General features: G+C 59.5%; 6 protein-coding genes and 1 pseudogene across 7 annotated transcripts; 5 read left to right on the top strand and 2 right to left on the bottom strand.

Moving 5' to 3' along the window:
- The first annotated feature begins 6,046 nt into the window (after window positions 1–6,046).
- CDC42EP5 (CDC42 effector protein 5) lies at window positions 6,047–6,634 on the top strand. Its single transcript, XM_065421048.1, has one exon. The coding sequence runs from the start codon at window positions 6,047–6,049 to the stop codon at window positions 6,632–6,634; it is 588 nt and encodes a 195-aa protein (XP_065277120.1).
- Window positions 6,635–10,593: 3,959 nt separating this feature from the next.
- On the top strand, window positions 10,594–13,306 carry LENG9 (leukocyte receptor cluster member 9). The gene is given in 3 exon segments (XM_065420665.1): window positions 10,594–10,629; window positions 10,631–10,671; window positions 12,004–13,306. Coding segments are annotated over 3 exon segments (1,380 nt in total).
- Window positions 13,307–16,764: 3,458 nt separating this feature from the next.
- On the bottom strand, window positions 16,765–33,954 carry LENG8 (leukocyte receptor cluster member 8). The gene is made up of 15 exons (XM_065421009.1): window positions 33,917–33,954; window positions 29,302–29,473; window positions 28,391–28,498; window positions 28,007–28,120; window positions 26,957–27,206; window positions 25,319–25,481; window positions 23,398–23,583; window positions 22,811–23,122; window positions 21,995–22,129; window positions 21,231–21,516; window positions 20,429–20,530; window positions 19,538–19,606; window positions 19,055–19,184; window positions 18,381–18,588; window positions 16,765–16,927 (listed from the first exon to the last, which is right to left on the bottom strand). The coding sequence occupies exons 1-15, from the start codon at window positions 33,952–33,954 to the stop codon at window positions 16,765–16,767; spliced, it is 2,436 nt and encodes an 811-aa protein (XP_065277081.1).
- A 6,494-nt stretch (window positions 33,955–40,448) lies between these two features.
- TTYH1 (tweety family member 1) lies at window positions 40,449–64,117 on the bottom strand. Of its 2 annotated transcripts, none has more exons than XM_065420965.1 (13): window positions 63,992–64,117; window positions 52,353–52,525; window positions 49,649–49,760; window positions 47,994–48,214; window positions 47,176–47,271; window positions 46,274–46,346; window positions 43,803–43,878; window positions 43,618–43,673; window positions 43,025–43,117; window positions 42,844–42,936; window positions 42,162–42,304; window positions 41,672–41,720; window positions 40,449–40,487 (listed from the first exon to the last, which is right to left on the bottom strand). In XM_065420965.1, the coding sequence occupies exons 1-13, from the start codon at window positions 64,115–64,117 to the stop codon at window positions 40,449–40,451; spliced, it is 1,350 nt and encodes a 449-aa protein (XP_065277037.1). The 2 variants fall into 2 exon arrangements, with proteins under 2 accessions (XP_065277037.1, XP_065277036.1); XM_065420964.1 differs by having other exon boundaries at window positions 40,449–40,491; window positions 41,673–41,720.
- An 18,880-nt stretch (window positions 64,118–82,997) lies between these two features.
- LOC135893099 (leukocyte immunoglobulin-like receptor subfamily B member 2) lies at window positions 82,998–88,598 on the top strand. The gene is made up of 9 exons (XM_065420883.1): window positions 82,998–83,019; window positions 83,079–83,369; window positions 84,120–84,404; window positions 85,283–85,348; window positions 86,017–86,139; window positions 86,891–86,918; window positions 87,476–87,519; window positions 88,118–88,155; window positions 88,443–88,598. Exons 1-9 carry the CDS (start codon window positions 82,998–83,000, stop codon window positions 88,596–88,598), a joined length of 1,053 nt encoding a protein of 350 aa, XP_065276955.1.
- A 9,261-nt stretch (window positions 88,599–97,859) lies between these two features.
- On the top strand, window positions 97,860–104,554 carry LOC135893098 (T-cell-interacting, activating receptor on myeloid cells protein 1-like). The gene is made up of 6 exons (XM_065420882.1): window positions 97,860–97,890; window positions 100,042–100,326; window positions 100,866–101,156; window positions 103,394–103,526; window positions 104,060–104,199; window positions 104,496–104,554. The coding sequence occupies exons 1-6, from the start codon at window positions 97,860–97,862 to the stop codon at window positions 104,552–104,554; spliced, it is 939 nt and encodes a 312-aa protein (XP_065276954.1).
- Window positions 104,555–108,147: 3,593 nt separating this feature from the next.
- Window positions 108,148–124,672, top strand: LOC135893097 (alpha-1B-glycoprotein-like; annotated as a pseudogene).
- The last annotated feature ends 1,734 nt before the right edge of the window (window positions 124,673–126,406 follow it).

Raw genomic sequence — 126,406 nt, 5'->3', positions numbered from 1 at the left:
GGTCCAATGGGTTAGAGCATGGGGGGGGGGCTGGGAGCCAGGACACCTGGGTTCTCTTCCCAGCCCTGGGAGGGGAGTGGGGTCCAGTGGACGGGCTATAATCCTATATGTCTTGCACAACCCCAGGGAGGGCTCCTTCCTCCAGTCTTCAGGGGGTTGGATAAGATTAGAGGCGGCCGGGAGACCTGACCATTGTTTGGTTCTTAGAGCCAGGATGGGAGTGGAAGCTTTAAGCAAACAGCCCTCGATAGCAGGGGCCTTATCCCCAGCTCCATCCCCACAGAGACGAGAGAAGGGGCCACTGGTACCAGCCCAAAACAAGGAGGAGGGACCTTAGCACCTCTTGGTCCCAGACAGAGTCACTGGGAGACTGGGATAGAACCCAGGAGTCCTGATTCCCAGCTTCTACCTCTGTCAATAGACCACACTCCATCCCATAGACTTTCTCCTTTGGAAACATGAAAATCCCATGGGAGGAGCTATAATCTCATTGCTAAGGGGGAAGATGGTGGGTGATTCAGAACTCCTGGGTCCCATCCCTGGCTGTGGGAGGGGAGTGGGGTCTAGTGGTTGAAGCTGGGGGGGGTGGGGTGGGAGCCCGGACTCCTGGGTTCCATCCCTGGCTGTGGGAGGGGAGTGGGGTCTAGTGGTTGGAGCAGAGGGTGGGGGCTGGTAGCCAGAACTCCTGGGTTCCATCCCTGGCTGTGGGAGGGGAGTGGGGTCTAGTGGTTGAAGCTGGGGGGGTGGGGTGGGAGCCAGGACTCCTGGGTTCCATCCTTGGCTGTGGGAGGGGAGTGAGGTCTAGTGGTTGGAGCAGAGGGTGGGGGCTGGAAGCCAGGACTCCTGGGTTCTATTCTAGTTGGCCTCTCTGGTTCTCTTCCTTCCTCTCTAATTGCTCCTTCAGTGTTTCCTCTGGAGGATCCTCCCACTGGCCCCCTTCACTTTTTTGGGGCGGGTTCCCCCAGACTCCATCCTCGGTCGCCTCTCATCTCCCTCATCTCTGGGCCAGCTCGTCCACAGCCCTGCTGCCTTTTCTCCACTCTCCTAGATCCAACGGCCAGACGGGGCCCGTCAGGAGCCGCTTGCCTGGGTGCCGGGATAACCCAGGCCATGGCGCTGCCCTGAAATCAGTCCTGGCTGATCCAGATCAGGTCTTTGAGAGGCTGGAGGCCTTGCAAGTGTAGCCAATTATCCCGATAGTTAATTCCCTTCAGCGGGAAAAACATCTGTCGTGTTCCCAGGCTGGGTTTGTCTCCCTTCAATTTCCAGGCGTGGGGCCGGGTCCGACCTTCCTCTGCTCCACTGAGGAGCCCGTTAGTCAATATTCGTCCCCCACGTCGGTACCGATAGCCCGGGATCGAGTGCCCCCCGGACCCTCTCTCTGCTCAGCTAAACAGCTGGAGCTCCTGGTGTCTCTCCCGCCCAGGCAGGTTTTCTAACCCTTCTATCGTCTCCGTGACTCTTCTCCACCCCGTCTCCAATCGATCAGCATCCTCCTTGACTTGGGGGCCGCGCAACGGGACACGGGATCCCGACAGCGTCGCCCCAGGGCCACATCCAGAGGTGAATTCCCCTCTCTGCTCCCGCTCGAGGTTCCCCTGGGGACGCAGCCCGGGGTCCCATTAGCCCCTCCGGTGTCCGATCTACTGCAGAGCTGTCTCCGTCCGTCCCCGCCTCATCTCTTCGTGGATGTCCAGCCGTCAGCCCCTGCTCAGTTCCTAATCTCCCCCCTCCCCGAGTCCGCCACCCTCCCTCCTCTCTGTCGCTGCAACCACGAGCGTCTGGCCTGTCCCGTAACGTGGGTGTCGTCTTCCGCTCGGGCCTCTCGGTCTTCAGGCCGAAACCTCGCTGCGCCGTTCTGCCCGGGTCCTGACGCCGGGCCTGGGCGCCTAGCGGCCGGAGGGCCAAGCAGAACCAACGGCTGGGAGTTGAAGCTCAACAATTCCCACCGGGAAACGAGGGGACGAGCTTTTAAGAGGGAGGAAAATGACCCGTGGGGGCAACTTCCCAAGAGTTCGGCTCAGGGCCGTTCTATGTGTGACGCAGGAGGTCAGAGCAGATGATCACAGAGAGAACCCAGGAGTCCTGCCTCCCTGATTCCCCTCCCCAGCCAGGAATAGAACCCAGGAGTCCTGGCTCCCTGCCTTCCCTTCTAACCCACCAGACCCACTTCCCCTCCCAGAGCTGGGGAAAGAACCCAGGAGTCCTGGCTCCCTGCCCCCCTGCTCTAACCATTAGACCAGGGGTGGGCAAACTTTTTGGCCCGAGGACCACATCTGGGTATAGAAATTGTATGGTGGGCCATGAATGCTCACAAAATTGGGGTTGGGGTGAGGGCTCTGGCTGGGGGGAGGGCTCCGGGGTGGCGCCAGAAATGAGGAGTTCAGGGTGCAGGAGGGGGCTCTGGGCTGGGGCAGCTGGGGTGCGGGGTGGGGTATTGGCTCCAGCTGGGGGTGCAGGCTCTGGGGTGGGGCTGGGGATGAGGGGTTTGGGGTGCAGGAGGGGGCTCTGGGCTAGGGCAGCTGGGGTGGGGGGTGGGGTATTGGCTCCACCTGGGGGTGCAGGCTCTGGGGTGGGGCTGGGGATGAGGGGTTTGGGGTGCAGGAGGGTGCTCTGGGCTGGGACCGAGGGGTTTGGAGGGCAGGAGGGGGATCAGGGCTGGGGTAGGAGGTTGGGGTGTGGGAGGGGCTCAGGGGTGCAGGCTCCGGGCAGCGCTTACCTCAAGCAGCTCCCGTAAGCAGCGGCACATCACCCCCCCCCCCCGGTTCCTATGCGGAGGCGCGGCCAGGCGCCTCTGCTGCGCGCTGCCCCGTCCACAAGCACCGCCCCTGCAGCTCCCATTGGCCACGGTTCCCGGCCAATGGGAGCAGCGGGGGCATCAGGCGGAGTGGAGCCCCCTGGCTGCCCCTATGCATAGGAGTCAGAGGGGGGACATGGCGCTGCTTCCGGGAGCCGCGCGGAGCGTCCCCGACCCTGCTCCCGAGCCAGAGCAGGGCCCCTTTCCAGCAGCATTCCCCAGCCTTGTCCCGTCGCCCCCTCTCTGCGTCCCGCCACTGGCTCCCCCTTCTCCACGGCGTCCACCCCCCTAATCCTCTCCCCATCCCTCTCCGAGGGGCCTGGGGTCCCTGACGCCATCACCTCCTGGGGAATGGCTCAGGCCACCCCACACCCTGGGGAGATGCTCCCCGGAAACACCCCCAGAACCACCACTGTCAGGTCCCTCCCGGGCCCTGCCCGTCACGCTGGCCAACGGGGCCTCGCCCTGCGCGGGCGCCCCCCGTCCTTATGCCCATCCATCGCCCGCTGGCTCTCGCTGGCTCCTTGAGGCAGGGATGGGCTCTTTGTTCTGGGTCTGTGTAGCACCCAGCAGTTAAATGTACAGAGCCGGTGCCCCGGGGGCTCGCGTAATACACCTAATAGTAATGAAATGTATAGTGCCTGGTGGCTACCATAATACACCTAATAGCCGTTAAATGTACAGCACCTGGCACCCAGGGGGCTACCATAATACACCTAATAGCAATTAAATGTACAGTGCCTGGGGGGTCTGGGGCATGGCTGGGGGGGCGAGAGAGGGGCAGTGCTTTGGGGCTACCGTAATGCCCCTAATAGCAATAAAATGTACAGGGCCTGGCACCGTGGGGCCATGGCGGGGGGGAGGGGGGTCGAGGTGAGACTATAATTCACCTAATGAACAACACCCAGCACCTTGCACAATGGAGGCCTAGGTGCTACCGTAATACACCTAACCGTGTGCAGCACCTAGCGCAATGGGGCTCCAGAGCTGGGGCTCCTGGGCGCTACCGTAATACACCTAGTAACGTTCCATGCCCAGCACTGCGGCTGCTGGGCACGGTCCTGGGGGGAAGAATGGGGGACCCTGGTATGGGAGGAGGGCAGAATGGGGGGCATTGAAGGGAAGCCCTGAGCTCAAGGTGGCTCTGGGAGGGGAGTGGGGTCTGATGGGTTAGAGCAGAGGGGGCTGGGAGCCCAGACTCCTGGGTTCTTTCCCTGGCTCTGGGAGGAGAGTGGGGTCTAGTGGTTAGAGTGGAGGAGTGGGGCTGGGAGCCCGGACTCCTGGGTTCTGTCCTGTGCCTCCCAGCCCTGCTGACTCCGCTCCCAGGGACTGGCCATACCTCTTGTTCGCGTTTGTTGGGGCTGGGGCTGGACCCAAACCTGCCCCGCCCCTGCCCGCAGAATCATTGTTCCCCTGAAGCCTGAATCAACCCTACCCATTAGATCCCCTCCCAGGCGCCAGTGCTGCCAGTATGACTCACCCACAGCTGGGGAGAGAACCCAGGAGTCCTGGCTCCCAGTCCCCCCCGCTCTAACCACTAGACCCCACTCCCCTCCCAGAGCTGGGGAGAGAACCCAGGAGTCCGGGCTCCCAGCTACCTTGTTAGTTATGGCACCAGGCTCAGCCTGGATCCGGGTCCCCTGGCAGTGGAGCAGAGCAGGAATCTGGTCAGACAGGTTCCCCGTCCCACTCCTTTCCCCAGGGGAGCGGCTTGGGAGTGGGGTGGGGGGCGGTGGCTCATGGGAACCAGGTGGGGTGTGGGGGGGTGTTCCCTGCTCCTTGCCCCCCCCCCACTGTATCCCCAGCCAGAAAGGGCCTTTCTAGCCCCTCTCTTCCCTAGTCACTGTCTCCTTCCCCCTGTTCCTTCTCTCCTCTCATCTTCTCTCTTTCCTTCCTCCCTTTTTCTTCCCCTCCCTTACACCCCCCCCCCCAGTCCCTGTCCATTCATGGGGCTGGGGAACCCCAACCCAGCTGCTCCAGATTCCAGCTGTTGTTCTGATAGAGGGGGGCTGCCTGGTCCATCCAGTGCCCCCCTCTGTGCCACCCTGTACCCCGCCTTGTCCACCACCCCCATCTGATCTGCCTCATCCCTGGCCCTGTCCTGCCACCCTTTCCATCAGAGCAACCCCCATCCTGTCCAGCTGTCCCCCCCATCCCCTGCCCCCCCCAGCTGTCTCCCCCCAGTCGGAGCCGTCCCATCGCCTGCCCCCGATGGGAGCTCCCCCCGGCCAAGTCTGATCTGGCACAGAGCCAGGGATCCCAGCTGGCGGCTGGGAGAACACCCAGAGGAAACTGACTTCACTTCCCTAGGACAGGAAATGCCGCCTCCCCCCAAGTCCCAGCTGCCGAGTCCTCCCTCTTCAGCGGAGATCCCCGTCCCTCTCAATCCCCACTGGCCACCTCCTCCCTGCCACCCCCCCCCTTCTAACCACTAGACCCCACCCCCTCCCAGAGCCGGGGAGAGAACCCTGGAGTCCTGGCTCCCAGCCCCCCTGCTCTAACCACTAGACCCCACTCCCCTCCCAGAGCCGGGGAGAGAACCCTGGAGTCCTGGCTCCCAGCCCCCCTGCTCTAACCACTAGACCCCACTCCCCTCCCAGAGCCGGGGAGAGAACCCTGGAGTCCTGGCTCCCAGCCCCCCTGCTCTAACCACTAGACCCCCCCCCCTCCCAGAGCTGGGGAGAGAACCCCGGAGTCCTGGCTCCCAGCCCCCCTGCTCTAACCACTAGACCCCACTCCCCTCCCAGAGCCGGGGAGAGAACCCCGGAGTCCTGTCTCCCAGCCCCCCTGCTCTAACCACTAGACCCCCCTCCCCTCCCAGAGCCGGGGAGAGAACCCTGGAGTCCTGGCTCCCAGCCCCCCATGCTCTAACCACTAGACCCCCCCCCCCTCCCAGAGCTGGGGAGAGAGCAGAGTCCTGCCTCCCAGCCCCCCTCTCTGAAATAATCCCATGTCACAGGGTGGGGGATATTTTGCCTGGGATCAACACCCCAGTGGGTGACCCCTATTTATCCTAAGATATGGGGGTGCAGGAGACCAACCCTTTCCCTGTGCCTCATTCCCTGCCCCCCTGAGCCAGCCAATCCCCGCCCTGGGGCCAGATGGGAGCCAGCGCCCCCTAGAGGGGAAAGGCCCCGCGCCCCATTCCCCACCCCCTGACCCAGCCAGTCCTGGAGCGGAGCTGGTGCCCCCTAGAGGGGCGGGGCCCTGTCTCCCTGACCCCCATGTCTCTCTCTCTGTGCCCCCCAGATGCCGATTCTGAAGCAGTCCCCCATCTCCCAGTCGAAGAAGAGGCCCCGCATCGGCCGGGACATGATCAGCGCCCCACTGGGGGATTTCCGGCACACCATGCACGTCGGCCGGGGCGGGGACGTCTTCGGGGACACCTCCTTTCTCAGCAACCATGGGGGCCCCAAGGCCAACGGGCTGCCCCCCGCCACCGAGGCTCTGGCGCCGGCCCAGTCCCCCAGCCGCCTCTCGGGGTCCTCCGGCAGCCCGGCTGATTTGGGGGGCGGCCCCGGCGCCCTGGATTTGCCCCCCGCTGGCTGGGAGGGGGAACTGCAACACGCCGAGTCCCTGTTCTCCTTCGAGTTGGATCTGGGGCCGTCCATTCTGGATGAGGTGTTGGGGGTCATGGACAAGGGCGGGGAGCAGCCCCGGAGCGAGGACGTCAGGGCGGAGAGGCCGGTGGGGGGACAGGGGCTGGGCCATGGGGTGGCTCCCCAGGCAGGGGAGGAGGAAGAGGAGGAAGAAGAAGAGGAGGAGGAGGAGGAGGAGGAAGGCACCGGGCATGGATACACATTTGACGATGAGCTGGATGACGAGATTGGGCTATAGGAGAGGGGGTTCAGCTCCCCTCCCATCCCTCCATTCCCCCCTATTCCCTCCACCCCTCCATCTGTCTCCTCCCCTGTCCCTTCATCCATGCCCCTCCTGCTTCAGCCATCCCCCTCTTCCCTTGTGTGTGTTCTCTCTCTTTTCCTCTTTCATTCTTCCTTACCCTCCTTTCATGCGCTTCCCCCTTCTCTTTCTTTTGCTCCTGCTCTCTTTCCCTTCCCCTCTTCCGCCATTTCTTCCTTTCATTCTTTTTTTCCGTTCACTTATTCTTACCCCCTAGCCGGCCCCCTCCCCATGGCAGTACCGGTTCTCTGAGGTTGGTGATCCTATCTGCAATGGAAAGTCCAATGTGTTTGATCCTAATTTTCACCTCCTTGTCTGTATGGATTTCTGGAATCCTAATCCACCCACCCGTCCGTTGACTGGTCAACTCATCAATACGTCTATCTATTAATGAGCCCCTCAATCAATCCACCAACCCACAGATTGCCCAATCAACCCATCAATACATTGATCAACTTGTCAATCCATTTATCAATCAACCTGTCAATTGATCAACAATCAATCTACCACCAAAGAACAATCGGCCCATTGGCTGACAAAATGAGCTATCAACAGTCAGCCCCCCGCAACTGATCAATCGGCCGATGGACCCATCAACCATCAATCCACCAATTGACCTGCCAACTAAGTTATCGACCAACCAATTGACCGATGGAACAGTCAACGATCAACAAAGCAACCAGTCAACCCATCAGCGGGCTAGTCAAGAATCAACCCACCAATCGACCAGTCAGCCAACCAGTGAAACAGTCAACAATCAACCAACCAATTGGTCGGTGGAATGGTCAACGATCAACCAATCGACTAGCCAACCCATCAGCGCAATAGTCAAGAATCAAGCCACCAATCGACCACTCAACCAACCAGTGGAACAATCAACCAACCTGTTGACCAACCAATCAATCAATCCACCGATCATCTCAGCAATTGACCAAATAACCCACCAATCAGTCAGCATCCCACTTCCTCTCTCTCATTCCCCTCTCCCAATGGGAGAAGGAAATCCTGAACTGAAAGAAGACAGTTTGATATTGGTTTTGTGTGTATCCATCTCACACCCCATCTGGACTCTGGGCTCACAAGAGATGGACTCGGACAAGAGCAGTGGTACCGGGGTGGTTGAGGGGCACAGATCAGCCTTGAGAAAAGTGATTTGGGTAATGCTGTGAAAATGACCTGGGTTCCCTCCTCCCCCACCCCCTATTTCATGCCTGGGGCTCCCCCCACATGGAAGGAGAGTTACTTGAGACATTAACGGATTATATTCACCAGGGGTGGAAGGCCTAGGGTCTAATGGGTTAGAGCAGGATGGGGGCTGGGAGCCAGGACTCCTGGGTTCTCTTCCTGGCTCTGGGAGGGGAGTGGGGTCTAATGGTTAGAGCAGGGGGGCTGGGAGCCAGCACTCCTGGGTTCCTGGCTCTGGGAGGGGAGTGGGGTCTAATGGTTAGAGCAGCGGGGGCTGGGAGCCAGGACTCCTGGGTTCTCTCCTATATTTCTAGGTGGAGGTGCCTAGAGGGTCTGGTGGATTAAAATAAGGGGGGGCTGGGAAGTAGGAGCAGTTTATCCCAGCCCAGAAAAGGGTGGGGTGGGGGGGAGGGGTACATTTCACTTTTCCTTTGAGGGCAGGGGTGTTAAGATTATTTTCCCTGCTCCAGATTTGATGTGTGTGTGTGTGGGGGGAGGAGGAATGTTATTAAGTGGGGCAGCAGCTGGTGTCCTAGTGGCGGGCGTCATGGATTAATAAGGGGTCCCCTAATCTGGGCCCATGAACAACAGGGTCAAATGGAGCCAATGCAGTGTGGTTCTGTCGCCCCCTAGTGGACTGATCGGGTAGAAAGGCTACTGACGCTGTAGCGCGGGGCCTGCTCTTACAGTTGTGGGTTCGAGTCCCTGCAGGGAGGGGGACCGGATTTGGGATTGGCCCACACGCCCTGAGGGAGAGGGAAAGACGGCTAAATGGGACCCATATTGGCTGGAATAAGGATGGAATGCAGGAGACAGCTGAGGGAGAGAGGAAGAGGAAAGAAAGAAAAATGTGGGTGGAAAAAGCAGAGTGTGTGTGAATGTGAAAGGATGGGAAGGGAAGGTGGGAGTAATGTTAAATAGGACTCCTGGGTGCTCTCCCCAGCTCTGGGAGGGGAGTGGGGTCGAGTGGTTAGAGCTGGGGGCCAGGACTCCTGGGTTCTATCCCCGGCTCTGTCATTGGTCCCCTGTGTAACCCCAGGCAAGTCCATATGTCAGTCTGTGCCTCAGTTTCCCCTTCTAAAGTGGAGCTTATGATACTGCCCTAAGGAGGAGGTGGGGGGAGGGAGGGCTCTGAGTTTCTCTGCTGAAAGCTGCTCCGCGGGTGCTAAGGATGAACCTACCTTCCAGCCACTGAGTGCAAGGGGGAGGCGGGGGGCTGGAGGCTGACCTGAGCTCAATCCGGAGCCACCCCCAGACTGCCACGGGGCCAGGGCCGGGTTCTGATCTCCCTTACGCTCTGTCTGACCTTGTGCTAATCCCTGGGTCTCATCACCCCAGTCCTTCGGTATCTCCCCTTAACGTCTGCCCCCTGCCCTCCGGGTTCCCCCCCCCCCATGTTAAATAGCGGGATGGATCTCTGCGTATATTTTTTTATATCTCTGTATATTGCCCCCCCCCGTGTATAAATGTCCATTCCCCTCCCCCAGCCCTGCGTCGAGTTCACTCTAAAGCAAATCTTTCTAGCGAGAGAAAAATGTTTGTATTTCTTACCATTAAAGCGCGACCTTCGGTCCGGAGCTGGGCCAGTTCTTTGAGCCTCTTTACCCCTGGAATCCATTCCCCAGCACCCCCGAGAATCCACCCACCCCCCAAGCTGGGTAACCTGCTGGCTAGAGCCGGGAGGGGACACAGGGTGACGGTGGGGTCAGTCCCGGACACGCAGAGGGAGGGAAACACAATGGGAAAACGGGGAGCAGGAAGGAAATATTCTCAGAGCTGTGAGGCGCTCGTGTGGGAGCCAGGACTCCTGGGTTCTATCCCTGGCTCTGAGAGGAGAGTGGGAGCTGTGGGTTAGAGCCAGGGGAACTGGGAGCCAGGACCAGGGGCACCCAGAGGATTCAGGGGATCTGGGACAAAGCAATTTTGGGGGCCCCTTCCATAAAAAAAAGTTGCAATACTATAGAATACTATCTTCTCGTGGGGGCCCCTGCGGGGCCCGGGGCCTGGGGCAAATTGCCCCATTTGCCCCCACCTCTGAGCGGCCCTGGCCAGGACTCCTGGGTTCTATCCCATGCTTGGGGGGCTGGGGGGTTAGAGCAGGGGGAACTGGGAGCCAGGACTCCTGGGTTCTATCTCCAGCTCTGGGGGGTTAGAGCAGAGGGGGCTGGGAGCCAGGACTCCTGGGTTCTATCCCCAGCTTGGCAGGGGGGCTGGTGGGTTAGAGCAGGGGGACCTGGGTGCCAGGACTCCTGTGTTCTATCCCCAGCTCTGGGGGGGCTGGTGGGTTAGAGCAGGGGGACCTGGGTGCCAGGACTCCTGGGTTCTATCCCCAGCTCTTTCACTGGCTCAGCCCCTGCATTTCTAGATAGACGGGATCCCCAGTGCTGCACCCTCCCCGGAGCCAGGATGACAGGAGCCGTCTGTCCAGCTCGCTTGGCTTGGGTCTGTCTGTCTGTCTTTTCCTCCTGAGACACCCTGCCTAGCCCCACAACCTTGTCCAGCGTCCCACTTCCCCCCCAGCTGGCCCATCCGGCTGAGATAGCATCCCCCAATGGGGCCCCGGGCTCCCAGTCACGCTCTGTGAATTTCTTGGCACTGGGCGATTTCCACTGTAAACAGATCGGGGGCCGGGGGTGGGGTGACATTGTCCAGGAGGCCTGGCCGGCCCTGCCAGGGACATGGAGCAGCTGGGAAACTGATGCAACGTCAGCATGGCTGGCTGGGGGGCTTTCCCCTCCCGGGGGGAGGGCTCCCATCCAGCCCCAGGGAGGGGACTGGCAGGTTTGGAGGTGGGGAATGAGGCACAGGGCATTTTCTCTGGGGGAGGGGGGAACCAGAACTCCTGGGTTCTCTCCCTGGCTCTGGGAGGGGAGTGGGATCTGGTGGTTAGAGCGGGGGGGCTAGGCACCAGGACTCCTGGGTTCTTTCCCTGGCTCTGGGAGGGGAGTGGGGTCTTTTGGTTAGAGCAGCGGGGGGGGGGGGGGGGTTGGGCGCCCGGACTCCTGGATTCTCTCCTGCGCGCTGGGTGGGGTTACAGTTCAGGCACTGGGTGAGAGGACGGTTACGCCTTATCTCAGTATCTTTCCTGCCTCGGACTGACGCCGCGTCCCGTAGACAGTCGCTATGTAGGGGAACATTAGTGTCGGCAAGGAAGTTGGCGAGGGTGGGGCTGGTAACGGGGCCTGGACTGTGACAAGCAGGGCTCTCGGCTCTGGACCTGGGACCCAGGACAGGCTCGGGGAGAGGAGTGGGGTCTAGTGGTAAGAGCGGGAGCGAGGGCTGGGAGCCAGGACTCCTGGGTTCTCTCTCCGGCTCTGGGCGGGGAGAGGGGTCTGATGGTTAGAGCAGGGGGGGGCGGGGGCTGGGAGCCAGGACTCCAGGGTTCACTCCCCGACTCTGGGAGGGGAGTGGGGGCTAGTGGTAAGAGGGGGGCTGGGAGCCAGGACTCCTGGGTTCTATGCTGGCTCTGGGCCGGGCTAATCAGGAAATTACTCATTCACCATGGACACTCTTTGCCCCCTGCTGGAGGCCTGGGGTTTAGAGCCATAAAAATTCACCGCCTTTCCCAGCAGCCCTTGCAGCTCCCTTTATAGTCCTGGGCAAGTGGCCGGGTTGGGAGGGGCTGGAGCCCAAAGCAGGAAATCCTCCTCCGGGCCCGGCTCAGGGCCACCCAGCCTGGCAGGGGCAGGTAACTCCTGAGCGATGCAGCAGGGTCGGCCCAGGCAGCCTGCTCCCAGCGGGGTCAGGCCCCATTCCCTGCCCCCTGAGCCAGCCACTCCCTGCCCTGGGGCCGGGTGGGAGCCGGCACCCCCTAGAGGGGACAGGCCCCGTGCCCCATTCCCCACCCCCCGAGCCAGCCAGTCCCTGCCCTGGGGCCGGGTGGGAGCCGGCGCCCCCTAGAGGGGACAGGCCCCGCGCCCCATTTCCCCCCCCACCCCGAGCCAGCCAGTCCCCGCCCTGGGGCTGGATGGGAGCCGGCGCCCCCTAGAGGGGACAGGCCCCGTGCCCCATTCCCCCCCCACCCCGAGCCAGCCAGTCCCTGCCCTGGGGCCAGGTGGGAGCCGGTGCCCCCTAGAGGGAAAGGCCCCGTCCCCTGTGCTAACGCTCTCTTTGCCTTGCAGACTGGACTCTGGTGACGCAATGGAGGGACGGGGCCCGTCCACTGGGGGAGATTTTTCTGCCCCCCCAGCCAACCCTGCAGGGGGAGCCCCGGACCCGGGCTCTGATGGGCCGGGGGTGACAGAGCCAGCCCCCACGCTCAGCCACCCCTGCCGCTTCTTCTTGGCGGGTGGTTGCCGCTTCGGCGCCCGCTGCCGGAACCCCCACCCCGGCGCCCCGCCTGCCGCCCCCCAGCCGCCCCCCGAGCCCCCCAGCAAGAAGCCCCTTGAGCCCCCCAGCAAGAAGCCCCCCATGAAGACAGCAGGGGACGTCGTCTCCCGCATCCTCTGGGACCGCCAGCTGCCGCCCGGTGAGTTCACCGTGGGCCACCTGGACCGCTTCTGTGGTGTGCGGGAAGACGCCTTTACGGCCTTCTGCTGGGAGGACCTGGCGTCGGTCGGGCCGGAGGTGCTGGCCATACCCCAGCACAGGATCCAGTACTTCAAATATCGCGGCCGCGTGGTGTGGGACAAAGCCAGCCGGCTGGACGACGTTTTCGGCTCCACCGGGGGCGGCCGGACCATCCTGGAGGTGATGGAGGAAGAGGCCGGGCGCCAAGAGGCCGCGGGAATGGGGGACGGCGGAGCCGGGGTGCCGGAGGAGGCTGTAGCTCCGGAGAACGAAGAGGAGGAGGAGGAGAAGGAGGATGTGGCTGAGCCAGGCGCTCAGAGCTGCCCCCCAGCAGCCCCCCGGCCTCCCCGCCCCACCCATTTTGTGGCCGTGCGCATCACCAGCCCGGAGCTGCGGGGTTCGGTGGCCCGGCTCCAGGAGGCCCTGAGCCAGGCTGACCCCACCTTGGCCGAGTTCTGCACCCCACTGGCCACCCTCCACCTCACCCTCTGCCTTCTCCAGCTAGACGACGCTGGCAAGATGCAGGCGGCTGTCACCGCCCTGCGGGAGCTGCAGGCCGAGCACCGGCGCCTCCTGCCCCCTGCCCCGCTCCTGCGCTTCCGGGGCCTGGGCACCTTCCGGGGCCGGGTGCTGTACGCCGCCCCCGCGCCCGGCCCGGAGCTGGCGGGGCTGGCCCACGCCCTGGAGCAGGGCTTTGCCTGCAAGGGGCTGACCGTCGTCCCGGCCCACGATTGTTTCCATCTCACCGTGGCCAAGATCCCGGCGGGTGGGGAGCCGAGGCTGAGCCTGCCCCCGGAGCCCCCCGGGGAGGATCTGGGGACCCAGGCGGTGGAATCGCTGTGTCTGTGCCAGGTGGGCGGGGGCAGACGGACCGATGGGTTTTACAGCACCCTCGTGGAGCTGGATCTGTACTGAGGGGGCCCCACGCCAGTCCCCAAATCCCAGCTCAGGATCTGGGGCTCTATTGACCCTTCTCTCAGGTCCCCTCATCAAGATTAGACCTGGGGAGGGGGGGGAGCTGGGACTCCTGGGTTCTATCCCCACAGCAGGGAGGGGAATGGGGCCTAGTAGTTATGGGGCGGGCAGGGCTGGGAGTCAGGACTCCTGGGTTCTATCCACAGCTCTGGCAAGGGAGCGGGGTTGAGTGGTTAAAGCAGGGATGTAGGGAGCCAGGACTCCTGGGTTCTAGCCCCAAGCTCTGCTCCCCAATTCACCTTGCCCCCATGCATATAATCCCCTTCCCTGGCATCTTCCAGCTTTCCTGAACCCCAAGTCATTCACCCAACCAGCCGCCGCTGGGGAGGGCGTTCCTAGCTGAGATGCAGGACCCGGCCCTTTGTACAGCCTGCCTGGGGTGGGCTCTGGGACCTCCTCCTGCCTCTGGTCTGTTAGCCCTTTGCCAGCTGCCTCTCCCCATGGCAAAGGGCCCAGGAATTCAGTGTGCCAGGTTCCTGCCAAGCAAGCTCAGCTCCCACACATGGAAGGCAAAGGGTCCAGGCTGGGTCTGTTCCCCTCACCGCTGTGGGTTTGCACATGGAGTTGGGTAGAATTTGATGCTCTTGGATCATTCTGCCCCACAGTACGGATGTTTCTTTTAAAATAATTTTCTCTACAATCAACAGCAACGTTCACAGCTCCTTTATACCCAAGCTGGTAACAACCCGTACCAAGGAAATAACCCTTCTCGAGCAGCTCTCTACTTCTCTCAATTCAAATTGCTGTAGCCAGAAACAGTCTTTCGTCGGCATGTGCAGACGGCAAAATTGGCATCTACCGCCGGGTCCCAATAAAACCATCTAACCCCTTCCAGCCTCTTGCTACGGATACGAACAGGCTGATCTGCAGGCTTTGCTGGTGCGAACAGAGGACTAGATTATCTGTTCTCGCTGGGGCAGGAATTAATTCACAGCAGGGGTAGGGACTTGTCTTCTACAGTTCAGACTGTGATGATTGATGAAGTGAGACATATAGACGCCTAAAGATGCAGAGTCCAGCAGGATTCACTAAACCAGCTTAGCACAATGAGGGTGACATGAAGTGGGAATGTTCTTAATGTTTTCTCTGAATACTGTGTGGGTGCCTCAGTTTCCCCTATGCAGTTCTTAAGTATCTAGGTGGTGGGATAAGGGGGTGTGATTGTTGCAGAGCCCTAGAGGGCAGGTGTAATGGTGTCTGCACAGAGAAGGGTCGACGCCCTGGCTCCTGGCAACTGATGGCCTGGGCCCCTCCCCTGCAAGGTGCCAACTGAAGATGTTGGAGAACAGAGAGATCAGGTGCCTCCTGGCCTGGGAAAGAGACAAAGGCCAGAGCAGGGGCTGGAGGGGGCTTCAGTTTGGAGCTGGCTGGGGAAACAGGAGGCCCAGACGGGGTCTGGGCTTCCCACCCCCCAAGATGGACCTGACTGAGGGGTCCTGTTCTCTGTACCTACAAGCTCTGTCTGGGACTGTGTTCCTGTCATCTAATAAACCTTCTGTTTTACTGGCTGGCTGAGAGTCACGGTGAATCGCAGGAAGTGGGGGGTGCAGGGCCCTGAGTCCCCCACACTCCATGACAGACGGTTAAGCAAGTCCGGCACCTAGGTCCACTTTATGCCACATTAGGCATCTGTCTGCATCTAAATCCCTTTGGAAATGTGGCCCCGAGCGATTTGCCCAAGGTCACAAGCACTAGGGCAAACGCCAGCATCCCAAGTCCCACATGGGATCACCTGATCCAGCCTCAAAAATAGACAGGGGCCCGAGGCGTTTCTTCCTACGTTTGTCGTTTTTATTAATTTTCAATTTCGAGAAAAATACTCCTCAAAAAAGGAAAAGTTTCTGGAAAGAAAAAAAAAGAGCATTTGAAATCCAGCTATTCATGCTGTCGAGTGCACATCAGAAAGTTACATATGTCCAACAAAAGAAAGGAAGGGGGAAGGCTCGGGAGGAGAATGAGATGCTAAAGAGACTATAGGAAGAAAGGAAAAAAAATAAAAATAAAAAGACAATTAAACTGAGGGCGGGGAAAGGGGAGGGAATGGATCATTACCAAGTTACCTGTAAAGAAACTGAGGAAATGGGGGGGGGGAAATAATAAATAAAAATCAACTAAACTGAGCATAGACAAAAAAAACTCCAGGACATAGAAACGGTGAAACTTAGACGTGATTGGAAGGTTTGCTGGCGACTGGTTGAATCCATTAGCGGAGGGACGACCAATTCCCGGCAGCTGTGTGGTCTGCATCACCCCAATTTCACTCTCTGCATCAGGTTCCCCCGATTCTTACAATGTCTCTAAGCAACAGTCTCTGAGGCGGGGGGTAAGCCGATCGGGGCTCGCTCTTTCGGCATTCATTCGCCGCCGCTGCTCTTTCGGCTCGCTCTTTGTTTTCTCTTTTTGCCCAGATGTGCCTTTTTTTTGGCTTTCTTTCCAAGGCTGGCCAAAAAGCTCAGAAGCAGGGGTAAGAGAGAAAGAGAAAACTGAGACAACGTTAGTTTCAGACCAAGGTGGAAATATACATAACATCCAACAAAAGATCTACTCTTAAAAAAAAAAAAAAAAAACCCAACAATGTCAACAAAAGAAAAATCACAACCCGACCTGCTAAAGTTTATAATTAAAAAAAAGTAGAAAAGATACTTTACAAAATACAATGGATTTATCTCCTTATTTACATCATAGAAGGGTGGGGTTCTGTACAGCATATCCTGAAGAAATATACACAGAGAAATCACATTTCCAAGAAGAGATCAGCATTGCACAGAGGAAATGGTTTCCTTGGCTTTTAAAGTGCCAGGCGGATCTAGACTACAGTTCTGGAAAAGATTTCCAGACCGGCCGGCTCTAGACGTTTGCTTCCTGTTGCTAGGGTGGTTTAACTAGGCAGCCCAGCTAAGCTCTGGGTTTTTCTTTCCTTCCGGAGTTCACTTCCGATTGCTCCGGGCAGGAGGAAAGGAAAGAGTGTTGCGTTTCGTAGTCGATTCCTCCCGACACCATTTACACAGATCGGTGGGGGTAGGGGCGGTTCTTCGAACACGGGCGTGCGTGCACCGAGCCGAAGACTGAGGTGGCGCGGGCTGGCATGGCCGAATGGGACGGCGGTCACGCCAGGTGAGGGCATTTTGCTGCGGAGGACAGGCTGACCCTCCCCGCCCCAGTGCCCCCAGAGAACGATCCGCTGGCAAGAGACTAAAGAAAAGCGTTAACATCGCGTGGGCCCCTGCCCGGCACGCCATGGAGGAGCTGTCCAGCAGCCGGCCGGCTTACCCTCGTCCGTCTGCGGAGATGCGTGGGGGCAGGGGGCATGCCCCGGTGGCTGGCCTGTGGCACACACCGAGCCGCCATTACCCTTTGGTTGCGATTAGAGGGGGGGCTTTGGAGGGGGGAGGGGGAGGTTAGAAGTTGGCCAGGACTGCTAAGCTCTGCCTGCAGTCAATCTTGGTTGCGTCGGTGCCCGTGTACACCAGGGACAGAGCGGCTAGGAAGAGCTGGCACTCCTCCGCAGCCTCGAAGGCCAGCTCGGACTGAACGTAGGAGACGGGGAGCACCGGGCGGAAACTGAAGGAAACAAAACGAAACAAATAAACAAAACCCACCAAGGAACAGGGGGGGAAAAACGCAGCAGGAGGCAGGTTAGGACAAGCACAGACTGAACCACCACCTAACGGATCTCGGCCCCAGGGATGTAGCCAGTACACCCCTCCACCTCAGATCTGCCCCCCACAACACCCTGCCCCCATTAGATCTGACCCCACACCACCATTTCCCCCTGGACCTGACCCCCAAACAGCCTGCACACACACACACACCCGGCCCCGCAGCTCTGATCCCCCTGCCCTTCCCAGACCTGACCCCCAGGCAGCACCCCACAACAGAGATCACAGCCAAACGGGTAACTGCCTGCCCCAAACCGCTAGCTCCCACCCATCACCGCCATCAGTTCGGTTGCCTGCACCCCCCACAGCAACCATCCGCATCCCAGGTCAGGCGGTGGGTAACAGATACCTCCTTCCCCTCACACCCATGCTCTTCAGGGGGGGCTGCACCCCATGCCCTTAAGGAGCAGCATGAGGTCCCTGGTTTTGAGAGCAGGGAAGGCAGCTGCCGTGGGACACGATCTGACGGCTAGAATCTCCCTGTGTGGCCAGGAGACTCTCCTACGGTGGCCCCTTAGGCCACTCCCAACCCTCCCCCGTCCTCTGGCTGCCCTCTCTAGCTTTGCCCTTGTTCCCCCCAGCAGGAAGTTTGCCTCCTCCACCGCTTTAGGCAGCAGCCTGGCCCCTCTGAATCTCAGCGGGAGAGGGAGGGCAGCCAAGCCTCCCCCGCTCCGGGAGGGAACCACCAGCACTTTCCGAATCAGAACGGAGAAGGTTTCAGGAGATCTGACCTCCAGAAAAGTGCCACCATCCAGCACAACGGGATCCCCCACCACCAGTCCTGTCTGGGGGCTATGGCACTAGGACACCTGCATCTGCCACCCCTTGGCAAGGTGCCAACGTTGATCTCCCACAAATTAAGCCCCCCACGCCCGGAAGATTCGCTGCCGGGCTGCAATCCCCTGCCTCAGCCCAAGCCAGGCCGGTCCCAGCTCCCCGCTTCGAGCCAAGGGCTACCCAGCATCTGGGTACGGAGCAGAGACGAGTCCACGACGGGGGCCCCACTGCACACTGGCTACGTTCTACTTACCTGCCGGATGGAGACGGCTGCTCAGGACCAGAGGGGCTGGTTAAGATCATGGACGACTCTCCCCCCGCCCCGAGCTAGGTCACCCCCCTACCAGTGTGGGATCCTTCCTAACCCCTGCCCTAGCTGGCCAATCGGACACAGCCGTACAGACGACCGGAGGAGAGGGAGAGATGTGACTGGATGCACCCACATCTCTACCCTGATTCGGACGGGAGGCGCCGGGCGCCTCCGGACAACAGCGCTCAGCCAGCGAGGGGGCACCTCAGCCCAGCCGCCAGGCAGGGGGTGAGGTTAGCGGGCGGGGCGCCCTCCCGGCCCGACATACGTTTTGATCATGGCTTTGAGCGCCGCCTTCCTCTCCCGCTCGGCGAACTTGTCGATGAGGTAGCCGGACATGCAGGGCGCCTGGCGGTAGAGCCTGAAGAAGCGGTGGTAGTTGGACAGGGCCCAGGCGGCGCGCAGGGCCAGCGCGTGGGCCACGCAGGAGTCCGCCTTCAGCTCCTTGGTCAGGTAGGCCAGCTCCGTGGTGATGTCTGCAGGGGAGGGGAGGCAGGCGGTTACCGCGGCTGGCCACAGGCCCGTTCCCAGCCCTGGGGGCGCTGCAGAGCCGGGTCGGTCTCCTGGCACTGGCTGGGAGGCTCTCCATCTCGGATGGCCATTTTCATTGGCTCTTTGGGGGCTCTATGGCTCAGAATCCCTGGGGAGTCCTCCAAGGCTCACCATAGAGCGCAGACTGGAGCAGGGTGACGGATAGAGTGGCACTTATGTAGGCAGCCACTCTAGGCACAGCTCTGCAGCCAAGGGGGGACCCCACCCGAGGGCTGTGCATCCCCGCTCTGTGGCCAAGGGCCAAGCTTGGGGGGGGGGAAAAGACACCCCTCTAGGGCAGGATCTCTATGGTTAGGGAATGTGGGGCCAGCAGCCAAGGAGGCTCTGCGTATTTATACTGCGTGAGTCTTCCCCTCCCGTCCCCGGCCAGGGCCTGCCCGGCTCGCTCACCGCCGGAGTTCTTGGTGAAGATGTAATAGAGGATGCGGTAGGCAGTGAACTCCCCCACGTTGCCCGGCAGGTTCTCCGCATAAAGAGACTTGAGCTGGGTCTGGCACTGGTTGAATTCCTCATGATCTCCCTGGGGAGAGACGGGAATTCCTGTTATCGGGGCGGGGCCCGACTCACCCAAAGCGCATTATTGAGGGATTGGGGAGAGAACCCAGGAGTCCTGGCTCCCAGCCCCCCCCTGCTCTAAGCACTAGACCCCACCACCTCCCAAAGTCAGGGATAGAACCCAGGGGTCCAATTGGATGCTCAAGCCGACTTGCCCTTTTTTGCCCCCCTTACACCCGGCCCATTCCACGTTGCCCCCAACGCTCGGGTTTTATCTCAGCGGACAGACATCCCGCCCGCCCGCCCCCCCCCGACAGCTGCCCCTCCAATGACGGAGCGAGCGTGCAGGCGACAACCCAGACGCCCACCCCTCCTCACCTTCTCCAGCGCTATCCGGGCATGGGTTTCGTACACCTCCACCGTGAACTCCGTGCGGATGCCCTGAACCTGCATGGAGCGGAGGAGAGGGGTTACTCCAGACACAAGCAGGGATCCCCCATGGGACGCTCTACAGCCTGCGTTATCCAGGTCGGATTCGAACACAACCCCCTCCCCCGGTGATGAGCGTCCTGCCACCAGACTGCCACTCTTGGTACAGGAGAAGCGGCTCCATGGGACAGAGGTCGGGGGGCCTCCAAGGGGCCACCTTAAGAGCTCTGACTAGCTGCTCCCGCAGCAGTGCCAACAGGGCAGGCCAGCGAGGTGGGCAGCTCCGGAGAGCGAGGACAAGTTAACCCCACGGCCCAGGAGTCAGCGCTGGGGGATCCGAGGGCCGGGAGGAAGAGGTTGTACACACAGAATATAGTGAGACAGTAACGTATGAAGCCACCTGTCTAGGAAGGGAGAATTCCTCTCCCGACGCAAGACAGGAAGTTGCTTGTAGCTGCCACCAATTTTGAATGAGGTCAAACAGCAAGTGAAGTACGGTTGGATAAGAGAACCCAGGAGTCCTGGCTGCCAGCCCTCTCTGCTCTAACCACTGGACCCCACTCCCCTCCCAGAGCTGGGGAGAGAACCCAGGAGTCCCAAGTCGCACCATGTCTAGTCATTTAGGGCTTGTCTATATGGAGAAGTTAACCAACACGGCTATAGCAGGAGAATGATCCAGCGTGACCCCGTGTGGACACCCTAGACTGGAGTCATGACTCTGCATCCAAAGCGGCTGGTTTCCCGGTGCAGAGGGGCCCTCGGAGGAAGGCCTCTGCCAAGACCCATTTTTGCAGCTCAGCTCCCCGTGGACCCCTCCTGGGGGTGGGGCGGGCAGCTCACCGTGAGGTCCTGCCGGATGGATTTCATCTGCTCGCAAGCAAAGGCGTAATCCTGCTTCTCCTTCCAGTGCGACTTCACCATGGACAGGGATTTCTTCAGCACCTGGGGACGCAGAGCGCCTGGGTGAGCAGGGGACGCGAGTGAGAGCGGCGACACCCAGGGGACAGCAGCGCCCGCACTAGACAGGACAGCGTTAGTGTCCCAGCTGTCATGGGGAGCAGAGCCTCAGCTCCCAGCCCCAGTGCTTCACGAGACAGCAGGCCGTGAAGCCAGGCTGGCCTGCGGGCCGGCTGATCGCTGCTTTGGAGGGGTGCGCCTTTGGGGGTGATGACCATAATGCTAGGGGCTGCCCAGACCCTAACCTGAGATCAGCCCCCTGTGTGCAGACCCCAACCAAGATCCGAGGCCCACCCTCACCCAGCTTCCATATGTGGGGTGCTGCCTAGGCAGAGTCCCCACACTGGAGTATGGCATAGACAAAGCCTGGGAGGGGAAACTGAGGCAGGAAACAGGGAAGTGACTTGCCCCCCCAGGCATCCTGGACACCAGTCCGGCGCTCTGTCCACTAGCGCCCGATGGCACCAGCAGAGTACTGGGCCTGCCAGCTTTCACGTGGCACAGAGCATTAGCTCCTCGCCTTGCCGGTTCACTGGATACCCTCAGAGCTGTGATCTCAGCTGGGACACCTCCTCGGCTCCCAGCATTATGTTCCCCCCACCCCAATTCCATCTGGGGCCCCTGGCCTGATGGGGCCTGCCCCGGGGCACTCCAGTAACCCCAGCGGAAGCTGCCCGGCGCTCACCGAGACAGGCCGGACGGTGGAGGGGTCTGGGGCGCACGTGAGCCGCAGGTAGTGCTTGGTGATCTCCTGACAGGTGCCCAGAATCTTCAGCTCGTCCCAGTCCAGGCTCTCCGAGCCGGCAGGGTCCAGGCTGTTGATGGACAGGATGAGGGGCTCCAGGCGCAGCTTCTTGGAGTGGCCATGCTGGAAGCGGGCCGCCCGCCGCTGCTTCTTGAACTCCTTCTCGGGGTCCTCGTAGTCCATGGCGTTCCGCCGGCGGTTGCGCTTGGAGGGGCCCTGGTCATGCCTGAAAGGGACGGGGCCGGGAGGCTCAGCTCAGCAGCCAAGTGGAGGGGGCAGCAGATTTGCCCAGGATCACATGGCAAATCTGTGGGAGGAACTGGGATAGAACCCAGGAGTCCTGGCTCCCACCCCCACCCCACAGCCGGGTAGAGAACCCAGGAGTCCTGGCTCCCACCCCCACCCCACAGCCAGGTAGAGAACCCAGGAGTCCTGGCTCCCACCCCCACCCCACAGCCGGGTAGAGAACCCAGGAGTCCTGGCTCCCACTCTGCCCTCGCTCCAACCCACTAGCCCCCATTCCCCACCGAGAGCCCAGGAGAACCCAGGAGTCCTGGCTCCCCGTCTGTGCTCAAACTCTGCTGCTTTGGACAGCGAAGCCACGGACCGACCTGAAGCTAAGCCAGGCTGGTCCCGACCCCGAGAGCCCCCCACCTAACCACTTCCTGGCTGGCGTGCCCAAGACCGGGACGCGGCGGGGTTACCTTTTACCCCTCTGCATCCTCATGCGGCCCCGGTCCATGTGCCCCCCTCGGCCGCGGTTTTTCGGCGCGCTCCTGCGGCTGGCCAGGCGGCAGTCGGTGCCGGAGAAGGAGCTGTCGGAGTCCGAATGGGAATCGCTGCCCGAAAGAGGCAGGGTTAGAGCCCGGCATCTCATCCCTGCCCCCTTCCCCCGAAGGGCCTGCCCACAGCAATCCTGGGGCCCCCTCCACCCCTCCCCCAAGAGCCAGTCCAGGGCTCTTCCCCAGCTCCCCCCCCCCCCCCCAGTCTCCTGCATGTGTGTGTGTGTGTGTGGGGGGGGGGGGTGAGAGCTCCCCCTGAGGAGGAGATGCACAGGCAGTTCTCCCCACTCCGAGCAATGGGCTCAGGCTCTCTGCAGACTCAGGCAGGTGTCGCTGTGCCAGTCACACTGGGGTCCCATTTCCAATGTTGTCTCCCCCCCCTACCAGGGCAGCAGGTTAACTTAGCTTTTCAGGGTCCTGGAGGGGCCCGAGGGGCTGAGCCAGTGGCGTGAGGGATACCAGCTTGGTTGGGCCTCTTGGTCTGATCCAAGGAAAGCCTGGGGTGAGGAATACCAGGCTAGACAGGCCCAGGGGCCTGATTTTTTTTTTTTGGGGGGGGGGGGGGGGGAAGAGAGAGAGAAGAGAGACACGCCGGGTAGGACAGGCCCTGGGGTCTGATCTTGTTTCTAATCACATCACGCCCTCAGGGTCTAGCTAGGGCTGTCTGAGGGGTCCACCCTCATGTATCCCGGTATTCTGGCTGGGCCCCCGCGCAGCCCTGGCCCCGCAGCCCCCTACCTGCGCCGGAAGTGGCGGCTGGGCGAGCGAGAGGACGAGCGGGAGCGGGAGCCGGCGCTGGAGGACGAGCTGTTCTCCTTCATGAAGACGTTGCGGTTCCCGAATTTGGTGGGGAAGCTGTTCCCTCGGGCCCGGCTGGCCCCGCCACCCCCACCGCGCTGGGACTGGGAGCCCACCGTGCCTCCTCCACCGTTGCCCCTCTGCTGCTGCTGCTGCGACAGGCCGGCCGGCATGGGGCCCCGGGGAGCGTGAAGCGAAGACATCTCCCAGCGCTTCTTCTTGGGGCTCTCAGCCATACTGTCCCTGCCCAGCCTGGAAGGGAGAGGGCACGTTACGAGAGGCGCCGCTGGGGGGTCAGAGCTCAGCCACCTGCTTCTTGGGGGGGCTGAGATCACCCCTGTTTTACAACAGTGCCTACTCCTGACAGTATCTGGAGAACTCAGGAGTCCTGGCTCCCAGCCCACCCTGCTCTAACCACTACATCCCACTGCCCTTCAAGAGCTGGGGATAGAACCCAGGAGTCCTGGCTCCCAGCCCCGCTCTGTTCCGCCCCCCCCGACCCTCACCCCGCCGGCACTGTGGCTCACCCTGGCAGCGGCTCCCTGCTCCAGTCGATGGTGTAGGCCGTGCCATCCTGCAGCCTGGCTTGCAGCACTTCTTTCAGCAGCTTCTCCGTCCGGTCCTTGTCCTCCTCCGACTCGCAGGCGGTGAAGCAGCGCTGGACGTATTCCTTCATGTCCTGGGGCCAGTCCTCTGGTTTGCCAGCGGACGAGCTGGGGGGAAAAGGACCAGAATAGAAGCCAGACGTTAGAGACCCAGGGTGAGCCACTCAAGCAGGGTTTGGGAGGGGAGATAATCTCCTGCAGTCCAGGGCACAGACCCGCCCCAAGTTGATGGGATTTATAGATCCCAAGATGGGGCAAACCTAGGCTAGATCAGGCCAGAAGATATGGGTGTGACATGACACCCCATATTCTTCACTGAGATATGGTCATGATATGAATATGGCACAACTAAGATGTGTTTTACGCAGCCTGGGTCATGTGAGGTATCATTGGAAAGGTTCTGATTTACTGAATAGGATTACCCAATTTGTACGCATGAATCATTTCTGTCTCTGGAGTTAGGAATACCGACTATGTAACAATTACAACTGTGTGTACACCCTGGGAACACCCACCAGACAGTATGCAAACAGCCTGGATGGGCCGTTAGGAAGGACAATCCGACTTTGAAGATATGAATTTCCCGTCTTCCCAGAAGTTTCCTTGGATGCTGCTCTGACATTACAGGGTCAGGTGATCATGTCACCTGGTACTAGGCTCCATCTTGGGCTTCTAGTGTTTTTCCATTAGGAGGGGGTGGGGGTCAAACAGGGAAACAAAGGAGTCCTGCCATATGCAAATCATATTTAAGGCCGGGGAGTGAGTTAATCTTGGTTCTGCTCCACTGCCTCCCTGCCCAAGAAGGGAGACTGCTGAAAACACCTGAAGAAACAAAGGAACTAAGCTGGGGGGTGGTGGGGCAGGGGCTGAGCCCAGGCGAGAAAGGTCTGGCCTGTAATAGGAATCCCTGGAGATTTAAGCTGCCAGCAGTGCAGTTTACCTTCAAGAAACTCTGCAACCCGCTTGAAACAACATTTACGGTGAGAAGTTATTTGTAGTCAGTATTCTTTAGTGTATTAAGCTTAGTTTGCGTGTTTTGTTTTATTTGCTCAGTGATCTGCTTTGTTCTGTTTGCTCTCTCTTAAAATCACTTACAATTTACCTTTTTTGTTTATTCTGAAACCCGGTTTGTGCAATTCATAACCGGGGAGGGGATAAAAAGCTGTGCAGATCTTCCTCCCCATTGAGGGAGGGAGCGAATTTCATGAGCTTACGCTGTATAGATCTCGATACAGCATAAGACCATATAATTTTGGGTTTACTCTCCACAGGGTGTGTGCAACAGAGTGCTGGGCAACTCCCCGAGCTGAGTCTTCCCACACAGAGCTGACTGCAGACTCTGTGTGAGTCTACAGCTGAGTGCGTGTGTGCGCGCAGCAGGACAGGGTGAGGGAGCCCAGGCTGGTGGAACGGGCGGGCTCAGCAGGACCCCAGTACATCAGGTGGCACCCTGGAAGGGGGGTCCAACCTGTCACGATGGGAAGTATTAACGCTGTTGGACAAGGCACTGGGAAGCCCCCAACTGGAGTCCTGTGTGCCATTTCGGGCACCCCTGGGTTTTTCCAAAGCCAGGAGGCACCGTTGTGATCATCTAGTCTGATCTCTTTAACATAGGCCAGAGAACTCCCTGGAAATAATTCAAGGAAGAGGAATCCAAGCCAGACGGGCAGAGAAGGGCTGCTAGGATGAACAGGGGAGTGGAGAGCTGATCTTATGAGAAACTTTTGCCCACGGGGAGTTTAGGGGCAGAGCTGGGATTCTAACTCAGCTGTCGCTCCCAGCTCTGCGTCGCTTCCCCCTTTATAGACCAGCCCACCTCCCTAAGGGGTTGAGTGTGACTGACGGAGCGGCAGGGGAGTGAGACACGTACCCTTGGTTGTGATGTTTCTCCGAGTTCTGCTGCGGCCCGAAGTTGCCGTGCTGGTCCGAGGCCCCGAAGTTCTGGTTCGTTAGCACGAAGGGGCGTTTCTGGATGTTGAATTTCAGGCCGCCGGCTCCAGGGGCTTCTGCTGAGACAAGGGAGAAGTTTACCGGATGGCTCGAAGCAGGAGGTGAATTCCGAGTTTATTAAATCCTTGGATTTGAGGGACTCACTCGAGATCAAGCCCCCAAACTAGATACACGGGACCCCAACATCTGTCGGACTTGATTTAAGCCAATCCACCATCTCTCTAATTGTACTTGGAAACAGAATCTCCTTAACTGCTATAATAACAGGAGTACTTGTGGCACCTTAGAGACTAACAAATTTATTAGAGCATAAGCTTTCGTGGGCTACAACCTAGCCCACGAAAGCTTATGCTCTAATAAATTTGTTAGTCTCTAAGGTGCCACAAGTACTCCTGTTATTTTTGCGGATACAGACTAACACGGCTGCTACTCTGAAACTTAACTGCTATGTCGTCTTGCTGTGCTGATGCTAAAACCCCTGTATAAACAGCCCCATGTCCCATCCCAGAGGTGGCTTCACCTCTGCATCAGGCGAGGGACCCCTGTATAACCAGTCCTGTGCCCTGCTACAGAGGTGGCTGCATCTCAGCACCAGGACAAGCATCTCTGTATAGCCATTCCCACGCCCCACCCCAGAAGCGGCTGCATTCAAACACAGGGCAAGCAATACAGGAGGGGAGGGGAGTGCCTCTGGAGAGAAGGCAGAAGGCTAACATACTTGATGCCCCTTAGAGGAAAGTCTCCATTGCAGAGCACGCCCCCATGAGGAGGGAAGGGGTATTAGTCGTTTTGGCAGACTGAGAACGAGCACAAAGCGCTGATACGCTCTGAAGAGCTGTGTACGCGGCTCTGTGTTTATTACGTCTCTATTTAGGATCGCCCGAGCTCATTTACAAGTCGAGAGATGCTTTTCCTCATCACCAGGGCCACAAACTTCACCTGGGCTCTGAAAGTTACGCTGGGCCCCCAACTCTCATGTCTGCCACCAGTAAAGGGTCGGTGACAGGAACCTCGTCAACAGCTGGGATGTTGCGTGAGCCAAAATACAGTCCCGCTTCCAGTGCCAGAGCGGGGCTGGCTCTGGGCTGCCAACAGGGTGAGCGACTGATCTGAGACCCACTCCAGCTCATCCAGCCACTCAGCTGAGGAGAGCGAAGCAGAGCCCAGGAGACCCGACCACCAGTCTCCCCCACCCTGCTTTAACCCCTAAGAACTGCCCAGAGCTGGGAACAGAATCCAGAAGTCTTAGCTCCCCACCCTAACCACTAGAACACGCTCCCCCAGGATGGCTGGGTTCTGTTCCTGTCTCCCTGCCCCCTCCCCCTTGCTCTAACCCACCAGACCCAGGGATAGAACCCAGGAGTGCTGGCTCCCAGCCTCCCCTGCTCTAATCCCCTAGTATCCCACTCCCCTCCCAGAGCTGGACACAGAACCCAGGAGTCCTGGCTCCCAGACCCCCTGGTCTAATCCTTTGACCCCTCCCAGGCCTGGTACCCAGGAGTAGCCATTTGCACTCAGGGACAGGACTCACGTTTCATGCGGTTCCACAGCTGCTGTCCCTTCTTGGGCTTGGGCCCCTCTGAGTAGCCGTGCTGGCTGTAGGAGGCGCCGGAGGAGTTCTGCTGCAGGTGCTGGCCCCCGGACGAGCCGCCCTGCTGCTGGCCCATGGCACCCCCGGGGTGGTTGCCATGCTGTGGAGGCGGCTGCGGGGGGTTGGAGGTGGCCATCTGCTGCTGTTGGTTGGGGTAGGCCATGCCTTCCTCCATGCCAGGGACCGGGGGCTGGAAGGGGGAGAGAGATGCTCTCAGTGGAGGGTGGCACACGACTGCCCTGCACAGGTGTCAAGGCCCGGTGAGAAGCAGATTATGGGTAGAGGTGTAGACAAACTGGCCCATCCCCCCTCCCAGATACACCAGTGTAGCCCCACGGCCTTCACGGGGCAAGGAGGGGGGAACTGGGCCAACAGCCATTTTCAGCCCGTCGTCTTAAGAATTGGGGAGCGGCCAAGGGTTACAAGCCCCTGGCTCAAGAGGAAAAGTGTGTACCTCAGTTTCTTGCTTGCTGTCATACAACCAGCAGGTGGCAGCCCTGACACCCAGTCTCTGTGCTCTACCCCGCCCCCTCCCAGAGCTGGGGAGAGAACCCAGGAGTCCTGGCTCCCAGCGCCCCCGCTCTAACCACTAGGCCCCACTCCGCTTCCAGAGCTGGGGAGAGAACCCAGGAGTCCTGGCTCCCAGCCCCCCAATCTAACCACTAGACCTCACTCCTCTCCCAGAGCAGGGGGAGAACGCAGGAGTCCTGGCTCCCAGCCCCGCTCTCTAACTAGACAACACTCCCGCCAAGAGTCTCAAACAGAAACCAGTCACTTCTCACTCCCAGTCCCTCCTGCTCCAACCCCTAGGGAACATGGCACCTCTGAGCCAAGGACTGAACCCAGGTGCGCCAAGTCCTGTTCTAACCACTAGGCCACATCCTGACGCGACTCCTGGCCCTGGGTGGGAGGAAAGAACCGAGCACTGTCCAGAAGGCCGGGCAGCGTAACCCCTAAGCGCTCTGCGAGGGCTGGGACATTGGGACCTACCTGGTTCATGTTCCCTTGGTGCTGGCCCGGACCTTGCGGCTGCTGGGCCGTCGAAGAGGAATACGACCCTGCGACCCCGTACTGGTTGGGGAAGCTGTAGCCTGGGTAGACGTTCTGCAGAGAAGAGCCCAGCCCCACAGAGTCGCATCAGGACACAGCACTTAGCAAGTGTTTTACAAATGCTGGCTAACCCCCCCCCCACACACACACATGCCCTGCCCCCCGCAAAAGATATTAAAGGCTTCCTGCACGTCCCAAAGTCAACTCCCACCGCCCAGCACCTCTCACGAGCTGATGCTAAGTCACTTAGCAAGAGATGAGCTGGGGCTAGACCCCAGGGCTCCTAAGAGATCACAAACACACGGCAGGGGATAAATCGCTCACCATTGGGTAACAGTAATTATAGGGGTATCCGAAGCTGTACGGCTGGTACCACTGGTAATATTGTTGCTGCTGCTGCATAGCGTTTGGGTCTCCTTGCTGGGAGGCATACTGCAGAGAAACATACGGGACCATCAGGAAAGGCAGTGACTAGGGAGCGCAGACTGGACCCCACTAGCCTTGCGCATTGGCCGCAGTTAGTCCTCTGTTGGCTATCCCACGGTGCACTGCACCGGGTACCAGACCTCTGGATATGAGCTGCTGCTGGGGCAGCAGGGGATAGCAACCCAGATTTTCCCCAGCATGCACCGATACACAACACGGTAGCGCAGGAGGTGTGCGCACACACAATACTGTCGATAGAAGACCGTGTCTAAAACCAGCGTGTGGACACAACCCAACCGGGTCAGACGACAGACTGGAAGCTCACTGGGGGCTTTTTGTTCTGGGTTTGTACAGCAGCTCCCACGACGGGGCCCCGATCCATGGCTGGGGCTCCCGAGGGCAGTAGCCACGTAGATAAAGAAGAGCGAATGTGTCCAATCAGCAAGGTATAAAACGGAATCATCCCAAGTGGGCTGAAGTGATTTGTGGTAACAGATGGGGGCCCCGCAGCGGTTGGAGCTGTCCATACACAAGACCGTCCCTGCTCTAGAGAGTTTGATGATCTAAATGGACAAGACGGGCAGAGGAAGGGGACTGGAGGGTAAGTGACTTCCCCAGGTTCACCCAGCAAAGCCAGGTCTCCCAAGTTCCAGTCCTCTGCGATATTGACTAGGTTACACCGTCAGCCCGTGAAACAGTATGGAAATTAATCCTTTGATCCTTCTCTCGGGCACTGGGGCGGGGTAAGATCTCCGGGCACACTGGCTCCAAGGAGACCAGAATCCCATCAAAAAGCGGGGGCATGTTACCTGCGTGTTAGCCTGTCCGTTGTTGGAGCCCTTGCTGGTCCCAGAGGCGGCGTTGGCTTTGCTGATACTAGCCAGTGCCTGCCTGGCTTTCTCCCACTCAGGGTTCTCGTGTGCCTGCCCCTCCATGCTGTTTTCCCGGGCTGCGTTGTTCCCTAGATTGTACTGGGGAGCCCTGGACGTGTCAAGAGAAAGACAAGAGTTACGCTTGGAGCCTGGGAATCCCCCTGCCCTGGCTGCACAGGTAAGGGTCAGCCCCAGGCAGTCGAGGGTAAAGCAAGCTGCAGTTTTAGCTAACAGCAGAAGGGAGGCAGGAGTGCCACCCAGAGGATAAATACAGCGATTCTCTTGGCAGGCACTCTACTGCACACACCTCAACTCTTGCCGCTGTTCCCTCCTCCTCCGCACTAGGGTCTCCTGCTCACACATGGTAAGTAATGAGGACACACTATGATGCTTATCTGCCCCCGCTCCCTGCTGTAGCATCTAAGCACTTTGCAATCTTAATGTATTAATCCCCACAGCAGCTGCATGAGGCTGGGCAGGGCTATCACCCCCATGCTACAGAGGGGAAACCGAGGCACAGAAAGGCTAGGAGGGAAAGGAACCCAAATCATTAGGTCCATCCTGCTCTGGGAGTCATGTCTCCATGACCTCCCACAGCCAAACATGATATGGCCACTAGGAACTGGACTGAGATACTTCATTTCACACAGATCACCAAACTGCCAGAGGGGAGCAGCCTTCACCCATGGGATCCAGAGTCAAACTTAGCCGTGTCTAGCTCTGTCCCTTACTGGCAGTCCCCTTCTCTATCCGAGAACCTGGCCTGCCGTGAAAGAGGCGCATACGCTCAGATAGTCCCATTGAGTCTGGTGTGGCTATTTCGCTCCCGGGCATCTAGTGTCTTTATGACAACACAAACAAGCTTTCGTCTTCACAGGTAAGTCAGAGGGCAACATTACAGGGTGTTATACCTCTGGCCTTCTCACCTGCATTTTGCTCATTAATCCGCCTGCTGCCACAACTACTTCTATGCATCAAACCGCCGAGTGACTTTCAAAGAGCTGTCGATTTAGTTTTTTAAAAAATAAAAAAGGAAATCTCTAAAAAATAAAAGAAGCACGCTTCCCATTTCAAAATGACACGGCTTATTTTCAGTTGTCCAATATCTGGCAAGTCCCAGGGCTTAGAAAACACCCAGCTAAACTATGAAGAAAACTATACAAAGTCATCTTGCTTGGCCAGGGAGAGGATATTTTAGGAAGCTGAGTAGAATGCCCCTAAACTGATCAGATTTCATACCAATGTTGTGTCGCCTTTTGCTTATAATGAGGGCATTAAGAGGTTTTATGGTAGAAATTCATGTCTTGTCTACCCAGTTCTTTCCTGGAAGACTCCATGGTTGACTGGATAAAAATCAATGATTATTTTTATGAAATCAGATTTTTTGATTATTTAAATTTTAATAAGGTTTACTTTTTAAAAATAAACCTGTTTAAAAGAAAATCTGAATTTAATACAAGATATGTTAGGCCTAAAGTAATTAAAAAATAAAACTGCTAAATCCATGAACTTCTACCAAAAAAACTTTGAGTTAAAGGCTGCTTTTCTATAGAAAGAAAAAATCCGGGGAAAAACATTAACTTATGACATCAAATTTTATATATATGGCACAACAGTAATAACTAAGCAATAGAATAAATGGACACAAATCGGACATCAGGAATGGTAACATACAAAAGCCAGTAAGTGAACACTTCAATCTCCCTGGTCATTCTATTACAGATTTAATAGTCACTATCATTGAACAAAAAAACTTCAGAAACAGACTTCAAAGAGAAACAGCAGAACTAAAATTCATTTGCAAATTTAACACCATTAATCTGGGCTTGACTAGGGACTGGGAGTGGCTGGCTCATTACAGACGCAGCTTTTCCTCTCCTGGAATTGACACCTCCTCATCTCTTATTGGGAGTGAACTACATCCACCCTGATTGAATTGGCCCTGTCAACACTGGTTCTCCACTTGCGAAGTAACTCCCTGCTCTCCATGTGTCAGTATATAATGCCTGCATCTGTAACTTTCACTCTATGCATCTGAAGAAGTGAGGTTTTTACCCAAGAAAGCTTATGCCCAAATAAATCTGTTAGTCTTTAAGGTGCCACCGGACTTCTTGTTGTTTTTGTAGATACAGACTAACACGGCTACCCCCTGATACTTAACTAAGCAATATCTCATTCACCTTTTTCCAACATACTAAAAATGTACAATTAATAATCTGAAAATATTAAGCTATATAATAGTTTAAATAAGTGTATATAGATATACTGTACACCCAAAGATAGCAAAAAGATGAACCACATCTACTGTAAAGGTGCTACATTTTAATGGTTCTGTCAACCAATGAGAACGCACCTTTCATTAGAAAATAACTGAAGTACAAATGGAAAAGTTGATTTAAATTGATGGTTTAAATGGAGGCTTTCCACTTTGGGATTCAAATCATGATTGATATCTATCCATCCGGCTGGAGAACTGGCAGGACTATGACATCACAGGTACCAAGGTGACATGGGGAAAGTTAAGGCTTTGCAGGATTCTAAGCCAATGGCTAGGGGAAGATCGTCAGACTCTCTTTCCAACACTGATTTAACTCAAAACTGATTGTTAGGAGAAAAGATCTCTTTGACTCTTTATCTAATGCACCATCCTCTTGGTTTCATAAAAAAGGTTTTGACCCACACCATGATGGAGCACAAGACCCAGTGGCTGGACGTTAAAGCCAAACAAATTAGAAACGAGACACAAATTTGTAACTGCAAGGGTCTGTGGCCAATGGAACAAACTCCCACAGGCTGTGCCGAATTGAATTCTCCATCTCTTGATGGTATCAAATCAAGACTGGATGCCTTTCTGGAAGATGCTTGTTTAGTTAAATGCAAGTTATTGGGGTCAGTACAAGGGGAATTAGGGGAAATTCTATGGCCTGTTAAATGGGAGGTCAGGCTAGATGATTTAATGTTCCTCCCGGCCTTAAGAGTTTGCTAAGCTATGACTCGCTTGCCTACCGCATAAACCTCCCCCTCAAACACTGGTAAATCCCAATAAACAGTTAATGGTAAAAGATTTCTTTATACATCACAAAAGAAGAAAAAAAGAAACACCCTCAGTTTTCCTCCTACCCCCGACAACCTTTAAAAACCCACAACACCCTGGTATGCAGCAAAACGGTTCACATGTAGTTTTGAGGCCTTTAAAAAGGAACTGAAAATGTGTGTCATTTCCACTCCAGGAGGGTCCCAGCCTACAATGAGCTCAGCGAGGGACCTTCCAACAAAGTTGACAGGGGACCCACATGGGCCAAGTGGTTTTGCCTGCGGAGAATTCATTGCAGGACTGGAGCTCAGAACTTCACAGTGCTAAACGCAGCCAGGCAAATCACGAATGTTACACTTAATACCAAAGTCAGCCAAACAACACTAATTTGACAAGTTCTCATACTAAGGCAGTCTGCTTTGTGCTATATTTCTAAGCCTTTGACTTAATGTTTATGACAGAGAAACCACCCCCTAAAATAACGTGAAATCCACAGACCACTTAAAAGGTTTTACTGCAGCTCTTTAGCGATGAGCCCATTAATTTGCTTCTCGCTTCCTTGGTCACTCTGATTGGCTCTTTCAGATTTGTGCTCAGAATTTTTATCCTCACACCCTCAGTACCAATAAACATTTCAGCTTACTGAAGCATTTAAAGGGGTTCACCCATCTACTCTAGTCACACTTGACATAACAAAGATGCAGAAGACTTGTTTAGACACACAAGCTGGACCACTTTGATACCGGTATAATTAAAGTCGGTGCATTAATCTTCCCCAGCGTGGATGCAGTTATCAAGATGTTTATACTGGTATAGCTCATTCCCACACGAGGGAAATCAGCTATACTGGTATACCTTTATACTGGTGTAGCTGCATCCACACGGGCATAACTATTTCAGCAATATCAATCGTACCCCTAACTGAAACAGCTATACCAGTAAAAAAAACTGTGTGGCTTAACCCACCAGTGCTCCCCCCAACCTTGCTTTGCCCCATTTTCAAAGGCCGTGAGAAAAAAAGGGCCTTTCTATGGTGCAGTAGAAAAAGAGCCTCAACAAGGTCAGGGTCCCATATAGCAGATGGCAACTCTCGCCTTAAAAAGTCAACATTCTCTTCCAAGTCATTTTAAAATTATAACTACACAAGATGAGGATGATCCTGTGCACAGTGTCAGCCACTGTGTCCGGCTCGCTACAATGCACAGAGAACAAGGATCCATTCCTGTCCCTTCTGAATCACTAGCTTATGCTCTGAAAGAGAAGATTCCTTTGTAGCTATTTGGTGACAAGACGATCCAGCCCGGCTAACTGACTAGGGCATGTGGCAGCCTGGGAGAATAAGGGGAGCTTAGTTTGCTTTGGCCCATAAATCCGGGCTTCTGTCAAATGAAGACAGCCACTGCTAGAGACATTTCACTGCTTCCTCTACTCCCCTTCCCCACAAAAACCTCAACGCAGCAGTATATTAACGAACAACCTCTACTGTTCCCACCCAAGCACCCAACATGCAAAGATCACCATTCAGAGGCTCGCTGGTCGCCTATGTTGGTCGCCATCGTTCAGTCGCTGGAGGGGGGGATCTGGGATTCTAGAAGTCGCTCCCCGACCCGGCTCCGTAGACAGAACGCAGCACCCCGGGGCGCGCCCCTCTCTCGCAGTGCCGGGGTGCAGAGTAGACAGTCACAGCAGCCTCAAGTCGGTGCCTCCCGGGGCAGGAATCCAGGGGCGCTCCCCTTCGCTCCGTATGGGGGTGCTGGGCTGGGAGGGCGGGAACTCAGGGTGCCCAGCCCCACTGTCCAGGGCAGGAAACCGAGGCCCGTCAGGTCGGGAAGCCGGGAGGGCGTGCGCCAGAAAGCTCCCCCTTCAGTCACGGCCTTCTTAGGGGTGCAGACCCCCCCACTCCCGCAGGCCTACCCCTCTCTCTGCCTATCCCCCCCCCCACACACCCCTGCCTTGCTCCTCAGCCCCTGGCCACGGGGCCCGACCAGGCCTCTGGCCCCACAACCCTCCAGGCCCCCCTGGTTCCTGGCACCCCCCCTACCTCAGCCCCCTCCCCCCCGACTCTCAGAGCCCCCCTAGATCCCTGCCTGGGCCCCTGGCCCCGCCCTGCGGCCCCCAACTGGCCCCACAGCCCCTTGCTAGGGCGTCACCCCCCCCCCCCAGCCCCGCCTGGGCCCCTGCTCCTCTAGGCCTCAGGCCCCGCCTCGGCCCCGCTCAGGGCCCCCCCCGCGCTAGGCCGCGGGCTCCGCTCCAGGCCCGGCCTCGGCCGCCCACGTCCGGTCGCCGCGGGGCGCGCGCTGCGCTGCGCTGTGGGGGAGGGGCGCGTCGGGGGGTGTCTCGCGCGCCGCGCTGGCTCCGTCCCGCGCTCTCAAGATGGCGGCGGCCTCCCTGGTTCTGGTTCTTTTTTTTTTTTTTTTTTTTCCCCTCCCGCTCGCGTCCTTCCGGGGCGCCTCGCGCGGCACGTAACGTAACGCACGCGGAAGGGGTGGAAGAGAGAGAGAGAGAGAGAGGGAGAGCGAGCGAAGTTCAGCGGCGGCGGAGTGACGTCACGACGCAGGGCGCGCCACCCTTCCCTTTCCTCTCCGTCCGACCAATCGGGAGGGAGGAGCTCGGGTTGGATTGGCGAACGGGGTGGAGAGGCGGGGCGCGTCAGGAGCAGCCAATGAGGTGGGTGCCAGGGGAGGGATGGTGGCTTAGGAGGGACATATCCCTTCAAAGGCGGAAGCAAAAAAATGGGGAAGGGGATCCGACCTAGGGGATGCTTGGGTTCTCTCCCCAGCGCTGGGAGGGGAGTGGGGGCTAGTGGTTAGACCGGGGGAGGGGGGCTGGGAGCCAGGACTCCTGGGTTCTCTCCCTGGCTCTGGGAGGGGAGTGGGGTCCAGTGGTTAGAGCAGGAGGGGGCTGGGAGCCAGGACTCCTGGGTTCTCTCCCTGGCTCTGGGAGGGGAGTGGGGTCCAGTGGTTAGAGCAGGAGGGGGCTGGGAGCCAGGACTCCTGGGTTCTTTCCCCAACTCTGCAACAATCACCAAGTCCGCTTACAATAAGCAGATTTTGGTTTGGTTGTTTTTAATTGCTCATCATGTTATAGGTGGCAGGTTTGGGGGGGTTCGTCCGCGTTTTGTTTTTTGTTTTTCATCCTCACTCACTCTCTGCTGTGCGCATGCGCACAGTTCTAGGGGGAGTTTAAAAAGCCTTTTAAAAACCTCCCTTGGTTGGCCCCTGAGGCAGGGAGGCAGAATTGTGTTTATAAACAGAGGGATTAAGATAAGAAAGGGCTGTTAGGATGTTTCCTAATGTTAAATGATCTGTTCCAAGTTTGGTGAACTGCACAAAGTGAGTCGCCCAAATTATAGAACATGGGTCGGCAACCTTCGGCACACGGCCCGTCAGAATAATCCGCTGGCCGGCCGCGAGACATTTTTGTTTACGCTGCAGGCACGGCCCCCTGCAGCTGCCAGTGGCCGCAGTTCGCTGTTCCCGGCCAATGGGAGCTGTGGGAAGCGGCGGCCAGCACATCCCCACGGCCCGCTCCCCTTCCCGCAGTTCCCATTGGCCGGGAATGGCGAACCGCGGCCACTGGGAGCTGCGGGGGGCCGTGCCTGCGGACGGTCAACGTAAACAAAATGTCTCACGGCCGGCCAGCGGATTACCCTGATGATAGAAAGTAATTGTAGATTTTTCTACAATTGTTTCAATTGTTGGATTCAACAGAGCCTTTCTTTGAGAAGATCACTGGGGTTTTTTAGACAAAGGAAATGCAGTAGATCTCATCTACCTGGGTGTCAGTGAGGCATTTGACACAGTTCCACATGAGAAACGATTAGTGAAATTGGAGAAGACGGGGATTAATATGAGAACTGAAAGGTGGATAAGGAAGGGGTTGAAGAGGAGAAGACGAGGGGTCACACTGCAATGTGAACTGTCAGGCTGGAGGGAGGTTACTAGTGGAGTTCCTCAGGGATCGGTCATGGGACCAATATTATTTAACATTTTTATTACTGACTTTGGCACAGAAAGCGGGCGTGTGCTAATAAAATTTGCGGATGACACAAAGTTGGGAGTATTGCCAATATGGAGGAGGACCGGAATATTATACAAGAAGATCTGGATGACCTTGTAAACTGGAGACCCCCTCATGCCCAGTCAGAGTGAATGTGAAAGGATGGGAAGGGAAGGTGGGAGTAATATTAAATAGGGCTCCTTGGTGCTCTCCGTGGTTCTGGGAGGGCAGTGGGGTGTAGTCGTGAGGGAAGGGGGCTGGGAGCCAGGACTCCTGGGTTCTCTCCCTGGCTCTGGAGGAGGGGAGTGGGGTTTAGTGGTGAGGGCACTGGGGGCTTGGAGCCAGGACTCCTGGGTTCTCTCCCCAGCTCTGGGAGGGGTGTGGGGGTTAGAGTAAGGGGCTGGAAGCTAGGACCCCCGGGGTCTATCCCTGGCTCTGGGAGGGAGGTGGGAGCCAGGACTCCTACGTGTGATGGTGGCTGACCTGCTGCCAGCCTTTCCCAAGGCTTTGGGCCTCAGCTGAGCACTGAGAAATTCATTGCTGGAAACCCATCCCACTCCCTGGGGTGTCGGGAGGGCTCAGTGGGGTGCTCGGCTAATAACACCCTGTTTAGACTTGATGCAAGTTGCTGCTAGCGTTAATCTCCCTTCGAATTTCTTTCTCCCCTAAGTTTTTGCTTCCTGGCTGTAAAAAAAAAAGTTTGCTCTGGATCCGTGACCCTGCCCGCAGCAGGGATCGGCCCCGGCCCATCGCCAAGGCTGGCGAAACACGACATCACAACACAAACACATTGCTAATTGCCCCGGGAACCCGCTCGTCCCAGCCGCGTGAAATTCTGGAAGGAACTAAAAACAGCTGCCGAGAACATTTTTCTCCGGCCAGGTCTATGCTACAGACCGATACCAGTATAATTACATCGCTCGCAGGGGGGGTGTGTGAAAAATCCACACCCCGGAGCAACGCAGTGACGCCCACATAACCCTCGGTGTACACAGCGCTATGGGGCCAGAGTGAGTGGCCTCCCCAAGGGGGCTCACGGAGGGAGCCAGGCGGGCTGGAGGCTCAGAGGTGCAGCCCCAGGAGGTGGTGGGGCCTGATGGCCTAACCCCGGAGAGCGAGTGTGACCCTCAGGGATGGGGCTGTCACACCGAAAGGGGGTCTCCCAGGGGCCGTATGGAGCCGAAAGAGAATGGGGCCTGGGAGTCCGTGACAGGGGTCTAGTGCTTAGAGCACGGGGGCATGACCAGGATGCCTGGGTTCTATCTCCAGCTCTGGGAGGGGAGCAGGGTCTAGTGGTGAGAGTGGGGCAGGCTGGGAGCCAGGACTCCTGGGTTCTATCTCCAGATCGGGAGGGAGTGGGAGGGAAGAGGTGGGAGCTAGGGCTTCTGAGTGTGACAGTGGCTAACCAGATGCTTTCTCCTCCCCTCCCGCCATGGGCTATGGAGTGTTAACAGCGGGGACCAGCCTCCACGTGCTCCCACCCCAAGGGGGGCCCCCACTAGGGGGCAGAGGGGCATTCAGGTTCAGGGGCTCCTTCGGCCTCGGTTCTGGGGCCCCATTTGTGTCAGTCATGACATGGATTGGCCTGACAGGACAACGGCTGAACTCATTTAACCTGGGGCCAGATGGGACCCGGCGCCCCATGGAGGGGACAGGCCCCGTGCCCCATTCCCCACCCCCCTGAGCCCGCCAGTCCCTGCCCTGGGGCCGGATGGGAGCTGGCGCCCCCTAGAGGGGACAGGCCCCGTGCACCATTCCCCACCCCCCTGAGCCAGCCAGTCCCTGCCCTGGGGCTGGATCAGGGCAGCGCCCCTTAAAGGAGAGGCAAATCAAAGCGCGCACACAGCTCCCTTTAAAATAAAATGTCCCTTTTATTTCTTGTTCCTCTGGATCGAAGACTCGTTAGTGGCTGAGGCTCTAATTGGGACGGCAGGCGGGGTCCCCCCCAGCTCACGCCAGTCACCTCTCTCCTCTGCCTACAGGTCTCTGCTCTACAGCCCGGGGGCCGGGGGCTGGCCCCCTACAGCGGGGGGGTTAGACGTTAATTGGGGCTGGCTCCCCGGGAGTGGCCGGGCCCCGTTTTGCTGCCGGGCTCACTTGTCTGGCCGGCTGGCCACTGCTCTCTCTTCTGGTCCACTCGCCCGCTCTGTCTTGCCCCCTTGCAATCGCGTTCCCTCCTTTTTCGATGGGCCCCTTTTCATCTGTGCTTTTTCACTCCTTCATTCCTTTACTCTTTCTTGTCCCATCCCCTCTTTCGTTCCTCCATTCGCTCCTTTCCCATCTTTCCCGCATTCTTTCGCTCTGTTTTTTCACACTTCATTCCTTCACTCTGTCTCTTTCACGCTCCTTTTCAGTTCGGGCAGGCTTTCTTCATTCTTTTTCCCCACGCATTCCTTCGCCTTAATTTATTCTTTCAACTCTTTTTGCTCATTCATTTGTTCGTTCATTTATTCATTCATTCGTTCATTCATTCTTTTTAATTTCTCCATTCTTCCCCCCCATCCATTCACTCTACTCTTTCACTTCTTCTTTCCTTCCTTTTCACTCCTTCCTTCTCCATTCATCCTTTCTGCTCTCTCACACTCATTCTTCCACTCCTCCATTCATCCTTCTGCTTTCCCCATTTTCTCTCCCCTGGGATTCTTATGGGGAAACCCTCCTCCTTCAGCTCACCCCCCTTCTCAGGGGCACAGGCCCCTGGCATCAAACCCAGATAGACGGAGGGACGGGTCAGCAGGAGGTGGCCAGGGGGCGGCCGGGGGGGCGCAGCCCTGGTCTCTCTCCTTCCCCCCGTTTGGTTCTGTCGGGCCCAGCAGCACTCGGCCGGGGGCGGGGGGGAGGGGCAGCCGGTCCATGTGTTAGTCAGGGGTGGGGGCCGTGGGTCGGATTCTAGGTCAGGAAGTCCATTCGGTATCGGGGGCCCGGTTCCTCTTGGCTGGCGCCGACGTAAGATGCCTGCATGCTGGGTGAGTACTGGGGGGAGGGGGAGAGATGGGAGAGATGAGAGGGAATAGACTGGAGGGGATGATGCGACGCGCTGTACCTCAAAGCAGCCTCCTGGAACCCCAGCATTCACCCCTGTTTGGTATCATTTGAACGTGTGTCCTGGTGGACTGTGTGTGTTACCATTGCGTGGGACGTTATGAAGTTTTGCTCTCTGTGTGCTACTGATAATCTGTAGTGAGCGGGGAGGCCAGGGACCCCATCCCTGCCCATCCTGCTAATAGCCATTGATGGGACCGATCCTCCAGGAACGTATCTAGTTCCTTTTTGAACTGCCCGACCAACGGGGGCTGCCTGACCCACGAGGATCTTTCTAGCAGCTGGAAGCAAGTATAAAAAGGGACAGTGACACCTTCACTTGGCCTCTCTCCTCCCCCATCGCCACACCCGGAAAATGGTCCGGAAGACAAAGACTTTGAGCTAGGGAGACTGGTCCCAGGCTGGAAGGGAACCCGGCCTGGGTAATGAGGAGCTGGGAGCTGCCTGTTATGGGGAGAGGTTGTTCGATTCACATCTTGCTCAGATGGTTAAATTGAGACGCCATGTCTAGTTTTATTTCTTAGGTAACCGACTCTGCTCTCTGAGCCTGCTACCGAGAGTCACTGACACTCTCTCTTGCTGGAGTTCATAAACCTGTTTGATGTTTTACCCAAACCAGTGTGGATCCACTCCCCTTTTGCCGGAACGGCAAACTAATGAATGAGCTTGCAGTGTCCGAGGGAGTGCCGAGCAGTGGCAGATGGTGTATTGCTGGGGTGCCAGGCTGGGGCGACTGGCTGGGGTCCCTCTCTGAGAGATTCAGGGAGCCGTCACGCCATGTCGCTGGGGTGTGCGGGGCTGCACGTGATTGCTGCACCGGCAGGGGGTTCGCGGCTTGTCACCGGGGCGGTACTTAGACAGCCCAGGCCAGTGAGTAAAGGGGGCACAGCGGTCCCACAGTGCCAGATTGTGATTCCCCCCCCCCCGCCCCGGGAGTGGGGGCACAGGCTGGGGAGGGGGGAGACTTACCGAGGGGGGCGGGGAGTGCCGGTCGAGGAGGGGCACGCTATCATATCGAGGACTGCCACTGAACAAACCGCTTTGATTCCTGCCGAGGAGAGCGAGACAGGTGCTAGCTGGGGGTGGGGGTGGGGATCCTGCCCCCCCCCCCCGAGAGCCAGGCCCCCGAATTGGTGTGTGTGTGACATCACTGTACCCCCATCTCCCCCACCCCCGCCCCGAGTCTCTGCAGAGCCGCGCCATGGGCTTGGTCGTCAAACCCAGGGCTGCCCACTGGTGATTGGGGAGGGGGGGGGCAGAGAGAAACAGCTGGATGTCTTGGTTTAATTGGGGGCGGAGGGGGGGCAGGAATCTATTTAAGAGAGGCCAGCCGGGATACCAGGCTAGAGGGGCCCATGGCTCTGTTGTGGGGCAGCAGCCAGGATACAGGGCTAGAGGGGCCCATGGGTCTGATCAATCCTAGAGGCCCATCCCCCACTAGCTGGTATTGTTATAATTAACCCTTTGAGCTCTGGGCAGAGTAAACCCCGAAACAACAGGAGAGTGTGTGTGTGGGGAGGTGGTTGGGTGGGGGGGAAGGTGGTTGCCATATGCCCCCCAGTGGTGGCTCGGGGGATAGTTTTAATAGCGGAGAGGGACAGCGATTGGCTGGAGGGGTGCATATGGGAGGTCCGGGCCCACTGATGGTTGGGGAGGGTCTCCTGGACTGCCCCCCGCCCCATCCATCAAGGCAGGACAGGGGGCAATATGGAGGAGGCACCCATCAGCACCAGGCCCAGCTCAGCACCGGAGCACCTGACCCCTAAGTGCCAGGCAGGCCGGGGTCTGGCGAGTGCCGGCGCGGCTGAGATAGAGCTGTTCCAGGGGCAGGGGAAGCCGGTGGGGAAGGGGACGAATGGACGGATGGGTAAGAAGAGCGATAGAGATGGGAATGAGGGAGAGTGGGAACGGAGGGAGGGGTACCTGGGGGTGGATGGATGGATGGGGGTGTAATGGGGACGGACGGGTGGTTGGACAGACAAACGGAGAGACGGATGCAGTGGGGACGGAGAACCACAGCGGGGCCAGCTGGCTGGTGGCGTGGGACAGACAGACACGCGGTGGGGAGCGAGGGATGGACGCCCAGCACCCGCCAGCCCCTGGCCTGGCCCCCGGCTGCAGTCCATGGGGGGTAAGGGGAGGGGGGGCTACTCACATGTACTGTGAGACGGGGGCGTTGGAAATGGGTGGGGCCGAGAGGCGCAGGCTGGAACGGGGCGGGGGGCTACGTGCCTGAGGGGTGAAGGGGTCGTCATCCTCCGCGTCTTCGTATGCCATGTCCCTGCCGGCCGGAGAGGGGGGTTGGCGGGGGGGCTGCTTGGTGATGCCCCCCCCCACGACATGTCTCCCCCCAGACACCCCGCCCACCACTGTGACCGTCCCCGCCCCCTGGCCAGATGCCCTGCCCCAACCCCCCCCTTCCCCCCAGCAACCTGCTGCCCTGCCACAACAGGCCCCGCCCCCCACTGCAAGCAGTCCCGCCCACCCCAGACACCCCGCCCACTCCCTCCACTCTGAGAAGCTCCACCCACCTGCCCCAACCATCCCCATCCCGCACCTCAGACGCCCCACCCGGCAATGTGAGTGGCCCCACCCACCACAAACAACCCTGCTCCCCCACCCCAGATGTCCCACCCCCTATACCCGGCTCCACCCCACCCCCTGCTGCCCGCTCGGCTCCACCCCCTTAGAGGCCCCGCCCCCTGCGCCTTGCCCCACCCACCTGCTGTGGAACCTCTCCCAGGCGCGGGGCAGGCTGCAGACAGCTGTGGTGAAGGCGAGGGCCGAGAGGAGGGAGAAGAGCAGCAGGAAGAGCAGCCCCTCCATGCCGTCATAACAGAGCCCCTTGACTGCATCCACGTAGTCCTGGGGGAGAGACAGCGTCACCGGTCCGCAGGGGGCGGAGCCTAGGGGCTACCACAGCCCGGTGGGGGGACGGAGCCTGGGGAAGCTACCACAGCCCGGGGTGTGTGTGTGGAGCCTGGGGAAGATACCACAGCTCTGCGGGGGGAAGCCTGGGGAAGCTACCACAGCCTGGGGGGAGCTACCATAGCCCGGGGGGGGGACGGGACGACAGGGACAGCTTGGGGGAAGCTACCACAGCCCAGGGGGACGGAGCCTGGGAGCTACCACAGCCCAAGAGGGCGGAGCCTGGGGAAGCTACCACAGCCCAGCGGGGGGGGAACGGGGGGGAGCCTGGGGAAGCTACCACAGCCTGGGGGGTCGTAGCCTGGGGGGAGCTACCATAGCCCGGCGGGGGACAGCTTGGGGGAAGCTACCACAGCCCAGGAGGGCGGAGCCTGAGGGGAAGCTACCACAGCCCAGGGGGGAGACCATAGCTGGGGGGAATCCTGCCAGAGGGGGCCCAGCAGCGGGACCCCCCCCGGGGGGGCAGGGGCCGATACCTTGTGCAGTCCCCGGCAGTTGAGCAGCGCGACCAGCTGGTGGAAGTTGCTCTCCGTGGTGTTCAGGGTGCCCTGCACAGAGACCAGGTTCCTCTGGGGGAGAGAGAGAGAAAGGGATGGAACCCAGGCGTCCGGGCTCCCAGCCAGTCCCCCCCGGCTTTAATCCCTAGCCTGCACTGACCTCTGCCGCAGGGAATTGTGGGATAGCTTCTCTCTCCAGGCCGTGCAGCTGGGAGTGGATGCTGGACAGCGCCCGCTGCGACATGGTCAGCCTCTGGGGGGGTGAGAGCGGGATTGTGGGGCGCAGACAGGAGTGGGGGTGCAGCCCCCCCCCCCGGCTCCCGCCCCAGGAGCTGCCGGTCAGCAACAAACCAGCTGCATGGCGGTGTCTGGCGCCCTCTAGTGCTGAGTTCAGCTAGCAGTGTAAGAGCCGCCCCTTAACTGCCCCCCAGCCCTGCCGGTGCCCCTCACTCCCGACCCGCAGCCCCCTGCAGACCCAGCCCTGGGGTTTCCCCCAGCCCTGCCGGTGCCCCTCACTCCCGACCCGCAGCCCCCTGCAGACCCAGCCCTGGGGTTTCCCCCAGCCCTGCCGGTGCCCCTCACTCCCGACCCGCAGCCCAGCCCTGGGATTCCCCCCCCCACACACACACACACTCAGCCCCCAGAATCCACAGCCCAGGTCTCCCTGCTGGTGGTGCTAGCGTGCTCTCCCCCCACAGGCCCAGGGCCGAGCCCCAGCCAGCTCGGTTCATGGGTGAGGCGTTGGGGTCTCACCTGTTGGAAGGGGTTCGGGACGTCCTGGCTGCAGGCGAGATAGTACTGGAGGATTTCTGCCGGGGGCGGGCGGGGGGGAGAGAAGGAAGGGGTTAATAATGGGCCCCTCTAGTCTGGTCTCCCCTCCCCCGCCCCCATCAGACCCCTGGGCCCATCTAGCCCGGCCTCCTGCCCCTGGTGCCTACCTGGGCTCAGTTCTGTCTTGGCCTGGGTCAGGTTCAGGATGAAGCCGTCTGGGTCAGAGCAGAAATCGCTGAGGCCCTGGGGCGGGGAGGGAGTTATTGTTACTGATGCGGGGGGGGGGGGGGGTGATGGGTTGGATCACAGAAACCCCCTTGGGAGCTGCCAACTGATGTGCCAAGACTACTTCTGCCCCCGCTTTCCCTGCCAGCCTGGGACCCCAGCACCCTGTCTTGCTGAGCCAGCCACGCCAGTCTGCTCCAACACAGAGCCAGGGTCTGAACCACGTGCCCCAGAGCTGCAGACTTAACTGAAAGCAGCTCACAGAAGTGTTCCTGTCTTTAACGCTCAGATGCCCAACTCCCAATGGGGTCCAAACCCCAAATAAATCCATTTTACCCTGTATAAAGCTTATACAGGGTAAACTCATAAATTGTTCACCCTCTATAACACTGATAGAGAGATATGCACGGCTGTTTGCCCCCCCTCCCCAGGTATTAATACATACTCTGGGTTAATTAATAAGTAAAAAGTGATTTTATTAAATACCGAAAGTAGGATTTAAGTGGTTCCAAGTAGTAACAGACAGAACAAAGTGAATTACTAAGTAAAATAAAATAAAACACACAAGTCTGAGTCTAATACAGTAAGAAAACTGAGTACAGATAAAATCTCACCCTCAGAGATGTTTCAATAAGCTTCTTTCACAGACTGGACGCCTTCCTAGTCTGGGCCCAGTCCTTTCCCCTGGTACTGCCCTTGTTCCAGCTCAGATGGTAGCTAGGGGATTGCTCATGATGGCTCCCCTGTTTGTTCTGTTCCACCCCCTTATATATCTTTTGCACAACGCGGGAATCCTTTGTCCCTCTCTGGGTTCCCACCCCGTCCTTCTCAATGGAAAAGCACCAGGTTAAAGATGGATTCCAGTTCATGTGACATGGTCACATGTCCCTGTAAGACCCCAAGCCTTCATTCCCCCCAGCCTGACTCACAGGGAGGCCGGCCTGCAAACAGAGCCATCCACAGTCAATTGTCCTGGTTGATGGGAACCATCAAGATTCCAAACCACCATTAATGGCTCACACTTTGCATAATTACAATAGGCCCTCAGAGTTATATTTCATATTTCTAGTTTCAGATACGAGAGTGATACATTTATACAAATAGGATGACCACACTCAGTAGATTATAAGCTTTGTAATGATACCTTACAAGAGACCTTTTGCATGAAGCATATTCCAGTTACCATTATATTTACACCCATTAGCATATTTTCATAAGATCATATAGAGGCAACATCACAGGGGGTCTGGGCACATGGGGGAGCCCAGGGCTGGGCTAGCAGGGGCTGCAGGTCGGGAGTGAGGGGCAACGGCAGAGCTGGGGGGAGCCCAAGGCTGGGCTAGCAGGGGCTGCGGGTCCGGAGTGAGGGGCACCGGCAGGGCTGGGGGGGGGGGGGAGGGCAGCCTGAGTTCTCTAAGGTGAGATAATTTAATTGCCTTGGCCCAGGTTATCTTTAATTGGGGGAGGGGGGGTTAACCCTTTCATTACATACCCCTCCTGAGGTAATATTCAGAGTAATTGCTGATGCCCCTCACTCCCAATCCGCAGCCCCTGGGCTCCCCCCAGCTCTGCTGGTGCCCCTCACTCCCGACCCACAACCCCTGGGCTCCCCCCAGCCCTGCCAGTGCCCCTCACTCCCGACCCACAGCCCCTGCTAGCCCAGCCCTGCCCCCCCCAGCTCTGCCGGTGCCCCTCACTCCCGACCCGCAGCCCCCTGGTAGCCCAGCCCTGGGCTCCCCCCAGCCCTGCCGGTGCCCCTCACTCCCGCCCCGCAGCCCCTGCTAGCCCAGCACTGGGCTCCCCCCCAGCTCTGCCGGTGCCCCTCACTCCCGACCCGCAGCCCCCTGCTAGCCCAGCCCTGCCCCCCCCCCAGCCCTGCCGGTGCCCCTCACTCCCGACCCGCAGCCCCCTGCTAGCCCAGCCCTGGGCTCCCCCCCAGCTCTGCCGGTGCCCCTCACTCCCGACCCGCAGCCCCCTGCTAGCCCAGCCCTGCCGGTGCCCCTCACTCCCGACCCGCAGCCCCTGCTAGCCCGGCCCTGGGCTCCCCACAGCTCTGCCGGTGCCCCTCACTCCCGACCCGCAGCCCCTGCTAGCCCAACCCTGGGCTCCCCCCAGCTCTGCCGGTGCCCCTCACTCCCGACCCGCAGCCCCTGCTAGCCCAGCCCTGGGCTCCCCCCAGCTCTGCCGGTGCCCCTCACTCCCGACCCGCAGCCCCTGCTAGCCCGGCCCTGGGCTCCCCCCCAGCTCTGCCGGTGCCCCTCACTCCCGACCCGCAGCCCCTTGCTAGCCCAGCCCTGCGCTCCCCCCAGCCCTGCCGGTGCCCCTCACTCCCAACCCGCAGCCCCAGGAGGCAGTGATCTCCTGGCGAGAACAGGGTTGAGACCCACAACCGCCCCCCCAGCCCTTCACTCACCACAGCTGCTGCCGTCTCCAGCCCCAGGGAGCCCCAGCTCAGGATGAGAACGAAGAAACTCATCACAGTCATTCTGGGGGGAGGGGGACACTAGAGTCAGCAGCTGGGAAAGGCCCAACTCAGCCCCTCCCCCAACCTGTGGGGCAGAGAGAAACAGCCTCTCAACCCTGCCCCCTCCCAGAGCGGGGGAGAGAACCCAGGCGTCCTGGCTCCCAGCCCCCACCCCGCTCTAACCACTGCACCACATTCCCCTCTCATCACAGCCCCCCAACTCCATGCCCAGGCAGGGGGGCTGTGGTGAGAGGGGACAATGGGGGGTTGTGGGGGCATGGAGGGGGTTGAGGGGAGGGGGGAGGGAGCTGTGGGGGTGGTGAAGGGAAGATGGGGACAGTGGCGGGCAGGGGAGGAGGAGGGTTGTGTAGGGAGGGGGCAGGGAGGGGGCTGTGGAGATGGTGAAGGGAAGATGGGGACAGTGGGGGGAGGGGAGGAGGAGGGATGTGGGAGGGAGGGGGCTGTGGGGGTGGTGGGAAGATGGGGGACAGTGGGGGGCAGGGGAGGAGGAGGGTTGTGTAGGGAGGGGGCAGGAAGGGGGCTGTGGAGATGGTGAAGGGAAGATGGGGACAGTGGGGGGAGGGGAGGAGGAGGGATGTGGGAGGGAGGGGGCTGTGGGTGTGGTGGGAAGATGGGGGAGAGTGGGGGGCAGGGGAGGAGGAGGGTTGTGTGGGGAGGGGGCAGGGAGGAGGCTGTGGGGGTGGTGAAGGGAAGATGGGGACAGTGGGGGCAGGGGAGGAGGGGGCTGTGAGGGCGGTGAAGGGAAGACGGGGGGTCTGTGGTGGGGGATCAGGTCCCAGTGACTGCAGGTGCCCCCCCCGCCAGGTCCCCCCGGGGCCCCCCCGACTCACACGACCACCAGCCACTTGATCTGCTTGGCCAGCCCCAGCAGGGTGAAGAGGCAAATGACCAGGTCCAGCAGCAGCAGCAGGATATAGGCCAGCCACCTGGGGGGGGAGGGGTGAGCCCAGGGGTCAGCCCAGCCCCCCGTCCCCTCCACTGCCCCCCACCAGCCACCTGGGGGGGGAGGGGTGAGCCCAGGGGTCAGCCCAGCCCCCCATCCCCCCCACCCCCCCCACCAGCCACCTGGGGGGGAGGGGTGAGCCCAGGGGTCAGCCCAGCCCCCCGCCCCCTCCATCCCTCCCCACCAGCCACCTGGGGCGGAGGGGTGATCCCAGCCCCCCTGCCCCCTCCATCCCCCCCACCAGCCACCTGGGGGGGAGGGGTGAGCCCAGGGATGAGCCCAGCTCCCCCGCCCCCTCCATCCCCCCCCACCAGCCACCTGGGGGGGGAGGGGTGAGCCCAGGGATGAGCCCAGCCCCCCCGCCCCTTCCATCCCCCCCACCAGCCACCTGGGGGGGAGGGGTGAGCCCAGGGATGAGCCCAGCCCCCTGCCCCCTCCATCCCCCCCCCGCCAGCCACCTGGGGGGGAGGGGTGAGCCCAGGGTTGAGCCCAGCCCCCCCGCCCCCTCCAGCCCCCCCCACCAACCACCTGGGGGGGAGGGGTGAGATCAGGGTTGAGCACCGCCCCCCCGCCCCCTCCATCCCCCCCTGCCAGCCACCTGGGGGGGAGGGATGAGCCCAGCCCCCCTGCCCCCTCCATCCCCTGCCCCCCACCTGCCACCTGTGTGGGAGGGGGCAGCTCTCAGGACCCCCCCCCCGGTCTCACCTGTAGTCCTCCAGGGAGGCCAGGCCGTGGGCCAGCTGGCTGGGGTTGCCCCCCAGGGCCCCCCAGAACGGGAGACCCGTCAGGATCTGGGCCACGGCCTCGGCCTGGCGCCGCGTGTTGCGCACGACGGCCACGAACTCGGTGCGGGGGCCCAGCGCCTCCTCCAGCTGCGTCAGGTCCCCCCCCACGGCCGCCGACAGCAGCCCCAGCGTCTGCCGCACCTGGGGGGAGGGGCCCGGGTCAGACGCACAGCACACGTGTGTGCCACCGTCACACCTCCCTCGTGTGTGTGCCACCGTCACGCCTCCCCCACATGCATGTGCCACCGTCACGCCTCCTCCATGTGTGTGCCACTATCATGCCTCCCCTCCATGTGTTTGTCACCGTCACGCCTCCCCCACAGGTGTGTGCCACCATCACACCTCCCCCATGTGTGTGCCACTGTCATGCCTCCCCTCCATGTGTTTGTCACCATCACGCCTCCACCACACGCGTGTGCCACTGTCACTCCTCCCCCCACACGTGTGTGTCACCGTCATGCCTCCCCTGCACACGTGTGTCACCGTCAGGCCTCCCCCTCATGCATGTGCCACCATCACGCCTCCCCCATGTGTGTGCCACTGTCACGCCTCCCCCCCACACGCATGTTCTAATGTCATGCCTTCCCCACATGCATGTGTCATGGTCAAGCCTCCTCACACACATGTGGACAGTACCATCATGCCTTCTCCCACATGCGTGTGCCACTGTCTCGCCTCCCCCACGTGTCACTGTCACGCCTCCCCCACACGTGTGTGCCACCGTCATGCCTTCCCCACATGCATGTTCCACCATCACGCCTCCCCCGACGTGAGTGCGCTGTCACCCCTCCCACACACCTGTGTGTTGCCACGTGCCCTCTCACACACTTTCCCCACCCATGTGCGCAGTGTCCCCGTGTGGGCTGGGGGACAGGACATGCGGAGGTGGCTCCCCACTAACATGGCACAGGGTGGGGGAGTCGCTCCTTGGGCAGCTAGCAGGGGGCGCAGTGGGGCTCTGGGAGTTTGGGGGGCTGTGGGGAGTCGGGGGGCAGGGGGCTCGGGGGCCTCACCAGCGTGTCCATGCCGTGCAGCGTGTGGTTGGTGCTGGGGGTGCAGCGGGAGGTAGGAGGGCGGGGGGGGCACAGGGTTGGGGGGCACTGGAGGGCACCAGGGCAGCACAGGGGCTCACCTGCATGTTGGCGCCCCCTATTGGGAGTGGGAGCACAGGGGGGCACAGGAGAGGCATGGGGGGTACAGGGGGCACAGGGGGAGGTAGGGGCAGTGGGGGGCACAGGGGGGCTCACCAGCGCGTTGGCGCCCGGCAGCGTGAGGTTGGCATTAGAGGCTGGGGGCACAGGGGGAGGTAGGGGGCAGTGGGGGACACAGGGGGGCACAGGGGGCAGTGGGGGGCACAGGGGGGCTCACCAGCGCGTCGGCGCCCTGCAGTGTGAGGTTGGCGTTAGGGGCTGGGGGCACAGGGGGAGGTAGGGGGCACGGGGGGGCACAGAGGGGCACAGGGGGGGCTCACCAGCGCGTCGGCGCCCTGCAGTGTGAGGTTGGCGTTAGGGGCTGGGGGCGCAGGGGGAGGTAGGGGGCACGGGGGGGCACAGAGGGGCACGGGGGGGGGCTCACCAGCGCGTCGGCGCCCTGCAGCGTGAGGTTGGCGTCCAGCAGCGCGGCCGTGGCCTGCCCGACCCCGTCGTTGGTCTCGCTGTTCCCGTAGAAGCCGACGCCAATTCCTGCACTGGGGGGGCACACGGGGGGGGGGTCAGTACCGGTGGGGGGAGGAGTCCCAGCCCCCCCCAGCTCAGCCCCGTCCCACTGGAGCTCCAGCCCCCCGGGCGCCCCCCAGGCCTGGGGGCAGGGGGATTGCCATGGGGCAGCAGCTGGGGAGAGCAGGTGGGGGTGGGGGGGTGGGGTGATGGATAAAGGCCCATAAGCTTCTTAGCACAGAGAGGTGAGGAGGGGCAGCGGGGGGGAGCCGGGCCCAGCCAGCCTGGGATCCCGCCCCCCCATCACACCCACAGGCCCATCCAGCTGTCACTGCCCCCCCCCCCCCAGGAAGTAGCTGGTTCCTGACAGCCAGACCCCTCCATCCCCCCATACCTCCCACCCCCCCATACACCCCCATACCCCTCCATCTCCCCATACCTCCCATCCCCCATACACCTCCAGACCCCCCATCCCCCATATCTCCCAACCCCCCCATTCACCCCCAGACCCCTCCATCCCCCCATACCTCCCACCCCCCATACACCCCCAGACCCCTCCATCCCCCCATACCTCCCAACCCCCATACACCCCCAGACCCCTCCATCTCCCCATACCTCCCATCCCCCATACACCCCCAGACCCCTCCATCTCCCCATACCTCCCATCCCCCATACACCTCCAGACCCCCCATCCCCCATATCTCCCAACCCCCCCATACACCTCCAGACCCCCCATCCCCCATATCTCCCAACCCCCCCATACACCCCCAGACCCCTCCATCCCCCCATACCTCCCATCCCCCCTCATGCCCACCATTCCCCACCATCTCCCCCAACCCCCATCCCGCCATTCACCCTCATACCCCCCCATCCCACCCCTCATATCTCCATCCTCCTCCAGACACCTCTGTCCCCCTCCCCCTCATACTCCCATCCCCCACATACACCCCCCATCCCCACCCCCTCCTTCCTCATCCCCCTCGTACACCCATCCCCCACCCCATGCCCCATCCCCCCAGACTCCTCCATCCCCACCGCCCATGCCCCCATCCCTCTCAGTCCCCAACCCCTCGTACCTCCCAGCCCCCCTTCATGCCGCCCTCCCCCCCCATCCATCCCCCCCCCTCCATCTGTCTGTGACTGAGGCCGCTGGCTCCCAAAATCCTGCTGCCATGGCAACCGCCCCCTCCCCGCGGGGGAGGCAGCCCCATTGTCACGCTAATGAGGCCCCTTCCTTGCAGGGCAGGAACGATGAGGGGGGAGGGATCGGGGGGGGGGGCGGGGATGCCAGTTTCTCTCCCCATCACTGAGCCAAGCTGGGTGGGAGGGGGGCAGGGAGAGAACCCAGGCGTCCTGGCTCCCAGCCTCCCCCCCCAACCACTAGACCCGACTCCCCTCCGTAGGGCCCTCCCCGTCTGCGGCCTGGCTATTTGGGAGCCAGCCTGGGTCTGCGCCCGGGGGAGTTGGGCTCCCCCCCCCAGCCAGCCCCTGGCACACAGAGGGGCCCATTGTCTGCTCCCTGAATGGCCCTGGGCTGGGCTCTCAATGGGGCCCTTCTCCCCCCAGCCTGGCTCTTTCTCAGGGGACTGCCAGTGACCCCCAGCAAGGGGTGGGATTGGGGGGGGAGCGACCCAATAACCCAGCCCGGAGAATGGAGAGTCTGGTGAAATTCGCCACAGTGAGAAGGGAGTGGGGTCTAGTGGTTAGAGCAGGGGGGCTGGGAGCCAGGACTCCTGGGTTCTCTCCCTGGCTCTGGAAGGGGAGTGGGATCTAGTGGTTAGAGCGGGGGGGGGGGGGCTGGGAGCCAGGACTCCTGGGTTCTCTCCCGAGCTCTGGTGCGGGAGGGGGACTGACTGTGTTTTGCTCCCATGAACTTGGCTTTCTGCCTTGGGGCCCGGGGTTGGGAAGTTTTGTCCACCTCCCCCCCCCCATGTGGCAGTGAAGGGGGGGGAGGTTGGCAAGGATGGTGGGGGTGAGAGGACCACGCGGGGGCCCGGCCATGGCGGAACAAAGAGACAAAGGAGCCGGGGGGACCCAGGAGAGGGCCGGGGCCAGGGGGAGAAAAGGGACCCGGCTTCCTATAGCGCCGGGAAACAAGCGGCTCTTTATGGTAGCTGGGGGGCGGGCGGGGAGGGGGGGGCACCGACAGCCAGTGCCAGACAAAGCCAGGACAATGGGGAGTCTGATGGGCCCAGAGAGGCTGCTGGCAGGCGGGGGGGAGGGGGGCAGAGAGGATGAGAAGGAGCGGGCAGGAGGAGGGGGAAGAAATGTCCGGGAGGGACGTGGGAGGACAGACACCAACCCCAACAGCCTCCTTAGTAAAGGCTTAGAGAATGAGGGGGGGCAGGGAATGGGTCGTGGGGCCTGTCCCCTCTAGGGGGCGCCGGCTCCCACCTGGCCCAAGGGCAAGGACTGGCTGGCTCAGGGGGCAGGGAATGGGGCGCGGGGCCTGTCCCCTCTACGGGGCGCTGGCTCCCATCCCATGCTGGAACCATCCATGAAGCGAGTTTCTTGAGGCCTCAGCCTACATTCCCCAGCCCCCTCCCATTCTCACCCAGGATGGGGGGCTCTGACCCCCCCCAGCCCCATCCGTCTCCCCCCCCGCCCCTGCCCCGGGTCCCCACCAGCAGACGACGATGGCGGCCACGCAGCTCCAGGTGACACAGCAAACCCTGCGCGGCTTGGGCTCGTCCTCGTCCTCCGGGTCGCAGCAACAGAAGCGGATCAAGTAGACGCAGATCAGAACCAGGCTGATCGCCAGGCAGAGCCCGGCCACGCTGGCCAGGAGCAGCAGGGCCTGGGGGACGGATGGACAGACACAGATCAGTCAACGGACAGGCCCCCCCGGCTTGGGAAGGGAGTGGGGTGTAGTGGTTAGAGCAGGGGGGGCTGGGAGCTAGGACTCCTGGGTTCTCTCCCCGGCTCTGGGAGGGGAGTGGGGTCTAGTGGTTAGAGCGGGGGGGGGGGGGGGGCTGGAAGCCAGGACTCCTGGGTTCTCTCCTATATTTCTAGGTGGAGGTTCCCGGCCCTGTGGAAATCCCTGCCCCTTCCCCCCCCTCCAGCAAACACGCGCCTGGCCCAGCAGATTACAGCTGCTCTCAGTTTGCTCCAGGCTTAGACGGTGAAACCGCCCCCAGTGAAACTGCGTGGGCCAGGCCCCCACCTCACAGCAGCTGGCAGAGTGCGGGGGTGGGGTGGGCGGGGGCGCTGCGGGGGGGGGGGGGGGGGGGCGCTGAGAGACATTTCTCAGCCTGCTTCTGCTGGAGAGCGGCCAGGGCTTGCCAGTCAGAGAAATACAGCTCGTCTGTCTGTCTGTCCCTCCCCACGCACCCTCCATCCATCCATCCCCATCCCCACCCCTCCCCACATACCCCGTGTCCATCCTTCCATCCCCACACCTATCTGTCCAGCGAGGGGTGTGTGGGGACGGACGGACACAGAGGGTATCGGGGGGGAGCGGGGGGTGATGGATGGACAGACAGACAGAGGAGCGTGTCTGGGGATTCAGAGACAATCCAGTGTCATTTACTTCAGCCTGGCAGGTGGCGGGGGCAGGTGGGGGTCCATGGGGCTGTGGCCCGTTCCCAGCCGGCAGCGGGGGTGGGGGCAGTCAGAGGCCCATGGGGCTGTGTGTGGGGATGGAGGGAAGGGTGGGGGGGGGATGAAGGGGTGCGTGGGGACGGAGGGATGGGGAGGGAGAGAGGGGTGTGTGTGGGGAGGGAGGGAGGAAGGGATGGGGTCTGTGTGGGGGGATGGAGGGAGGGATGAGGAGTGCATGGGGACAGTGGGAGGGGCACGTGGGGACAGAGGGGCATGGGGGGGACAGATGGGCAGGGATAGCGGGAGGGAGGGACAGGGAGGGATGGGGGACTGTGCGTGGGGACGGAGGGGCACGTAGGGATGGAGTGAGGGGTGCATGGGGAGGGATGGGGGGCTGTGCATGGGGACGGAGTGAGGGGTGCGTGGGGAAGGATGGGGGGCTGTGTGTGGGGAGGGAGGGGCGCGTGGGGACGGAGGGAGAGGCGTGTGGGGAGGGATGTGGGGCTGTGGTGGGGATGGAGGGGCGCGTGGGGACCGAGGGAGAGGCGCGTGGGGAGGGATGTGGGGCTGTGGTGGGGATGGAGGGGCGCATGGGGATGGAGGGAGGGGCGCGTGGGGAGGGATGGGGGCTGCGCGTGGGGACGGAGAGAGGGGTGCGTAGGGAGGAATGCGGGGCTGTGGTGGGGACGGAGGGGCGTGTGGGGATGGAGGGGGGGTGCGTGGGGAGGGATGCGGGGCTGTGCGTGGGGATGGAGGGGCGCATGGGGAGGGATGGGGGGGCTGCACGTGGGGACGGAGGAAGGGGGGCGTGGGGACGGAGGGAGAGGCGCGTGGGGAGGGATGTGGGGCTGTGGTGGGGATGGAGTGAGGGGTGCGTGGGGAGGGATGGGGGGCTGTGGTGGGGATGGAGTGAGGGGTGCGTGGGGAGGGATGGGGGGCTGTGGTGGGGATGGAGGGGCGCGTGGGAACGGAGGGAGAGGCGCGTGGGGAGGGATGCGGGGCTGTGCGTGGGGCCCGGGGGGCGCATGTGGAGGCGGGGGACGGACGGCTGAGCTGCTGCCCCCTGCCTGTCTCGGAGGCCGAGGCGCTGGCTCGGCAGCGCGGGGGGCCCCCGGTGACCTACATAGCAGCGAATCCAGAGCTCGGCTCCTGTTCTGCTGCCAAGGGAATCACCAGCAAATGTGGCTCCCGCCCCCGGCCCGGCTCCCCTCCCACTCCGCCCCCCACAGGGAGCCAGGCTGCTGGGGTCCTCGAGTGACCCCCCAGCCCACCCCACTGATGGAATTAGTGTAAAGCGAACGCTCCCTGGTGAGAACTCCCCCCAGGAGCTCGTTAGAAACGAAGCCGCACTTGGTAAAACGGGAACATGCTGCAGGGGACGGGCCCTGCCGGCCCAGTTCGCCGATCTCCGTTCCCGGCAAGTCTCTGGGCTGGATGGATCCCCCGACCCCCTGGGGCCCAGCCAGCCTGGTATCCCCCCGATTCCCCTGGGCCCAGCCAGCCCGGTATCCCCTGGATCCCCCCGATCCTCCAAACCCTCTGCCCAGATCAGCCCCCTGGGCTCAGCAAGCCTAGAGAAGGGAAGGACCCCCCCCCCGCTTGTCCCTAGAGAGGGGAAGGGCCCCACACTGCCCCGCTTGTCCCTAGAGAGGGGAAGGGCGGTGACTGGGCTCCCCAGTGGCTATTCACTCAGCAGGGGTGGGGAAGAGGGGAAGAAATATTAATTAAAAGCAAAGGGAGGGGCGTGGGGGGAGGGAGAAGTGTGAGGGGAGGGATGGATGGATGGAGGGGCGTGGGGGGAGGGAGGGAGGAGTGTGGGGGGAGGAAGGGATGGATGGAGGAGTGTGGGGGGAGGGAGGGAGGGAGGGATGGAGGGGTGTGGGGGGAGAAAGGGATGTGGGGGGAGGAAGGGAGGAGTGTGGGGGGAGGGAGGGATGGATGGAGGGGTGTGGGGGGAGGGAGGGATGGATAGACAGGATTAAAGATCACAAACAAGCTGCCTCCCGCCTGTTACGCAGACGACTCCTGACACACATTAATTCCCAGCTAATTTGCATTTTGTTTAAAAAAATAAAAAAGGAGCATTTTTGATATTTGCATTTTGTAATCCCCAGGACAGGATTGGGGGTGGAGGCCAGATTTGGTCTTAATCTGCCCAGAGATAGATCCCCAGCTGGTTTCAATCGGCCCTTGCTCTGTCGGAGGCAATGGGGCCAGACCCCCAGCTGGGAAGGAGAGGAGGGGTGTCAATCGGCCATTGCTTCATCGGAGGCAATGGGGCCAGACCCCCAGTTGGGGGGGGCTGGGGGGAGGTCAATCAGCCATCAAGAGATAGACTCCGCCACTTCCCTTGGTAGCTTGTTCCGATGAGGCGTTTCGATTCAGTTAAATTAATCCCCCCTTGCTGTTCAAAACTGGTGTCTTCTTTCCAGTTTGAAGGTGTCTGGCTTCCAGCCGTTGGGTCTTCTGCCTTCCACCACCAGGTCAAAGAGTAGCTGATACTTCCTCCCCGGGAAGGTACTTTTACATCGTAATCAAGTTACCTCTTGATCTTTTTGATCAGCTAATTTTATTTTTTGAATTCACACTTGTTACTTCCGTTTGAGTCTGTACATGGACGTCCTTAATTCGATATAAAGGCATGGAGTTGGGGCAATGCCTCGGATGGTTTGACTCTCAAAGCCGCCAACGCAGACTTTCAGAGAGGCCACTCTACGGGCAATTTTGGACCCACTGGAATGCCGGTTGTTATAGATTGGGGGTACACCGTCGGTATCAGAATCAAACTACCTAGGTCTTTCCCTACCAGAGGAAGGTCTCAGAACTTCCTGGTCGCCGATGTGAAAGAACCTGCACACACGTAGTTTCCATCCTAATCTTGTAGCAAAGATCTTGGCTTAAGCCTGAAGTTTGAGGTTTAATAGCCCATTGGTAGATCTCAAAGCACCTGACAAAGGAGGTCAGTGTAATTATCCCCATTAACTGAGGCAGTGACGTGACCACAGTCCCCCAGCAGAACAAGGCCTCTTTAGTCCCACTCTGGGGACTCTCCATTAGGCTATGCTACTTCATACCCATATAATTTATTCCCTTCCCCAGCCAGGAATAGCTACAAGCAGTATAAGCAACCCGTATTCCTGCAGCCCCTCCAAGGGATAGGATGGCTTTAGCTAGACCAGGAGAGTTATAGTGGGACCATCATTGTGTGTAGACAAGTCTTTGAAGATGGGTCTTGAGGAGCGCTGAGAAGGCGTTTCGACTCAGTTGAGTTAATTCGCTTGCACTAATATGATGGAAAAAAAGATCTAGTAGATCAGACTCCAAGGAATGGAGACTCGACCTCATCCCTAGTTGAGCTCTTCCGATGGCTCATTATCCTCGCTGGTAAAAGTTTGCACCGTAGATATTTCTCGCCTGGATTGATCTTGCTTTAGCTTTTCTGGGATGCCGTGTCCAATTCTGGCCTCTCACGGGCAAGAACGAGGAATCTGAATTGGACCAGTTGCTGGGATGATCCGGAGACCGGACAGCCGATTTTATGAGAAGAAACTCAAAGAGTTTGGCATGTTTAGCTTAAAATGGAGGCTGGGAGGGGATCCGATTGCTTTCGGGGGGGCAAACAGCAGGGAGGGAGAAGGTGTGTTGAAACCAAAGAACAGTGCCTGGCTCAGGAACAAATGGGCCTGGATAAACTGAGGCTGGAAATTAGAAGAAAGTTTCTAACCATCTGGATCAGCCGAAGTGGTTTGAAGATGGAGCTGTACATCTATGAATGGGACGGCATGATGATGTTGCCGACGATAGCAGGGGACTGCACTCTGTGACCTTCCAGTCCTGCGTCCTTCTGGATTTCTAGACCGTGGAAAAGTCACCCCTTTTGGCTGGGCCCAATCAAGTGAGCTCCTCGAGTCTCTTTGCTTTCTACATGGAGATGCTATTCCAGAACCAGGCTGGATGTGCCGTCACTATTCCAGAATGACTCCCTGTGTGAGGACACGTTTATACCACAATCAGAGGGGCCCATATTTTGGTTCAGCTTGGTCCAGCAGCCCGGCTGGTGGCATCTTGCTCCTATGCTCAGGGTCTGACCGATCACCAGATTTGGGGGCACCATCCCTCAGCTTTCTGCACAGCCTTGGCGGGTGGATCATCTTCTGCGATCACCTGGGCTCAACTCCCCTAATTCCTCCCCTGCCATTACCAGGGCTATCATGGGGCTCGCTTGCTTTTAGGGTGCCCCCTCCTGGCTGCTCTGGGAATTAGTTCCTTCCAGGTCCGATGCCCCCTTCCGTCGCTCAGTCGTGCACACCGCAGTCTCTCTCTCGGAGTGCTCCCTCGTCATGGCTTGGCCCTCCGTGCTCACGACGCGCTTTCCCCCTCCTGGAGTATCAAAGTCAAACAGGATGAACCATCCCACAGACCAACCTGTGCCCCTTACCCAGTGGCTGGTAGGGGAGCCCGGGCACACCCTTCACTCCAGGATCCAGCTCGAAGACCCTCTTACTAGTGTCCAAGGTCTGCAGCATCCCAGTCAGGGGTCGCTGAGGTCACTTAATTCCCCTCAGTTGTGGGACGATCTGGGTAACTGGTCACTTCTCAGACAGCGTGGGGCGGCCCCCCCTTCATGGGGCATTTCCCACTCTCTCTGTTTGGGGCTGCAAAATGTGAGTCGACTGCGGATAATGGCGCTCAAAGCAGGGGTGAACGTGACCTGTGCTCAGATGAGGTGTGGGGATGTCTTTCTAGGACGTCCACCGTGCATCGGATTATTTCGTACGAGCTCATCCGGTCAATTGCCCCGCGTGTTATCCTAGAACTGTGGGGCCGGAAGAGATCTTAAGGGGTCATTACACCATCTCCAAGTCAACTTAGATCAACTCCGGCTGCCGTTCGTTCCACTTGTGTGACGAAGTGGGGGATTTTCTTGTTTGTTTTCTTGTTTTTGGTGGGGTTTCAATGGTTTGCATGCGGAGGGGGTGGGACTCAGTTTCCCTGGGTGTTACTGGTTTAACGAGGTGAGGGGAGAGGGAGTTTGTTGTTACAGAGGACCGGAGAGGGAACGTGGGACCCCAGCCAATGGCCTGGAGGATGGATACCCCAGCGACCGGACCCGGAGACCCAGCTCAGGAATCGCAGCCGGTTCTGGCCAGTGGGAGGACAATGGGCTGCAGAGTGAGGACCCAGTGACCTAACCAGCTGGTTCCAGCCAGAGGACAGAAGCGAGGAGAGGAGGCCCCGGTTTACGACCCTGTTTACCTGGAAAGAAGACAATGGACAGAAGCGGGACCTGGGGCCGGTGATATCAGAAGCCCAGCTGGGAGCAGGGGGGCTGTGGGCTGGAGAGGGGGAGCAGGCAGAGCCCACCTGGTTGCAGAGAGACTGGGATGTGCTGGGCTGAGGGAGGCCAGGCCTGAGGCCCTGAGAGTTTCCTGTGCTGTGTTCAACTCTCAATAAACCCTCCTGTTTTACGCTGGCTGAGCGTCACTCCGGTCTAGAGAACAGGGTTGCATCAACCCCTTCGGGGGTGGAGGCCCCGGGGGTCCAGAGTGAGTGGACTCCCTGAGGGGGCCCACGGCGAGAGACAGGTGTGCTAAGGCTCAGAGAGGTGCAGCTCCAAGAGGTGGAGGGGCCTGACCCCGAGAGAGAGTGGACCCCCGAGAAGGGCTGTCTCACTGAAAGGGGCACCCCCCCACGGACCGCACGGGGCCAAGAGTGTGCACGATCTGTGAGTCCGTGACAACTTGTTCTTAAAACCCTCCAAGGACCAGCCCCGAGACGGGTTTTAGAGGCACATTGGCTCAAGCACCTTGCCAGGATAATTCAGAGGAAGGTCTAAGAACTCCATGACCACACAGTCTAAGAATCCGGCGTCCACACAGTTTTCATCCTAATCTCGTAGCTGTGAGCTCAGTTTAAGCCTGAGGTTGAACGGCCCAGCGGAATTTGGATCCTCGTTAATGACAGCTCTGGATATTCCTGGTGCCCATCTAGCCCTCCTAACTTGCTACGTTCCTGGCCCCTACGCCACCCGGTGGCAAGGAGTTCCACAGGCCAACGACGCCTTGCCCTGGATCGCTTGTGAAGTTACCACTGTTTAATTTCACTGGACGCCCCGTGCTCCTGTTCTCCAGGCCTCGGGGCATCCTCATGGCTGTTCCCTGCAGGAATCTCTCAGGCCTGCGTTACGCAGGGCTACCTGCAAATCTAGGTGTCTGGGAATCAGTTCAGATGGGACTTTAATATGTAAAGCCGAAACAATGTGCCGCTCGGCACATGGGTCAAATTCGCCACCTAGGAACACGGAGAGCTTCTGCTCCAGGGTGCAGATGGCGCCTCGGTCTCCCCACAAGCCCCCTTGAGAGGAGATGCCAGGTTCAGGGACCGGGGAACTAGGGGGCGGCTCAAAGATACACAGGAAGTTTTTTTTGGGAAGGGGTAACATGTTAATGTAATTCTATATATAGCTAACGTCACCATCTGAGTGGTTGAGTAGTTTGAACGGGGATAAAAAGACAGATGGGTGGAGGGATGGGGATGGAGGTAGAGGACTGTGGGGATGGATGGCCAGATAGACACAGGGATGGGATGGATGGATAGATGGAGGGATGGATGGGGACGGAGGTAGAGGAGTGGGGGGATGGATGGCCAGATATCCATCCCCTTTTTCAAACACACACTGCTCCATCCATCCCTCCTCCATCCCTCCTGTCTCCTTCTATTCATCCCCTTCCCTCCAACACACACACTGCTCCATTCATCTCTCCTCCATCCCTCCTGTCTCTTTCTATCCATCCCCCTCCCCTCCAGCACACACACTGCTCCATCCATCTATCCTCTATCCCTCCATCCCTCCTGTCTCTTTCTATCCATCCCCCTCCCCTCCAACACACACACTGCTCCATTCATCTCTTCTCCATCCCACCATCCCTCCTGTCTCTTTCTATCCATCCCCTTCCCTCCAACACACACAATGTTCCATCCATCTGTCCCCCATCCCTCCATCCCTTCTGTCTCCTTCTATCCATCCCCGTCCTCCAACACACACACTGCTCCAGACATCTCTCCTCCATCCCTCCTGTCTCTTTCTATCCATCCCCCTTCCTCCAACACACATATTGCTCCATCTATCTCTCCTCCATCCCTCCATCCCTCCTGCCTCTTTCTATCCATTCCCTTCCTCCAGCACACACACACTGCTCCATCCATCTCTCCTCCATCCATCCCTCCCTCCTGTCTCTTTCTATCCATCCCCCTTCCTCCAACACACACACTGCTCCATCCATCTCTCCTCCATCCCTCCATCCCTCCTGTCTCTGTCTCTCCATCCCCTTCCCTCCAACACACACACTGCTCCATCCATCTCTCCTCCATCCCTCCATCCCTTCTGTCTCCTTCTATCCATCCCCTCCCCTCCAACACACACACTGCTCCATCCATCTCTCCTCCATCCATCCCTCCCTCCTGTCTCTTTCTATCCATCCCCCTTCCTCCAACACACACACTGCTCCATCCATCTCTCCTCCATCCCTCCATCCCTCCTGTCTCTGTCTCTCCATCCCCTTCCCTCCAACACACACACTGCTCCATCCATCTCTCCTCCATCCCTCCATCCCTCCTGTCTCTTTCTATCCATCCCCTTCCCTCCAAAACAAACACCATCCATCTCTCCTCCATCCCTCCATCCCTCCTGTCTCCTTCTATCCATCCCCTTCCCTCCAACACACTCACTGCTCCATTCATCTCTCCTCCATCCCTCCTGTCTCTTTCTATCCATCCCCCTCCCCTCCAACACACACACTGCTCCATCCATCTCTCCTTCATCCCTCCTGTCTCTTTCTATCCATCCCCCTCCCCTCCAGCACACACACTGCTCCATTCATCTCTTCTCCATCCCACCATCCCTCCTGTCTCTTTCTATCCATCCCCTTCCCTCCAACACACACACTGCTCCAGACATCTCTCCTCCATCCCTCCTGTCCCTTTCTATCCATCCCCCTTCCTCCAACACACATATTGCTCCATCTATCTCTCCTCCATCCCTCCATCCCTCCTGCCTCTTTCTATCCATTCCCTTCCTCCAGCACACACACTGCTCCATCCATCTCTCCGCCATCCATCCCTCCCTCCTGTCTCTTTCTATCCATCCCCCTTCCTCCAACACACACACTGCTCCATCCATCTCTCCTCCATCCCTCCTGTCTCTGTCTCTCCATCCCCTTCCCTCCAACACACACACTGCTCCATCCATCTCTCCTCCATCCCTCCTGTCTCTTTCTATCCATCCCCCTTCCTCCAACACACATATTGCTCCATCTATCTCTCCTCCATCCCTCCATCCCTCCTGCCTCTTTCTATCCATTCCCTTCCTCCAGCACACACACTGCTCCATCCATCTCTCCTCCATCCATCCCTCCCTCCTGTCTCTTTCTATCCATCCCCCTTCCTCCAACACACACACTGCTCCATCCATCTCTCCTCCATCCCTCCATCCCTCCTGTCTCTGTCTCTCCATCCCCTTCCCTCCAACACACACACTGCTCCATCCATCTCTCCTCCATCCCTCCATCCCTTCTGTCTCCTTCTATCCATCCCCTCCCCTCCAACACACACACTGCTCCATCCATCTCTCCTCCATCCCTCCTGTCTCTTTCTATCCATCCCCTTCCCTCCAAAACAAACACCATCCATCTCTCCTCCATCCCTCCATCCCTCCTGTCTCCTTCTATCCATCCCCTTCCCTCCAACACACTCACTGCTCCATTCATCTCTCCTCCATCCCTCCTGTCTCTTTCTATCCATCCCCCTCCCCTCCAACACACACACTGCTCCATTCATCTCTTCTCCATCCCTCCATCCCTCCTGTCTCTATCCATCCCCTCCCCTCCAACACACACACTGCTCCATCCATCTCTCCTCCATCCCTCCTGTCTCTTTCTATCCATCCCCTTCCCTCCAACACACACACTGCTCCATCCATCTCTCCTCCATCCCTCCATCCCTCCTGTCTCTTTCTATCCATCCCCTTCCCTCCAACACACACACCATCCATCTCTCCTCCATCCCTCCATCCCTCCTGTCTCTTTCTATCCATCCCCTTCCCTCCAACACACAAACTGTTCCATCCATCTCTCCCCCATCCCTCCATCCCTTCTGTCTCCTTCTATCCATCCCCGTCCTCCAACACACACACTGCTCCATCTATCTCTCCTCCATCCCTCAATCCCTCCTGTCTCTTTCTATCCATCCCCCTTCCTCCAACACACATATTGCTCCATCTATCTCTCCTCCATCCGTCCATCCCTCCTGTCTCTTTCTATCCATTCCCTTCCTCCAGCACACACACTGCTCCATCCATCTCTCCTCCATCCCTCCATCCCTCCTGTCTCCTTCTATCCATCCCCTTCCCTCCAACACACACACTGCTCCATCCATCTCTCCTCCATCCCTCCTGTCTCCTTCTATCCATCCCCTCCTCTCCAACACACACACTGCTCCATCCATCTCTCCTCCATCCCTCCATCCCCCTGTCTCTGTCTATCTATCCCTTTCCCTCCAACACACACACTGCTTCATCCATCTCTTCCCTCCATCCCTCCTGTCTCTTTCTATCCATCCCCTTCCCTCCAACACACACACTGCTCCATCCATCTCTTCCCTCCATCCCTCCATCCCTTCTGTCTCCTTCTATCCATCCCCTTCCCTCCAACACACACACTGCTCCATCCATCTCTCCTCCATCCCTCCTGTCTCCTATCCATCCCCACCTCTCCAACACACATACTGCTCCATCCATCTCTCCTCCATCCCTCCAGTCTCTTTCTATCCATCCCCCTTCCTCCAACACACACGCTGCTCCAGACATCTCTCCTCCATCCCTCCATTCCTTCTGTCTCCTTCTATCCATCCCCTCCCCTCCAACACACACACTGCTCCATCCATCTCTCCTCCATCCCTTCATCCCTCCTGTCTCTGTCTATCCATCCCCGTCCTCCAAAACACACACTTCTCCATCCATCTCTCCTCCATCCCTCCATCCCCCCGTCTCTGTCTATCCATCCCTGTCCTCCAACACACACATTGCTCCATCCATCTCTCCTCCATCCCTCCATCCCTCCTGTCTCTGTCTATCCATCCCCTTCCTCCAACACACACACTTCTCCATCCATCTCTCCTCCATCCCTCCATCCCCCCGTCTCTGTCTATCCATCCCTGTCCTCCAACACACACATTGCTCCATCCATCTCTCCTCCATCCCTCCATCCCTTCTGTCTCCTTCTATCCATCCCCTCTCCTCCAACACACACACTGCTCCATCCATCTCTCCTCCATCCCTCCATCCCTCCTGTCTCCTTCTATCCATCCCCTTTCCTCCAACACACACACTGCTCCATCCATCTCTCCTCCATCCCTCCATCCCTCCTGTCTCTTTCTATCCATCCCCTTCCCTCCAACACACACACTGCTCCATCCATCTCTCCTCCATCCCTCCTGTCTCTTTCTATCCATCCCCTTCCCTCCAAAACAAACACCATCCATCTCTCCTCCATCCCTCCATCCTTCCTGTCTCTTTCTATCCATCCCCTTCCTCCAGCACCCACACTTCTCCATCCATCTCTCTTTCTCCCTCCCGTTTTCTTTCTCTCCATCTCTCCCTCCCTTTCTACCTGCTTCTGTCCATCTCTCCCTCCCCCCCACTTCTTACTCCCCCCGTGTCCCCCCTTACCTGCTGGTACTCCCTGTCCTGGGGGGCAAAGCTGCTCTCCACCACCTCGAACTGGAAATTGGTGCGCGGCACCTGGTGGAGGAGGTAAACCCACCACGACGCCTGGTACCCCTGGGGGGCCCCCATAGCACCCTCTGGGCGCGCGTGAGGGGGACCCTCTCCCCGGACGCCTGGGTCCCCTGGCTCACCGCCTCGGGCCGCCCATGGGGCTGGGGGGTCGGGGTGGGCGCAGGGGCGCCCGGCGGGCAGAGAGATGGAGAGCGAGTGAGCGAGCGGAGATTTGGCTGGTGGGGTGGGGGTGGGGGGATATTATGGAGGCGGGGAGATGGGGGGGGGCTATGGGGGGTGGGGCAGCGCCACCTGGTGGTGAACTCCTGGAACTGGCTAGTTTTTCCTCCCACCCTTGTCCCTAGGGGACCCCTTTAAATTAACTCTTCGCTCCCCAGCCCATGGGCGATACACCGCCCCCTGGTGGTGATGTCCTGGAACTGCCAAGTTATTCCCCCCCCCCCCCTCCCTTGGGAATCCCTTTAAATTAAGCCTTCGCTCCCCAGGGATGGGGGATACAGCGCCCCCTGGTGGTGACGTCCGGGAGCTTCCTAACTAGTCATTAAATCAGCCCATGGGGAGGGAGGGAGGGAGTCGCTTTAAATTAACCCTTCATGTCCCAGCCCATTGGGAGGGCGGAGCCTGGGGAGGGGACAGCACCCCCTAGTGGTGAGCTGAGATAATTCATCAGCTGCTCAGTCTCCCCTCCCGTAACAGGGACCCTTTAAGTTAAAGCTTAATTTAACCTTTAACCCTTTAAATTAACCCTTCTCTGCTCCACCCACTCCCAGATACTCATGACCCTTCTCCTCCACGCTCCTTATTATCGTTCAGTACCGATACTTGCCTTGCATCTGCTCCTAGCCGGTCTGGGCCAGGGCTGCCCTGCGCCAGGCGCTGTACAGACACGGAACGAAAAGACGGTCACTGCGACGGGTGGAGACAAACCGACCGACCCTGGGGGGCGGGGAGCACAAAGAAACAGGCTGGTCAGTTTGAGTGGCAGCCGTCCCGGCAAACCAGCGGCCCTAATCCCTGTCGCCATTCACGTAAGTGTCCCGGCAAAGGGGCGTTTTGGAAGCCTGGGATGTGCTAAGTCCTTGGCCTTATGCGACATCCTGTAACAATGAGTTCCACAGGCCAACTGCGTGTCGTGGGGGAAAGCACTTCCTTGGCCCAATTTTTGATTTGTCCCCCTGAATCCCAGCACCATTGTCCCCCCGCCCCCAACCCACTAGACCAGGGGTGGGCAAACTTTTTGGCCCGAGGGCCACATCTGGGTATGGAAATTGTATGGCGGGCCATGAATGCTCACAAAATTGGGGGTTGGGGTGCGGGACGGGGTGAGGGCTCTGGCTGGGGGTGCGGACTCTGGGGTGGGGCCAGAAATGAGGAATTCAGGGTGCGGGAGGGGGCTCTGGGCTGGGGCAGGAGGTTAGGGTGCAGGGGTTGCGGGCTCTGGGGTGGGGCTGGGAATGAGGGGTTTGGGGTGCAGGAGGTTGCTCTGGGCTGGAATCGAGGGGTTTGGAGGGCAGGAGGGGGATCAGGGCTGGGGCAGGGGATCAGGGGTGCAGGCTCTGGGCAGCGCTTACCTCAAGCAGCTCCCGGAAGCAGCAGCATGTCCCCCCTCCAGCTCCTACGTGGAGGCATAGCCAGGTGGCTCTGCGCGCTGCCACGTCTGCAGGTGCCGGCCCCGCAGCTCCCATTGGCCACAATTCCCGGCCAATAGGAGCTGCAGTGCCGGCGTTTGGGATGGGGGCGGCGTGTGGAGCCCCCTGGCTGCCCCTACGGGACCATGCTGCTGCTTCCGGGAGCTGCGGCACACACAGAGCAGGGCAAGTCCCCGCTTCCGCTCCCTGGCGGGAGCTCGAGGGCCAGATTAAATGGTCTGATGGGACTGTCCGCATTGGTGATGGGATACCTGAGCATGTAACATGAGAGCCCAGGTGGGGGTTGGGGCCAGGTGACACCTTTTGCCTGGGAAACTGGACAAAGGCTGGAGGAGGAGCCGGGGGGGAGCGGTGGCTGGAGGAGATGGCTGGAGGGGTTTGTCAGTTTGGAGCTGGCTGGGGGAAACAGAGGGAACCCCAAAAGCTGGGGTCTAAGCTCCCTGCCCCCTGGGGACTTGATTGAGGGGTCCTGGTTGTACCTACAAGCTCTGCTTGGGACTGTGTTCCTGTCATCCAATAAACCTTCTGTGTTACTGGCTGGCTGAGAGTCCCGGTGAATCACAGGAAGTGGGGGATGCAGGACCCTGACTCCCCCACACACTGTGACAGGCCTGCTGGGAGAAAGTTCTTTCTTTTTCCTTCCTCCTCTCTTTCTTTTCAGCATCGAGGGCAAGGTGCTTCTCCTCAAAGCGGGCCACTGCCTGATGGAGGATGTGGCGCCGTTGGGGGCGGTTGGTGGCTTGTTCCTCACTGCTTGTGATGCCTACATCAGTTTTGCTGAGATACGCTTTCAATGTGTCTTTGGAGCGTTTCCTCTGACTACCACGAGATCTCTGACCGTGAGTGAGCTGGGAGTCGAGGACTTCTTTTGAGAGGCGAGAATCTGGCATCTGCACACAATGTCCAGCCCAGCGGAGTTGGTGCATGAGGATCATTGTTTCAATGCCGGTGACATTGGCGTTAGTGCAGCGATCTTGCCACTTGACGCGAAGGATCTTCCGGATGCATCATTGGCGGTACCTCTCCAAACTCTGGAGACCCTTGGGACTGTCACCTGATGTGCTGAATTTACCTCTGAGTCTGGTTTCCCTGCCAGCTTGGGACTCCAGAACCCTGCCTTGTTGAGCCAGACACGCTATGTCGGCTGCAACACAGACCCAGGGTATGAACCACGCCCCCAAAGCTGCACCCTTTAACTGAAAACCACTCAGCTGGTGCTCCTGTCTCCAGCACTCAGACGCCCAGCTCCCAATGGGATCCAACCCCCAAATAAACCCGTTTTACTCTGTATAAAGCTTATACAAGGTAAACTCATAAATTGTTCGCCCTCTATAACACTGATAGAGAGATATGCACAGCTGTTTGCTCCCCCAGGTATTAATCACTTACTCTGGGTCAATTAATAAACAAAAATGATTTTATTAAGTATAAAAAGTAGGATTTAAGTGGTTCCAAGTAATAACAGACAGAACAAAGTAAGTCACCAAGCAAAACAAAACAAAAACACGCAAGTCTAAGCCTAATACATTAAGAAACAGAATACATGTAAATCTCACCCTCAGAGATGTTCCAATAAGTTTCTTTCACAGACTAGACTCCTTCCTAGTCTGGGCCCAATCCTTTCCCCTGGTACAATCCTTGTTAGTTCCAGCTCAGGTGGTAACTAGGGGATTTCTCATGACTGGCAGCCCCCTTTGTTCTGTTCCACCCCCTTTTATAGCTTTGGCACAAGGTGGGAATCCTTTGTCTCTCTGGGTTCCCACCCCTCCCTCTCAATGGAAAAGCACCAGGTTAAAGATGGATTCCAGTACCAAGTGACATGATCACATGTCCCTGTAAGACTTCATTACCCACTGTCTGGTACCCAGGTATACAGGAAGTCTTACAAGTAAACAGAACCATTTACAGTTAATTGATTCTGAAGCACCCTTAATGGCTTCCACTTAACATGTTTACCTCAGTAATACAATTTATATCTTATTCTCCTAACTCCAGACATAGAAATAATACATGCAAACAAATGGGATGACCACACTCAGTAGATCCTAAGCTTAGTAATGATACCTTACAAGAGACCTTTTGCATAAAGCATATTCCAGTTACATTATATTCACACTTATAAACATCTTTTCATAAAACATATGGAGTGCAACGTCACAGATAGGTCACCCATAGAGGAGCGTAAGAACAACATTGCCTTCTAGACCTGGATCTTGGTGTCCTGCCGTAGGTCATGGTCCGTGAAAACGCGCCGGAGCAGTTTCCCAAAGGAAGCACTCGCCTGCTGGATCCGGTGCTGGATCTCACAGTCGATTTTTTGATTTTTGACAGTTCATAAGAACATAAGAATGTCCAGACTGGGTCAGACCAAAGGTCCATCTAGCCCAGTGTCCTGTCTTCCAAGAGTGGCCAATGCCAGGTGCCGCAGAGGGAATGAACAGGACAGGTAATCCTCAAGCGATCCATCCCATTACCCATTCCCAGCTTCTGGCAAACAGAGGTAGGGACCCCATCCCTGTCCAGTCTGGCTAATAGCCATTGATGGACCTATCCTCCATGAACTTATAGTCTTGGCCTTCACAACATCCTCTGGCAAGGAGTTCCACAGGTTGACTGTGCGTTGTGTGAAAAAATACTTCCTTTTGTTTGTTTTAAACCTGCTGCCTATTCATTTCACTGGGTGACTCCTAGTTCTTGTGTTATGAGAAGGAGTAAATAACACTTCCTTCTTTACTTTCGCCACACCAGTCATGATTTTATAGACCTCTATCAAATCCCCCCTTAGTCGTCTCTTTTCCTAGCTGAAAAGTCCCAGTTTTATTAATCGCTCCTCATATGGCAGCCGTTCCAGACCCCTAATCATTTTTGTTGCCCTTTTCTGAACCTTTTCCAATTCCAATATATCTTCATTGAGATGGGGTGACCACATCTGCACACAGTATTCAAGGTGTGGGCGTCCCATGGATTTATATAGAGGCGATATGATATTTTCTGTCCTATTATCGATCCCTTTCTTAATGATTCCCAATGTTCTGTTTGCTTTTTTGGTTGCTGCTGCACATTGAGTGGATGTTTTCAGAGAACTCTCCACAATGACTCCAAGATCTCTTTCTTGAATGGGAACAGCTCATTTAGACCCCAACATTTTATAAAATGATGACGTCCCCCTGGCAATAGGGGTGACCCCCGCTCACCACTATTACCCAGAATGCCCTGGTCTTGCTTCCCCTCCCCCCACTGGATTTCCCCAACCCACCCACCCCCCATAGATGTTCTGCTGCCTCTGACTGGGCCCTGGGCACCGCCGGGACGTGGGGGTGTGGGGCAGCGGGTGATGTCCCAGCCTCCCCCCGCGCGCACTGCCTGGCTGTGTTTGGCAGGAGCCGAGATACCCCGGGGATGGGCTCATTGCACAGCAGACAGGCCGGGGCAGAGGCACCTGTTGGGGTGGACAGGGGGGTCCCTCAGGGCTGCTGGGTGGCTCAGGGGGGCAGTTCACCCGCACGGGCCCCCCCTTCACTGGTGAAACTGAGACTCAGCCCCCCAGAGCAGTAGGACGCAGCCTCCCCTGAGGGGTCCAGCCCCAGGGAGGCCCCAGAGCCGCGGCACCTGGGAGACCCCCAGAGGGGGCTGGGCTGGACCTGCTGGACGGGGGGTTGGGGGCTCCGATCCTGGGGTAGCGCCAGCTGCTGATTTCCCCGTCTGAGCCACCGAGTGACTCTCCCCTTCCCCTGCAGCAGCCCTCCTGGGGCGCCCGGATTTCACCCACGCCAACATCGCCCGCCTGGCGCTGGGTGCCGTGGTCCTGCTCGTCCTGGGGCTGATCCTGGCTGAGGCCTATTACAGCCGCACGAGGGGGGCACCCTAGGTGAGGCAACCCCCCCTTCTGTGCTCCTGCTCCCCCCAGGGGCTGGGCCCAGGGCGACACGGGCCCCTCTAACCCGCCATCTCTCTGCACCCCCAGGAGCCTGGATCCGGCTGTGCAGGGAAGAGAATCTCTCAACGGACGAGCCTCACACGGTGCCATGGCTCGTGTCGCATGTGGGCAGTTTTGCAGACTGAGAGGGAAGGCTGCAGAGTCAAACCCTCCAGCACCAGGAAATGCCAGTTAAGGTTTCCTGAACACCCTTAACTCTGCCCCCTCAAGCACATGCATTACGACGCCATCCTTTAATTGCATGATCACATATTAATTTTACCTAAATGGGTCCCCAGCTGCTTGAATCCAAAATGTAATAATGGGTTCCGGGAGGGATCTGCAGTGGAAGATTGAAGACCAGACCCCCTGGTCTCCTGGCTCCCAGCCCAGTGCACCTTCGCCAAGGCTGCAGGGTACATTGAGTGTGACCTGTCCCCACTCCCCACAGAGACACGGAAATGCTACGAATTACATGACACTTGGCCAGGCTGACAGCCCCAGGATTTCCTGGGTGTTGCAGGGACCGCTGCTTATTTTGGCTCCAATAGATCTGGTTGGAAGATTAGAGCCAACGTGTGATGGACGCAGGAAGAGATGAGCCATCCCCAGCTTCCTGTGTCTGGAGCGCCAAGCCAAGTTCTTCATTTGGGGCTCGGTGGAGCTGGGCACTGGGGTGTTGGTGGCAGCGCTTAGGGGCCTCTCCCTGCCCCGTCATGGCATCTGCTCTCACCGCCCTCTTCCTCGGTGAGTATCGGAGACAGCCAGGGTGTGTGTCCATGGGGAGGGGGGGTAAATCTGAGACCAGGGCATGTGCCCATGGGGGGGGGGGGGTAAATCTGAGACCAGGGCATGTGCCCATGGGGGGGGGGGGTTCTGAGACCAGGGTGTGTGTCCATCTGGGGGGATGTGAGACCAGGGCGTGTGTCTATGGGGGGGGGGGGGATGTGAGACCAGGGTGTGTCTCCATGGGGGGGGGGGAATGTGAGACCAGGGTGTGTCTCCATGGGGGGGCGGATCTGAGACCATGGTGTGTGTCCATGGGGCAGGGAGGGGTTCTGAGACCAGGGTGTGTGTCCATCTGGGGGGATGTGAGACCAGGGCGTGTGTCCATGGGGGGGCGGTATCTGAGTCCAGGATGTGTTCCCATGGGGGTGGGGGTCTGAGACCAGGGCATTTGTCCATGGGGGTGGGATGTGAGACCAGGGCGTGTCTCCATGGGGGGGATGTGAAACCAGGATGTGTTCCCATGGGGGTGGGGGAGATGTGAGACCAGGGCGTGTCTCCATGGGGGGGCGGATCTGAGATCAGCGCATTTGTCCATGGTGGGGATGTGAGACCAGGGCGTGTGCCCATGGCGGGCGGGCGGGCAGGTGGGGGTGGGGGGGCGCTGGGGATCTGAGCCCAGGGTGTAGGATCCAGTTGCTCTGGGATCTGGTCCCTAATGACCTGTCTCCTCTCCAGGCTGCTGGCTGGCCGGGCAGATTGGGATGTCGGGATGTGAGTATCTGTGGGGCTGGGGAAACTTTAGTGTTTAGGACGGGGGTTGGGGAGGGGAAAAGAGGATCTGAGCCCTGAACCTTCACCCCAAAACTCACTTCAACCTCCTGTTATTGACCCCCATGGGGACTGTCCCCACTGCAGTCAGGGGTCACTCTGGATTGACCCCAGGGGCTGAGATCAGAACCCGGCCCACAGGTTCCCTGTAGATGCAGTGAGGTGTCTGTTACCCCTGGCGCTGTCTCTGGGGCTGGGCGCTAAGGGCAGGTTACAGACACATGGGGAGGGGTTTGTGTCTCCCCATCTCACTCCTGTTTGTGTGTGAATGCAGCATTCCTTTGGTTCAGCCCCTCCATCTCCGTCAGCCCCGGCGCGGTGATCGCCCCGGGGGGAGCCGTCACCATCCGCTGTCAGTGTCTGTGTTGGGGCAGGAGGTTATTTCTGTATAAAGATGGAATCGAAATCTGGGAGCGGGATGGTGATGGGGACGAATTCACCATCCGCAGCGCCGGGTGGGAAGACGCAGGGGCCTACAGCTGCCGATCCCACACCCTATGGGAGCTGCTCAACTCGTCCTATGCCAGTGACATCGTGCAGATCACTGTTGCAGGTGAGGGGCCTGGCTCGATGTCCCCGCTCCCAGGCCCATACCCAGCCAGACCATAGGTGAGTGTCCGCCCCAATGGGACCTTCAGAGCCGGGCTCCGTCCTGAGCCCTGGGCCCAGCAGATGGGACACCCGGCCGGGAACCCAGAGACGCAGCAGCTACTGGTGGCTTCTGTGCACTCACCCATGGGGAGATACTGGCTAGATGGGCCCATGGGGGGTCAGGGATGGGGAGGGGGGACACTGGGCTGGGGGGGGGCCATTAAGTAGATAGACGGGTACAGAGGGGTGCTCTGGATTTAGGTCCTCGGGCAGTTTCGGGCGTAGCTCCCAGGAATCTCTGGGATCTCGGAGAGGTTCCTCTGGCTGGGTTTTCTCCCAGGGGCCCCATCTCTGGGACCGTGCGGTGAGGACGGGGCACAGTGACTGTGCTGGGGTCTGTCTTACGGCCTGTCTCCTTCTCACTGCAGAGACCTACTACCCCAAACCCTCCATCTCCTTGCGCCCCAGCAGGGGGGTCGCCCTGGGGGGAGCCGTGACCCTCTGGTGTCGGGGTCGGCACCAGAACATGAGGTTCCTTCTGTACAAAGATGGAAACCCGAACGCGCTGCAGGACGTGGAGCCGGCTGGGGATGTGACTCGGTTTCCCATTCGCAGTGTGAGCCGGAGGGACGCAGGGAGCTACAGCTGCCGATATAGCACCAAATCAGACCCGCCCGTCTGGTCGGAGCCCAGTGACCCCGTGGAGCTGGTGGTAACAGGTGAGGGGCCCGGCTCTGCTTCCCCACTCCCAGCCCCCCCCCCCACCTGAACCCTTGGGGGGTCTCACCCTGGTGGGACGATCAGAGCCAGACTCTGCCCTGGGCTCAGCAGAGGGGACGCCTGGCTGGGTAGTGGGGACAGAGTCACTGGGAGGTCCCCAGCCAGGGGAGAGCAGCAGCTGCTGGAGGTTCAGGGCCGAGGGAGGGGGGATCCTTTCCCAGGGGGATGCTCCCCCGGGCTGCCCCTGTTCAGGGGATGCACAGAGGAGTTGGGGCCCAGGGGCTGCCTAGACGGCCCCGGCCCCAGTGCTGAATTCACTTCCCAGCAGCCTGGAGAACTGTAAACTCCGGGGGGAATTCTGCACCAAAAAATTAAAAATTCTGCACAAATATTTGAAAATTTGGCAAAATGCTGCATATTTTATTTGTCAAAATAAAGCACTATAATCATGACAGTTTCAATTATTTTGGTCATTTATTTCAAAATATCTGTCAGCGAGTGTGTCTGTAACACTGCAGACCAAAACCAAAAGATTCTGGTCATTTTTGTTTTTAAATATATTCCTCACTAGGCGTATTAACACAGAACGTTGAGTAATTCATTTAACTCACACGGCAGAACTGTGTTTCCTGCACCTGTGAGAAGCAGTGCAAAGGCTTGGGGGCGTCAGGGGTAACGGGAGAGCTGAGGGAGAGGGAAGGAGCCTGGGAGTGAACCTGGAAGGTGTTGGGTGTGGGTGGGAGAAGGTTTTATTTTTGGGGGGGGGTTGTTAGGGAGCTGGGAAGCCTCCCCCATGCAGACCCTGGTTGGCCTCAAACCTCCCCCATTCAGTAAGGCACATCAGCCCCTGTCCCCGCAACCCCCGTCCCCATGTGTCCCTGCAGCCTCCTCCCCCCTCCCCAGACTCAACGCTGTCACCCCACTAGCTCCTGAGCCCCAGTCTGTGACCCCCCAGCAGCCGTGGGTGCCCCACTCTGCCCTACCCTGGCTCTGCGGCAGGTACTGTGATAAACTTCTGCTCCTGGGGGAATTCTGCAGCATGGGTCAGGCAGAGAATTTTTTTTCCCCACAGAAAATACATTCTGCCCCAGAAGTGCTGCAGTTCCGCCTTTTCCCCACCAGGGGCCGCTGTGGGGCCAGAACAGCAGCTGTGTTCATGCTGCTTGGTGGTCTGGCACCACAGCGGCCCCTGGTGGGAAAAAGGCAGAACTGCAGCACTTCTGGGGCAGAATGTATTTTCTGCGGGTAAAAAACAAAATTACGCAGGACAGATGAATCATGCGTGTCCTAGGGTTGCCAACCCTCCAGGATTGGCCTGGAGTTTCCATGAATTATAGATTAATCTTTAATTAAAGATTATGTCATGTGAGGAAATCTCCAGGAATACAGCCAAACAAAACTGGCAACCCCAGCACGTCCGCAGATGTGCAGAATTGCCCCAGGAGTAACAGACGGTGGATGCAGTGAGGTGTCTGTTACCCTGGCGCTGTCCCTGGGGCTGGGCGCTAAGGGCAGGTTACAGATACACGGGGAGGGGTTTGTGTCTCCCCATCTCACTCCTGTTTGTGTATGAACGCAGAGCTCCCTGCGCCCAGACCCTCTATCTCGGTCAGCCCCAAGGGGGTGATCGCCCTGGGGGGAGCTGTCACCATCCGCTGTCAGTGTCGGTGTGGGGCCAGGAGGTTATTTCTGTACAAAGATGGAATCGAAATCCGGGAGCTGGATGCTGCTGGGGACGGGGGTGAATTCACCATCCCCAGCGCCAGACAGCAAGACGCAGGGTTCTACAGCTGCCGATCTCGCTCCAGATCAGAGCCGCCCAACTGGTCGGATCTCAGTGATTACGTGAAGCTGGTGGTAGCAGGTGAGGGGCCCGGCTCAGTGTCCCCACTTGCAGCCCCACCCCCAGCCAGCCTGTGATGGGACGCTCAGAGCCAGGCTCTGCCCTGCGCCCTGGGGCACACTGGGGGCGGGGGGTTTCCCCAGTCAAGGGAGAGCAGCAGCTGCTGGAGGTTTGGGGTCCGGGGAGGGGGGATCCCTACCTCCAGGGGGAGCTGCAGAGCAGGGGGCCTTTCCCAGGAGGATGTTCCCCCGAATGCCCCCACTCTGGGGACGCACAGAGGAGTCGGGGCCCAGGGGCTGCCCAGCTGGCTCCGGCCCCAGCACTGAATTCACTCCCCACCAGCCCGGACAAATAAAGCCGTAAGAAACGCTAGGTCATGGGCTGAACAGTGTCACTGTTTCAGCGGCTTCCCCCACCGGGCCTCGGTTCTTGGTTCCCTCCCTCCATCTCAGCAGACACTCGTTTTAATCCCACAGAGGGAACCGACCCAGCTGGGCCCCAGCAGCCGGATCCCCCCACGACGGAGCCGGAGGGAGAAGGTGAGCGGGAGAAATGGAACAATTCATCCCCCAGGGAACAGGGCTCCCCGCTCAGACGCCCACGGGGCCATTCGGGCCGTTTGGAGGGGGACAGTCCCTGCAGACAGAACTGATGGGTTCAGTTCTTCTAGATAGAGGGTGATGGACAGATCCATGGGGGGGCGGTGGCCACGGGTCAGTGGGAATGTGGGTCCTTGGGAACATAGGGCAGTGGACAGATGGGAGCACGTCTGGTGAGGGATAGAAAGATGGATGAAGGCCTTGTCTACATGAAAACTGGACCCGAAATGATGAATCCCGTGTGGTTCCCAACCCCCACTGGTGATCTCAGAGCGAGTCTGGGCTGTCGGAATTTGCGCCTCCTGGTTTGGATTCAGCGAGGGAAGGGGGGGTCCCCACTCCCCAGCCACTAAAACCCCCTCCCCCCCGTCCCGGGACTGACAGTGACGATTGATGCTGAGTCGGGGGGGATCACTGAGTTGCTGTTCTATCCCCTCCCCCTGCCCCGATGGACACTGGTTCTATTCCCGCAGGGGGAACCGACCCGACCCAGCCTGGAGCGGCGCCGGCTCTCACCTGCCCGGGCAGCGCGGGGCCGGGTACCGGGGCTGGGGGGGGAATCACCATCGAACCAGCCCTGGAAACAGGCTCGCAGTGCCCAGGGGCTGGGACGGGGGCAGTGAATCTGGGTGGGTGGGGCCCAGACACCACAAGGAGGGGCTCATTGACATGGGGGGATGGAGAGACAGCCCCATTGCCCCTCCCCCACTGCCAGACCCCCAGCTCCCTCAAAGCCTCCTGCCCTGCAGGTCGCTGCCAGGAAGCTGTGGGGGATCCCAGGGGTGGGGCAGAGTGTGGGTCGTTGGACACTGGGGGCCTGGGTCTATAACCCCCTTCCCTAGGCCCCATGATGTCCCCCTGGCAATAGGGGTGACCATTACCCAGAATTCCCTCTCCTTGGCCTCCCCCCACTGGGTTCTCAGGGGATCCCCGACCCTCCCCCTCCAATAGATGTTCTGCTGCATCTGGCTGGGCCCTGGGCACCACCGGGACGTGGGGGGCAGCGGGTGACGTACCAGCCTCGCCCCCCCCCCCCCGCACACTGCCTGGCTGTGTTTGGCAGCAGTCAGATACCCCGGGGATGGGCTCCCTGCGCAGCAGACAGGCCAGGGCAGAGGTACCTGTGGGGGTGGACAGAGGGGCACTACAGGGGGGCCAGGAGGCTAGACTGGCCCGTTGGAAAAGGTCAGGGCAGCTTGGTCACCCGCAGAGCAGCAGGACACAGCCTCCTGTGAGGGGTCTGGCCCTGGGGAGGCCCCAGAGCCGCGGTGCCTGGGAGAGCCCCAGAGGGGGGATGGGCCGGACCTGCCGGACGGGGGGTTGGGGGCTCTACTCTGCTGATTTCCCTGTCTGAGCCGCCGAGTGACTCTCCCCTTCCCCCCACAGCAGCCCCCCCGGGGCGCCCGGATTTCACCCACGCCAACATCGCCCGCCTGTTGCTGAGCGCCGTGATCCTGCTCGTCCTGGGGCTGATCCTGGCTGAGGCCTATTACAGCCGCCCGAGGGGAGCACCTCGGTGAGGTGATCCCCCCACTTCTGTGCCCCTTGCTTCCCCCAGGGCCTGGGTGCAGGGTGACACGGGCCCCTCTAACCTGCCATCTCTCTGCACCCCCAGGAGCCTGGATCTTGCTGTACAGAGAAGAGAATCTCCCCTTTTAGGGGCGCTCAACTCACCGCTACGAACCCTGCTCCGTGGAGACGGCCTGAGCAGAGCGGCCGGAGAGAGGGACCCCGACGCCATCGCCCCTCCCCCGGCTGAACCCCCGACCCGGGAGGAAACGGGGTCAGACTTTAACAGCAGCCGCGGCGATGCCGGCTCCATCCCAACTCCGCTGGCTCCTCTGCCCCCCCAGGACAGTCGCTAGCGTCTCCGGGGCCAGCGGGGAGACGCCCAAACCCGGGGGATTTTCTGGCTAGAGACTCGCTCCAGCGAATGGGCCGGGGCTGGAACAAACCCCTCGTTTCACACGGCGCCTGCCACGGCTCCCCCAGTTCCTGTTCTGCTGTGTCTGTAACAGCCGGTCCCAGGGGTCAATGGGGGGTTTACTGTGGGGCTGAGGAGGCTGCGGGCTCTGGACCCCGCCCCCGGCCCGTGTTTAACCCTGTTCAGTGTGGGGCAGGAGCTGGGGCGTGTTCACACCTTGGGCCCTTTATTGCGTCTCCATGAACACAACAGGGCGCAGAGTGATTTAACCACCAGCGCTTCTGGGCCCCCCCATGGTGGGCGTTTGGGGGGAGCCAGATGGGGGGAGCTGGGAGTTTGGGGGAAGTAGGTTGGGGGTGTCGGGAGGGGGGCTGAGGGGGCCGGGATGGGGGACAGGAGTTTGAGGGCAGACAGGCTCCCCACAGAAGGTCAGAGCTGGGGGGGGGTGTAGGATTGTTGGGGTGTCTGAGGGGGGAGGGGCAGATGGTGCCCCCCAGGAGAGAGCTGCCATTGCTACCCCTCAGCAGCTTCCCCTCTCACTGCCCCCCTCCTGCTCCTGCCCCTCAGTCCTGGGTCCCCACTTTCTTTCCCCTCAGTCTCCTTCCCCCACACCCCCCTCTGGCCCACATTCCCTGCCCCATAATGACCCCCCCATGCCTCAGCATCCCCTCCCCTCTTCCTCGTCTCCACCCCTCTAGATACTCCTGCCCCCCCCCACATTCCCAGCCCCTGAGTGTCCTTTCCTGACCCCCCTTCTCTGTCCCCACACTTTGCCCCCCCCACCCTCAGTGGGTCTGAGGTGGGGGGGCAGGATTGTTTCCTGCCAAAACCCCTGCTGAGCTGGGCGGGGGCAGGGAGAGGGGACGGGGGCGCCCCCATGGCCATGGGGTAGATTCAGCCTGAAACACACATTGGGGGGACCCCAATCCCCCCTCCTCTGTCACTGTCCTGCCCGAGGCTCCCCTCAGCTCCTGCGCCCTCTGTCTCAGCCCGTCCTTCCCCTCCCCCCACATTCTTCTTCCCTCCCTCAGCCCCACACGCTGCCTGGTCTTTAATGGCCCACACATCCTCTCAGCCTCCCTGACGGGGAACAGGCCGGGCGGGAGATGGGGGCTTTGCGGGAGATGGGCTGATGTGGGGGTGAGCGTGGGGAGGGGCAGGCCGGGGGGCTCTTTCCCATGTAGGTGCCCCCACACAGCAAAGCGGGGGGCGAGGATTGCTGAGATGGGGCAGCTGTGTGAGGGGATAGGGGATGGGGGCTGAAAGGGGGAGGGGACGTGGGGCATGAGGGGACACAACGGGGGTGAAGGGCAAACGAGCTGGGGAGCCAGAACTGGGGCATCTGCGGGGGGGGGGGGGGTTGTCTTGAGCTCTGTCCCCATGTTCTTGTCCCCTCCCCTTTCCAGGGGGTTGGTCGCCCCCCCGCCATCCTGGGTGTCCCTTTCGCAGCATCCTGGGGTCGGAGAGGGAAGCTCGGCTCAGCCGTCCGGCCCTGTGAGCTCTGCCCCGGGCCCTGAGCTGCGGAGACCCACGGCCCCGGGGATGGGCTTGGGAAGGAGACACGGGGCCTTTCACCTCTAGGGGGCTGGCTCTGATCTGTGTCCTTTTCTCTAAGCACCAGACCCCACCCCCCAATCACTAGACCCCACTCCCGTCCCAGAGCCGGGGTATATTACAAGGTAGCCGCCGGGGCATCAGGTTTATGCCGAGTTTCACTAAATTTGTTCATCTCTAAAGTGCCACAAGGACTCCTCGTTGGTTTTTTTGGTACCAGAAACAGGAAGCGAGCTCCGGCTCTGGGCAGACTTCCCCTTTTCACAGATTTACTGGTTCCTTCTTTAACAACTCAGGGTCTAAATTTACCCCTACGTCCACCCCTTCACAGGTGCCGGAAACCACAACCCCTCCCAGCCCCACACCCTTCTGTCCTGTCTCTGTGCCACATCACTCAGCTAAGAACTGCGTCTGCAGTGACTCTACCCGAGAAGGAGGTTGGCCAGGTCCCTCCACCCTCATGCTCCAGGGCGGGCGTTGGGCCCAGCTGGGTCAGGAAGGAATCTTTACCCAGCTCCATGGGAGAGGGTCACTCTGGGGGGGGGGGGCCCTCCTCTGCTTTGAGCTGCTACTCCAGGGAGGCTAGACCGGCCCGTTGGAAAAGGTCAGGGCAGCCTGGTCACCTCTTGACACCTCCTGAGATTTCCCCTTTCCCAGCTGGTCCTTGGACTGGGCAGCTCCCATGTGGGGTTGGGATGTGATGGTGGGAGCTGGGATTGGGCACCTGCAGGAGGGGATGTGGTTTGCTGGGTGTTGCAGGGAGCTGGCTTTGCTCTGACCACAGTAGATTTGGGCTGGAGATTGCTGAGAAACCATCTGATGGGGAAGAAAGGGGCCGAGCGCATCATGGGCTTCCTGGGGCTGCAGCCCCCGGCACAGTTCCTCATTCTGCTCACACTCGGGCCTCAGGCTGGGTGGAGCTGGGCTCTAGGGCGTTGGTGGCAGTGCTGAGAGGCCCCCCACTGCCTCGTCATGGCGTCTGCTCTCACCGTCCTCCTCCTCGGTGAGTATCAGAGTCAGAGACAGCCAGGGTGTGGGTCCATGGCGGGGGGCGGGGAATCTCAGACCAGAGTGTGTGTCCACGGGTGGGGTGTGTGTGTGTGTCTGAGACCGGGGCGTGTGCCCATGGGGGGGATCTGAGACCAGGGCGTGTGCCCATGGTGGGGGGTGGGGATCTGAGATCAGGGTGTAGGATCCAGTCGCTCTGGGATCTGGTCACTAACGAGCCATCTCCTCTCCAGGCTGCTGGCTGGCCGGGCACAGCGGGGTGAGGGGAGGTGAGTATCAGTCTGTGGGGAGGACGGTAACATCAAGGACGGGGGAGGGGATGCATGGGGTGGGGAAAAGAGGAACTGAGCCCCGAACCTTCCCCAAAACTCAACCCAGACTCCCCCCGTGAGCTCAGACCTGTCCCTGTTCTTTTGTGCCCCCAACGCACCCACGGAGTAACTAGGAGCCAAATCTGATGAAGCAGGCGGGAACCGACCCCTGGTTCAATGTCCTGCCCCCACAGGCTCAGAGGATCGGGGGTGGGGGGTGGCCCGTGGATTTATTTCAACTCATACAAATGCTAACAGGGCCCGTCCGTGGGCTCTAGATCCCCTCAGGGAACCGAAATGTTCCCCGTCAGTGCAGCTGTGGGGGAGAACCCCCCAGATCCACCCCCACCCCCAGATCTTCCCCCAGACCCAGATCCACCCTCCAGCACCCTCCCCTGCACTCACAACTCCCCCCCCCCGTTCCCAAGGCCTGGGGAGGGGGTGGAGTGGTGGCGAAAAGGGGCGAGGTGGGGGTGGAGCAGGGGCGGGGGCCATGGGGAGGGGGTGGAGTTGGGGCACAGCAGGGGAGGGAAGAGGCGGAGCAGGGGCTGGAGCATCACATAGCTTTCCTGGTGCCCTACACAGCTGCGTACTTTGCATATGGGTAGGGACGGCCTTGACTACATAGTTCACCTCGTTTACCTGTCTGGTGACCTTGAAGGGGCCGTCCCAGGCCGCTTGCAGCTTGTTCTTCCTCACGGGGATGAGGAGCATCACCTGGTCCCCGGTAGCATAGGCACGGGCACGTGCTGAGCGGTCGTACCAGACGTTCTGCTTCCTCTGGGCCCTTGCTAGGTTTCCCCTGGCCAAGCCCATGAGCTCCACGAGCTTTTCCCGGAAAGTCAGTACATACTCTACCACTGATTCCCCATCGGGAGAGGCCTTTCCCTCCCACTCGGCCCTCATCAAGTTCAGGGGCCTCCTCACTCTCCTCCCGTACAGCAACTCAAACCCTGTGGATTCCTGGGCCACTTCTCTGTATGCGAACAGCAGGTGGAGCAAATACTTGTCCCAGTCCTGCGGGTGCTGGTTCATAAAGGTTTTCAGCATCATCTTTAGGGTCCTGTTGAACCTCTCCACTAGCCCGTTGGACTGAGGGAGGTACGCCAAGGCCCAGGTATGTCGGACCCCACACTTCTCCCACAAACACTGGAGCAGGGTTGACATGAAGTTGGACCCCTGGTCTGTAAGGACTTCTTTGGGGAACCCCACTCTGCTGAAAATGGTCAGCAGCGCGTCTGCCACGGTGTCTACCTTGATAGACGACAAGGCCACCGCTACGGGGTAGCGCGTAGTGAAATCTACCACCACCAGGATGTATTTCTTCCCTGACCGGGTCACCCTGCTGAGGGGCCCCACTATGTCCATGGCCACCTTCTGGAAAGGCTCTTCTATGATAGGCAAAGGTCTCAGCGGGGCTTTACACTTATCCCGGGCCTTCCCCACCCTCTGGCAGGAGTCACAGGTCCTGCAATACTGTCGGACAGCGTCAAAGACCCCAGGCCAGCCTCTGCCTGGTGCGCCGGATGCCCTGATGCCCCGAAAGGGGGATATTGGGGGGATATCATGGGCCAAGTACAACACTTTGTGGCGGTATCTCTGGGGAACCACCAACTACCTCCTAGGGTGACCAGATGTCCCGATTTTATAGGGACAGTCCTGATTTTTGGGTCTTTTTCTTATATAGACTCCTATTACCCCCCACCCCTGTCTCGATTTTTCACACTTGCTGTCTGGTCACCCTACTACCTCCTGGCTTCCCAAAGTTCAGTTTGCCCTGAACCAGTCCATTCCCGGTACAGGAATCCCTTCTCCCACAGGAGTCGCTCCCGGCGGTCCTCCCCCTGGGACCCTGCACCGCCGTGGCCAGCCAGGGCCCTCAGCTTCTCCAAGGAGGGATCCACCTGCAGCTCCGTCTGGAATTCAGCTGCTGGGTTGGAGGATACAGCCCTGGCTGGTGGTGCCTCAGGTTCCCCACTTTGGGACGGAGGCTCTGGCCCAGCCCTGTCGAGCCCCCCCCTCGGTGCTTCGGCCCCCCCACTCAGGAGGTCCCGCGTCCCTCGCTGGCTCCGGCTCCGGGTAAGGATGCTCTGAGTGCTATCTGGCCAGTTCTCCAAGTCATTACCCATTAGCACCTCGGTAGGCAGGTGATCGTGCACCCTGACCTCTTTGGGTCATGTTGTACTTAAAGTACCACACAGGGTCTTTTCAGGGGGGATAAGGCAAAGCGCCACAAAGTACCAAAGTGCCACAGTGGTAATACATGTATCCATCAACACTGTATGATATGCATATGATCTATATTACACTCATGCACTCACAGACACACACAAGCACACTCCATCTTGTTGTTGTTACCAATTAGTTGCTCCCCTTAACTTCACTGGCCAGGTGAGTTAGATGCGGGAGGGGTGGAGCCGGGCTTCTGCCGATCCGGATCGATGCTCCCATGTTGACAAGACGAGACCCGAGATCCCCTGCAAGACACCTCACATTTATAGCAGCTGCCCTGTCATGCAAATCTACACCAGATGCAAAATCTGTGTCTGTGTCAGTTGCTCATCTGTGGTGCTTCCTTCTGGGTGTTGTCTTAATGCTGCCACATTTATGTTCAAAGAGGGTGTTTTCAAAAGAAGGTGCTGGCTTCTAACTCCCAAGGCCCTCAGTATGTCTGATCTTATTGTTCTGGGTCTGGCTTCCATCCCCTCTCCAAGGGCTGCAGCTGTCTGGAGGTGCTGCCTTCCACGCCTTCCTCATTCACACCTCCTTCATTCAACAGGGCAATTGATTAAAAGGGGGGAGATTTTATTTTACTCCTAGCGAAAAGACATTTTTCTTCTACCTTAACTATCCTTAGGGGCTATAACATTATACCCAGGCTCAATACAAAGTTTCTCTATAAGGACTTGATAGAAAGTTGTATGAAAATAGAGGTTATATATGGAAAGAGTTAATACAAGGTTATATGATGAGGCATAATACAAAGTCATAGGAAAGTTATGTGAAGATGCTTAATGCAGAGATTTATCTACACCACTCCTGCCGGTCACAGACTCTATTTCCCACCCCGGGGCGGGGAGCAGAGCTGCAGGGGGGCACTGTCAGGCTCCCTGGCTGGCCTCAGGTGGGGCCGGGGGGGGGGGGCGGGGGCAGGTGATCTCTGATGCAGCCGGGTCCTGAGCTACGTCTGGGTGAACCCCCTGCCCCCAAACCCCATGGGCAGCAGTGCCAACCCTGGTAGGGGACAGACTCCTACAGAGGCCGAATGACGGATGGACTGAATTGGGGTAGGGGGAGGCGGGGGCTGTGTCTCCCCTGTTTAACTCCTGTCTCTTGTTGAAAGCAGGGCGTGAATTTCTCAAACCCACCATCTGGGTGAGCCCCAGCAGGGTGGTGGCGCTCGGGGGAAGCGTCACCATCCGCTGTGCGGGTCGGTACCCGGGCACGGAGTTCTTTCTGCATAAAGCTGGACACCCGAACCGGCAGGTGCGGTCGGTGCCTGATGGGACCGTGGCTGAATTTCCCATCCCCAGTGTCGTCCGGGAAGATGGAGGGAGCTACACCTGCGACTATCGCTCCATAACGGAACAGAGTCGCTCATCGCATCCCAGCGACCCCGTCGAGATCATTGTAGGAGGTGAGGGGCCCGGCTCAGTGTCCCAGCTCCCAGCCCCACACCCAGCCAGACCCACAGGGGGTCTCGGCACCAATGGGAGGCTCAGAGCCAGGCTCTGCCCTGAGCCCTGGGTCCAGCAGAGGGGACACCTGGCTGGGCAGTGGGGATGGAGTCACTGGGAGGTTCCCCAGCCAGGGGGGAGAAGCAGCCACTGGAGATTTGGGGCAGAGGAAGGAGGGATCCCTGCCCCCAGGGTGAGCAGCAGAGCAGGGGGGCCTTTCCCAGGCAACACATCAGTTAGGGGTGATGGGCGGAGCTGAAGGTTATAAACCTCAGTGTATAGTTGAGACTTGCACAGTCCCCTACAAGTCAGTGGTGGTGCTGTGCACAGAACCCAGGAGTCCTGGCCCTTATCCGCCCTGCTCTCCCCACTAGACCCCACTCCCCTCCCAGAGCCAGGGACAGAACCCAGGAGTCCTGGCTCCCAGCCCTCCCAGCAGAGAAGCCAGGGAGTGAATGGACCCTGGAGACTGGACTGGCCTGTCTCCTGCCAGGGAGCAGAGCACTGGGCCCCCAGGGGCTGGGGTTGCTCCGTGTCTCATGCTGTTAGCCCAGGGCTCAGAGGAAACTCTGGCCCCTGTGGAAAGGCATCCAGGAGCCCGTCCCCAGGGCCGCCGGGTCTGACCCACCACTGAGGCCACGTGGTGAGGACGGGCCCCAGGAAAGAGTGACGGGGCCTGCGTCTCACTGCCTGTCTGCTTCCCCCTGCAGAGCCCAGCTACCCCAAATCCAACATCTCCCTGAGCCCCAGCGGGGGGGTCTCCCTGGGGGGAGCTGTGAGCGTCTGGTGTCGGGGGCAGCGCCGGGGAATGCGGTTCGTGCTGAATAAAGAGCGACGTCATTTCCAACCTGTGGATTCGGACCGGTTGGAGGTTGTGTTTCCCATTAGCAACGTGAGCCGGGAGGACGGCGGGAGCTACAGCTGCTCCTATCACAGCAGATCGAAGCCGTTCGCCGTGTCGTACCCCAGCGACCCCGTGAAGCTGGTGGTGAGAGGTGAGGGGCCCGACTCGGCGTCCCCGTTCCCAGCCCCACCCCCAGCCAGACCCTCGGTGCCTCAGGGACACTCAGAGCCAGGCTCTGCCCTGAGCCCTGACTCAGCAGAGGGGACGCCCGGCCAGGGAGCGGGGATGGAGTCACTGGGGGGTTCCCCAGCCAGGGGGGAGCAGCAGCCCCTGGAGACTCGGGGCAGGGAGGCGACTTTAACGCTGCCCCTTGTGCGTAGGAACCGTGAGTCGCTATTTAATCCCGTGATCCCATCCCCTCTGTTCGCCAGGCCCCGCCCCAGGTAGTGCCCTGGCCGGGGCTGAATGGGGCAGGGGCTGCAGGAGAAGCAGTGGCTTGGTGGACACGGTGCTGGGCTGGGACCCAGGAGATCTGGCCCAGCTCCTGCTGCGGCCACAGACTCTGTGTGATGGGAGCACGTCACAGTTGCCAAAAGTGTCCTTCGTTGTGGGGAGGCCTCAATCTTGGGGGATCTCAGGCCGAGCGCCCACAAACCGAGACGCCCCGAGTTAGTGGAGACCGCTGCAAACGCTGGCCTCAATAGCGCTGGATCCCTTGTGTTGCGGGTGCATGTAGGGGCCACGTCATGATCAGGGCCCTGTTGTGCCAGGTGCTGCATAAACACAGAGTGAAGAGAGTCCCTGCCCCAGGGAGCTCACTAAAGAAAGTGAATCTGTCTGTGCCTCAGTTTCCCGCCCCATAGAATGGGGATAAAGATGCCTCGCGGACTCCCTTCCTGAGAGCTCCCCCAGCCCTGAGACCGCTGGAGGTAGCGAGACCTCCTCCCGTCCCGGGGCCACAGCGGAGGTCCCAGTGCTAAGGCTTCCCCTACCCCCCGGCCCTGACAGACGCTGGTTCTATTCCCGCAGGGGAAACTGACCTGGCCCAGCCTGGAGCGGTGCCGGCTCCCACCTGCCCGGGCAGTGCGGGGCCAGGTACTGGGGCTGGGGGGAATCTATTGAGTCACAGATTATGGGGCAGCTTCCCCCAGTGGTTGGCCAGGGGGAGGGACGGAGGCTGTTCTCAGGAGCATTGACTCTCCCCATCCCCCCGCAGATGGATTTGGGAGGAGAGCGAAGCCTCCTGCTCGGACATGAACCCACCGCTAACGGGGCAGCCGGAGGCTTCCTTTGGGGGCAGCTGGGCCCACCAGTGGCCAGGGGTGTGTGTGTGTGTGGGGGGGGGGCTGGAGCTCCCTGCAAAGGAGCCAGGGGCAGCCAGCATGGGAGGCGGGATACCGGGCTAGATGGGCCCGTTGGCCTGAGCCGGTGTCGCCATGAGGAAGTGGGTGAAATGCCTTAGAAATGACGGCCAGGCTGGATCAGACAGCGCTGTGCTGGGGCAATGGGGCCAGCCCTGACTGCTGGGGAGAGCGCTCCCTACCGAGCCCCCTGCCCTACAGCCCAGCGCCCCCCAGTGCTACAAATCCCACAAATCTTGCTGGCTCTGACCCCACTTGATGCCCTGGGGCCCCCCCGACATCCTCCCCATAGAATTTTCTGCTGCCTGCGCCCTGCGGTGTCCCAGCCCCTTGGGCGCCGCCTGGGGTGGGAGGGGCTGGGGGGGAACGGACCAGCTGCTCACGGCTGCTGCTGTTTCCCAGGCGGATCGGAATCGCCGGCACCTCCGGGTCTGACCAGCCCCATCATCATCGGGGCGAGCGCGGCAGCCGCCGGCCTCCTCCTTCTCCTCGTGGCCTTCGTCTGCTTCAGAAAAATCCGAGCCAGTAAGTGCCCCGCCCAGCGAGGGAAGGGTTAAACCTGGCGCTCAGCAGGGCGGGATGGGGTCACGGCTTGGATGGGGGACTGTGCAGGTAAAGCCAAGGAGCAGGGGGGCTCAGCAGAGGGCGCTGTTGCATGTGTAATCCCTGTACACACAGCTGTCCCACCCCAGAGGGGCTGCATTTAACCAGTCCCTGTGCCTCACCCCAGAGGTGGCCGCATCTCAACACCGGGCGAGGGGTCCCTGTATAAAGAGCCACCGGCACCGAGCCTCTCAGGTACATGGGGTGCCAGGGGAGCCACCGGCCTGTGGATCAGGTTCATGCATGCTATGGCAGGGGTTCTCAAACTGGGGGTCGGACCCCTGTGGGGGTCGCGAGGTGATTACCTGGGAGGTCACGAGCTGTCAGCCTCCACCCCAAACCCCGCTTTGCCTCCAGCATTTATAATGGTGTTAAATATATAAATATAAATATTTTAAAAAGCGTTTCATGCATAAGGGGATTCACACTCAGAGGTTTGCTGTGTGAAAGGGGTCACCAGTAAAAAATTTTTTAGAGCCACTGAGCTACGGTGTTGTGCTGCCCCCTGGTGGTCCGGCCCATCCCAGCAGGGATCCAGGCTCAGCACCAGCAGCAGAGGGGACCCCCCCAGACACCCCCATCCCTGCTGCCCTGTGGGGGGTGAGTGGCCGGGCGCTGGGACCCGGGGATCCCGATCGGCTCATGGGGGATTCTGGTTTGTGTCCCTCTGCAGGAAAAGGAGCCGCACCGAGACCGAGCAGGTAGGAACCTGGCTCCTCCCCCCTCCCGCTCGACCTGCCGGGGGCACAGGACTCCTGGGTTCTGTCCCTGGCTCTGGGGGGGGGGAGTGGGGTTGGGAGCCAGGACTCCTCCGAGATGACCTGGGCCTGCTGACAGTGGAGGGGCACAGCCCCAGAACAGCTGGAGTCACACCACGCCTGCCCCCCTCCCCCCAAAAAGCCGTGACACCTCCCCCCCCGCAGCTCCCAGCTGTTCCTCCGCTCCTGCCTCTGCTTCTCCCTGTCCAGCGCAGCTCCCCAGCTCAGCTGCTCTGCAGGGAGGGGCCCGGCTGCACCATGTGACCGAGGAATTGGGGGGGGCATGTGACCCTGCGTGCCCCCACCCATGTGTCGCCGCTGCCTGGGTTCTGTCCCCAGCTCTCACAGAGGGGTGGGGTCTAGTGGTTGTGGCGGGAGGGGGGGTTAGGGACAGGGTCAGTGTGAGGCAGGATGGGGGGCTCTCTGGGTGTGTTGGGGAATCTCCCTGCGGGTGGGGGGATATGACATTTACAAGTGGATTTTCTCTCTTTTAGCACCAGCCCCTTGGGGGTGTTGAAGACCCCAGCTCAGCAAGACGCCATCTGTGAGTAACACACCCAAGGGGGTACCAGGGTGGGGCAGGACCCCTAGAGATGGGCGGGGCTTGTGGGGGCTCCACCCATACAGGGCGGGGCCTGATTTACAGCTGCTGCTGGGCGGGACTAAGGAGAGGGTCCCAGAGGTAGCCGGTGTCAGCTGAGAGTGTTGGACTCCCAGGAGCTCCCTGGGGCCACCCTCCCTTCCCGCTCTAGTTCCCCATCCACTCCCGGCTTCTTGCCTCCCTCCCCACCAACTCCCTGGGGGCCACCCTCCCCCTCTAGTTCAGGGACTCCCTCTGTGGGCCCCCCATTCTCCCATCCCAGGCCTGGAGCTTTGTGTGTCCCCCCTTCACTTCACCCAGGAGTCCTGACTCCCAGCTCCCTTGCCCCGCCATAACCCCCTAGACTCTGCTGCCGTCTCTGTGCCTCAGTTTTCCTCTCTGTAACACGGGGCTAATGACCCTGGCCCATGCTGTGGGGAGGGGGAGGGGTGGCTGTGCAGGTCTCTGAGCCCCCTGGCTGGACAGAGGGGTCGGAGCTGGGTGTGGGGTTCTGCTCTGGGCCGGCCGGGGGTGCAGCTCAGCGGGTGTCTCTGTTCTGCAGACGCCTCCATCGATGAAGGGAAAGAGCCGCAGACCCTGGTAAGTGTCCCCTGTTCCCCCATAGGGCCTGACCCCCAACCCTGACCCACATGGGCCCCACTCACCTTATCTGGCACACTCAGTATTTTGGGGTGGGAGTTGGGTTGCTGGGAGGGGCTTATGGGATCTCCAGCTGGGACTGCAGGTGTGTGTGTGTATGTGTGTCCTGTCACCCCCTGCTGAAGGAGACAAGCCCTGGTCTGTGTGAATGTGTGTGTGGTGGGGGTTGGTACACACACACACACACACACACACTCTCCATTCACTCTCTCCCCTCCCACCCCCAGGAGCCCAACCCCGGTGCCGAGGGACTCACCTACGCCGAGCTGGACTGTCAGGCGCTGCAGGCCAAGCCGGGGGGCCCGGCCCCTGCCCCTGCCCCTGAGCCTGTCCAGCCCAGCATGTACGCCGCGATCAACGTGAGCCAGGGGGCCCTGCAGTGAGAGCCCCCCGCAGCCATGGGGCGCCGGCCCACAGGGTGCAACAGACTCATTGACTCACAGTCTTTAAGGCCAGAAGGGTCCATCGTGATCATCTGGTCTGATCAGGCCACAGAGCCTCACCCACCCACTCCTGTAGCAGACCCCAGCGTCCGGCTGAGTCACTGACGGCCTCAAATCATGGGTTAAAGACTTCAAGTTACAGAGAATCCACCAGTGACACTAATTTAAACCTCCCAGTGCCCCGCGCCCCAGGCTGCAGACGAAGGTGAAACCCCCCCAGGGTCTCTGCCAATCTGACCTGGGGGGGAAATTCCTTCCCAACCCCAGATACGGCGACCAGGTAGACCCTGAGCATGTGGGCAAGACCCACCCGCCAGACACCTGGGAACGGATTCTCTGTAGTAACTCAGAGCCCTCCCCAGCGAGTGTCCCGTCTCCGGCCGTTGGAGAGATTTGCTGTTAGCAGTCGCGGATCGGCTCCATGCCACTGTGGGATGTCTCCTCATCCCGTCCCCTCCAGAAACGTCTCAAGCTCAGTCCTGAAGCCAGTTAGGTCCCTTGGGAGGCTGCTCCAGAACTTCGCTCCTCTGACGGTTGGGCCTTGTCTACACTACAGAGTGTTGTCGGCAAAAAGCGCCACAATAACATCGCTATTGCACGTTCACACTGCGCTTCCTCTGCCGGCAGAGCGCGTCCACGTTTGGTGCTGCAGCATCGACAGCGAGAGCAGTGCATTGTGGGTAGCTATCCCACCGTGCTACTCCGCACCTTCTGCAGCTAGGGCTTGTGGGAAGGCAGAGTGGATCGCAGCATGTCCTGGGGGCGGGCTCAGCGTCCCATGGTGCGTTAATCCACGCTGTTCCGACTGCGTTTCGCGGCATTTTCCAACGGCCCCTGTTTCCGGTGCGCCCGCCATCCCTGTGTGAAAGGATGGGTCCCGCGCGGCTCTCCACTGCTGTGAACGCAGCACAGGCCTCTGCCAGAGGGGGCCTGGGGAAGCCGGCTGAGTCCCATCCCTTCCTCGCCTGGCAGCCGCATGGCCCCCGTAAGAATAACTCCTCTTCACGGGTGACACAGGTCTGGTGAACTAAGTATTAAACCAGCAGGGAAATGTATGTACCTGCTCAAGTGCGGGTCTGGACTAGCCTGCCTGGGTGCACAGAAGGGAGCTCAGGGACTCGGGGCAAGGGGGGGAGGCAGCGGGGGCTGGGGCAATATGGGGGGTGGGGGACTGGGGGAGGCAGCAGGGGCCAAGAAGCCAAAATACATGTTTGCCTAGGGCGCCATTTTCCCTAAGGATGACCCTGGCAGGGCCGGCCTTAAGTGTGGGCGAGGTGGGCGACCGCCCAGGCGCTGTGGTCACATAGGGGGGAGGGATAGCTCAGTGGTTTGAGCATTGGCCTGCTAAACCCAGGGTTGTGAGTTCAATCCTTGAGGGGGCCACTTAGTGATCTGGGGCAAAATCAGTACTTGGTCCTGCTAGTGAAGGCAGGGGGCTGGACTCTATGACCTTTCAAGGTCCCTTCCAGTTCTAGGAGATGGGATATCTCCATTAATTAATTTAATTTATAAAAATTTAAAGGGTGTTGCTGGAGGGGCTTTGGCAGTCACCAGGAAGCCGACCGGGGCAGTGGTGGTGGCGGTGGGGAGCCCGTCATTACGCCCCCCCGTCCCCACTATCTGCAGTTCCCAGTCGCCCGGTCTGGGATGACGAGCCGCGGGTACAGAACGTTCGGATGCGGGAAGCCCCCTCCCTGGACCTGTGTGCGGAGCTCGCCCCAGCCCTGCGGCGCAAGGACACCCAAACGAGAGTAGCCTCTCGCGGAGAAGCGCCTGGCGATCGCTGTGTGGACACTGGCGACTCCAGGCTGCTCCCAGCCAGTCGTGAATCCGCTGGAAGTGGGGAAGTCGACCGCGGGTGCGGCGTTAACACTAGTGCGCGGAGCCGTTCATCGCATCTCGCTACGAAGGACCGTGACCTTTGGCAATGTGCGTGAAATAGCGGAGGGTCTTTGCACAATGGGATTCCCTAACTGCGGCGGGGCGATAGAGGCAACGCAGGTTCCAATTTTTGCCCCGGACACATCAGTAGGAAGGGCACTTCTCCAGGGTGTTGCAGGCACTTGGGGATCACCGTGGGCGTTTCACTGACCCCAGCGCGGGGTGCTCCGGGAAGGGGCATGACGCTCACATCGTCAGGAACACCGGCCTGGACAGAGAGCTGCAAGCAGGGACTTTCTTTCCGCACCAGAAGATTCCAGTGGGGGGTGTTGAAATGCCCAGAGTGATCCTGGGACACCCGGCGTAGCCCCTGCTCTTGGGGCTCATGAAGCCTGACGCGGGCAGGGCCGGCTTTAGGAAGTGCGGGGCCCAATTCAAACATTTTCGGCGGGGCCCCGGCAGGGATGACTAAAAAAAAACCATGTTAAAAAAAGCCTTTCATTTCTTAGCAACCGGTTCCCTATAAAAAGTTCTGATTTAAGGGATGTGCCACAGTATGTATTTTTTGTACCAATAGGGTTACCATACGTCCGTATTTTCCCGGGAGGAATTTTTTAAATTTTAAAAATTCCTCCCGGATAGCGATTTAAGAACCAAAAATCCTGAAATGTCTGGGAAAATATGGATGTATGTTAACCCTACCTAAAGTTCTTTTTTAAAAAGATGGGCCTGAACTAGAAATGAGCTCCGTTTCACATGTGTGGGTCCCAGCTGCTCCCTGCCCCCCACATTGAAGCAGGTGTGCAGGGTTACTGCCCTGGGAACTGCAGGGCACCAGTGGACATGGGGCTGGCTGGAGGCAGGGCAGGGGCTGACTGGAGGTAGGGTCTGGCTGCAGGCAGGGCAAGGGGTGCGGGGGTGGCTGGAGACAGAGGAGTGCAGGACTGGCTGGCTTCAGGCAGGGGGGGCAGCAGGGGTTGGCTGCAGGCAGGGCAGGGGGTGCAGCGCTGGTGCGGACGGGAGGGGTGTGGGGCTGGCTGGCTTCGGTCAGGGCCACAGTGGGGTGCGGCAGGGGCTGGCTGTGGGCAGGGGGTGCGGGGCTGGCTGGAGACAGGGGCTGGCTGCGGGCAGGGCAGGGGGTGTGGGGCTGGTGTGAGCAGAGGGTGCGGGTACAGCCCACCCTGTACGATAAGTGCCCCCTCCTCCTCCCTCCCCCACCAGGGTAGCAGCAGCAGCCTGGGGCTTGGGGGCTATTTAAAGGGCTCAGTGCTCCCCTGCTTCCACCACCCCAGCCCTACCAATAGCCGCGGGAGCCCTGGGGAAGCGGCGGGGCTCCAGCGTCTATTTAAAGGGCCGGGGCGGTAGAAGCAACGGGCGCCCCGGACTTTTTAAATAGCCCCCAGAGCCCTGCAGCCCTACCCCCCTGGGGAAGCTGGGCCACCCTGGTACGGTGCACCGGCTCTTGCCGGTGCGCCATACCGGGGCTTGGGTGCGGGGCCCTCTTAGGGGCGGGGCCCGATTCAGGGGAATTGGTTGAATTGGCCTAAAGCCGGCCCTGGACGCGGGAACCCTGGAGAGCACCAAGGAGCCCTTCAAACCCAGGCTGAGCAGGTGCAGAACGACCGCGGGGGGAACCAACCCGACCCAGCCTGGAACAGCGCCAGCCAGGCCGGGAACCGGGAGGGGGGACTCACCATAGGACCAGCCCTGGAAACAGGCTCATGGTGCCCAAGGAGCCGCCCCGGGAGCTGGGGCTGGTTGGGTGGGATGGGGGCAGTGACTCCTGGTGCATGGGCCCAGACACCGGGGGGGGGCAGCCCCCCACCCTTCCCTCATCACCTGACCCCCAGCTCCTCTGATACCTCCTGCCTTGCAGGTCGCTGCCTGGAAGTTGCTGGGGGCATCCTGGGGGCGGGGGGGCAGTATCCCGTGAGACTTGGCTGAGGGGTTGGGCCCAGTTGGGTGCCTGAGTCCTGGGGCAATAACCCACCTTCTTGGGCTGCATGACGTCCCCCTGGCAATAGGAGTGAGCATTAGCCAGAATTCCCTCTGCTCTTGCTTCCCCTCCCCCCACTGGGAGCTCAGGGGACCCCCGACCCACCCCCCAATAGATGTTCTGCTGCATCTGGCTGGGCCCTCGGCACCGCCGGGACGTGGGGGGCAGCGGGTAACATACCAGCCTCCCTCAGCGCGCACTGCTTGGCTGTGTTTGTCAGAAGCCAAGACAGCCCGGGGCTGAAACTAGAAATAGAGAATAACTCTGAGGTCCTATTGTAATTATGCCAAGCGTGGGCCATTAATGGCGGTTTAGAATGTTGATGGCTCCCATTGACTAGGACAATTGACTGTAGATGGCTCTGTTTACCTGCAAGCCTCCACTGCATACCTGATACTGGAATCCATCTGAAACCTGGTGCTTTTCCATTGAGAGGGAGGGGTGGGGGCCCAGAGAGACAAAAGATTCCCGCCTTGTGCCAAAGCTATAAAAGGGGGTGGAACAGAACAAAGGGGGCTGCCAGTCATGAGGAATCCCCTAGTTACCACCTGAGCTGGAGCTAACAAGGACTGTACCAGGGAAAGGATTGGGCCCAGACTAGGAAGGAGTCTAGTCTGTGAAAGAAGCTTATTGGAATCTCTCTAAGGGTGAGATTTACTTGTATTCAGTTTCTTAATGTATTAGGCTTAGACTTGTGGGTTTTTTTTTTTTTTTTTGTAACTTACTTTGTTCTGTCTGTTATTACTTGGAACCAGTTAAATCCTACTTTTTATACTCAATAAAATCACTTTTGTTTATTAATTGACCCAGAGATTAATACCTGGGGGAGCAAACAGCTGTGCATATCTCTCTATCAGTGTTATAGAGGGCAGACAATTTATGATTTTACCCTGTATAAGCTTTATACAGAGTAAAACAGATTTATTTGGGGTTTGGATCCCATTGGGAGCTGGGTGTCTGGGTGCTGGAGATAGGTGACCTGAGCAGTTTTTGGTTAAAGTCTGCAGTTTTGGGGGTATGAACCAGACCTGGGTCTGTGTTGCTGCAGGCTGGCGTGTCTGGCTCAACAAGGCAGGGTTCTGGAGTCCCAAGCTGGCAGGGAAAATGGGCTCAGAGGTAGTCTCAGAACATCAGGAGACAGTTCCAAGGGGGTCTCTGTGACCGAACGTGTCGCAAGGTCCATCAATGGCTATTAGTCAGGATGGGCAGGGATGGTGTCTCTAGCCTCTGTTTGCCAGAAGCTGGAAATGGGTGACAGGGGATATCCACTGGATGATTACCTTTTCTGTTCATTCATTCTGGGGCACCTGGCACTGGCCACTGTCAGAGGACAGGATACTGGTCTAGATGGACCTTTGGTCTGACCCAATGTGGCCATTCTCATGTTCTTATTAGACTTGTAGCAGTGATGGAATAAACTGCTGGCTTGTGAAGTCTCTGGTTGCTTCCAAATAACTGGAAGGTCCTCAGGCCCTTGGTTAGATGCTCCCATTAGTATAAGTTCAGACTCCAGAGGTGTGAGCAGGAAAGAGGCAAAATGGAGATGTTTCCAGTGCCTTTTATAGCTTCTGCCAAGTGAAGGGAAACCCATCGTTCTCCCATGGAAAATTACAGGGAAGAAGATGGTGTTTGGAGTCACATGTCCGTGCGTACGGCCCTTAGTCATAGGAGAGGCCATCCCAGGAAAGGCCATTCAGTGTAGACAGGCATCTCCCCAGGTCCATTGGGAGCTAAGTGTGCTTTGATGGGCAATTCAACTTGAATAGTTCCTTCACAATCTGCTGGCTAGTCGCCTTGTGGTTGTTACCACAAGAGCAAACATTTGAAATACAGGTACATGGTTAATATTCATAACTTCAGATACAAAAATGATTCATGCAACCACAGTCAGCCAATCATAACCTCTCCATACACACCTCACTGGGATCTTTGTACAAGATTTGTTGAAATTATATAACGGTAGCAACAATGATCGACATGGTCTTATTTTAATCCGATAACATCACACCCCCTCTTTGGGTCTGCGGTTGCTCTGCTCCTCCTGTCACGGACTCACAGATGCCCACTCTTGGCCCCGTGCGGTCCGTGGGGGGTGCCCCTTTCAGTGAGACAGCCCTTCTCGGGGGTCCACTCTCTCTCAGGGTCAGGCCCCTCCACCTCCTGGAGCCACACCTCTCTGAGCCTTAGCACGTCTGTCTCTGCTGTGGGCCCCCTCAGGGAGTCCACTCGCTCTGGACCCCCGGGGCCTCCACCCCCCGAAGGGGTTGATGCAACCCTGTTCTCTAGACCGGAGTGACGCTCAGCCAGCGTAAAACAGGAGGGTTTATTGAGAGTTGAACACAGCACAGGAAACTCTCAGGGCCTCAGGCCTGGCCTCCCTCAGCCCAGCACATCCCAGTCTCTCTGCATCCAGGTGGGCTCTGCCTGCTCCCCCTCTCCAGCCCAGAGCCCCCCTGCTTCCCAGCTCGGCATCTGATATCACCGGCCCCAAGCCCCACCTCTGTCCATTGTCTTCTCTCCAGGGAAACAGGGTCGCCTGGGCCTCCTCTCCTCTCAGCCCTCCTCTGGCCCCCTCTGCCTGGAATGGTCTGGTCAGGTCACTGGGGTCCTCTCTTCGCTGCCCATTGTCCTTCCACTGGCCAGAACCAGCTGCGACTCCTGAGCTAGGCCTCCCGGTCGCCACGTCACCAGTCGCTGGGGTATCCATCCTCCAGGCCATCGGCTGGGGTCCCAAGTTCCCTCTCCGGTCCTCTGTACCAACAAACTCCCTCTCCCCTCACCTTGTTAAACCAGTAACCCCCAGGGACACTGAGTCCCACCCCCTCCACATGCAACCGGCTGGAAAACATGGAAAAAACCCACACAACCCCCCCAAGTCGTCACACCTCCCCATCCAGGGTATCAAAGTCCCACTGGACGACAGCCCCAAGCAGCCTCCTGCTCCGCTGCCCGCTCTGTGCCACTGCCCCCGTGGCTGGTAGGGGAAGCCCGGCCCATCTGGTACTCCAGGGTCCAGCTCAGGGACCTACAACCACCAGCCAACCTTTGTCCCGTCCCAAACCTGGGCTGCTTCCTCCCTATCAGGGTCCTTCTCCACCCTCCTTGGGGCCCCTTCCCTCGGGGCCGGCACCCAGGGCATCTGTTATCCTCGATTTCCCCCCTCCCCTCTCTAGGCCCAGAGACCTGGAGACCTTCACCCAGCAGGGGAGGAGGCGGAGGTGTAGGTGAGGTGAGCTGGGGCAGGGCGGGGAGCTTGGCTGCCAGTGGGGGCAGAGCACCCACCAATTTTTCCCTGTGGGTGCTCCAGCCCCGGAGCACCCACCGAGTCGGCGCTTATGGGCCCAACCCCACATTCACCCCTCCTCCTCCCTCTGCCCCTCTAGGCAGTCTGGGGGGGCAGGATTGTTCCCCACCTCCAGGCTGAGGCGTCGGCCATCTTAGCCAGGGGCAGCATGGCCGCCCTGCGAGGGCTGCAGGGGGGCGAGGGGGTGGCCATGTTACCTGAGGGCAGCCAGGGGCTTCCCTCCCTTGGAAAGCAATGGGAGATGGCGGCCATGGCTAGTGGGGGGCTGTGAGGGGGGACAAGCTGGGGGCTGGGGAGTCAGGCAGGGGTGGGGGGGTCAGGTGGTGGGGGAATGACCCTGCTTCACAATGAATCTGCTGCTCGTCTCCCTCCTGCTCCGGAGGCGAAGGCTCCTGGGGGGCTAGTGAGCAGGGGGGTCGGGGCCCTGGGACGAGGGGGCTGATTGGAGGAGGCTCATTGGGACCCTTCGGCCGGGCAGCTGATGCACCTTTAATGCAGCCCCAGCCTGGCCCAGCACCGTGTGCAAGCACCAAAGGGGCGACACTGATGGTGACACCAGGAGTCCTGGCCCCACCTCCACCCCCGGCTCTAACCACTAGTCCCCACTCCCCTGCCAGAGCCCGGCACAAAGTCAGACCTTCCTGACCCCCAGCTTCCTCCTGCCGCTAGCCAATGGCATATAAACAAAGCCTGTGTCACATCCCTCTCTAGGGGCCTGGCCACATAACCAGTGACAGTGTCTCCTCCAGCTCGGGGGCAGGGTCTCTGCGTGGCATTAGAAGGTCCCTGGGTCTCTCCCGGCTGGTGACCTGTTGGGAGCCTGGGATGGAATTTCTCTTTCTTCAATTTTCTTTTGAACCTGGTTGATTTAATTCACACGTTGGGAAAAGCCCCTTAGAACCAGGCGTTACAGTGTAAACCCGTCATCACCGCTCAGCTATGGCTCAAGGGGCAGCAAAGCCAGGCTTCCCCCATCGCGCCCGCTCCTCACACGGTGCCACGGCTCGTGTCGCAGGTGGGCAGGTTGGCAGGCTGAGAGGGGGCTGCAGAGTCAAACCCTCCAGCACCAGGAAATGCCACAGTTAAGTTTTCCTCAACTCTGCCCCCTTTAATTGCATGAGCACGTATTAATTTTATCTACATGGGTCACCAGCCAGCTTTGAACTCAGAATGCAACAAAGCAGGTGGGGTGTGCGAGGGGAGGAGGGGGGTCTGTTTGTGAATCTGCATGGAAATACAGGAGAACCTGAGAGTTACAAACACCTCGGGATTGGAGGTTGTTCGTAACTCTGAAATATTCGCTGCTCTGAACAAAAGGTTATTGCTGGTCGTTCAAGAGTTTACACGTGAACATTGACTTCATACAACTGAACATGGACTTAGGACAGCTTTGAAACTTTACTATGCCGAAGAAAAATGCTGCTTTTAACCATCTTAATTTAAATGAAACAAGTTTCCTTCCCTTGTCAAATCTTTCTTTTTAAACTTTGCCTTTCTTTTTTTAGTAGTTTATGTTTAACACAGAACTGTTCTGTATTTGCTTGTTGTAAGTGATCTCTGCTGCCGTCTGATCGCTCACTTCCAGTTCCAAATGAGGGGTGTGGTTGGTTGGTCAGTTCGTAACTCTGAGGTTCTACTGTAGTGGTCAGTGGAAGATTGAAGACAAGACCCTGTGGTCTCCTGGCTCCCAGCCCGATGCACCTTCCCTAATGCTGCAGGGTGCACTGAGAGTGACCTCTCCCCCCTGCCCACAGAGACATAGAGAAGCTGGGAGCTGCATGATGCTTGGCCAGGCTGATGGGCCCAGGGTTTCCTGGGTTTTGCAGGGAACTCTGCTTGTTTTGCCTGCCCTAGATTTCGCCAGCAGATTAGAGACAAGGTGTGATGGACACAGGAAGAGACGACACATCATCGACTTCCTGTAGCTGGAGCCACCAGCTGAGTTCCTTATTTGGGGGTCAGTGGAGTTGGGCTTCGGGGCGTTGGTGGCAGGGCTGAGGGACCCCTCTCTGCCCTCATCATGGCATCTGCTCTCACCGTCCTCTTGCTGAGTGAGTATCGGATAAAGCCAGAGCATGTGCCCATGGGGGAGTTCTGAGCCAAGGGCATGTGCCCATGCAGGCGAGGGGGAATCTGAGACCAGGGCGTATGCCCATGGGGTGGGCGGGTGGGGGTGGGATCAGAGCCCAGGGTGTAATATTGAGTCACTCTGGGATCTGGTCCCTAATGAGCCGTCTCCTTTCCAGGCTGCTGGCTGGCCGGGCAGAGCGGGGTGTCGGGACGTGAGTATCTGTGGGGCAGGGGAAACTTTAGTGTTCAGGACGGGGAGGGGGAAAGTGATTTCCAGCCTGTTCCCACCCTGAACCTTCAGGCTTCGCAGCAGCCCCCCGGGCAGGGGCTCAGCACCCTCTTCACCACCACCCCCCACCCTGGGTCCTGCCCCCAGGGAGCGCGGGGCTGCTCCGTCCGCTGGGCACCTCCCCTGCTGAGCCCCCTCTCTGGCCAGGGTCACTGAGGCCTCTGCAGTCAGGTTCCCTGGGCCCTGGGGCACAATGCAGCCTTAGGGCTTAACCCCTTCCTGCCCGCACTGTAGCTGGGGGACAGGAGGCGGCTGGGTTATGTGGGTGGCCAGCAGCAGCCTGGGGGTGTTCGCTGCCTTTCCACACTGTGCGGGCAGGAAGGGACAAGCTGCTTCCAGCCATGGGGGAGAGATGAGCTCTGCAAAGACACGGGCCAGGTCAGCCCTTCCCACGCCTGGCTCCTCCTGGGTGGCTGGAAGCAGCTCCCGTCCCTTCCCTCCCGCACAGTGCCGAGAGGCTGCTGCTGGCCACATTCTGGTGTGAACCCTGGCAGAAATCTGGGGGCGGGGGGGGGGGCATATGACCCTGTGTCTTACCGCCCTCACATGTTGCCTCGGGAAGACATGGTGCCAGGTATCAGGAGAGGCGGGTCTGTTCCCAGGGGCCCAGCCAGGCATGGAGGGTGGAGAGCGCTGGGCCGGGAGGTTCGGGTCAGTCAGTCACCAGCCCCCCCATGTGAGAGAGGGGTACAGGAGTGTGTGTGTTTGTGTGTGTGTCTGTGTGTAACTTCTTCCTGTAGGGGGGGATAGGGGTGTGTGTGTGTGTGTCACCCCTCCCCATGTGAATGCTTTAAAGATAACGGTAAATACAAATAATCCAGCTACGCAGAATTTCTTTTTAACAGAGGCTCAGTCAACTTGATGTTAATTTGAATGTTTGTACTGCATAGATCTGATTGATTGTCATTGAACTCACTTGAATATGAGTAATTTTACCAGGTGTCCCATATTCAGCATAGGGAAATATGGTCACCCCACTGGTGGGCTGAGATCAGAGCCCAGCCTTGCCCCCAGTGCAGTCAGGGATGACTCCGGATTGACCCCGGGGGGCTGAGATCAGAACCTGGCCCACAGGTTCCCTGTAGGGTTTCAGAGTAGCAGCCGTGTTAGTCTGTATCCGCTAAAAGAACAGGAGTATTTGTGGCACCTTAGAGACTAACAAATTTATTTGAGCATAAGCTTTTGTGGGCTACAGCCCACTTCTTCGGATGCATAGAATGGAACATATATTGAGGAGATATATCCACACATACAGAGAGCATGAACAGGTGTGAGTTGTCTTACCAACTCTGAGAGACCAATTAAGTAAGAGAAAAAACTTTTGAAGTGATAATCAAGATAGCCCAGTACAGACAGTTTGATAAGAAGTGTGAGAATACGTACATGGGGAGATAGATTCAATGTTTGTAATGGCTCAGCCATTCCCAGTCTCTATTCAAGCCTAAGTTGATTGTATCTAGTTTGCATATCAATTCCAGCTCAGCAGTTCCTCGTTGGAGTCTGTTTTTGAAGTTTTTCTGTTCCAATATTGCCACCCAGAGGTCTGTCATTGAATGACCAGACAGGTTGAAGTGTTCTCCTACTGGTTTTTGAATGTTATGATTCCTGATGTCAGATTTGTGTCCATTTATTCTTTTGCATAGAGACTGTCCGGTTTGGCCAATGTACATGGCAGAGGGGCATTGCTGGCACATGATGGCATATATCACATTGGTAGATGCAGTTCCCTGTAGATGCAGTGAAGTGTCTGTTACCCCTGGGGCTGGGTGCTAAGGGCAGGTGACAGACACACGGGGAGGGGTTTGTGTCTCCCCATCTCACTCCTGTTTGTGTGTGAACGCAGAGCTCCCTGCGCCCAGACCCTCCATCTCCGTCAGCCCCAGCGGGGTGATCACCCTGGGGGGAGCCGTCACCATCCGCTGTCAGTGTCGGTGCGAGGCCAGGAGGTTATTTCTGTATAAAAGTGGAATCAAAATCCGGGAGCTGGATGCTGCTGGGGACAGGGGTGAATTCACCATCCCCAGCGCCAGGCAGGCAGACGGAGGTGTCTACACGTGCCAATCTCGCTCCAGATCAGAGCCGCCCGACTGGTCGGATCCCAGTGACATTGTGCAGATCATTGTAGTAGGTGAGGGGCCCGACTCAGCATCCCCGCTCCCAGCCCCACACCCAGCCAGACCATCATGGGGGTCTCTGGGCAGATGGGACACTCCTTGGGATGTCACTGAACCTGCCTGTGCCTCCATTTCCCCTTGTGTGAATGGGGGATAATCATCCCTCTGCACCTTGTGTCTGGTTAGATCATCAGGACTTGGCTCTAGGGCGGGGGCTTTTTCTCACCGTGTCTGTGCAGCACCCAGCACCTCTGACTCCCAGCCCCCTCCCGATCTAACCACTAGATGTCACTCCCCTCCCAGAGCCAGGGATAGAACCCAGGAGTCCTGGCTCCCAGGTTGCGGGGCCCCATTATGTAGACAGATGGGTACAGAGGGGTGCTCTGGATTTTAGGCAGTTTCGGGCGTAGCTCCCAGGAATCTCTGGGATCTCGGAGAGGTTCCTCTGGCTGGGTTTTCTCCCAGGGACCCCGTCTCTGGGACCGTGCGGCGAGGACGGGGCGCAGTGACTGTGCCGGGGTCTGTCTCACGGCCTGTCTCCTTCTCACTGCAGAGCTCAGCTACCCCAAACCCTCCATCTCCCTGAGCCCCAGTGGGGGGGTTGGCCTGGGGGGAGCTGTGACCGTCCGGTGTCGGGGTCGGCACCAGAACATGAGGTTCCTTCTGTACAAAGATGGGAACCCGAACGCGCTGCAGGTCGCGGAGCCGGCTGGGGACCTGGCTGAGTTTCCCATTCGCAACGTGAGCTGGAGAGACGCAGGGAGCTACAGCTGCTATCATCACGATAAAGTGTACCCGTTCACCTGGTCGCATCCCAGCGACCCCGTGGAGCTGGTGGTAGCAGGTGAGTGGCCCGGCTCAGTATCCCCACTCCCAGCCCCACCCCCAGCCGGACCCTCAGGGGCAGGGGCATGTGCAAGGGAGGAAGCAGGCACAGGGCCCCTCGAATCAGTGGGTCCGGAGCACAGAATACCTCCGTGGAGCAGAGCCCTGCGGGGAGCACACAAAGTGGCCCTCCAAAAGCAGCTACATTTTTATTCCTGTTCATGCCACTGATCAGGGGGTCTCTGCGCCAATGGGACGCTCAGAGCCAGGCTCTGCCCTGAGCCCTGGGCCCAGCAGAGGGGACGCCCGGCCAGGGAGTAGGGACAGAATCACTGGGGTGTTCCCCAGCAAGGGGGCAGCAGCAGCTGCTGGAGCTTTGAGGCCGAGGGAGGGGGGATCCCTGCCCCATGGGGAGCTGCAGAACTGGGGCCTTTCCCAGGGGATGCTGCCCTGGTCTTCCCTGGTCTGGGGACACACAATGGAGTCGGGGTCCAGGGGCTGCCCAGTCAGCACCGGCCCCAGCGCTGAATTCACTCCCCACCAGGCCGGACAATTAAAGCCAAAAGAAACGCTAGGTCGTGGGCCGAGCAGTGTCACCTTTTCAGCGGCTTCCCCCTGCGGGCCTGGGTTCTCGGTACCCTCCCTCCCCCATCCCAGCAGATGCTCATTTTAATCCCACCAAGTGAACTGACCCAGCTGGACCCCAGCAGCCGGATTCCCCCCGCCCCGATGGAGCCGGAGGGAGAAGGTGAGCGGGAGAAATGGAACAATTCATCCCCCAGGGAACAGGGCTCCCCGCTCAGACGCCCACGGGGCCATTCGGGCCCTTTGGAGGGGGATGGTCCCTGCAGACAGAACTGATGGGTTCAGTTCTTCTATATAGAGGATGATGGATAGATCCATGGGGATGGATGGCCATGGGTCAGTGGGGATGGCCGGCCATGGATCCGTGGGAATGTGGGTCCTTGGAAACGTAGGGCAGTGGACAGATGGGAGCACATCTGGTGATGGATACAAAGATGGACTAAGACCTTGTCTACATGAAAACTGGACCCGAAATGACGAATCCCGTGTGGTTCCCAACCCGCACTGGTGAGCTCAGAGCGAGTCTGGGCTGTCGGAATTTGCGCCTCCTGGTTTGATACACTGAGGGAATGGGGGGTCCCCACTCCCCAGACACTAAAATCCCCCTCCCCCGTCCCGGGACTGACAGTGACGATTGACGCTGAGTCGGGGGGATCACTGAGTTGCTGTTCTATCCCCTCCCCCTGCCCCGACGGACACTGGTTCTATTCCCGCAGGGGGAACCGACCTGACCCAGCCAGGAGCGGCGCGGGCTCCCACCCGCCCGGGCAGCGCGGGGCCGGGTACCGGGGCTGGGGGGGAATCACCATCGAACCAGCCCTGGAAACAGGCTTGCGGTGCCCAGGGGCTGGGACGGGGGCAGTGAATCTGGTTGGGTGGGGCCCAGACACCACAGGGAGGGGCTCATTGAAATGGGGGGATGGAAAGACAACCCCCACTGCCCCTCCCCCATTGCCAGCCCCCCAGCTCCCCCAAAGCCTCCTGCCCTGCAGGTCTTTGCCAGGAAGTTGTGGGGGATCCCAGGGGCGGGGCAGGATCTGGTGTGCTGGGCCCTCCTGGGCACAGGGGGGCTGGGGCTATAATCCCCTTCCCTAGGCCCCATGACGTCCCCCTGGCAATAGGGGTGACCATTACCCAGAACTCCCTCTCCTTGGCCTCCCTCCACTGGGTTCTCAGGGGATCCCCGATCCCCCCCCCCAATAGATGTTCTGCTGCCTCTGACTGGGCCCTGGGCACCGCCGGGACGTGGGGGTGGGGGGACAGCGGGTGATGTCCCAGCCTCCCCCAGCGCGCACTGCCTGGCTGTGTTTGGCAGGAGCTGAGATACCCCGGGGCTGGGCTCACTGCACAGCAGACAGGCCGGGGCAGAGGTACCAGTGGGAGTGGACAGGGGGGCACTACGGGGTGTCTGGTGGCTCAGGGGGCAGTTCAACTGCCCAGGTGCCCCGTTCACCGGGGAAACTGAGGCTCAGCCCCCAGAGCAGCAGGACGCAGCCTCCCCTGAGGGGTCCAGCCCCAGGGAGGCCCCAGAGCCGCGGTGCCTGGGAGACGGCCAGAGGGGGGCTGGACCAGACCTGCCGGATGGGGGGCGTTGGGGGCTCCGCTCCCGGGGCAGCACCAGCTGCTGGTTTCCCCGTCCGAGCCCCCCGAGTGACTCTCCCCTTCCCCCAGCAGCAGCCCCCCCGGGGCGCCCGGATTTCACCTGCACCAACATCACCCGCCTGGTGCTGAGCGCCGTGATCCTGCTCGTCCTGGGGCTGATCCTGGCTGAGGCCTATTACAGCTGCCCGAGGGGAGCACCTAGGTGAGATGACCCCCACTTCTGTGCCCCTTGCTCCCCCCAGGGCCTGGGTGCAGGGCGACACTGGCCCCTTTAACCTGCTGTCTCTCTGCACCCCCAGGAGCCTGGATCTGGCCATATGGAGGAGAGCCGCTTCCCCGTGGGGGACTGAGACGGCAGCACAAATCCCCCACCCCCAAACACCCCTGCCTCGGAGAATCCCGCCCCCAGACTGCTCCCGACCCAACTGCTGCATCCCAGGATTGAACCCCGGACTTCTGGCCCCACGGTCTCCAGTCACTGTGGCACCAGCTAGAGGAGTTGCCCCAGCGCTGGGCGCGTCGGGCTCCCCACGGAGCAGCCCCTGGTGAGTGTCGGGGTCCCATTCGCTGCCCCAGCCGGTCCAGTCTTTGCCTGGGGCTGTCAGCGGGGAGCGGGGAGGCTGCGTCTGACCCTGGGGCTGGAATAATGACACTTAGTGCCCCCCAGGTGTCTGTCCCCCTCCCCTCTCTGCAGCGAGTCCCCCAGCCCCTTTTCTCTCCCCGCTTTCTCCCTAGGCCTCCCCCCACCCTGTATTTCTATTGTACAAACCCCCAGAGCTTCCTGCTCCCCTGCCCCCCAAATCTCCCCACCCCAGGGGACGGCTCTGACAACGGAGCCTCCAAATGTCCCCTCATGGAGGGTTCAGCCGACGAAGGTGAGTGAGAAGTTCAGGCAGCGTCACGAGAACCTGGACGAATGAACGTTGCGGGGAAAGTTGGCGAGACAGAAAGACGGGATTAGTCCAACCCGAGCGGCTGCCGGACAGAACCGACGGGCCGGGCTGGGGCCCGCCTGGGACACGGGAGAAGTGGGGGAGCAGAAATCCGTGACCCAAAATTGGGGTGTTGGAAACGAGACCTCATTGGTGGATAAATCCTGTCAGGGAGGGGCTGTGCCACCAACCACCACTTTTAGGGGCGCTCCGCTGGTTCCTCTGCCCCCCCAGGACAGTCGCTAGCGTCTCCGGGGCCAGCGGGGAGACGGCCAAACCCGGGGGATTTTCCGGCTAGAGACTCGCTTCAGCGAACAGGGCCGGGGCTGGAACAAACCCCTCGTTTCACACGGCGCCTGCCACAGCTCCCCTGGTTTCTGCTCTGCTGTGTCTGTAACAGCCGGTCCCAGGGGTCAGTGGGGGGTTTGCCGTGGGGCTGAGCAGGCTGCGGGCTCTGAACCCCACCCCCAGCTCCTGTTTAACCCTGTTCAGTGTGGGGCAGGGGCTGGGGCATGTTCGCACCTCCGGCCCTTTACTGCATCTCCATGAACACAACAGGGCGCAGAGTGATTTAACTGCCAGCGCTTCTGGGCCCCCCCATGGCGGGTGTGTGGGGGGAGCTGGCTGGGAGGAGCCGACTGTGGGGAGCCGGGAGTTTGAGGGAAGTAGGTTGGGGGTGTCGGGAGGGGGGACAGGAGTTTGAGGGCAGACAGGTTCCCCCCAGGTCAGAACCGGGGGGCAGGATTGTTGGGGGGCATCAGGGGGGGAGCCAGCTCTCCCGAGTGCCCCCTGGGCTGCCACTTCTACCCCCAGCAGCTTCCCCTCTCACTGCCCCCCTCACCCCTCCCCTCAGCTCCAGCCCCCTCAGCCCCAGGGTCGCCCATTTTCTTTTCTGTCTCTGAGTCCTCAGTCTCCCCTCCACAGCTCCCCTGCCCCACATTCCCTGCCCCATAATGTCCCCCAACCCCACATTCACCCCCCCCCTCTTCCTGCCCCATTAAGAAGTCCAAGGGGGCAGGATTATTCCCCCACCCCAGGCTGAGGCGTCGGCCATGTTAACCAGGGGGCAGTATGGCTCCCCTGTGAGGGCTGAGGGGGCGGCCATGTTAACTGAGGGCAGCCAGGTTGTGCCTTCTCTTGGGGAGCAATGGGAGATGGTGGCCATGGCTAGTGGTGGGGCAGTGAGGGGGGGACAGGCCAGAGGTGCCGGGGGGGAAGAACACGGGAGGGGCCGCGGGGATGATGGGACACGGGCTGGGGAGGCAGAATGGGGGAGGGGCTGGGGGGCGAGGTCGTGTTGCCGACAGCCCTGTGTCCCTAGGGACACTCCGTATTTACACAGGAAGGTGCCTGTCCCGTGGCACATCAGGCCGGGATTCCCGTTCTCCCGGATCTCAGTGCCGGCTGCGGCCCGGCCGGTGTCTGCACAGTCCGGCGGGTCGCGGGGAGAACGGGCCGTTTGTTTTGTCACTGGCTCCAGCCGAGGGCACGTTGGTGCCCGTGAAGGAAACCCCAGCACGGGAGCTGCGCGTGGGCGGTGCCTGCCAGCGGGAGCGCTGCCAACCTGGGCCTGCAAACAGAAGGGGCTCGGTGCTTAGCAGTTACATGAGGAGTCCTGGATCCCAGCCCCCTCCTCTAACCACTAGACCCCACTTCCCTGCCAGAGCCCGGAACAGAATCAAACCTTCCTGGTCCCCAGCTTCGTACTGCCGCTAGCCAATGGCATATAAACAAAGCCTGTGTCACGTCCCTCTCTAGGGGCCTGGCCACATAACCACTGACAGTGTCTCCTCCAGCTCGGGGGCAGGTCTCTGCGGGGGCATTAGAAGGTCCCTGGGTCTCTCCCGGCTGGCGACCCTGTGACACTACACCCCATATTCTTCATAGAAATATTGTTATAATATGATTACAGCATAACTAAGATGGTGCTTTATGCAAGATGGTTCTTGTGAGGCATCATTGGAAAGATGATGATTTACTGACTACGATTATCCTGTTTGTACGCATGGACCATTTTTGTATCTAAAGTTAGGAATATTGACTATACATCTGTACTGAAAAAGTGTTTGCCCCTGGGGAACGCCCACCTGACAGAATGCAACCAGCCTGGCTGGCTAGCTGGGAACCAGTCAATGGACCATTAGGGAGAAAAATCGATCTTTGAAGATGCTAATATCCTGCCTTCCTCAGAAATTTCCTGGGATACTACAAACAAACTCTGACTCATGGCTGCTTTGATCCTGAAGGGCCGTGTGATTAATTCACCTGGTACAGGACTCCATGATGCAATACCAGTATTTTTCCACTGAGGTGGGGGGGGGGAACCACACTGGAAAACAAAGGGTTCCCACCATATGTTAAACCTATTGAAGGCTGGGAAGTGAGATAATCAGGGTTCATTCTTCACTGAATCCCCGACCAGGATGACTGCTGAGAACATCTATCAAAGACAAAGTGGGGAGGGGGGGGGGGGGGGAGAAGGACTGAGCCAGGCTGGGAAAGGTGTCGGGCCTGTGACAGGAATACCTGGAGTTTTAAGCTGCAAGCAAGAGCAATTTGCCTTCAAGAAACTCTTCAATGTGCTTAAAACAGCATTTAGGGTGAGAAATTCCTGCTTGTAACCAGTTTCTTTAGTAGCGAAGCTCATATTGCATTTTGGTTTTATTTGCTGGGTGGTCTGCTCTGATCTGTTGGCTGTCCCTTATCATCACTTGAAATCTGTCTTTTGTAGCTAATAAACTTGTTTTTCTAAAACCAGTTTGTGGAATTCCTAACTGGGGGGCAAAACGCTGTGCAGATCTTCCTCCCATTGCGGGAGGGAGCGGATTTCATGCGCTCACGCTGTACCGTTCTCTGTGCAGCACAAGACAGTACACTTTGGGTTTACACTCCAGAGGGGCTGTGCACTTGAGAGCTGAAGGCTTCGCACGCTGAGCTGGTTTCAGTGTCTGTGTCTTTCTGTAGCTGGGGGTGTCCCTACCTGTGTGTGTGCTGGGGAAGGCTTGAGGGCCTGGCTTAGCAGGACAGTGTGAGGGAGCCCAGGCTGGTGGAACAGGCGGGCTCAGTGGTACCCCAGTACATCACGTGGCACCCCGGAGGCGGGGGGAGCAACCTGCCACAGACCCACTGGGGGCACAAGATGGAATTTCTCTTTCTCAGATTTTCTTTTGAACCTCATTGATTTAGTTCACACGCTGAGAAAAGACCCTTAGAACCAGGCGATCAACACTCAACTTTGGCACAAGAAGCAGCAAACCCAGGCGTTCCCCAGCGCCCCCGCTCCTCACACAGTGCCACAGTTCCTGTCAAACCTGGGCAGGTTTGCAGGCTGAGCAGGAAGGCTGCAGAGTCAAACCCTCCAGAACCACAGTTAAGGTTTCCCAAACACCCTTAACTCTGCCCCCTTGTGCACATGCATTACAATGCCATCCTTTAATTTTGTGATCACGTATTAATTTTACCTTTATGGGTTGCCAGCCATGTTTGAAGCCAGAATGCAATAAAGCAGGGGCGGGGGAATCTGCATGGAAATAGTGGTCAGTCGAAGATCAAAGACCCTGTGGCCTCCTGGCTTCCAGCCTGGTGCACCTTCCCTCAGGCTTCAGGGTACATTGAGGGTGACCTGTCCTCCCACCCCACAGAGACACAGAGAAGCTGGGAGCTGCCTGGCCCTTGGCCAGGGTTTCCTGAGTTTGCAGAGACCTCTGCTTATTTTGGCTGCTCTAGATTTCGCCTGCAGATTAGAAACAAGGTGTGATGGAGGCAGGAAGAGACGAGACATTTTTGGCTTCCTGTAGCTGGAGCCACCAGCTGAGTTCCTTATATGGAGCTTGGCAGAGCTGGGCACCGGGGCGTTGGTGGTAGTGCTGAGGGGCCCCTCGCGGCCCCGTCATGGCATCTGCTCTCACTGTCCTCCTCCTCGGTGAGTATCAGAGACAGCCAGGGTGTGTGACCATGGGGGGATCTGAGACCAGGGCGTTTGCCTATGCAGGGGTGGGAATGTGAGACCGAGGCGTGTGCCCATGGGTGGGGAGGGGGGAGGGATGAGACCAGGGCGTGTGTCTGATCCCAGGCTGTAGGATCCAGTCGCTCTGGGATCTGGCCCCTAACGAGCCGTCTCTTTTCCAGGCTGCTGGCTGCTGGGCAGAGCGGGGTGTCTGGAATTGATTCTCTGTGGGCCTGGGGAAACTTTAGTGTTAAGGATGGTGAAGCGGGGGAGGGGGAACAAGACCCCTGAACTTTCCCCTCAAAAGTCAATTCAACCTCCTTGTATTGAGCATGGGGGACTGAGACCAGAACTCGGCGCTGCACCCGTTGCAGTCAAGAGCGACTCTAGATTGACCCCACCCCAAAGGGGAACTGAGATCAGAATCCGGCCCTGCCCCATAGTGCTCAGGAGTGACTCCGGACTGACCCCGGGGGGCTGAGATCAGAACCCGGCCCTTTCCCCATAGCGCTCAGAAGTGACTCCAGATTCACCCCGGGGGAACTGAGATCAGAACCTGTCCCTGTCCCCATAGCGCTCAGGAGTGACTCCGGATTCACCCCGGGGGGCTGAGATCAGAACCCGGCCCTGCCCCCATAGCGCTCAGGAGTGACTCCGGATTGACCCCAGGGGAACTGAGATCAGAACCCGGCCCTGCCCCCATAGCACTCAGGAGTGACTCCGGATTGACCCCGGGGGACTGAGATCAGAACCCAGCCCTGTCCCCATAGTGCTCAGGAGTGACTCTGGATTGACCCCGGGGGGCTGAGATGAGAACCCAGATCACAGGTTTCCTGTGGATTCCTTCTCCTAGGGGAATTCTGTGCCAAAATATTCTGCACACAATATTTCAAAATATCTGTCTGCGAGTGTGTCTGTCTGTAACAATACAGACCAAAAAAAAAAAAAAGATTCTGGTAATTTTTTTTGACAAATAGTTTCCTCACTAGGCGTATTAACACACAACGTTGAGTAATTCATTTAACTCACACGACAGAACTGTATTTCCCGCACCTGTGAGAAGCAGTGCAAAGGCTTGGGGGCATCAGGGGTAACGGAGGAGCTGCGGGAGCGGGAAGGAACCTGGGAGTGAACCTGGAAGGTGTTGGGTGTGGGCGGGAGGTTTTTTTTGGAGTGGGGAATTGTTAGGGGGCTGGGAAGCCTCCCCCATGCAGACCCTGGATGACCTCAAGCCTCCCCCATTCAGTCAGGGACATCAGCCCGTGTCCCCGCAACCCCCGTCCCCATGTGTCCCTGCAGCCTCCTCCCCCCTCCCCAGACTCAACGCTATCACCCCACTAGCTCCTGAGCCCCAGTCTGTGACCCCCCAGCAGCCCTGGGTGCCCCACTCTGCCCTCACCTGGCTCTGCGGCAGGTGCTGTGATGAACTTCTGTTCCTGGGGGAATTCTGCAGCACGGGGCAGGCAGAGAATTTTTTTCCCCCCACAGAAAATACATTCTGCCCCAGAAGTGCTGCAGTTCCGCCTTTTACCCACCAGGGGCCAGAACAGCGGGCTGTGTTCATGCTGCTGGCTACTCTGGCACCAGAGCGGCCTCTTGTGGGAAAAAGTTGGAACTGCAGCACTTCTTGGGCAGAATGTATTTTCTGCGGGAGGAAAAACAAAATTATGCAGGACAGGTGATTTCCGCACATTCTAGTAGTGAGCCAGCCACTCCCAGTCCCAGCAACTAGCAGCAACTGCACCAGCAACTACACACCACACCACAGAAACACAAACCCAGGAAACAATCCCTGTAACAAACCCCATTGCCTACTCTGTCCCCATATCTACTCTAGTGACACCATCATAGGACTCAACCACATGAGCCACACCATACGGGGCTCATTCACCTGCACATCTACCAATGTGTAAGAAGTAGTAAGAAGATATATATACATACAAAGAACATGAAAAGGTGGGAGTTGCCCTACCAACAATAAGAGGCTAATTATATATAGCTTACTATATGTTCCATTCTATGCACCCGATGAAGTGGGCTGTAGCCCACGAAAGCTTATGCTCAAATAAATGTGTTAGTCTCTAAGGTGCCACAAGTACTCCTGTTCTTTTTGCGGATACAGACTAACACGGCTGCTACTCTGAAACCAATCTCCCTGGACATTCGATCACAGATTTAAAAGTATCAGGGGGTAGCCGTGTTAGTCTGGATCTGTAAAAAGCGGCGGAGTCCTGTGGGACCTTATAGGCTAACAGAAGTATTGGAGCATAAGCTTTCGTGGGTCACAAATACTTCTGTTAGTCTATAACAGGGGTAGGCAACCTATGGCACGTGTGCCAAAGGCGGCGCGCGAGCTGATTTTCAGTGGCACTCACACTGCCTGGGTCCTGGCCACTGGTCCAGGGGGCTCTGCATTTTAATTTAATTTTAAATGACGCTTCTTAAACATTTTAAAAACCTTATTTACTTTACATACAACAATAGTTTAGTTATATATTATAGGCTTATAGAAAGAGACCTAAAAATGTTAAAATGTATGACTGGCACGCGAAACCTTAAATTAGAGTGAATACATGAAGACTCGGCACACCGCTTCTGAAAGGTTGCCGACCCCTGGTCTATAAGGTGCCACAGGACTCTGTCGCTTTTTACAGATTTAAAAGTAGCCATCCTGCCACAAAAAAACTTCAAAAACAGACTTCAAAGAGAAACTGCAGAACTACAATTCATTTGCAAACTTAACACCATCAATTGGGGCTTGAATAGGGACCAGGAGTGGCTGGCTCACTACAAAAGCAATTTTCCCTCTCTTGGTATTGACACCTCCTCATCAATTACTGGGAGTGGACCAATCCACCCTGACTGAATTGGCCTTGTCAACACTGGTTCTCCACTTGTGAGGTAACTCCCTGCTCTCCATGTGTCAGTATATTTATGCCTGTATCTGCAACTTTCACTCCATGCATCTGAAGAAGTGGGTTTTTTACCCATGAAAGCTTATGCCCAAATAAATGTTAGTCTTTAAGGTGCCACCAGACTCCTCGTTGTTTTTACAGAAAATTCCCACTCTGTCACAGGGAAGCCGGCCAGGGAGCAGGGACGGAGTCACTGGGGGTGTTTATGTGTTCCCCAGCCAGGGGGCAGCAGCAGCCGCTGGAGATTCAGAGCAGAGGGAGAGGGGATCCCTGCCCCCAGGGTGGAGTTGCAGAGCAGGGAGCTTTTCCCTGGGGGATGCTTCCCCCGGGCTGCCCGCACTCAGAGGACATACGGAGGAGTCGGAGCCTAGGGGCTGCCAAGTTGGCACCATCCCCAGCCACGAAAATCCATCCCCCACCCCCGGAAATGACCCTGACGATCAATGCAGCCAATCTCCCCCACCGACGGATCTGGGAGGGGAGTGAAGCCTCCTGCTCAGACACGAACCCACCTTGAACAGGGCAGCAGGAGGCTTCCTCTGGGGGCAGCTGGGCCCATCAGTGGCCATGGCAGTGCCCTGGAGCTCCCCGCGAAGCAGCCAGGAGCAGGCAGCATGGGAGGCGGGATACCGGGCTAGATGGGCCCGTTGGTCTGAGGCGGTGTGGCCAGGCCTGGCTGGTGCCGTGGCACCATTGTGTGTGTGGGGGGGCTGGAAATGACGGTCAGGCTGGATCAGACAGCGCCCCCTAGCGCTGCGCTAGTGGGGTCAGCCCTGACTGATGGGGAGAGCGCCCCCTACTGAGCCCCCCACCCTACAGCCCAGCACCCCCTAGCGCTACAAATCCCCCAAATCTTACTTGCTCTTACCCCACTTGATGCCCTGGAGCCCCTCTGACACCCTCCCCATAGAATTCCCTGTACACACAGCTGTCCTGCCCCAGAGGTGGCCGCATCTCAGTATCAGGCAAGGGGTCCCTGTATAACGAGCCGCTGGCACCGCGCATCTCAGGTACCTGAGCCACTGGCCTGTGGATCAGGTTCATTATAACGAGTCACTAACGAGGGAGGACTGGGGACAGGAAAAGCCCCCCGAGTTAATCTGCCCCTCCCACCGGTGCATGCTATGGTGTTGCGCTGCCCCCTGCTGGTCTGACCCACCCCAGCAGGGATCCAGGCTCAGCACCAGCAGCAGAGGGGACCCCCCCAGACACCCCCATCCCTGCTGCCCTGTGGGGGTGAGTGGCCGGTCGCTGGGACCGGGGGATCCCGATCGGCTCATGGGGGATTCTGGTTTGTGTCCCTCTGCAGGAAAAGGAGCCGCACCGAGACCGAGCAGGTAGGAACCCGGCTCCTCCCCCCTCCCGATCGACCTGCCGGGGTCACAGGGCTCCTGGGTTCTGTCCCAGCTCGGGGAGGAGAGTTCAGTCTAGTGGTTAGAGCAGGGGGGTTAGGGTACAGCATGAGGGAGGATGGGGGGCTCTCTGGGTGTGTTGGGGAATCTCCCTGTGGGTGGGGGGATATGACATTTACAAGGGGATTTTCTCTCTTTTGGCGCCAGCCCTTTGGGGGTGTTGAAGGCCCTGGCTCAGCAAGACCCCCGTCTGTGAGTAACACACCCAAGAGGGTACCAGGGTGGGGCAGGAGCCCTGGAGAGGGGTGAAGCTTGTGGGGGCTCCACCCACATGGGGCGGGGCCTGATTTACAGCTGCTGCTGGGTGGGACTAAGGAGAGGGTCCCGGAGGTAGCTGGTGTCAGCTGAGCTTCTTGCCTCCCTCCCCACCAACTCCCTGGGGGACACCCTCCCCTCCCTCTCTAGTTCAGGGTCTCCCTCTTTGGGCCCCCCATTCTCCCCCCAGGCCTGGGGCTTTGAGTGTCCCCCCTTCACTTCTCCATCGGACCTTCCCAGCCAGTGACCTGTGGGGAATCCCCATCCACTCCTGCCTCCCAGTCCCCTGCTCTAACCACTAGACCCCACTCCCCTCCCAGAGCCTGGGTGAGAACCCAGGAGTCCTGACTCCCAGCCCCCCTGCCCCGCCATAACCCCTTAGACTCTGCTGCCATCTCTGTACCTCAGTTTTCTTCCCTCTCTGTAACACGGGGCTAATGACTATGGCCCATGCTGTGGGGCAGGGGAGGGTTGGCAGTGCCGGTCTCTGAGCCCCCTGGCTGGACGAAGGGGTCAGAGCTGGGTGTGGGGTTCTGCTCTGGGCCGGCTGGGGGTGCAGCTCAGCGGGTGTCTCTGTTCCACAGACGCCTCCATCAACAAAGGGAAACAGCCGCAGATCCTCATAAGTGTCCCCCGTCCGCCCGCAGACTCTGACCCCCAACCCTGACCCACATGGGCCCCAGCAGCCCCCTCACATCGAACCCCACCCCCTTTACCTGGCACACGCAGTGATTTGGGGTGGGGCTGCTGGGAGGGGGGTTTCCTTATGGGATCGCCAGCCGGATTTCAGAGTCCAGCGAAGGGCAACGAAAATGATTAGGGGGCTGGGGCACATGACTTATGAGGAGAGGCTGAGGGAACTGGGGTTATTTAGTCTGCAGAAGAGAAGAGTGAGGGGGGATTTGATAGCAGCCTTCAACTACCTGAAGGGGGGTTCCAAAGAGGATGGAGCTGGGCTGTTCTCAGTGGGGGCAGATGACAGAACAAGGAGCAATGGTCTCAAGTTGCAGTGGGGGAGGTCTAGGTTGGATATTAGGAAACACTAATGTCACTAGGAGGGTGGTGAAGCACTGGAATGGGTTACCTAGGGAGGTGGTGGAATCTCCTTCCTTAGAGGTTTTTAAGGTCAGGCTTGACCAAGCCCTGGCTGGGATGATTTAGTTGGGGTTGGTCCTGCTTTGAGCAGGGGGTTGGACTAGAACCTCCTGAGGTCTCTTCCAACCCTAATCTTCTATGATTCTATGATTGCAGGCAGGGCCGGTGCAAGGATATTTTGCACCCTAGGCGAAACTTCCACCTTGTGCCCCCCCTCCCGTAACATCGGTTCAGACCAGATTCCCCCCCTCCCTGTCCCCTGAACTCCCCTGGACGGTGCACAGCCCCCCCCGCGAGCCCTCCCCACCACACCCCGGCAGCCCCCGCCCCGAGTCCACTCACTGGCTTTGCCGGGCTTGGGCCGCTGCGGCAGCTCAGCAGGGAGAAGCTGCCTTCTGGGGGCTCCTGCAGCAGATGCATGTGGGCAGAGGCCCCCATGCACCCCCCCGGCTTCCCCCTCGCCGCACTCGGGCTCTGTGGCTCCCGGGAGTGTGAGCCGCCGCTGCCCTTCCCGGAGCAGGCTCAGGGCCCCGCGCCCCAGCGGCGGCTCACATGCCCGGGAGCCACAGAGCCCGAGCGCGGTGACGGGGGAGCCGGGGGGGTGCAAGGGGGCCTCTGCCTGCATGCATCTGCTGCAGTCTGCAGGGGCCCCCCGGGGGGGTGCCAGGCCACAGCCTGGGCAGGAGGGGCGGGGGGGGCGCGGCTGCTCTCCGCTAGCGGCACCACTGCCTTTGCAGGGATCCTGACCCCCTGCGCCACGCCGGCTCCTCCATGGCTGGGGCTCGCCGCCCCCGCAAGCCCTGTGCAGTATTATTAAACTGGTGCTCTATGCCCGACTGCAGCCTGAGCTTGCAGCCCGGCGGGGGCAGAGGGACAAGGCAGAAAGAATAACAAGAGGCCCGGCCCGCCTCACGGTGGCGGAGAGTCACAGTTCCCCGCAGAGATCCCTGTACCCTCTCCCTCACGCAGAATGGACATGCAGAAGGTACCTAATTAAAAGCACTAAATTTGGGAATAAAAAATGTCAATCACAGGTTTTTTGATATGTCCTGAAGTTTGTCAGACATTTATTTGCAAAAACTTTGTAGTAAGGGCGAGTCAGCTGTCTTGCTGAATACAACATTAAATATTATGGACTACATGATGCAGCTCGTCTCTGTTTTACATGTTCTTAATCAGTATTTCTAAGCTGATTTTATATTTTAAATGTACTCTTAAACCTTCATAAAGTAATCATTCCAGATTACTACCTATTTAACTCACTGAAACAGGCATTATTTTAAATTAATCAGTCACTGAGGTTTAGTGTGTTCATAACAATGTTCATTGCTTTAAGAAAAAGGGAACACTAATTTACTGTGTGTGATCTCCAGAACAATACACATGTTTATGAAATTTCACCAACTTTAAAAAATATGTTTCCAAAGATTTTAGGCATAACAAAGGATTTTATATCTTACTAAGGTACTGATTTTGCTTAAAATTAGTTCATCAGATAGTCAGAAGTAAAGAAAGGGAAACTCTATGTCCAGCTATCTGGAAGCAAAGGGCTGTTGCTTCCTTCAATGGGGGTGAGGGGAGGGGGTGAAGGGAGAAATGGATGGACAGAAAGGACAGGAAGACTTTGGAAGTAAGTTTTTTTTACTATAGTAATTAAAATGTGCATTTTAGATAAGGGTGGTCTTTTGAAGAATTTATTTAAAAAACCATATGTCTGAAGATCCAAGCATTTAAGGCTAAAGATGATTGTGCATCTAAAAATCTATGCAATGATTTTTTAGAGATGTGATTTTATAATCTTCACCAACTCACTAACGAAATATTTTTAAAGCAAATTTTAAACTAAGGTCCTGTAGACTGACATGTTCTGAGTAAATAATGTTTTCACCTCTCTTAGCCAGAAGGCCGAGAATATTAGTCATGCACAACTGTTTTTGTCAGTACATTCAGAAACAGGACAGGAGATACCTAGGGGTTGGTAAATGCCTGTTAAATGTCTTCATTGCCCCTTGAACAGTTTCAGTGTTGTGCTAATAGGTCTGGCGGCTGGAGACTGTTTCTCTTTTAACTACTAGACCCCCTTCCCAGGAAGACTCGGAGCTGGCAGGAAGGGTCAGAACAGGGATAGGAAAACCAGGCGGGTGGACACCAAGACCCAGTGGTGCCCCAAATTTTCAGGTGCACTAGGCAGCTGCCTATGCCTGAGGACGGCCCCGGGCGCCCCCAACCACTTGCCGCCTTAGGCCACTGCCTAGTTCACCTAGTGGTTGCACCGGCCCTGATTGCAGGGGTGTGTGTGTTGGGGTGTTGGTAGATTCACACACACACCCCAGTGACTCTCTCCACTCCCACCCCCAGGAGCCCGACCCCGGCGCCGACGGACTCACCTACGCCGAGCTGGACAACCAGGCGCTGCAGGCCAAGTGGGCGGGGGGGGGGAGAGTCCCTGCCCCCGAGCCTGCCCAGCCCAGCGTGTACGCTGCCATCAGTGTGAGCTGGGGGGCCCTGCAGTGAGACCCCCCCGCAGCCATGGGGCGCCAGTTCCCAGGGGGCGACAGACTCACCCCCCTGCAGCGCCAGCCCCAGAGAACTCTGCTTCTAGGGAAGATTTAGGTGGGACACTGCCCTCCGCCCACTGCAGCCCCGTCCCATCGAGCTGCTGTCCCCCTTCCCTGTGAAGACCAACATTTGGGGGGTTGGGGGGGGCTCAGCACCGGGAAGGGGAGGGGACACATTGAGGCAGCTTTTATGTGATTTTGCATCCTATTAATCTCCAGATTTGTAATAAACACTGAACCACAAACCAGCCCCCCCGGATAGCCCCCAGTCCCCCTCTCCCTGCGTCGGGAGTGTGTGTCGCACCTAGGGGAGATGGGATTGCTCTCGTGAGAGTGGTAGGGCTTTCCTGCTCTAACCACTAGACCCCAGTCCCCTCCCAGAGCCGGGATATATTACAGGGTCGCTGCCGGGGAATCAGGTTTATGCTGAGTTTCACTGGCAGTAACAGAAACAGAAAGTGAGCACCAGCTCCGGACGCACTTCCCCTGTTCACGGATTTTTCGGCTGCTGCTTTAGCAACTTAGGATCTAACTGTATCCCTCCCTCCCCACCTCACAGGGGCCAGAAACCACCCCACAGACCCCCACCCCTCTGTCCTGTCTCTGTCTCACGCCACTTCGCTGAGAACAGCATCTGCAGGGACGCTACCTGTGAAGGAGGTTGGCCAGGTCCCTCCAACCTCATGCTCCAGGGCGGGCGCTTGGTCCAGCCAGGTCAGGAAGGAACCTTTGCCCCACTCCATGGGAGAGGGTCACTCCGTGGGGGGCACTGCGTGTGTGTGGTAGGAGCCCTCCTCTGGTCAGAGCTGCTGCTCCAGGGAGGCTAGACGGGCCTGTTGGAAAAGCTCAGGGTCACCTCTTGACGCCTCCTGAGATTCCCCCTTTCCCAGCTGGTCCCTGGACGGGACAGCTCCCATGTGGGGCTGGGAGGTGATGTGGGGGGGGACCAGGCAGCTGCAGGAGGGGATGTGGTTTGCTGGGCGTTGCAGGGATCTGGCTTTGCTCTGAGCGCGGTAGATTTGGCCTGGAGATTGCAGAGAAGCCAGCTGATGGGAAGAAAGGGGCCGAGCGGATCACGGGCTTCCTGGGACTGCAGCCCCTGGCGCAGTTCCTCATTCCGCTCGCACTCGGGCCTCAGGCTGGGTGGAGCTGGGCACCGGGGTGTTTGTAGCAGCGCTGAGGGACCCCCACTGCCCCGTCATGGCGTCTGCTTTCACCGTCCTCCTCGGTGAGTATCGGAGACAGCCAGGGCGTGTCCCCATAAGGGGGGAATCTGAGACCAGGGCTTGTGTCTATGGGGGGTGGGATCTGAGACCAGGGTGTAGGATCCAGTTGCTCTGGGATCTGGTCCCTAATGACCTGTCTCCTTTCCAGGCTGCTGGCTGGCTGCGTGGAGCAGGGTGTCGGGAAGTGAGTATCTGTGGAGAATGGGGCAGTTGGGGGAATTTCCACATCAGGGACGAGGGACGTGGGTGGGGGGTGAGTGGCGCAGATTCTCCAAAGGGATGATCCTGTCAGATCTCTGCTCCCTCCCACACCCAGAGGTGGAGACTGAGACCTCGCCAAACTCATTACAGGGATGGGCACCACACAGGGTGAATTCGCCTGCACTCAAAGCTCTGCCCCCCGGGAAATACAGAGTGAAGGCACCAGCCACCCACAGCGCCCCCGAACTGTGCCTGGGGAGCTGGCAGGAGTCCCAGGGAATGGATCTTTGGAAATATCCCATCCCCAAAGGGGCCACCGGCACTGTGCAGAGCGGAGCTAAATCCCCAGCGGCTGAGACCGGTTTGGGGCGGAGCAGAACCAGAGTTTGAGCCCCTGGGTGGGCAGGAAATTGTTAGAACGAACGGGGGATTTTGCAAACACATTTTTTGGGGGGGCCTGTCCTGGGACCTCTTGATCAAAGGACCCAAATATGTCCCATGAACCCAACCCCCGCCCGCCCCGCCCCCTGTGTATAGCACATTGCCAGACAATTGGAGTAAATGTGGATTTTGCAACATTTTAAAGAATAATCCATGTTCTGCCCAACTACAGGAGAGCGGCAGCTCTCTACAGCAGGGTTCTGCAACCTTTCAGAAGTGGGGTGCCGAGTCTTCATTTATTCACTCTGATTTAAGGTTTCGCGTGCCAGTCATACATTTTAACGTTTTTAGAAGGTCTCTTTCTATAAGTCTATAATATAGAACTAAACTATTGTTGTATGTAAAGTAAATAAGGTTTTTAAAATGTTTAAGAAGTTTCATTTAAAATTAAACTAAAATGCAGAGCGTCCAGAACTGGTGGCCAGGACCCGGGCAGTGTGAGTGCCACTGAAAATCAGCTCACGTGCCGCCTTTAGCATGTATGCCATAGATTGCCTACCCCTGTTCTACAGTGTTAGAAAAACAAGAGGGTGACTCTGGTCTCAGCCCTTGGGGTCAATCCAGAGTCACCCCTGACTGCAGCGGGGACAGGGCTAAATTCACCCTGGAGAACTGAAGGAATCAGAGACTGGAAATCTCCTTTCTCCCGTCCTCTGTCTCTCTCCCCGGCTGTGAGCCGTGGGGCCGGGCCTGCACGCCAGGGACGGGACGGGGGTAAAACGCTGGAGCGACAGATGGGCAGAGGATTGAGTCAGATGGACGCGGTTTGTGTCACCCCCACTTACTGCCTGTTTGTTTGTGCATCCAGAGGGGTCCCTCCCCAAACCCTCCATCTCTGTCAGCCCCGGTGGGGTGATCCCTGTGGGGGGAAACGTCACCATCCGGTGTTGGCATCAGCGCCTGGGCATGAGGATCTTCTTCTACAAGGCTGGAGATGGGAACTATCTGACTAACAGAGACCCTGCTGGCTCTGAGGCTGAATTTCACATCACCAGCGCCGGACGGGAACAGAGCGGAAACTACACCTGTCGTTATAGCCACAGAACAGGACCAGCTGCCTACTCGGAGCCCAGCGACCCTGTGCAGATCATTGTAGCAGGTGAGGGGCCCAGCCCGGCACCTCGGCTCCCAGCCCCACACCCAGCCAGACCCCCAGGGAATTCTCCGTGAGCCCTGGTGCCCAGCAGATGGGACGTCCAGCCAGTGAAGGTTGGGCGTGTGTGTGGGGGAAATCTCGGTCCTCTGGAGGTGGGTGTGTGGGGAGCAGGGAGATCTCAGGTGATGCCCTTGGTGCCCTGGATCCCAGGGGAGACCCTGACCCTGTCTCTGCCCCGTCGCTGACGCTCTGCACGGGGCGCAGTGGCCGTGCCGGGGTCTGTCTCACGCCCCGTCTCCCTCCCACTGCAGAGCTCAACTCCCCCAAACCCTCCATCTCCCTCAGCCCCAGCGGGGGGGGGTCACCCTGGGGGTTGCCGGGACCGTCCAGTGTTGGGGTCAGTGCCGGGGTCTGGAGTTTGTTCTGTACAAGGCTGGGGCCAGGAACGCAGCAGCGCCGGGCGGGGACTCGGCTGGGGTTAAATTTCCAATCGCCAAAGTGAGCCGGTCAGACGGAGGCAGCAACACCTGCTATTATCCCCTGACTCGGATCCTGACACCTGGTCGGAGCCCAGCGACCCCGTGGAGCTGGTGGGAGCAGGTGAGGGGCCCGGCTCGGCGTCCCCGCTCCCAGCCCCACCCTCAGCTGGATACTCAGGGGAGCTCCGCGCCGATGGGCCACTCAGAGCCAGGCTCTCCCCTGAGCCCTGGGCCCAGCAGGGGGGACGCCCAACAGGAGCCAGAGGTGGGAAGGTTTAGGGCAGGGCCGGCTCCATAGTTTTTGCTACCCCAAGCAGAAAAAAAAAACAAAAAAAACCCTGTGATCGGGAACTCTAACTCCGCCGCTTCAGGGACCCGCCACCGAATTGCCGCCGAAGAGCCAGATGTGCTGCCCCCTTCCAGGGACCGCCCCAAGCACCTGCTTGCCGGGCTGGTGCCTGGAGCCAGCCCTGTTTCGGGGGCCCTTGGCTGCTGGGGGAGCTCGTTCTGCAGCCTGGGCCCGGCCCCGGAGGAAGTTCTGTCCCCTGACCAGACGAGCGTGACCCTGACTGTGGCCAGGCCGGAGGCAGGGAGCTGTCACCCCGGGGTCCCCCCAGAGCTGTGGGCTGTTGTCGGGTGTCTGCCCTGCAGCTGGGGGTTGGCGTGCGGCACCCGGGCTAGCTCTGATGGAGCTGAAAATAGCAATGGAGCCGTGGGCGGGCAGAACTAGCCACTCGCGTGTGCACCCGGCGCCCTGAGCGGCTTGTCCTCGAGCGGCCAGCCCATGCCGCTGCAGCTAGCTTGGCCGTGCCCACGCGCCCCCAGAGCAGGCCGGATGCAGTAAATGAGGCAGGGGCCACACACGGGCATATGAGGACCCAAGAACTAGGGAGCTGCGGCTCGTTGTCTGTGGGGCTGGGAGCCCAGCTCGCAGGGCAGGATTCTGGGTCAGGGGGACTCTAGAATCTAGGAGTGAATCTCCCGGGGGGCCCTGGATCTGCCCATGGCTGGGGCCGGCCGGGGAGGCTGGGGCTGGGCGGGTGCCTGGGTCTGGCTCTCCCAGCCTGTCTCCTGTGCGCAGATCCCAGCTTACCCAGACCCTCCATCTCTCTGAGCCCCACTGGGGTCACCGCTCCAGGGGCAGACGTCACCATCCGGTGTCAGGGTCCGCGCTGGGACGTGAGGTTCTTCCTGCACAAGGCTGGAGACCTGAACCCGCAGCGACACATGGATCCTGCTGGGGACGGGGCCGAGTTCCACATCCCCACCGTGGGCCGGCAGCACGGAGGGAACTACAGCTGCAGCTACCGGCCCCGATCAGAGCCCTTCATCTCCTCAAAGCCCAGCGACACCGTGCAGCTGGTGGTAGCAGGTGAGGGGCCCCCGGCTCAGCGTCTCTGCTCCCAGACCCACAGCCAGCCAGACCCTTGCGGGGGGCTCCATGCTGATGGGACGCTCAGAGCCAGGCTCTGCCCTGAGCCCTGGGCTCAGCAGAGGGGACGCCCGGCCAGGGAGCGGGGACGGAGTCACTGGGGGGGGTCCCAGCCATGGGGGAGCAGCCTTCTACCCTGCACATGGTCTGACGCTGCCCTGGTTACCGCGGTGTCGGGCGCCTGCCAGTTGAGCATTAAGCAGCGTGGCCCTGTCTGTCACAGGCGGGTCGTTCTCTCTCATCCTCTCCCCGGGGGAGGTCTGTGCCCACAGCGGAGAGTCTGGTCTGGGGTGGTTTGGGGGGGGTCAATGGCCGCACTGCCCTGGGTCGATAATGGAGCAGGCCAGCCGGGGGAGGGCACCTGGCCTTGGAGCCGGAGGTGAGGAGGTTTGGGGGGCCCTTGGCTGCTGGGGGAGCTCATTCTGCAGCCTGGGCCCGGCCCCGGAGGAAGTTCTGTCCCCTGCCCAGACGAGTGTGACCCTGATGGTGGCCGGGCTGGAGGCAGGGAGCCCTCACCCTGGGGTCACCTCAGAGCTGGGGGCTGTTGTCGGGTGTCTGCCCTGCAGCTGGGGGCTGGCGTTCGGCACCCCGGCTAGCTCTGATGGAGCTGAAAATAGCAATGGAGCCGTGGCCAGGCAGGACTAGCCGCTCATGTGTGCACCCAGCGCCCTGGGTGGGTCTGGCTCTCCCAGCCTGTCTCCTGTGCGCAGATCCCAGCTTACCCAGACCCTCCATCTCTCTGAGCCCCACTGGGGTCACCGCCCCAGGGGCAGACGTCACCATCCGGTGTCAGGGTCCGCGCTGGGACGTGACGTTCTTCCTGCACAAGGCTGGAGACCTGAACCCGCAGCGACAGATGGACCCTGCTGGGGCCGGGGCCGAGTTCCACATCCCCACCGTGGGCCGGCAGCACGGAGGGAACTACAGCTGCAGCTACCGGCCCCGATCAGAGCCCTTCGTCTCCTCGCAGCCCAGCAACCCCGTGCAGCTGGTGGTAGCAGGTGAGGGGCCTGGCTCGGCGTCCCCGCTCCCAGACCCACAGCCAGCCAGACTCTTGTGGGGGGCTCCATGGTGATGGGACGCTCAGAGCCAGGCTCTGCCCTGAGCCCTGACCCCATCAGAGGGGACACCTGGCCGGGGAGCGGAGATGGCATGGGTGGTGGGTATAATAGGCCAGGGATGGCTCTGCCTTCCTTGGCTAGAGCCGCTGCCGAGGGACGGTGGACTGCGTCTGCTCAAGCTGGCCAACCGGGCGGGGGCTGGGGTCAGGGCCGGCTTTAGGCCGATACAGCCGATTCGACTGAATTGGGCCCCGCGCTGCGAGGGCCCCGCGCTACAGCTCTCCACCCCGCCCTCAGCTCACTTCCCCCTCCTCCCCTCCCCTGAACGCTCAGCCCCCTCCCCTGCTTCCCGCGAATCAGAGATTAGCGGGAAGTCTGAAAAGAAGCAGGGGCGGGCAGGCAGCACCAGGTAAACTGGGGTGGTGGGGGCGTGAGAAGGGCTCCGGGGAGGCACGGCCCGTTCCCGCCGAGCACGCAGGCCCCAGCGGCTCTTGCCCAGCTTGGCTCCAGCGCGGCCCCCGCGGCGCGGCATGGCTCGGGTCCGGCCCGGCCCCCACGGCGCGGCTCGGGTCCGGCGTGGCTGCGGCCCCCGCGGTGCGGCCCGGCTCCGGCTCGGCCCGGCCCCCGCGGTGCGGCCCGGCTCCGGCGCGGCCCGGCCCCCGCGGCCTGGCTCCGGCTCGGCCCGGCCCCCGTGTCGCGGCCCGGCTCGGCCCAGCCCCCGCGGCGCGGCCCGGCTCCGGCTCGGCCCGGCCCCCGTGGCCCGGCTCCGGCTCGGCCCGGCCCCCGCGGCGCGGCGCGGCCCACCTCCGGCCCCTGCGGCCCGGCTCTGGCTCGGCCCGGCCCCCGCGGCGTGGCCCGGCTCGGCCCAGCCCCTGCGGCGCGGCGCGGCTCCGGCTCGGCCCGGTCCCCGCGGCCCGGCTCCGGCTCGGCCTGGCCCCCGCGGCGCGGCCCGGCTCCGGCCCGGCCCGGCCCGGCCCGGCCCCCGCGGCGCGGCTTGGGTCCGGCCCGGCCCCGGCGCGGCACCGGCCCGGCCCGGCCCCCGCGGCGCGACTCCGGGTCCGACTCAAGCCCGGCAACCCCGGCCGGAGAGCGGCTCGATTCCTGGGGGCGGGGCTTGCAGTAAGCCCCGCCCCCAGGAATCGGGCCCCGCTCTTGCTAAAGCCGGCCCTGGCTGGGGTTGACCAGCTGGGTGGGCCTGGGGCTGTTTCGGCTGGCACAGGGCTGGGGTCAGTCGGCCGGCATGGCTGGGTCTGACCCAGGACTGGGGCCGGCCTGGGGTTCCTCTGGTGGCGGGGGTGGGTAAGGTTACCATACGTCCGGTTTTTCCCGGACATGTCCGGCTTTTCGGCAATCAAACCTCCGTCCGGGGGGAATTGCCAAAAAGCCGAACATGTCCGGGAAAATGCCGGCTGGGCACTTCCCCTCCCACGGCTGCTCTGCTCCTCCCCTGACTCTTCGGCTCTGTTTAAGAGCCGAGCTGCCCGACCGCTATGGGCTTCAGGCAGCCCCCTTGCCTCCGGACCCCAGCCGCCGGCCGGGCACTTCCCCTCCCGGGCTCCGGCGGCGCAGGGTCCAGAAGCATGGGGGCTGCCCGAAGCCGGTAGCGCTCGGGCAGCTCGGCTCTTAAACAGAACCGAAGAGTCAGGGGAGGAGCAGAGCCTCCTGTAGGGGACGTGGCCGAGTTCCCCGTGATTGGTGCCGGATGGAGAGACGCGGGGAGCTACAGCTGCTCCTATCACACCACGCGGGAGCCGGTCGCCGTGTCCCACCCCAGCGACCCGGCGCGGCTGGTGGTGAGAGGTGAGGGCCCCAGATCGGCGTCTCCTAGTCACTCTGCCCCAGGGCCCAGGCAGCGAGGGGGCAGTGAGGGGGCAGGGGAGGGGACCCCGTCAGCCAGTTAAACGGGCTTGTTCTGCCAAGGAGCCACCCCCAGGGGGAGCCACGAAGGGCTGGGGCTGGGTGGGGAGAATGGCTGGAGTTACTAGGGGTATGTGGGGCCCAGGTGCCATGGGGAGGGGCTCCCTGCAGTGGGACGGATGGAGGGGTTCAAACGGGGACACACAGACACAGACAGGGTAGGGGGATGGGGATAAGGATCTGTCGTGGATTCCTATTCTGGGGGGACAGAAAGGGGGAGGGCCCCGGTGGGTCTCACTGCACCAACCCCCCACCCCTTTTGTCACCCCCAGATTACACCCGGGTCAACATCGTCCATCTGGTCCTGAGCGCTGGGGTCCTGCTGGCCCTGGCGCTGATCCTGGCCGAGGCTGCCCTTGGCTGGAGGAGGGGCGGACACTAGGTGAGGTGACCCCCCCCCCCCAAAGCCTCCACCCACTCCAGCCTGGCTGCCCCAGCGTGAGGGAAGGGCAGCAGGGTCTGCAATGGCTAACGGCAGTGGGATGGGGAGTCCTCACCACGGGACGCCCAGGGGAGAGCTCTGGGCCCCACAAGGCATCTGGGGCTGTCGGGACACGGGACGCCCTAGGGGCCATGGCTTGTGGGCAGCACCCCCCGAGCCTGTGGCCTCTGGGACATGCTCCGACACAGCCACGCCGGAGAGGACGTGGGATCGTCCCACCAGCCTGAGCCGCCTGGGGGTCGTTCGCACTGTGGTGGCCGTGGAGCCTGCGAAGCGGCCCGGCTGCGAGCTCACATGGAAAACCCACAGGCAAGTTCCCCAGCTGTGCCAAGGCCCCGAGAACCAGGGGAAATTGAAACTTGCTCCCCCTGATGTTAGAATCTGGCTATGCCACTGCTAGCACCTGAGGGGGTGTGGCCACCGCCAGAGCAAGTTTCTGAGCTGTGTGTGACGGGGTCCCCAGGGTGCAACCCGGCCTGTGGGGCCGCTGAGCCCTCCAAAGGCACCAACCTAGGCTGCCTCTGACACTGTGATGCTGATGTCAAGCTACCAACCTTGGAGAGGCTCCGCACCCACACAGCCATCCACAGTAACTGCAGAAGGAGAGATTTGAAGTGTCTATAAGGAGCAGGCGCAGAGATCAGAGTTGGCTACTTAAGAAATAAACATATAGTCACAGTCAAAGTTCCACAAACGAAACAGGGTTTGAATCAGACAGCGTCTCCCCCTGACAGATGGGACAAGCAGGTTACAGATCCTCAATACACAGACTGGACTCCATCCCAGCCTGGGACCACCCTTCCCCAGTTCAAAGTCTTTGTCCTCCAGATGTTTCTCCAGGTGTTGAGTTGTGGGGAAGAGAAGCCCAGGGATTATGTTGTGACGAACTGGGACTGTTCTTAATGTGGTCTTTGAATGCTAAGTGGGGAGTGTTGGCCTGGGAAGGCAGGGAAGTGGGGCTAGGATGGTCTGCATGGGGGGATGGGAGACTGGCCGAGGGAGAATACCTGAGCATGTAACGTGAGAACCCAGGAAGGGGTTAGAGGCCAGGTGACACCTTTGCCCGGGAGACTGAACAAAGGCGGGGGGGGGGGAGAGTTTTTCAGGAGCTGACTGGTAATGGAGGTAGCCCAGACGGGGCTCTGCCCCCACCCCAATGGGCCTGTGGTGCCCCTGGGACCCCAAGATGGACCTAACTGAGGGGGTCCTGTTGTCTGTACCTGCAAGACCTGTCTTGGACTGTGTTCCTGTCGTCTAAATAACTAGGGTTACCATACGTCCGGCTTTCCCCGGACATGTCCGGCTTTTTGATGCTCAAATCCCCGTCCGGGGGGAATTGCCAAAGAGCCGGACATGTCCGGGGAAATAGGGAGGCATAAGCCAGGGTCCGCCCAGCACGATCCGCCGGGTCCGCAGCGCAGCCCAGCTGCCCGAGGTACAATGCTGGGGGGGGGAGGGGGGGGCTCAGGCTTCCCTCACGGGCGGGGACCCCCCGGCCACTGGGGGGACCCTTCCTGTGGCCCCGTTGCCCCGCGCAGCTCGGAACCCGGCGCCGCGGGAGCTGTTTCCGGCGAGGACAGACAGGCCGGGGAACGAGCTCGGAGGCAGGAAGGAAGCTGCGGCCGGGGCTGCAGGGACCCGCGCTGCTGAGTGTCTGAAGCCCCCAGCAGGCAG

Source organism: Emys orbicularis, chromosome 21 (genome assembly GCF_028017835.1).
Source record: "Emys orbicularis isolate rEmyOrb1 chromosome 21, rEmyOrb1.hap1, whole genome shotgun sequence".
NCBI lineage: Eukaryota > Metazoa > Chordata > Testudines > Emydidae > Emys > Emys orbicularis.
This window is presented reverse-complemented; position numbering and strand designations above follow the sequence as displayed.

Coding starts and splice junctions, on each gene's coding strand:
- LENG8 (XM_065421009.1), bottom strand. CDS start 33,954: ATGGCGACCAACATAGGCGACCAGCGAGCCTCTGAATG. Junction 27,207..28,006: donor ACCAAGGGAACATGAACCAG/GTAGGTCCCAAT, acceptor TCCCCCTTCCAG/CCCCCGGTCCCTGGCATGGA. Junction 19,607..20,428: donor CCATCCGGCAGGACCTCACG/GTGAGCTGCCCG, acceptor CGCTCCATGCAG/GTTCAGGGCATCCGCACGGA.
- LOC135893098 (XM_065420882.1), top strand. CDS start 97,860: ATGGCATCTGCTCTCACCGTCCTCTTGCTGA. Junction 97,891..100,041: donor TCTCACCGTCCTCTTGCTGA/GTGAGTATCGGA, acceptor GTGTGAACGCAG/AGCTCCCTGCGCCCAGACCC. Junction 103,527..104,059: donor TGCCCGAGGGGAGCACCTAG/GTGAGATGACCC, acceptor CTTTCTCCCTAG/GCCTCCCCCCACCCTGTATT.
- LOC135893099 (XM_065420883.1), top strand. CDS start 82,998: ATGACGGATGGACTGAATTGGG. Junction 83,020..83,078: donor GACGGATGGACTGAATTGGG/GTAGGGGGAGGC, acceptor TGTTGAAAGCAG/GGCGTGAATTTCTCAAACCC. Junction 84,405..85,282: donor CGTGAAGCTGGTGGTGAGAG/GTGAGGGGCCCG, acceptor CTATTCCCGCAG/GGGAAACTGACCTGGCCCAG.
- TTYH1 (XM_065420964.1), bottom strand. CDS start 64,117: ATGGGGGCCCCCCAGGGGTACCAGGCGTCGTGGTGGGTTTACCTCCTC. Junction 49,761..52,352: donor GCCGCCATCGTCGTCTGCTG/GTGGGGACCCGG, acceptor GTGCCCCCCCAG/TGCAGGAATTGGCGTCGGCT. Junction 42,305..42,843: donor ACTGCCGGGGACTGCACAAG/GTATCGGCCCCT, acceptor TCTCTCCCCCAG/GACTACGTGGATGCAGTCAA.
- CDC42EP5 (XM_065421048.1), top strand. CDS start 6,047: ATGCCGATTCTGAAGCAGTCCCCCATCTCCCAGTCGAAGAAGAGGCCC.